The 144179-nt window shown below is 36.2% G+C and overlaps 2 protein-coding genes across 2 annotated transcripts; one reads left to right on the forward strand and one right to left on the reverse strand.

Annotated features, from left to right (window-relative positions):
* Positions 1–1496: 1496 nt before the first annotated feature.
* Positions 1497–65611, reverse strand: LOC145675845 (venom carboxylesterase-6-like). The gene is made up of 10 exons (XM_081746581.1): positions 65526–65611; positions 64111–64260; positions 52737–52890; positions 43441–43626; positions 41626–41816; positions 33454–33619; positions 18199–18383; positions 5735–5888; positions 4874–5006; positions 1497–1919 (listed from the first exon to the last, which is right to left on the reverse strand). The coding sequence occupies exons 1-10, from the start codon at positions 65577–65579 to the stop codon at positions 1763–1765; spliced, it is 1530 nt and encodes a 509-aa protein (XP_081602707.1). The 5' UTR covers positions 65580–65611; the 3' UTR covers positions 1497–1762.
* A 26650-nt stretch (positions 65612–92261) lies between these two features.
* LOC145675074 (esterase FE4-like) lies at positions 92262–129600 on the forward strand. The gene is made up of 7 exons (XM_081745443.1): positions 92262–92456; positions 96746–96899; positions 97307–97320; positions 101529–101655; positions 103926–104111; positions 108404–108594; positions 129397–129600. The coding sequence occupies exons 1-7, from the start codon at positions 92262–92264 to the stop codon at positions 129598–129600; spliced, it is 1071 nt and encodes a 356-aa protein (XP_081601569.1).
* The last annotated feature ends 14579 nt before the right edge of the window (positions 129601–144179 follow it).

A 144179-nucleotide genomic window follows, 5' to 3' on the forward strand; every position in this document is an offset into this window, starting at 1 on the left:
GCGGTAAATTGAGCTCTGACCTTGACCTTCACTGAACTCAAAATATAAAAAGAAGGGGTGGGAATGTTTTGCCTGTCGCTAAACAATATTGCCATCTTCACGTTATGCTAAAAATCAATTAAGTTAGATTATTGTTACAGGGAATGGAGTTTTTGTTCTCTCGATGACAGACAAAGTTCTAGGAGGCAATGATACCATTCGGGAGGCAAGCGTCAGGTTGTGAGCCAGAGTTTAGAAAATGTTTCAGAGGATTAGGTCAAATTTAGTACTAAATTTTGAGAAATATTCGGGCTCGAGCTAATTTTTTAAAAAAATTATCGGGCCGGGGTCGGGCCAAAAACTTTTAAATTTCTCGGGCCCGGGCCGAAAAATTCGGCCCGTGCAGGTCTCTACAGGACCTGCCAATAGGCACAATACTTAATACTAATAATAATGATAATTAACAAACTCAAAAGAGTATAGCTCAAAATAGGTTCCACATACCCAGAAGAACAAGACTAAAATATAATAACGTCATCTTCAACTCAATATTAGGTTAGTGTCTGGGCCCATCGTTTAGACAATAAAAAGGAACAAGAAATATTGATGCAGTGTAACGCACAATTTTGTTAAGACTCGCTGGCGTTATAGGACAATATCTACACCAGCACTCACCACTATAGTGGGTATTACTCCGGCTAGTATAAACATTAAAGGAAAAGCAGTTGAATACTGGATAAAGAAATACGAACAAATCCGAGCAACTGAAATAGCAGAATATCAAGTCGATAAAAACATTTTTAAGGAGTTTGCCATTAAAAATTGCAAGAACAATGGGAAACTGAAAAAAGAGGAAGAAGTAAGTATGAATGCACTCCTACATTACGAAAAATTAAAACTCAAATACAGTAGAGCGTCGATTATCCGAACGTCGGTCAACCGAACGACCGCTTAACCGAACTGTGTACTCGCTCGCACCTGTTACTCTCCCACCCTACCGTCCATCATCCCCCTCACTCCCAAACCAAGTTTCCCACAGTAGTCGCCGCACTGAGCCACCGCTGGCGGAACATTGCTTCTAATGGGGCCTTCATAAGGCGCTGCTGACCGGCCAAGCCACCAGTCGCTGTGTTTCAACAATCAGCACACTTCTTTTTATGAATAAATTTACTGTACAGTACTTCTTTTTGGCAAATAAACATGTACAGTTCGATTATCCGAACAAACCAGTTTTCCGAACACCCATGTCCCCCAATTACTTCGGATAATCGATGCTCTACTGTACTTTTAACCAAATTATGGACTCATACACTTTTTGTCAGAATATGGCTCACATAAAATAACTATACATAGGTTGGAACTTAGGACGACCGACTCAATGTTTCAAACCCATTAACTCTGTTAAACGTAGTATAATACTCTTGTTCAACATCGCTTAAAATATTTACCTTTCAAGGCTTCTGGGATTGTGTAGAAACCACGTAACACAATAATTAAATATTAAAATTTTATTCTCTATATTTATACAGTTCTATTTATAAATAGGGTGTTCGGAAAGTCTCTATACACCTGATTCGTGACATATTCATAGCCAGTTGAGTTTGGAAAGTCACAACAACCATTTCAAGGTCACTTGGCCGACTGGATTGCAAAAAGAAACTTCATGCAAGGCTCTAACAAAGATTTGTTGCAAATCTTCGAATGAAATGTTTCACTTTGTGGCTTTAAATATATCATGAATCAGGTGTATAGAGACTTTCCGAACACCCTGTACTACATATTCTTAATCATAGATGGGTAAAGTATTCCAAAATTCAGCATTGGCAATACTTGATTTAGATCTCTTCATGTAGATATTAAACGGAGATTCTATGAAGAGGTAGTCCAAATATTCACCAGGAGGCAGTGGTTTCCAGCTCACATTATCAGTGGAAGGAACTCTGAAAAGATATTATGGAAAGCTTTAGTTGAAGTCTACCACATTGACAAATGGGGCCTTGAAAGCACAAGGAAATCAAATCCAAATAACAAATTCTGAGAAAAAGACAAAGTTTACATAGTTAACGCTGTTCTTTTCTTTTTTTTTTTTTAAATCATTGTAAGACTTACAATATCTTAAGATCATTTTTTGAAGCTCTGAAAGGAGTATCATATAGAAATCTTAAAGATGAAATATGTCTAAAATGGCCAAAAAAGTAGACTTGATTTCTTTGTGTACTAAACGCGGTAAATATTTTCTGATATTATTTATAGACAGTATATAAATCTGTCTATACAAGAGTAAACCTACTAACTCATTCTTCAACAAATCTTCAAAACTAGAGAACAAGTTTACACTGTAGATAAGACAACGTTTTCCAAAATCTACTCTTCTTGGGATGAATAGGAGCTAATGCTTTAGTTCACTATTATGTTAAAAGTACATACTTGTTTTGTGCTACTGGACAAACACTAACTTTGCATATTGGAAATAAGAGAGCCCTTAGGATACCAATGTGCCATTGGTCAATATAATTTCAAGATATGAAATTACTATTTCAAACATTACGATTGTGATTATCTCAAATATGACTGGTAACAAAAATGAATTCAATTCTAAGGAAGAAGAAAATGGAAAGAATAAAAATTATAAAATAATTTAACCAATATTTTTGTTTTATACAATTGCATTCTCTTCTCCAATGTTACCACCCGAGTTTAGAAAACAAAATGAAATGAAATCTTTGAGTTTTACGTCCCATGGATGTGCCGGTTAGGCTAAAGGAGAAAGAGATGATGAGAAATGAATGAAATGGTGGAACGAAGAAAGTGGGAGGAAACAGGAGAACACCGAGGAAACCCATGAGCACGGTATTTGTCCACCACAAAGTCCACACGGCGCGAGCTGGGATCAAACCAGGGACCCCAAGCACCGCAGGTGAACGCTCTACCACTGAGCCACCGCCCTCCCCACGCGATTTTAGGCTCCCGGAGTAAGCATACGGGATCTTATGGTTTCACTGTTGTGCAAAACTTAAGAACGAAAGTAAATTTAGCATTGTATTATTCCCAAGTGCCAAAGATCGGTATAACTTGAAGCATATAGAAAATAGTGAAACAGTATGATGCAGGAAACAAGAAAAGCAAATATGGGACTTTTATAAGAAACGATAGCTTACACTGAAGTCACTGCAACTCAAGATGGCCCCCCTGACATTACAGGAGTGAAATGGTCCTTAAAATAATGAGTGATCAAAATGAACAGTGATGCATGATCTACAATTGCTCCCATGCTGTTCCTAAGGTTGATAAATAGTTCTTGTAATATGGAGTATCATTTCTTCATCAGCGCTATTGACAACTGTTGGATAGTCCTTGGTCATTTGAACGTACTGCAAGACCCCGCCCTTAGCATCCCACACGTGCTACCCTACGATGGGATTCAAGTCGAGGAAGAATTCCAACCAAATGACCCCATGCCGTAAACGTCGCCAACACCCAGTCACCCACTTGCCGGTAAATGTCGATCGTCGCTATAGCGACGCGTGCAAGGATTGCCACGAGTGTGCCACTGGCGGCAGGGTTTCGTTGAGTCGAAACAGATATCTAGAGTCGGGGTGTTGAAGTTACCACCGCGTAGCAGCGAGGACTTCATTTTGGTCCGCGCTTCTTCGATTCGTCGGGGAGAATCGCGAATGGATCAACACGAACTATTACCAGTCATGTGCATGCGGTTATTGTTATATATTATTTTTTCCCCTGACGAATTGTTCTTAAAGTGAGCTCCGGGAGGTCAAGATCTGAAGTGAAAAATCTTGAGATGAGTGCGTGTAATTGGTTGAATTTAGATGGCAAGTATCACCGATCATTAGAAACTGAGTATAGGAGAATTATGAAATAAAGTAAATAAGACGCACGTTATTTTGTCATAAAGTTACATGGCGAACGCATTTTATTTGTTCTCAACGGTTAAAGGAGCACTCTGATTGGCCAAATTAAAATGACCTCAACGATTTATCCTTCTACAAGCAAGGTGTCCTGTATCGCCTCCGTGGCGAAGTCAGTAAATCACATGCCTGTATCATAAGTTTGGTGGTTCGCGCCCACCCTGGTGTACTTTTTTTTGTAGGTTCTTTAGACTCTTCTCAATGTAAATATATCACGCATATATGCGATTTAACATATTTTAGGGGCGTAATTTTGAGGTTCATTGGCATTTCGTTGCATCTCTGCCGCTGGTGTAATAATTTTCAGAACGGAAGTGGGGCCAACGCGTACCGCCACTGCGAGATGTCGCGAGATACAGCATCGGGGGGGGGGGAGTGATATGCAAATCTTCCTGATGAAGTTTTGTGGCCCGATTTGCAGGATAGGGATCATGTTTTGCTCTTGCTTGACTTCAGGCCAGCAAACAAGAACGATGATCTTTAGAACTTGACAGTTCCTGACGGTGTTGAGTTCTATAAGAAGCTGATTCCTGTGTAAAGCGTTGTACATCTTGCTGAAGTATTCTTCATAATGGATCTTTCATTCATTATATTACGAAACTCACTAATACTTTGATCATTTAGATGGAGGAAAAAATGGGAGTAATTTTATTGATGGTGCATATGATGGTGTTCTGCAGATAGGCTACTTATACAACTGTAAGTGGCTTGACTATTTTTGGATTTTGTAAAACATAGAATTCATAATAATGACTGAATTTCTGAAGCGCTGGACACTGGATTTTTGCCCAGTTCATACACTGTTAGACACTACTAATAGACAACATATCCCTCTATTGCTCAATGAATTTCTGTCAACTAATTTTCTTATGTCATACATTGTCCGGTTGGAAATGACTGTTTTACATTAACCATTTAAAAAAAATTGATTTCTACTGAAGATTCTTTAATGTACTATCACACCTTACCCTGTCTTAGCAAAGTTGGTCCATATATCGAGGAGGAATTCCGACATTTGCTTCTCTGGTCCAGATTGATCTATATTTGGAACCCCATTCGACGTAGTAAATACGAAACGGAGATCGTCTCCATGACCCACTCCTGAACAAAATAGAAACAAAAGCATTTAATAATAGTATTGTCAGAAAAGTGATAACGGAGTGAACCAGAAAGAAGACTAGAGGAAATAGGAACATGATTGGAGTTAAAAGACTTGTTAAAGAAAGAGGGGAATATTGTGCAATCGGAACAAAGGGTGAGGATGTTGAATGGACGAGTGGCATAAGAAGTTGGAAGGAGAATTAGGTTGAGTTGATTTTGAGTTTAACGTCCCTTTCAGCAGCGAGGCTATATAAGACGAGGTCTACTGATTAACATGGAATCCGAACCACATGAGCTCCTGGCGGGAATCGAACCCGGGTCGAGGGGAAATTAGGATAAATGGATTGTTATTCTAAAAGAGTGGGTTGGTCCATCAAAAAGGAGAAGTAAGAATTTGAAGGAAAAGAGATACATGTTGAAATTTTGAAGCAAACCGTGAAGAATGGAAGGTAGTTTAATTGTAAATTATCATTAGGTTTTTCCAATAGTAAGTAACCAAGTTGTTATGAAACATTGTAAATCTTTTACAATCAATTTTAGTTTCAACAATATTCGAATATTCTTTTATTTGAACAACTGTTTGCTGTTGGAATATTTCTATTCATGTATTTACATTACCCTGTATTTAGCTCAATTTATTACAATAATGATAATTTGATAAATATCTTGTTCGAATATTTGATATTATGTGATTAAAAAAAAAAAAAAAAAAACATAAATTTTCTTACCAAAATTCTTCAGCGACTCCTTACTCACAGCTTCCATATAACTATGCTTTGCTTTGAAGTTGAACTGGTAGAAGAACACTTTAGCCCAACCTCTGGATGCATGCAGCTTAGCCGCTTCTTCACATGCAATTATATATTGTCTGTCCGATACACTCTGTACAATAAAATGATAAAATAATGTAAGATCAAAAACAACATAAATACAAAAAGAAATAATGGTTCATCAGGTGGTTCGGATTTCATATTAACTTGCAGTTCCACGTCTTCGTATAGCCTAGCTGATGAAAGGGATGCTAAACTCAAAATCAAATCAAAAGGGGCGCCGCGTAGCGTAGTCGCTATAGTACGGCCGCTGTATCTCTGGCTCTGACAGCTATGTGAAAAAGAAAGCGAGGGTTGATACTACGTTGACCCCCCCCCCCATAAGGCCCAATGAGTGACCGAGCTGTCACCGCGCTGGCATGGAAACCAGACGTTGTTGCCGCTCCGTATTCTTCCTTTTGTTTGTGCATAGTTCAGTGAAAAGTGCTTTGAGATCGTGTTTGGTTATTGCAACTTTTTTTTCTTGTCTTTGTGTGTGTATTTGGGTGTGCTGTTAAGAAGTGTTGTTATTATTTGGTGACAATGGCTAGTTCTTCAGAACCGAAGCCAAAGAAAATAGTGTATAAAGGACAAATTGGCAACATTGTTTTTCCACGTGCAGAACTGTCAGAGCCAGAGACGTAGCGGCCGTACTATAACGCTCTCGCCTTCGATGCGAGCGGTCCGGGGTTTGATTCCCGGTGGGGCACTAGGTCGAAAAATTGTAAATAACCTTTTCAGGCCAGCCATCCTGAATGAGGTTTCCTTGGGTTTTCCCTATTCACACCAGCCAAATGCCGGGGTGGTACCTAACTTATAGGTCCCAAGCCGCTTCCTTCCTCCCCTTTCCCCGGATAGTGTGCTCGCTGAGGGACTTCATCCCACATACGTGGCGGGGTAAATGGCAATAGATGCCGAAATCCCAGAAAACTAAAGTCCTAAATCAAATCAAATGAAAAATTAAATCCGTTGATGAAGCATTGAGACTTGCATTGTCATGTAACGAATTCCTCTGGCCGTCTGTGTGTAATCAATCAGGTACAAGTACCACACTGAACACATGAGTAAAATTATTTACTTTAATAGTAGTATAGAACTCTTATTTTCTACAGTAGAATAACTCCGTATATGGAGCTTAAATCTATTGTCTTTATTTGCCATAATACATTTTAATACATTTAATAAATTATTAATAAAAGTAGCATTCGATTTCTGTTTAATAATAATAAGCATAATCATAATAAATGATTAACAATATGCATTTATAATAATCGTCACAAATAATACACTTTAGTTGTCTCATTGAGTAATAAATAGTTCGCGCGAGTAGAAAAAGGTTGCGCAACTGCATTATTTAGAGCTATTACCAATATGTACGCTAAGGTTATTGAGCAAGAAGTAGACCACACATCCTTCTCGACATTTTCACAAGATGGTGGCATGTTCTCCACGATTTTTCTGTTTTTAATATCGTGCATTAATTGTACTCTCCTTTGCCTCTCCCTGTCTTTCCTGCCACCATACCCTACACGTCCCTTACGATATAGTTCCTTCTTAGCCAATGCTCTACCCAGTTTCTTTTACTCTTCTTAATAATATGTAAAATTGTTCATTTCTCCCTCACCATTTCTAATACTCTCTCATTTATTTTCCGTTCGACCCAGCTAACTTCCTCCATTCCTCTCCACACCCACATTTCATAAGGTTTCATATTCATATTCATATTCATATCGTCTTTATTGCAGAAACTTCAGAGGACATCTAAAGCATTACAATCGTCAGATCTTAAAGTTACAGATTAAAATGCATATACAATATTTACAAAAGGAAAAAATTGGATACATAATATTTACAAATATGGATACAGAAAAGAAAGAAAGAAAAAATATATAAAGATATAACTGTAATACATATCAATTGTAATTCCAATACAAAGAATAACGATCACAACACAATACAATAGATAACTACTCGTACTATACATGCCTATTTATTTCTCTCATAGTTCTTCAATTTTTCACTTTTATTGCTTTGTAATTTCGTAAAACTCTTCTATATCATATATTGGATTATCTAATAAGAGTGATTTGAGTTTACTTTTAAAAGTACCCACTTCGGTATCTCTCAGTGCTTTTGGGAGAGAGTTGAATAATTTTGCGGACGTGCCAATAAAACACTTTTGTGTTTTGGTATAATTGTAATACACTGCCATTATATTATCTTTGTATCTTGTGTTATATGAATGATACCTGGAATGTTCAGGGAAGTTATCTCTATTCTCTTTTACATACATTAAACATTGAAAAACAAAAATAGCAGGAAGAGTCATTATTTTGAGTAGCTTGAAACTAGGTTTGCAGTGACTACGAGAAGGAAGACTACATAACAATCTGACAGCTTTCTTTTGCAGCTTTAAAAGCTTATAAATGTTACTAGATCCACCCCAAAGAATAGTACCATATGATAGAAAGCTGTGGATTTGGGCAAAGTAAACAATTCTTAAGATTTTCAAACTAACGCAACTTCTTAATTTTCTCAACATGTATATACCCTTTGTTACACTAGCTGCCGTGATTTCAATGTGATTATACCAGTTTAATTTTGAATCAAGTTCAAATCCCAAAAATTTAACTGTAGAATATTTTTCTGTGTAATCTAGATTGTTATATGTAACATTAAGATCTTGTATTTTACTCAGGTTTAAACACAAAAGGTTTGCAGTACACCAATCCTCTACTACGGTTGTTATATTTTGGGTTAATTGTTCTCTTTCGATAATTGATTTAGAACTTACACAGACTCCAAAGTCATCAGCGAAAAGATAGCCTTTAGCGGGAATAGTAGCTACTTTGGGAAGGTCATTGATATAAATAAGGAATAAAATGGGACCCAGAACAGATCCCTGTGGTACCCCAGAACCCACTTGTAAGTATTTGGAGTTCGAATTATGGAATTCTACTTTTTGATATCTGTTTGATAAATATGATTTTATAAGGTTTAACGCATCATGTTGAAAACCGTAGTATTTTAATTTACTTAAAATAATCGTATGAGATACCGTGTCGAACGCTTTTGACAAGTCATAAAATCTAACTTTAGTAAAGTATTTACTTTCTAAACTGTCTAAAAGATCTTTAACTAAAGAAGTTGTTGCTTTAATTGTACCTAATCCTTCTCTATACCCAAATTGGGAGCTACTAAACAATGAATTACTCTCAAAATATTTAACTATTTGATCATTGAGTAATATTTCAACAAGCTTGGCTACTACAGGGATTATAGATATAGGTCTATAGTTGTCACATTCTGAATTATTGCCCTTTTTGTGTACTGGAATTACTTTAACATATTTTAACATATCAGGAAATATCGACTCTAATATGCAACTGTTGCCAATGTGTGTTAAAGGTTCAGCAATAAAATGTATGTCACTTTTAAGTATAATAGAATTAAGACCATATACATCACAGGTACTACTATTTTTCATCTTCAAAATTGCTTTTTCAACGTCCTTAATAGTTACTAATTTGAAGCTAAAAGTACAAGATGGTTGAGGAATAGAATTCAGATAATTATAAAAATTTCTACTAGGAGTTTTTGCCTTAATCTTCTTTACTATTTCATTTATTTTATTAATGAAAAAATCATTCAAATCTGTAGCAGTAATTGAAGTAGGTTCATTTTCATTTCTCCTAGTTAAATTGCATTCCCTTCTTACAATATTCCACATGGCCTTACTTTTGTTTCCAGCATTATTTATTAGTGAGTCATTATTTTTTATCCTGGTCTCTTTCAATAACTTCCTAAATTGCTTTTTATATTTTATATGAAGTTCTTTAAATGACTTATCACCAGTGCTTATGTAGAAATCATAATACGTGTTACATAGATCTTTAACTCGATCTAGTTCTATGCTTTTAACTTTGTTTGTTTTAGGCATCGTCGATTTGTCTTTTAATGGCTTTAAGGGAAATGCAGTCTCAGCTGGGTAAATCAATGAATTTAACAAAAACGTAATTTTAAAATCAATTGAAGGTTCTAAATACATATTGGTCCAATTAACGTTACTTAAAAGATGTCTGAAAGTAACTTTACTATCATCAGTGATGTTGCGTACCAGTTGCTTAGTGTGAACTTGAGGAATAGAACTAGATTTTTTGTACCTGTCATTTTTCATAACAATTAAATCTAAGCTACCTATTACTGGCCAATGGTCTGAAATCCAAGTTTTTATCACATAACAACCCATACTACTACTACTGTTAGTAACAATATTGTCTATGCAACTCCCTCCATTAGGTGGGTTAGGTCTAGTCACTTGTGTTGTTGATATGCTTAGGCCGAAAGAGGATATGACATTATTTAAGTCTTGGCACTCTATACTTTCTCTTTTTCTAAAATCAACGTTAAAATCAGCACACAAAAATATTCTACAATTGTATTTACAAACATATTCTAAGATGCAGCTTAACCTATCTAAAAATAAATCAAAATTCTTATTCTCTGTATTTGGTCTGTACAAGGAAATGATAATTACTTTTAAATTTACAAGGTATATAGCTGTTACTTCAAATTCCATCTCAACTGAAAATCCCGTAACACCATCTAATCGTTTATAATCTATACCATTTTTTACATAAATTAAACAGCCACCATGTTGTCGTGAGGGTCTACAGTAATAGTTTGCAATGTTGTAGCCGTTAAAATTGTGAAGTTTAATCTCGTCATAATCAAGCCAGTGTTCTACCATACATATCACATCTAAACTTATATCCAAATCTTGTATAAAACTGGCTGCTGAGTGAAATTTATTGGAAAGACCTTGTACATTCCAATGCAAGATGCTAAACTTATTATTAAGTTCTATTTCATGCTCATTTAATTTTTTCTTGTCAAGATCTAATTGTTTGAGGTTCTTACTCTTTGTCTTTACTGACCGATCAGAGTTAAAACAAGCTGAGCCTATTTGATCGGTCATACAAGTTAGTTTTTTTGTAAGTTTACTGAAGCTTGCTCATCTAAAGATTCTTTAGGCCAACCAATTGGAATAATGTTAGAAACAGTAGACATATTTGAAGTTATTGATTTGTTTACAATGTCAATGATCTTGTTAGTTACATACATTTTGCCTAATCTATTAAGATGGAGGCCATGTGAAGTATGATACCTTTTTCCTAATCTACTTATATCTACAAATGTAACATTATTGAAATATTTACAAAGTTTGCGCATTTCTTCATTCGTTTTCTGCACTTCCAAGTTAACATAAGACCAAGTGGTCAAATCATGTCGATGAGGAACAGACACAACAATAACATTTGAGCCTCGTAGCTCATTAAGTTTTCTCCGTAGTGCTGTCATTAGATCCCTCTGTTCATTTCTTCCAATGTCATTGGTACCAGCTATAAATACAGAGAAGTCATTCTTACCTGAGGGTAGCTTACAGTCTGTTGTTACATCTTGAAATTTGGCGGATGGTTTAATTACGCTTCGTACGGAGTAAACACTTTTCTCTTCGATATACTGTCGTAAATTTCTACCGTGACTATCACAGAACAAGTTAATCTGCGTTTTTTTCATTGATTTTATGTTCACTGTGTTACGAGTACACTTATTCGTTTCCTTGTTGTTTCTGGTATGTACAGAATTTGGGCTCTTTGAGTCTTGAATAGATGAGAACGTGTCTTCTTCAGTTAATACACTGAACCTATTACTAACACACACTGAATATAAATCACCTTCACTAGCGGTATACGTGGTCATTCTTTTGCCTTGCACTGCAGTTTTTACAGGTTCTGTTGGACATCTAGGGGTTGAACGAGATAATGAAAGTACTTGTTTGTCATTGTTTTTTGCACATTCTACTTTTTTCTGTCGTTTCACATTCACTTGGGGATGGAGATTTCCACATGTTTCCTGTTGTAAACGAGGAGGAACTTTATTATTTACAACTTCACTCCACAAAAGTTGATTCGGCCTTGCACTGCTAACATTTGAAGGTGGGCTTTCGTTAGACATTGACACATGAAAGTTTCGTATTTCTGTACTTAATATTTCAATTATTTTGCGTAGTGAGGCTATTTCTTCGTAAAGCTTAGACACTAGTTCAAGATTTACATCGGTACTTGGCACCATACTCCGATCTTCATTTGTTTGCTGTGTTTTGGATATGCAAAATGAGCATACCCAGTTTAGGACATTTTCACTTTTTAGAACGCCACTGCATTTTCCGAGATGAAACGCATTCTTGCATGTGCTACAGTAGATTTTATTTTTCATAACTCTGTTGCACTTATGACATTTAATGTGTTCTTCGAACATATTGTTAGTTACACTCGCAGTAGTTTCAACACTACCTGCCATTTTGAGCGATATGGCTTTCTTTCCTAGCAGAGCAAACCCGTAAGAAAATACTTAGATAGTCAGTATTCTAGCGAAAGATGAAAAACCTTTTAACACATACTTATCACTGTTCTTTTACGTAACTATAACACTACAATTTACAGGTTTTCGGATATATTAAACAAGTTAATTCAGTAATTATGCCGGAGCTTCTTCACATCACTACTGCAACGGCCGCCATCTTGTTTTCGACACGATATTCCACTTCTCGCCACGTATTCACCAACATTTCAGGTGTAACTGTCCCAATCGCCATTGTCAACCTGGGTGCACAACATCACACACAGTACCTTTAGGCGCTCCTAATTGTAGACTACATCTGGCCAATGACTTCTTCGGGCTCCTAACACAAGAAACATGGATCTGTTCAACAACATCTTCAGAAGTTCTCCGTCTACCTGGTTATTTTCCTTTTAAAATACTACCGGTTTCCTTGAAAGCCTTTAGCCAATGACGGATAGTTCTTGCTGTAGATGGTTCACCACTATGCTGACGTCTAAAATTACGTTGAACTGTTATAACTGACTCAGTTTTCAAAGTCAAATAACACACTGTGCTAGGGGTGTTCCAAGAACCGGTTAACCGGTTTCGGTTAGGTTTGTAGTCTAAACCGAATCAATCGGTTTGGACTTCAAACCGGTCCGGTTCGGTTCGGTACGGTTTGGGAACGGTTCGGTTCGGTTTGAGAAAGGTTGGGTTCGGTTCGGTTCGGTTTGGAAACGGTTCGGTTTGTAAAGCGTTCGGTTCGGTTTGTAGAATGGTTCGGTTCGGTTTAAGAACTGTTGGGCCCTTTTTGAGGACTGTTTTGTTCGGTTTCAGTTCAATATTTGAAATCGACAGAAATGCAGTTTGCATTATTAGCAACCGTCCACCCAGACATTATAATAAGAGTGAATGTTACGTTTTTCGGTATACTTTATTCAGATTAAAATTATTTCGATATTACTGAAACAATTTAGGGGTCGTACTTGTGTGGGTACTTTTACTGATGCTTTGGATTTTGGAATAAAATTCTTAATATCAGTTGGAAGACAACTTTACGGCATGGGCGGATTTAGGAGATACCGTGGTAGGGGTGACAGTTAATTGAAGGGTGAATGCTATTCCAGGAGAAGCTACGTTTAGAATGAAACATTAAATTCGTCTTGAAATGACTAGGGGGAGGGCATGATTTACACCTGTATGTGGAATATATCGTGGTATAATATTATCAGGTAACCAAAATATATATATATATATATATATATATATATATATATATATATATATATATATATATATATATATATATATATATATAGATAGATAGATAGATAGATAGATAGATAGATAGATATATGCTGTTTTTGAGAACAGATACTTTTGTCGCGTTAGTGTAGTCAAATTAATTCTGATGACGCTACACAGTATGGCGCTAAATTCGTTGTACAAAAACAGAGGGGTGATTCCTGAGAGAAAAAAAAATGTTCCAGTACACATAGGACGAAAAGCGTGTCGTTTACGTGTTATAGGCTGCCGAAAGCGTGGGAAAACAAACTTTAGAGTTAAATATTGCACAAACTATTGATTGTAGACGTGATGTGGCATGATATCGACAAAATATCTTAACCTGCTCTATCCAAATTTGCAGTTTTCAGATTTGTGCAATGGCGGCACAGGGAATTCCCTGATATTTTATGACGTAAATTGAGTGTACAACAACATGTAAAGGGCATTTCACTGCCTAGAAATAATACTATGTGGAAGGTCAGTACTCATACACCAAGATAAAAGATGGCGGATGAAGTAAAAGTTACTGTATGTGATTGCATACCTCCTCAAAAAGTACTAGTAAAGTCGTTGTACAAGAACTCACTGGAAACTTTACGTTTCTAGAATGTTAAAATACGTACGGCACAAGCCGATAAGTAACAGAAAATAAAGAAATTCCGATTGCTGATCTGCTCATATTAATGATATCGCAACGCTTTTGAGAACGCATCTACCTTTACAACTACAGTAATTGAACAAGAACTACAGACAAATAAAGAACGCATAATAATAATAATAATAATAATAATAATAATAATAATAATAATAATAATAAGATCTGTTTTAGCACATTCATTTCGATCAGTACATCACACAAATGCGACTACAGTACGTTTTTTCTCAATCAATGTTCTAAACTGACGGATGTGAAACAAAATATTCTTTCTATTCACGATATTTGTACGTACTGTAACATGGGCCGATATTTCTGGTTCAAAATCGTAAGAGACTGCATACAGAAGGTAGTTGTAGGGAGCAAGGTACAGAGGGGAGTCTTTGTTTACATGTCAGAACGGAAACTGCAAAAGGTGTCAAAGTTTCAACCCACCACTTTAATGCAAAGGTTACAGCGGCGTCGAAGGGAAAGACGCTGCGAACGCGTTGAAACACTCCTGCCGTTTCCTGAATGCTCCACGCTGCAGCAACAATCCGAGCAACCAAATCCTCTTCTGATTGCACAGGCGTCGCGCAGATTAGTTGTTTCATATGGCACCAGAAAAAGAAATCTAAGTGGTTAAGGTCGGATGAGCGAGGTGGCCAAGATACCGGTCCTTTTCTGCCGTCCATTTGTTCGGAAAGGATGCGTTGCGACAATTTCGCACCTCCATAGCAAATGTGCAGGAGCACCGTTGTGCATAAACCACATGTTTCGATGAACAGCCAGTGGCACAGTCTCTAGTAGTTCAGGCAGAATCTCTTTCAAAAATATCCAATACTCGCACCCGGTTAGGCATTGTGATAGTAGGTACAGTCTGATTAGAATTATCAACGATACATGCCCACACATTCACAGAACACCGTTCCTGATGGGCACGAGTTGACATCCCATATGGGTTTGCCTCAGACCACAAATGTTTAGTGTGAGTGTTCATCACTCCACCATGGGAAAACATAGCTTTATCTTTGAAGAGTATACGAGACATGAAGCGAGATATATTAGCATGGTTCGCGTAACCACTGGACAAACTCCCGCCTACGTGGATGGCGTGTAATGCATGCACCCTTTAGACATGGAAAGAGTACATCTGATTTTCGTGAAGCATGTTCCGAACCTGCCGATGATGGGTGTTAATTTCAGCAGCTACTACCCGTGTGCTGATGGACGGTTTTCTCTGATCTCAAGCAAGAATTTCCTCCTCAAAAGTCACAGTCCATACGGTTTTGTTTCGTCCAGCATTGGGCCTGTGTGCTTCCAGGAATCCTGTTTCTTGTAATCTTCGATCTACACCGGAAAACGTTGCGTGGTGTGGAATTCTAAGATTAGGAAACTGTTGTCTGTACACCCTTGTGCCACACGGCCATTACCGTCCGCTTTCCCTTATGCCAGATCAATGTCTGCCAATTTGAATTGAATTGAATTGAATTTCTCTTTATTTCAGCGGGCGAGCCGGAGGCTGCTCTGCCACCTAACTCTTGTCATCATTACAAAGAAAAGAAAGAAAAAAACAAAGACACAAATAAGATACAAGATACAAATAACAACATAACATGGTATATTCAATAATACTAAGGATAAACAAAACACTCAGTAAATGTAAATGTAAAAAATAAAAAAAACTAATACTCTTAGTCCAATTTCATACCAATTTCAGTCCAATTTCATACTGTAGTAAACCTTTCATGTGTGCAAATGCTTTGTCTCTGATCTCTAAATAATAATGTTTGGAGTGATGATTTAAATAAATTGTATGGTTTGTCAGTGATTGACTGTGGTAGGGAGTTCCAGATTCTTACTGCCGAAATTGAAAATGCCTTCTCTGTTATTTTTCAAGAATGCCGGGGCATATTCAGTTTATTACTTCCTCGGGTATTGTAACGGTGAATTTTTGATCTACATGTTAATTATGATGCAAGTAAGATGGTGTTTTATGTGAATTTATTTTGTATAGTAAACAACAGTATCGGAGATATCGTCTTCGGAACATGGCTAGGATATTGTTTTCATTAAGTATCGGCAGAATATGCTAAGACTTCCTGTAATTGAGAGAGAAGCTTAAAGAGTAATTCTGTATTTTCTAAATTGCCCTAGTATTTTGAGTGGAGAGAGAGCTACCATATATTGAATCGCAGTAGTCGAACAGAGGCAAAATGAGAGTGTTAACAAGATATAGTCTTGTTTCTTGCGACAAATAGCCTTTTAATTTTTAAATCTGTCGTAAGATGCGCTTAGCTTTAATACACTGTTCAAAAATGTGTTTACTCCAGCTAAGCCCTTGGTCTATTATTAAGCCTAGATCTTTTACAATTTCTCACGTGTGTACTCCTTTATTACCTCTGTAATCACACTTGTTGGCCGTATGGTGATGAAATAAAGAGAAATTAAAGTGGGAAATGGTAGATGTTTCCTCGCCATTGTGTTCACTGTCCAGAATCGAAGATAGCGAGATTGCAACTTAGTGCAACTCTTCTGTCAAGAGAATGATATTTATGTGTACGATTAGCAAACGTACAAAACCTACATCATGACGGAGAAGATACCACACCCAGAGCCGTAGCTACGGGGGGGAAGGGGGTGCTGGTAGCAAGAGGGCGCCGAACAAGCAATAAGAAAAAAGAAGTGTTGAAAATGAGTAAACGATGTGGTGCCCCGTAAAAGTATTGGCGCCCTATTAAATCAATATTGTTGTCGGTTTGCAAAGAAATAGATTTGTTAAAAATTTTCTTGCTCGCTACGCTCGCAATCCAAACATTTCAGTGAAACTCACTGCGACAAACTCAGAAAACACACACAGAAAGTAATTATATAATGATTTGTTAACGATGTGATATACAAGGTGCCGAGTATTGACTTACATTGTACGTAGGAGCGTTTTCAAAATCAGAAACGGTCAAAGTCTGAAATATGTGTTCGGCGTTTTGATGATGATGAGTCTGGTTAGTTAATCACGCTTTTCTTATAATATTAATTACGACGGTGAGAATGAAAGTATGAAAAATGAGAGAAATGAAGACACACATGCAAGCTGCTATTTGAGCAGGAATATTAAAAGTGAAGGTAAACAAGAAGAATAATAACATTTTCGAATTTGAAGCAGTTGTAGAATGGGGCATAACAGGTCAGAACTTAACCCAATGAATTTCATCTTTTTCAAAGACTGATCACTACCAGTGATTTTTTTTATTCCGTTGACATATGAAATGCTTCTAATTTGAAGGAATTTATTGGGATCATTTCTCCATCAAATACTTGTATTGCCAGGATTTTTTTTTGTGCATACGTGGTATCTAGTTGTGTGATATTTTTTTATCTATCTACATACATACAAAAGATATACAATGAGTACTTTCAGGCTCTTTGCTATTTTATTCTTTTATTATACACAAATCTGCTAACTGGTCGTATGTTACGAGTGAGTTAAAGATTAAATTCAGCTCCATGTGGACACAGCTGAATTTGCTTTAACGGAGTTCGCTTAAGTTTTGGTTAGCCAATAGTAAACGAAACCACGTTTCAAACCCTTTGGACAGTTTAGTTTGTCAAAGTTCTACGGACAGTTCTGAACGGTACGATTCGGTTCGGTTTGATTTCGGTTAACCGTTCCAAACCGGTTTAAGTGCCAAACCGAAACCGCGGTTTACGTTTTCAGGAACCGTCCACCCCTACACTGTGCTTTCTGTTGCGGAGTACACATTGTTGCTGAGTTGCTCTGCTCTGCACTGCACGCCTGCCTGGACTGAACTGAGGAAACAGAGGGGGAAAAAACAGCACTGGTGCTGTCTCAAGGTCAAGCAGACCTGCAAACTGCAGGGATACCAAACTTGGAGAGTTGATGAATCAAACACCACAAACTAGAATAGTGTACAGATTCTAGGACACCTTGTACAGATTCTAGGACACGTTAAAACTAGGGAGTTCTTTTTCAAACACACAGACTGTACATACAAAACTCAAGTCCGAGCTTGGTTATTGTTAGAAAAGTTTGTCTGAAAGAACATATACACAAATTTACCTTAATAAGTTCTGTTGTAGTCTTGTAGCTGATATGTTTGTTTCCCAAATAAAACTGTCGAATTTGCCTGGCAATATCAGGGAAAGTACTGCGAGGAGCAGTGTAATTGTATGAATACAAAAATGGTGCAATGTCCTCAAAATGTTTATCCAGATACTGCAAGCTTTCGGGTTCTGTTACAAAATCTGCAAACAACAAAATGTAGCATATTGTCACACGTTTCATTTGAGAAGAAAAATGTTTTTTCAGAAATCAAAAATATCATAAATGAAATTTTCTATCACAAACAAATACAGTATTATATTCCCATATTTAACATTTTCCCACCTTTTACACTTTTTTTAAACGTTCCTTCAGTTTTCCTCTATTTATAATATATTAAAAATTCGTTATTATGGTTATAAAATTCTAATTTCCTGCTATTTACACTACGTCACGTCGATGTCTAGCGTAAAATTAAATAGTATCATCAGTGGCGTATTTGGGGAGCTTCCGGGCTTAAGCCTCTCCCCGAAATCTTACTATAGTACAGTATATGAAATATCTTGCAGAATTTTCACATTTTCATGCAATCCCCCCCCCCCGAAACAAAATTGTAAATACGCCACTGAGTATCATAGAGATAAAGCCGATCATAACGAAATCAACGATGGCTACCTACTTGCCGCTTGGATCCAACAAATAATTTAGTTCCGATGAAGTGAGTAATTCCGAGTTCCAATATGTTTCTCCAATATGATTCTTCCTTCCAGCTAAACCAGTCAAATTATTTTTATCAACTGAGAAGTTATTGCTAAATTGGCTTTGGTCGGGAAGAGAAGGGGGACAGGACTTCATGATAGTTGTTCTGTCGTGTATTTAGATTTGTTATTTTAAGAAATTTAAAAATAAGAGAAACTAACTTAATGTACTGTATATTCAAGTCAAGGTCAAGCTTCATTTTAATACTTAAAAGGGACATCATCGCGAGGAATGGCTGCAGGGGCACACCCACGCGGAGGGTGTACCAAGTCCGGAACCACCCAAACTTCGTAACTTGACATACATTGGTACAGTCACGAACATTAATAAATGGAGGTTGGAGCCATAAGAAATAATGACTTCAGCCTCTATTTATTAATGTTCGTGACTGTACATTTTCTTAATGAAACTATGTTTGTTTAACAGAGAAATTTGACTTTACTCTTCATCTGTGCTATTATATTTCTTTACTGATAAAAACAATCCAGTTTTATTATTTTTCGTGAGAATATATGTGACAGTACTTAAAATTGATCTATTATTCTTTTCTGTTGTAGTATAACACCCATTCGACACTATATTTAAACACGGTGTACTGTATTCTTGGACTTCCTAAAACCTTGGACTCCTCCCAACGAAAAAATAATTCTGGGTACGCACCTGAATGGCTGGAAGTGGTAGAGCGTTCACCTCTGGTGCTTGGGGTCCCGGGTTCGATCCCAGCCCCCGTCAAGTGAACTTTGTGGTGGACAAATACCGTGTGCGTGGGTTTTCTCGGGGTTCTCTTACTTTCTTGATTCCACCGTTTCATTCATCACTCATCATCACCGTCTCCTTTAGCCTAACCGGCATAACCGTGGAACGTAAAACTCAAAGATTTCTGAATGGCTGGATATGATTCGCACAATTCCTTACATACTCAACTTTGTGACAGCATTACATTCCACAGATGCACCAAGAAAATAGCAAAAGTTCTTCAAATCTCATTTTAGTTTAATGGTATTTCTGACCAATAGTAGAAAGAGGTATTTATTTGTATGTGTGTGTATACGCTTTGAACCCAGTAAAAAAAAAAAAAAATGTGTTGTACGATCTAAGGCTAGTTTAACAACTGACAACTTGAAAGTATACCTTGTTATAATCCGCAATCGCAATTTAAAACTTCTTGTGACGGACTAACAAAACGTATTGAATTAATGTAACACATTTAGTAGCTCATTTATTTGCTCGAAAGTGATAAACTATTTGTTCTTGTGTGCATTGTGTACTGATAAAATGCTATAGGGGAGACCGGGTATGGTTGTAACACGTTTTGGTTGTAACAAAGCGAGTAGTTTCTACGCTAATCACTAGATGTGGTTCATGTTCCGGTCAAAACACAAGCCCTTCATGCACGTTCAGTCACTGTTTCTGTGTGAGGTAACGCATGTTCGTCTTGAAGTTATCGCGGTTTTGGTGTTTTTTGGGCACTTAAGTAAATTTTCTATATCCCTGAAAATATGTAATATTACAATATATGTGCGAAACATTTAGATAATTTGAGTAAAATATTAAAAAGGATACTAATGAGTATTTGTTTACGTACTGAAACCAAACACAGAATCAACACAATTTTGCAAGTACTTTGGCAAAGATGGCTACCGCAGTATGAGGTTGGTTGTAACAAAAAAAAATGGGTCTGGTTGTAACGCTGTTACAACCAGCCCCCACAGAGTAAAACAATGCATATGTAATTAAATTTGTATTATTTACTTGAAAATTGTTTACCTAAGTAGTGATTCTGTTACATGAACATTGTTTGCCCCCCCTCTCTCTCTCTTTCGTTCTTTGAAAAGTATTTCAATTCTCTTATAAAAGTTATGTAGGTACTTAACGACACACAACAGCCTAATGTTTGCTAGGTATCCGCTGCTATAAAGGATACTGGTTTTACCTTTCTATTGAAGCAGATGTAATTTTAATCTGTAATAGTGAAATATATGGTTCATCTTGTCATCTGATGAAGACAGTGATAACGCTATTTGCCTAGTTTGTTGTGAATTACTTTCCAAAAGTGCGCCAAGAGAAAAATGGATTCAATGTAATTTTTGTCATAGATGGGCTCATGTTGTCTGCACCACGGTGACGGTGTAAATACAAATGTCACAACTGTGATTGAAATGATTCAATGTAGGTATAAGCAAAAGTAGACTAGGTAACTGAAAGTGTAAATTTGAGTGTCGAAGTGCATAGGGTACTAGAGCAGATGTAGATGTCGAAATGTAGATGTGCCTAGGGTCTAGTACTATGTTTCATATTATGGTTATTATGACAAATGATCTGTTGACATTTTTAAGTTAAAAGAAATATGTCAAGGTTAGTTCTGGTTACATTTCTTTAGGTAAACCTGATATGTAAAAGACAAAGTAAACCTAAATATATCATACAATTCTGTTTATTCATCAAAGTATTAGCTATATTATTGTATGTATGTTGTAAACTGTAGACCTAGCTATCCATTTCCTGCTAAGATATATTTCCAATGTGAAGAGAGAGAGAGTTATATATATATATATATATATATATATATATATATATATATATATATATGTATGTATGTATATATACATGTAAAAAAGCACATACAGTTCTCTAACGTATTCTATGTCACTCTCTGAACCTGTAACAGAGGAACGTATTAAATATCGATCTTGTAATCTATTTTTGTGTTAATATTGTAATATATGTAATAGCAATGTATCCACTTACCAAAGATACAATGCGTTACAACGAACCCCAATCACTGTTACAACCAACCTCAACATCGGGGTTGGTTGTAACGTTTGGATAGGCTTTGTTTTTCCACGATATCTCAGCAAATACTTTACATTATCTGATATTTGCTAGGTATTTTGAGAGAAGGATGTCCAAACTTCCGATCACGTGCAAAAATTCATATTTTTCTTCAATTGGAGTCTAGTTATGGATAAAAATGTAAAAAGTGTTACAACCATACCCGGTCTCCCCTACAGCTTTGAATTGTTTTGTGTAGTAACGCTATAAATAATTTGTTTAGTAAATATACATGGAAATAATTTAATGTAACTTTGGCTAAAAAATATTCTATATTCTCTACTAATAACAGTCATGTTTATAAGTTACTTACATAATATTTACCGCTTTATTTCATTATGCGTGTGTCCTTCAGTGCCGTAACTTGCAGTGTCAGGGGGTATTTGTTCCCCATTTAACCTCTGTGCCGTTCGAGGGGCTCAAGATATAACTTTTTTTATTCCATTTAATATGATGCGAGGATGAGTGTATAGATGAAGCATGCAATAGTTCCACCATATACAGGGTGTCTCAAAAGTCCCTGACACGGTAACTCTGCTATTGTCAGAGTTACAACAAAATGTAAGAGAGGAAACCGTCTCCAAGTATGATGATTTCAATCTAAAGTGAAAGAATTTAGCTGTATATTCTGCCGTTTTAGCTGTATATTCTTTAAGCGCCAAATGTTAAATGAAACTGCAACGTTGCCATTTACCTGGCCCCACAACATAAGTGAATAAAGTTACTGTCTTTTACGCTAACGTGTCGATGGCCAACCCTCATTTCAAACAGTAATTTGAGGGGAAGTCGTTTACGCTCTTACATTTTGTTGTAACTATGATAACAGAGTTGCCCTATGTCAGAGTAACTACCCTATATATATATATATATATATATATATATATATATATATATATATATATATATATATATATATATATATAATCTTACATGAAAGAAAATTTGATCTGGGCCTATTTTAATGAAACATCTAATATTAAGGGCCCCAGAAGTAACATACATTTTTTTTTAAAGTGCTGCCGCTGCTTCATCGTTTGAACAAAGTAAATTACTCTAACGTGTAAGATAAAGCTTAAATGTAACCTGGGCTCAATTTCAGTAAAGCGCTAATTTTATCCCCTAGAACAAATAAAAGTGTTTATTGGCTCTAAAAATTTGCTACCTACCGTTTCCCTTGGGTGCTGGCTCACGAAGAACTCCCTAAGAAAACAGCTGATAACAATCCTGGTCCAGGCTCATACTCTGTTGGGCGCAGATTGATAATGTTGAAATGTGAACAGTGATTTGACATGAGCCACGTTGATGCTTTTGAGACTCAGGTTGTGTTATACTTACTTTTGCGTATGCACGCGCATACGTACACGTAACTGGCAAGCCGTCTGCTCGCAGGAATTCACACACACATGAATGAAGACGGTGATATTTACTTAGGTAAATTCCTATTTATTGAGTATAGATATATGTGGGTACGGAACAAAAATATATATATATATTAACAACACACAAAATTCTCACTTGGCAGAGCTAAATGCTCAAACAGAAGAAATTGCTCTACGGCAATCAAATGAGCAAAATGAAGAATAAACTTTTAACACTGCATGGTAAATGTAAATATGCACACACTCTATATGAACACTAGAAACATAGCCCTTGTTTGAATATCACTAGCACTATATATTCACTCTTCGTATTATGCTAAGATTTTCAGTATGTGATAATGACGAGGGAAAAAGGGGGAATACTGCTGATTGAGGTATCTTGATTCCTCCAGAACATTACATCTCCAGAAGGTATTTATTATCTTGCTTCATATCCTGTATATATTAATGTAGCACTAAAAAAAAAAAATTCTTCATACTATCCTTCTTTACGATGTCTTGCACTGCCTATTCCTCCAGCAAACTTTTCCACACTCTCGCTACAACGGATTCTCCTTGCTAACTTCTCGCTTCTGCTCGCACTTGGGAATAACCCGTTTCGATACTCAGGGTTGACAATGCACTATGTAAAATAATAAAGGGAATGTTAATGTTTGCCGCATTCATAGACATTGCCAATGTGTCGATTTATAATAAAGAATACTGGCAACATTTAATTTGATCCCGTGGGAAAGAAGCTTTGAAATAATAGTTGAAAAAGTGTAGCAGTCTTAACTAACAAATTCTTCCCATGGTTATAGATTTTTATGCACTGCTGTTATAGGTAAAATTGTTCAGTGGAAAGAAGCGAACAATGGTAACGGTGTGTATGAGTCATCCCACCTACGACTCCTGCAGGATAGGAACGCTTGTTCTCACGGTAGGAAGGATGACGTAATACGAAAGCATGAGAACACGATAAATACAATATCATTCACACATAATATCAACTTCCTATCCAAAAATATTCCCAATGTTAATAAATGTAATTAAGAAAAACGTATATGCAAAACAGTCATGGTGACGAAGACTATAAGTTGGAAACTATTTTACAGAAAGAAAAAAATAAGTTTGCTACGACGAAATACTCTGTTGAGACGATGAGCGTTGCACTGAAAAACAACAACTTCTTTGTTCTATCGTGAGAAGCGATAAGAACGACTGAAGAACACCTGCATACACAGAACGAGTTGAAATTCTCACCAAAAGAGAAATAGCTTTTAGTTGAGTAAAATAATAATTTCGTTGCATGAATAAAAGTTAAAAAGAAATACACTGGTCGTCCAAAAACATAGTTTTGTGGCCGGACAGACGGTCACAACTTGGCGATCCGCAAGGGAACAACACATTACGAGTTAGCGAAGTAATGCGTTGAGAATCCTGGGTAAACACACATGGCAAAACAAGTTTGGAGGTTGTGGCTTCTTTTCCAAAATACGGAGTTGGCAACACTGTTCTTGGTTCACTGGGTATGGAGGATTATGGGGGAAAACACTGGTAACACTATTTTTCGATAGACACTATTCGCAGTGAATAACGAAAATAATATTGATTTCTCGCTATGAATCACTAGGGCTATTTATTTCGTTTAGAACACTGTTGATCCAGATGCATGACTATCAGTTGATTCCAGATTCCATGAGATGTTCCTGAAAATTCCATATCCAGATGTCTTCTTTCTTCTGCGAGGAAAGTTCCAATCGGTGAAATCCAGTCTTCTTGACAATTGGGGTTATGGGGTGCGAAGACAATTATAGCACATAAGTGAAAACCTCTATTTTTTTTTCAACACTGAGAATATATTCTCGTTTTACTGTGAACATTTGCTTTAAAATATGCTTTGGTATATTCACTATTTGTTTGTGATGCGTATAACACTTTGGGCTAAACTGATTGCGTGAAAACGAACACGTGGTTTCACCTGTATATGTGAAAATGTTTATAGGGCTATATAGTTTCGTTTCTATTTATTTATTTTTATATATATATATTTGGTTCGTCAGTTTTTTTTCAAAAGTATTCATGCTTGAATAGTTAAAATATTTAAATAAAAATTGACAAGTATAGATAAAATGTAATAATAGAAAACGCTAAATATTTTCAAAATACTGGAATATATCGAGTGAATATGTTAACTTCAAAGAGAATAAAAAAATCGATTTATTAATCTGATTATGAATAATCGTAAAATATAGGTTAATTCACCTGTAAACGGATGTTAAATCTTAACAATCCTGAATGAAGGTTTAGACGAATAAACATTCGTGAGATAATTTTGTGTGAACTGTGATAACACAAAATCTTGCATACGAATAAACAAAAAATTTAAATTCCCAAAATATGGGTAAGACACACATATATACCTTCAACAAAGAAGAATTCTTTTGAAAAACATTTACGAGTTATTTCTTCATCCAAGTGTATCCAAAACACACTACGAGTTCGCATGCCAGTACGTATATATCTCGTTGAATCGTTTTAACTAATCTCATCCATTAACTGATGAAGATGCCAGGTTCCATCTAAACAGTTCGTTAGTCTTATTGAAGTAAATTAGTTAACCATTATCGAAAAATACATATAAAAGAATATTCATTAGTCTTTATGTGGTAGTGAGATGTTACACAAGACGTCGGTAGAACATAATCATGTTCAAAACAAAATATAAGAATGTAAAGGAATACTGATGTTGAGTACTTCCAAGGAAATTCTTGAAGTCCAGCCCCTAATGCTTATAACAGGATAATGAAATTTTGTTAACACAAAATCAACAATGCATGACAACAATATATAGGCATATTATAAATGCAATCATCTCTCATGATGCAAAATTCCATCGTAAACAAACGCCTAGCCTGGGCGTAATGGATGCTCATCGGCACTTCCATAATGTCCACAAAGTCTGCAATAGTATACTTCAACATGTTCATCAATGACACATGTATATTTATCGTAACATTCACATTCGCCATCTCGAATTGTGATTTAACTAACGTATGCCTAAAACAAAATCCTATTAGCAATTCATTGTATAGAAGTACAATAACAAGTAATTCCTTAGGATACCAAGATAAAGACACAAGATGTAAACATTCATTATCGATGAAAATAGGACGCTGTAAGTCGAAACATTGAAATAAGATAAAGACTTTAATAATATTTCTCGAATAAATTTTTTAACTTTTCAGCTGTAAATCCAAATAAATGGTTAACAACAAGAATATTAACGTGAATATTACTTCACCTAGCTAGATTTTAAATTTTGGCATCGACAAAATTAATGGAAACTAGTTGGCATGGTATGAGTAATTAGTTCTTCAAATTGTATGCGTTCTTGTTCCACTAAATAGACAAAAGTTACGATTACTGAAATGCAATAAAATAAATATTTGAAATGTATCATAATACATGCTAACATAGTCTTAAAATACATGAGACAAAATATCATACACGAATATTTCACAAAATCAAAATATCAGTTACACAGAAATACTTCAGATTCTTCGTGGAAATCTGTTGAAATATGAAAATAGCATCAATAAGTATGGTAAATTCACAAATATTGAAATATTCATTAAGCATAAAATACATTATAATAATAATACAATGAAACATCATTAAATTTTAATATTCAATATACACAGAAACATATGTCTAAAATACAGGATACGAATACACAGGTTACAACGAAATCTCAATGAGTGCATCAAGGAAGAAGAAAATTTAAAATAATTACCGAATGATGGGTTAATTACTGGGGTGTCCAAGTATTTCATGGTTCACCACGCCATGTCTACCTAGAATGTAGCTTGGAAAATAAATTTAATCATCCCTTATTAATGTACCCTAAAATTCCTTCCCGAAGAATCGGTCGTATCAAGATGCTAAAGAAGCAAAACGAAATGTTAATAAGAAACCCAAATAGATTGGTTAGATTCCAAAAGAAATGTTTAGTTACGGTGAATACCGCAACCGAAGGATACGACCGTACGTCTTGAATACATATCTTCTTGTGTTTTCTATGACAAGGAAAAAAACTACGTAAAATCTTAATGTAAAACATCTTAAGACTAAACAGTCTACATTGTTTGACATATCTCGATATAAAATATCAACGTACCATATTAGACACATTTGTACCATATTCCGCAAACACGCTTAATCATATTAAAAGTCAAAAACTTTAATAAAAGTCTGCTGAATCTGGCCTTTTTTTTTCAAAATAGGTCCCTTCTCAATAGAAGTCCTCCAGTCAAGTTCGGAACGTTCAGTTTGACAAATGAAGGTTGCCAGTAAGAAGTGTTGAAATAATATTTCAACAAAGGATCTCCTAAATATAAAGATAACAAACGGGTAGATGTTAAATTATTGGTATGAACTTGCTTTACTTGGGAATCATCTTTCGGATTACCATTCACACTTTCCTCTTCTGTTTCCTCATTGAGTTTAGATAAATGAAATTTCCCACTAGGAGTAAGCGAAGTAAGATTATTGGAAGTGTCAGGTGTTACTAAATTTAAATCTTGTAAAATGTGTTCTGGGAGTTGCCTTTGTGCCAAAGTTAACCAAATTTTTCGGGTTTCAGGCGTCGGATTCCAAAGTTTTGTCCTGTCCATGGAGTGCAAACCTATATATTCACCTGTCGTGGATCAATAAGTATTAATATAAAGTTTAAGAATCTACAAATACACTAAATTATACCTAAGTAACCTGAAAACGAAAATTGAACATTAAATCTAGTTTTCCTGAAAGTCAGAGTCTCGTTCGTTACGATGATTTAACCTTTTATAATCATGTTTGTTATTCCTATTCTGCTTATCATTATCACGAGCGTAAAATGGTTTATTACCTCTACCTTTCTTATTTCGGTTATCATTTCTTCGATCTTTGGAATTACCATTACGTGGTTGTGGTCGTTTATTGTAATTGTGGTGGTTACGATTCCGATTTTGCTCGTGGTTAGTGTTCTGATTACGAGAACATGGTCGTCGATCGTTGTTGTCACGATCATTTGCATGTCCCCTGTTCCAATTACCGTTTCTTTGAGCCTTGGTATTATTAACTTTCTGATTGTAATACCTATTCTGATTATTGTTACCATAACCGAAAGATCTCTGATAATTTTGAAAAGTTTGATTCTGTCTATTATTAGGATTGTTACCCTGCGTATGTTTTTCCTCTCTAGTTTGTTGGAAATACAATGTTTCTAATTTCTGAATGGACGCCAAAAATTCCCTAATATTAGTACAAGAATGTAAATAAAGTTCCGTACGAAATCTCTGAGGTAACATATGTATAATATCTGTTAATATCAAATTCTCGGGTAATTGCGGTGTCAATTCTCTAAGTTTATTAAACTGATCTAAAGCAAAAGCATGTACTGAATCATGAGTCTTAGGATTGAATCGAGTTGCTTTACAAGCTGACAGCCTGTGCTGTATCGTCGCGTCTCCAGCGAAAGATTCGACTAGCGCTTTTTTAACTTCTTCTAAAGTTTTAAATTCCTCATTACGTGTATAGTACCAGCTTAAGGCTACACCCTCCAATACATGAGGTATGGCTTGTACTAAGGCTTTTTCTGACAATTTTGCAACTTCCGCGGCTAATGCTAACTTGCGCAAATATGTATGTACTGACTCAGTAGCCGGATCACCTTTAAACTTAGGTAAATACGCAATAATTTTCGGTGTAAGATGGTCTTTTAATTTACTAGTTTCTACTTCCCTATGTCTAGTTTCACGATTATTACGTCTAAAATTTCTATTAGTAATGAGCTTAACATGAGTTTCGTCACTACTGCTAACTTCACTATGTTCAGTATAAGCTGAATCACTGTTAGGTTGGTATCCGGTTCTAACATGTATGTCACTATCGATAGTAGGTTCCGATTCCCGTGATTTGTTTTCGATTCTTTCTACTTTTTGGTATACTAACGCCAAATCATGCCTAATTTCTCCTATTTCACGATGTGCTGTTTTAATTTCAGCGTTGTTCTCGAAAGTCTGTTCATTTTTAACTTTAACGTGATAATCTAACTGTCTAATCTCTTGGTAACACATCTGAAGTGACCCTTCGTTCTTTCGAACCTGTTCTTTTAAATCTACGACTTCGTCGTGTATTTCGTCTAAGTGACTCTCAGTTTCTCTGTGCGCTACGAGACAACGTTCTTTATTAGCGTTACAAATGGTGTGATTAGCCTCTATCTGTCCTTGAGTCAATTCTAACCTTTCGGATATACCCCTTAAATGATTTGTGTTTTTGGTTACTTTCATTCCCATTGAATGTACGTCGCGGACTATAAGTTCTATGCTATCTCTGTTTTGCTGAATAGCTGTTGTATTATGTTCGATTCCCCTCTGAACTCTTTCAATATTTTGGTCTACTTTGTTCTCTAACGCTTGTATTCTATCAGCTATTTTCGTAGTTCCCTCATCGCATTTAGTTTCAACTCCTTCTATTTGTGTCTGTAATTTAGCAAGATTTTCTTCCTGACTATCTAACTTTTCTCTTATTTCTGCAAAGTTTTCCTTATTCTCATTCAGGGCCTGTTCATTTTTCTTAAAATGTTCTCTATTTTCGGCTTGTATTTGTTCAAGTATCTTAAGTATGTCAACCTGTTGGTGAGCCATAACGAAAATATAATTACTAATCGCAAATAATAAATGTAAATGAAATTCAAATAAAATACATACGCTACGGAACACAATATGAGTACGAAAATACTAAATTTTACTATTATTATTTGTATTGGGACAACCTGTAAAAAGAAAATATGATTAGTAAAATTTCCTGTTTCAATATTATTAATACTTATTCATATGTAACTACTGTCTCCATGCACAAATCACTGACGGTCTTGGCTCGTGTCGCTAGTTCGGGCGTCATTAAAATTGCTACCTACCGTTTCCCTTGGGTGCTGGCTCACGAAGAACTCCCTAAGAAAACAGCTGATAACAATCCTGGTCCAGGCTCATATTCTGTTGGGCGCAGATTAATAATGTTGAAATGTGAACAGTGATTTGACATGAGCCACGTTGATGCTTTTGAGACTCAGGTTGTGTTATACTTACTTTTGCGTATGCACACGCATACGTACACGTAACTGGCAAGCCGTCTGCTCGCAGGAATTCACACACACATGAATGAAGACGGTGATATTTACTTAGGTAAATTCCTATTTATTGAGTATAGATATATGTGGGTACGGAACAAAAATATATATATATATTAACAACACACAAAATTCTCACTTGGCAGAGCTAAATGCTCAAACAGAAGAAATTGCTCTACGGCAATCAAATGAGCAAAATGAAGAATAAACTTTTAACACTGCATGGTAAATGTAAATATGCACACACTCTATATGAACACTAGAAACATAGCCCTTGTTTGAATATCACTAGCACTATATATTCACTCTTCGTATTATGCTAAGATTTTCAGTATGTGATAATGACGAGGGAAAAAGGGGGAATACTGCTGATTGAGGTATCTTGATTCCTCCAGAACATTACATCTCCAGAAGGTATTTATTATCTTGCTTCATATCCTGTATATATTAATGTAGCACTAAAAAAAAAATTCTTCATACTATCCTTCTTTACGATGTCTTGCACTGCCTATTCCTCCAGCAAACTTTTCCACACTCTCGCTACAACGGATTCTCCTTGCTAACTTCTCGCTTCTGCTCGCACTTGGGAATAACCCGTTTCGATACTCAGGGTTGACAATGCACTATGTAAAATAATAAAGGGAATGTTAATGTTTGCCGCATTCATAGACATTGCCAATGTGTCGATTTATAATAAAGAATATTGGCAACATTTAATTTGATCCCGTGGGAAAGAAGCTTTGAAATAATAGTTGAAAAAGTGTAGCAGTCTTAACTAACAAATTCTTCCCATGGTTATAGATTTTTATGCACTGCTGTTATAGGTAAAATTGTTCAGTGGAAAGAAGCGAACAATGGTAACGGTGTGTATGAGTCATCCCACCTACGACTCCTGCAGGATAGGAACGCTTGTTCTCACGGTAGGAAGGATGACGTAATACGAAAGCATGAGAACACGATAAATACAATATCATTCACACACAATATCAACTTCGTATCCAAAAATATTCCCAATGTTAATAAATGTAATTAAGAAAAACGTATATGCAAAACAGTCATGGTGACGAAGACTATAAGTTGGAAACTATTTTACAGAAAGAAAAAAATAAGTTTGCTACGACGAAATACTCTGTTGAGACGATGAGCGTTGCATTGAAAAACAACAACTTCTTTGTTCTATCGTGAGAAGCGATAAGAACGACTGAAGAACACCTGCATACACAGAACGAGTTGAAATTCTCACCAAAAGAGAAATAGCTTTTAGTTGAGTAAAATAATAATTTCGTTGCATGAATAAAAGTTAAAAAGAAATACACTGGTCGTCCAAAAACATAGTTTTGTGGCCGGGCAGACGGTCACAAATTCTACGGACAAATTTGATATTTTTCTAGGGGGACCCAACTTTATGTTTTTCTAAAGGAGGAAAAACATTAATGCTTGTCCTCCTAGGAAAAGTTCCAAGTTACTGGTGTCATTGAATGGCTATCTTCATTAACCAGAGTTAGATTTTAGTGCATATTTTTGAAATTATAAGCGTCCATTTGTCCGTAGAATTTGTCCTACATTATTTTCCATGTTTTTACTGTCTGAACATCAAGTCTGTAGTGATTACAATGAGTAACACAATACAAACTACAGATTGGCGTACATTACGTGTAATTAATTGAAAGATCTTACTATCTCTTGAAAAAATCAGCCTAGGAGCTAGTGTACGTGCCTTTGGTCCATGAGGTCCTAAGTTCGACTCACAATCAGTAGGAGAGCACAGATCACACACCAGAGTTCAGATTCTATTTTAGGGAGGCCCGGGTTCGATTCCCGGCGGGAGCTCATGTGGTTCGGATTCCACGTTAATCAGTAGGCGCACGTCTCATATAGCCTCGCTGCTGAACGGGACGTTAAACTCAAAATTAACTCAACTCAGATTCCATTTTAAATTGTAAGTCTTCTTCTGAGAAACGAACGTGGAATGTGTATTAAAAATTAAAGAGTGACAACTATCTAATTATTATAAATAGGGTCAAATGGGGTAATTGTGAAACAAAAATCCATACTTTTGAGTGTACAGAAAAACCTGCTTGGGATAAAAACACGAAAAATACTATTATACAGAGTGTTTCAAAACAACACCGATGTTTGGGAGGTGATTCCCCACACCAAGATAAGACGAAAAGTATAGACCAACCTAGGTGCACAAATGTTTCCTTTCTGAGTTATAGGCTGCCGAAAACATGAAAATATGAACTTTAAAGGTCTATAACTCCAAAACTATGGGAACTACCGTAGTCAGATCAAGACTTCACTTTGGAACTAGTATGTACCCTATCCAAATGTCCATGTTTCAGAATCCTGCCGTATTTCCGTAACAATTTTTATAGATGTAGTTGGTGAGTACTTCAAATTATATGCTCGTAGTCGAACTCCCTCTATAAAAATTGTTGCGTGAGTACCTTAGGAGTCTGAAACATGGATTTTTGGATAGGGCGTATATTAGTTCCTAAATGAAGTCTTGACCCGACTACGGTAGGTTCCGCAATTTCGGAGCTATTTACCTTTAAAGTTCAGGTTTTTGGCAGCCTATAACTCCGAAAACAAGCATTTGTGCACCCAGATTGGTCTATACTTTTCGTCTTATCTTCGAGTCAGGAATCACCTCCCAAACGTTGTCCGTGTTGTTTTGAAAAACGCTGGATATTTCACCCTTGATCTCGAAATTTTTCAAGAAGGATCTGTACCGCTCTTTCATAGTTTTTTTTTTTTTTTTTTTTTTTTTTTCAGAACCATCAACAGAACAGACGTGCTATAGGATTACTGCAACTTTCACATCATTGGCAATAATCTGCCAGTTGCATTAAAGCACTGGCAACTTCATTAAACGACAACAGAAGATTAACATACGGTATATCTATTTTGTATTCGTTGTAATTAAATAGCTGCCACTATTAAACTTCTAACCTAGAATCAATACCTTCCATCAATTCTCACTGTTCACTTACACGTCATAAACTCGAATATTGAAGAAAGTATTTCGCTTTTACAGAAAAGCCAGAAAGATTTGGTATTTTTTTATTCTCAAACATTACTTGGATTATAGTGAAAGAAATGAAACATACAAAATGTTCTTATGTCTACGTATGTAGATCCAAAAAATACCTGCTGTTCGCCCAAGTCCTTCTGCTGTAACTGATCCAACAATCCAATTTACATTCAACATTTCTCCGTCTTTCAAAATTTTGTAAGGATGCTTTGCAAAAAATGGCTGCTTCCCTGCTAATTCCACTGTTGGAGCGAATACCACAAAAGGAATAATGCGCCATACCTAAAACAAAAGTTAATGTACTATTAATTGGTATGAATTAAAGAGCTGAAGAGGACAATCGTGAGGGTTCCGTTTGATCAGATAACCTGTTTGAACTATGTGAACGAACTAAAATGGTAAATAATAGAGATGCAAAAAAGCCGGCTTTTTTGAATCGATGGTTTTTTTCACATAAAAAGCCGGCTTTTTTGGGAAAAAAAACGAGAATTTTGGAAATTTTGGCTTTTTTCATTTTCATGATTTTTCTATCTAAATAGCTTTCTTATAGTATATTCTATACTTAGATAAGAATTCCATGACCTAAATGCCATATTTCGCTCTAAAATTCACCATCAAGATGGATGGAGCACATGTTCTACGAATTAAAGCTAACATGAAGAATGTAGTATTTGAGGGCAATTTTAGAGGCTATTTAACTTTATTTTAACTTTTGAGTTATCGATATTTTTTCTTCTCGATATCATTTCAGTTTGTCGTCTGTTTCATTTCTAAGAGCTTAGTACTCTAGCTTCTAACGCAGAAGTTAAACTTACGTTTTTCTACATATCCGTCAAAGCGTACGTTTTTCAATATATCCGTCTAACCGTACTTCCACATTTCTGTTATACTGTAGCTGTGCAACGATTTAGCAATAATTTTCCGGATACAACCTTGAATACTAATTTATACAAATAATCAGTAGCGGATTTAGAAACGTACTTTGGGACGGGTTTCTCTGATTGTTTCATTTTCTAAAATCTCCTAATTTTATTTGGGAGGAGCTTGAAGTTTATGAGTTCAGGCATAACTAATACTGTATTTCGTTTCGTTTATATATTTAGCGATAATCTTCCGGATACAACCTTGAAGATCATTTTATACTGAGAATCAGTGGCGGATTTAGAAAAGTATTTTGGGAGGGTTTTTTTCTTACTAATGTTTAGTTTTTCTAAACATTCGTAATTTTTATTTGACGGCAGCTTAAAGTTAATGAGTAAAGGCATAACTAATAGATATTTCGTTTGTTTTAGACATTCCGTAATTTTGGGGAACAGGCTTCAGTCCGAAAGACCGCCCCCCCTAACCCTCGCAAAACCGTCACTGCTGGTAATTAGTAATAATAACGATTTAAAAACAATAAGAAATGAAGTCAGCCAACTCACAGTACACACACTATTTCTACTTCATAGATGGAATGAAGAAAAGTTTTGTCAGAATGGTCGAATGCTGAGTTGAATTCCGGACTTGTCGATAGAAGCGCAAAAGCTCCAGTCAATCATGTTTGTTGTGCAGTTGTATTTATCTTAACTTAAATATATTCCGTAGTCCTTTTTTTGTGTGTGTTGGTGGGGTGGGGAGAGTTCCATAATGATATGAAGGGTGTGAGCCAAGAACATGGTAACTAACAAATTTTCAATTGCTGAGTTACGCAGCATCAGATAGGCAGCAACGCATACCGCTTCGTTTAATCCCTCATGTATAGACTTATGTGAAAAATCAGCTTTCCGACTTTCAAAATGGATTGTGCAGCAGAAAATTTCTAATTGCTTATAATAGTAAAATTATGGGTTACCATGTTCTTATCTCACACCCTTCATGTTCAATCCCTCTTGTTAAAAATACAGAAAGCTTGAGGACTGAATAAACCGTGATGGTGCTTATATAAAACTGTAGAATTTCAAGAATATACAAAACCAAAAGCTCTAGGTGTGCAGCCTTTAAGTGTATCATATAAATTTAAGTATTTTTCTTATGTTTTATTTTAATTTTATTTTGTTCCAAAAAGAGGGTATGGAATATTTTGAAGTAAAAATACTACATAGAATTTTGCTACTTATTTGAGTATTTTTTTAAAAGAAGTATTTACTTTTAGGGATGGCTGGTTTACACCAGCTGTTTTTCTTCTTTTTTAAAAAATAAACAACTGGTTTAAACCGAAAAAAAAAAATAAAAGGTACGAAAAATGCGAATCGTGTGAACTTCATGGTGACGTTTCCATATATCAAACCATCTGCATTAGTTTTATTTCCTTTTCACCTTTTAATCAAGGTGTCCCATGTTCAATTCTCGGTCGAAGCACAACCCTTCTTTCATGCGTAAACAAAGTAGCGGTTCGGATGTTACTTTAAGCGAAAGTCTTCTCCTTGATAACCTCGGTATTACGTAAGGATGTTAAGCCTGAACATACGAAACGAAACTAAATTGTATATTTCTGCATGCCTGAATGCCTGTTGTTTTATAAAGAAGCCAAGGTTGCTTAAATATACTGATATAAATTGACAAAATTTATCGATTGCCTACGTAGCTTCCAACATTAGCTTGGATTGTATTTTCAATGATATGTACGCACTAAATTTGTAATTTAATACCTCAGTTTTAGCGTACTGATTACGATACGTTGACCTTTAAATTTTACATGCAAAGCAATAACAGGATTTTTTCCGTTATTGTTTTACATTTAGAGTAATGACGGGATTTTCCCGATGGCTAGGACGGGAGTTTCTCAATTTAAGAAATTTACTGACCGGACTTCTTTAAGCTTATGTGACCTCTTCCAACATAACTCCGTTGTTGCATAATAACACCAAGGCGAAACAAGCTTATTTCTGTCAATATGTGATATAAATACATAAAGCAAAATATCTAAACCCAAAAAAACCTGGTTTAAACCAAAAAAGCCTAGTTTAAACTCCCCCCAAAAAACGGGTTTTTGGCATTTTCAAAAACAACCCTGGCTCTTGCCAACCCTGCTTACTTTTGTATGTAGGAGGTTAAAAAAAATCTTATTATATACATTGGTTAATCCTTTGGAATTCATAATGTAAATATGTTGAGAAGTAAAACTGTTTGAAATATCTTTTCGAAATTCATGGTTTATTTTCGAGGTTTTATATTATTATCGGCATCAACCACTAATTAAATGACTTTTTGTGTTGTAGAGAAGCGAAACAAAATCTGGTTTATCAATTTAAAGCAGAATTTTCAAAAAAGCCCAAAATTTCCCAAGCAAGAAAGCGAAGCAGAAAAAACCGAGTTTTTTTTTCAAAAAAGCCGGTTTTTTTCCGAGCCCTTGCATCTCTAGTAAATAATAGTAATAATAATAATAAAATAATAATAATAATAATAATAATAATAATAATAATAATAATAATAATAATAGTAATAGTTTGATGCTTTTGCATACGAAATATTTGTCATTTATGAAGTTGCTAGTGTGCAAATGCAAAAAGGTGAGAATATACAAGCATATTTTTATTAACAGAACAATTAACACATCTGTTCTTTCTTAACAATTACATTTAATAATAATAATAAGCGTGGTATAATATTTCGCCTACACCCGGAGATTTGTGTTTCTTTAATTCCTTTATAGCAATTTCTACTTCTGTTCGGCTAGGCTCTGAAATTCATGATTCTGCTGTGCATTTCGCTTTCCCCACGAATATTAGTTTTTGGCTGAGTGTTAAGCAAATTATCAAAAATATCTTTCCATCTATTCAAGATGTTATTGGTGTCAGTAAGAATTGTTCCGTTGTCTCTTTAATATATACGCGCGAGATTGATATCCTTTCTTAAATTCGTTGATGGCATTGAACATTAAGCTTTCCAAAAGTCGCGTTTCTCTCTTCTTAACATTTTGGAACTTCCCCCATCTGATGTCAAAGGAATTTAGTAAAGTTATATCGTTTGGATTTTCTAGCGAACACAGTTTCGTCTATTTTCCCTTCTCCGTTAGTTTGATGCATCGCTGATCTAACCATGATTTGTTCCTACGTATTTCCGCTTGCGTCAGTTTTTCTCTTACTGAAACTTTAATGCTATCCCTAATTTGAACCCAAGTATCCTCAACGTTAGTGCTCTTAAAATCTTCTAAAAACGGGAATCTATTACACTTCAATCTTGTATTCCCCTCTTGCCTGATTCTCCTCTAATTCCTTTAAACTAAACTTCTCCGTTTTCAGATGTTGAATATTCTCCTTATTCAACTATAATCTCTCTCTTTTATTATCGCTGCTACGAGATAGTGATCAGTGTCATAGTTGGGTCCTCTAAAGCAGCGAACATCAATTATGCTAAACTGTATTCTAAAACATGATCAATTTGATCGGTGTTCTTCCATCTGGCGAGGTCCATGTGTGTTTATGAATGTCGCGATATGGCAATTTTGTTCTCTTTATGATAAGGTTTTTGGATGGTCCAAAGTTCACGAAATTAAGACCGTTGTCATTACTTTCCTTATGCAGACTAGCTGTCCCTATAACCAGTTTAAAAATATCCTGTTGCCCTACCTTTGTATTGAAATCCTCTAATAGAATTTTCATATGGTATCGCGGGACTTGGTCGAATACCCGTGATGCTTCTTCTTAAAAAGTGTATTTTATACCGTCATCCTTATCTTCTGTCAGCGCATGTACATTTAAAACAATAATATCACACCACCGACCCTTAAAAGTAATAAAAGAAAGTCTATCAATAAATCCAAACCGCTTAATTGCTGATATTAAAATAATCGAAATTAAAATGCTATTTGTGTAGTCACATACAGAATAAAATTACAAAAGTTTACAATTATTACTGGAAATTATTGCTGTCACCCATTTCGAATACTTTCTAATGTATTGAAATTTCATTTCTTATCGATAGTATGAAATGTTACAAATAGTTGTACTGTAAATTTCCATAACTGATCTCCAAGTGAATCTGTATAGCAACCAAAGGTAGTTTTGACGAGTATAACAGAAAGTCCAAAATAGCCTTTTGGAGACGACTCTTATTTGTAAAAGAACACATAATGATCGCTTTTGGCTGTTGTGATGGTCTGTCCAAGCAGCATGATAAAAAAAAAAAAAATCAACGTAGCATAACAACAAAAGCTGCGTCTCTTATATGCAAAAAAAAAAAAAAAAAAAAAGCAAGGAAAAGCTTAGTGTGATGAGTGTACACGGGGGGCGCCGAAATCTCTAGCTACGGCTCTGACCACAAATCAAACACCACCTGTGGTCGGTTCTCGTGGCCGAGCATGCTAGCGTATGGGCTAGTAATAAACTTGGTTTGGCGTGGGTTCGAACCCAGGCCAAGTGTTTTTTTAAAATTAATAACATTTTCATCATTAAAATAAGAAAAATATAATACTCATTTGCTCTTGTGCGTAATATACAATACATAAAAAGTCATTTACTTACGTTACGAAACAAAAGCTGAGAGAGCGTCAGCGAGCGAAGGGGGTTAGAAGCCCGGTAGGGCTCGTTTTGTTCCGCCTTGACCCCCATAATAATACCACGTGACATCACGTCACACTCGGGTGATGCAACTTCGATATCAATTTACCCTCACTCGCTTCCTTGTGACCAACTTAAAACAGTTAGTTAGGGTAGCACGTGAAAAAAGTGCGTTCTGCATACTAATCGTGAAAGAAAATGAGGTAAATATTCATATTTTGTCTGTCACTCTTCCTGATATGAGTAAAAGGCCCTTTCTGTAGCCCTACATACAGTGATGCAAAAAATACTTAATAAGAGTGGATTTTTTTTTTTTTTTTTTTTTTATGTCCACTTCCCCATCTCTTCGAGACTGAAGTTTTCGTACTCTTCTCGTCGACGCCTAGATTTAAAGTAAATAAATAAAAGTATATTGCAAGGATCCCCACATCACAACAGACGCACATGTCAGCTCAACACGTGCTAATGATTATAAACAATCTAGCAGACAAGAAGCCAACACAAAGGACACCGAGGAACGCCGAAAGCAGACGGACCTCACGGAAGGACCCGAGGAGGACAAATAAAAGGAGGACCACCGAGGGACTCAGCATCAGTCGTCCAACTGATCAAATCACCTACGCCGCCCTGAGGTCGCACTGGACGAGGGGTACACCTATACTTCCCGAGGTCGCACTGGACTAGGGGTCCTTTCTACAACCAAGCCTTGCGAAGCTGCCTGGAGCTGAGGGGGCTATCCTTCAAGACTCACCGAACCGGCAGGTGCCTTAAGAGAAGGGGCACCGTGCAAAACACCTATTCTCCCCCACTTGGACATTAACGAGAAAACAGTATTGTACTCTTTGTAATCAAAGACGTTTTGTATTTATCAAATTTTAAAATTGTGCAAAATAAGACCTAAAGATTGTGCAAAATAAGAAAGCTTAGATGGTGTGAGAGTAACATTTGTTCACATTTTATAAGTGGTAACCCTTTAGGAAGTCTCATTAGTAAAAATTAAAATGTTAGCTCTTCAAACTAGGTAAAAGAAAACTTAACTAGTGTACTAATTCTTGTATTAAAAAAAAAATACATGGCACAAGTTTGTTTATCCCTTAGTTTGAAGCTATGTTTCTTTTTACTTATGTAACTTCCCTCATAAGCCACCACTGGTTTCGTTTTCTAATTCAATAATTTTAAATCTAATGGTAAATGAATCAATAAGCTTACTATTTTTTGTAAAGACTATTTTTTATTTATTTCATTCTCGTACCTTCTAAGAGCAGTGTAATGAAGTGTATTACAAGAACATAATGGGCCTCATGCAGAGTTGTTCTGACGAATGATTAGTACCATACTAAAGAGTTCCACTAACATATGTTTCCTACAGTAGTCAGGCCTTTAGTATGATGCTAATCATTCGTCAAAACGACTCTGCATAAGGCGGAATAGGTTTAAATTGCAAATACAGTTTTAACTTATAAAAACTGAACGTTGCTCTAATATTAAAGATCGTCCATTCGTTCCGATACTATTGAGCACTTAGCGTAACGATTTGCGTCAACACAACGCAAAATTTGTGATTTTGGCGTAGCACTTATTTTTGTTGCGTAGCAGTTGTTGAATTTTTGCGTTGCGTTGATTGATGTACAAAGAATTTTGCCAAGACTGGTAGGACTAGCTCAGGAGAGTAATGCTCCCGGAAGTAGGAACGGAAAACACACTTCTGATTGGTTGGCGTTATCTATGTCTTGCCACGTTGCATTCAAATAGCAGAATTCAGACAATTGTTGCTGTCGGTTCTCGTGGTCGAGTGGGGTAGCGCTATATGCTAGTAACGAAAACCTTTTTTGGCGTGAGTTCAACCCCGGCCCGAGGAAAGTTTTTTAAACATTTTTTCACATTTTTATAACACTTTTTAAATTAAAATAATACGAAAATAATACTCAAAAATGTGATTTACTTACTTTTGTTCAGATTAGTAGTAGTTGCCCCGCAGGGCTCGTTTTGTTGCCCTTGTACTCCATGATATAAGGCTCGTTTTGTTCCCATTATACTAAATGATATAGATTTTGTGACCACCTTAAAACAACTGACTAGGGTAGCGCGTAAAACAGCTGGCTAGAGTAGCGCGCGTAAAAACGTACTTCCGGGAGTATTACTCTCCCGAGCGGGTCGTAGACTGGTCGGATTGATCACTATTGGGACAAATATCAAAACTTACATTACGAAAGAAGGGAAAAATCTGTAAAAGACTGTAGGGTAAAGTACTGTAGTTTTAATGAAGCAAACTATCGAATCTGACAGTGTGAAATACCTGATACTGAAAATTTACATTATAACAGAGCAAACTCAACATTTTTAGGACTTCAAATTGGATGTTTCAGTTTTTGTCCTTTCTTTCCCTTAATAGAAGTACCGAACACCGAGAAATAAGTAGTGTATGTTGGTTTTTAGTGCTTTCCCTCTGTTTTCAATAATTCTTTTCGTCGTGTACCTAACCTGTCCCGTACAAAACAGAATACTATTTAGATGGAGTACTTCGTCTGTAATTTCTCTTATTTTTTAGAAACCTCTATAATCCACAGTATTCTTAGTATGGACGGGATGCTAATGTCATAAAAGATTTTTAGAACTTCATATTCAGACATGTTTTTATGTATGATTAGCGTTGTACTAAAACTTTGACTAAGGTGTGATGCTAACTTCTGTATTTAGAAACGTATTGGCTATGTTATCACAATTTGTTTCAATAATAACTTTTTCCAATAAGATAGAACCTTGTTATAATTACAATGCTATGAAATTATTTTTAGTGGCGGTACTTACGAAGAGATTTTCTAGTTCTTGCAAAATAAGTGTTCCAGGTCGCTCTACCAAACATTCGAGTAGTTCTAGTGAATTATCCGTGGGACATCTAAGATTAGCGGCAAGTTTGAGTGTTTTTTCTCTTCCAGCTTCCATAAATAATGAAGGGCAAAATGCTGTGCCACTGAGGGATATAGCTCGATGGAAAAGTCCTGTTTAAACAAGAATTTATATTAATATTAATACTGTAGTAATTTTAACTACTACCACTACAGTTTGTTTCATCCAACTCTTTAAAATGTATATTTTTCTTTACTCCCTATGTAACAGGAAAAATATTGCTGACTATTATAATAGATCTTAATTGAGACGCGACATCTGTCAAACTATTTTATTTAACTTTTCATTACCAAAAAATTCTGCGAGATGAGACCATTCGTTTTTAGATTTTTAAATGTCTAGCGGGCATATTTTAGGGGGAAAAAATCAGACAGAATTATCGACCATCATAGGTCTAACTGTGGACGTGTTGTAAACACATTGCACAAAACATGGGATTCACTGGTCATAATAGATTAAAACGAACTCTTCCCTAATATCCAAAATCATTAGCCCTTAACGTTAGAACAAGGCTTTCTATTCTGAGCACTATTTCTTCATTTCACCCACCCGCGTTTCTTTTAGTGTATTTTATTAAAGTATTATTTTAAAAGAAAATTACAAATTAATTAAAGAGTTATTCAAAAAGCGTGCCGGTTTTAGATCATTTGGCAATTTTTTGTTTCTCCGACATTGTTGCTTTATCTATAAACATTCCGATTGTCGCCTTATTAGTCTGAATTTCTCGCATTTCTTTTAGCCATGGAGCAGTTTACTATAGCGCAACGTGTGCTAATTGTAAAAACTTTTTTATCAGAACGGAGAAAGTTATGGGGCGTTTACACTTAGTCGATTTGCGTTCGATTCAGTTGAATTGACGTCACTTTCAACTTAATCGACCGTGTAAACGGGACTTCAACTTAATCGCTTGTTGATCGAAGGCGACTAATCGACTGGCAACTGAATTAAAAGACGTTCTATTTTCTGTGGTTGAAATAATTGAACACATCCACCAATCTGATTCGGCCTAGTTGTTTCGAATAAGTGGCAAATGCAGCGAGTCGATTTAGTCGTGCGACTAAATCGACTAAGTGTAAACGCCCCATTATGCAGCAACTGCCAGGCAACTTCGCGCGAAATAAGGCACCGAATGAATCAACAGTTCGCAGACTTATGAAAAAGTTCATTGAAACGGGTTCAACAGTGAACATTAAAAGTACTGGGCGTCGTCGTAGTGGTCGTTCTAAGGCAGTCATAGCGAATTTCACAAACAGAGTTATTGCATGGCAACGCAGTAGAGGTCATTTGCTCTACGTCATTTACCATACGGGAAATCTGAATATGTGATGAACACGCTTTTGAATTTTCTTAATGAGTTTTGATAAAAACAAAGTTCATAATTTGATGTAACAAAACCGCCGCGCTTTTTGAATAAACCTATATTATGCTCTTATCCAGGGGTAAAAGTGGATCTGGAAAGGTAGGTTGCGGATGACGTCATGTCGCCCCCCGTGCCTATCTTTGCCCATTGTCTTTTTTTTTTTAGGAAGCCGGGGGACGCCGGAGATATTTTTTGCAAGTGGGGTAACGCGTTCTCCCGCGTTTCCTCTCACTTTTACCCCTGCTCTTATCCAGAATTTTACTTCTTTTTTATTTTGTCAGAAGGTCCATTTATTCTGAAAATAAACACATTAAAATACATTGAATTTAATTGTAAACTCCAACTCCAATATATACCTCTTGACATTGGTGACAGTAAGTGGGAATGAACGCTTACTCCTCCGGCCGAATGTCCAGCAATTGTAATACTCTTTGGATTCCCTCCAAATAAAGCTATGTTCCCTTTGATCCACTTCAAGGCTGCCACTTGGTCTTTGAGACCATTGTTGCCAGGTATTACTTCATCCTCAGTACTTAAGAAACCTACAATATGAAATAAAATTATGTGACGCATCTGAATATAAATTCTAGGCAATTACATAATATAACATGTTAGGTAGGAGATGTAATCAAGAATGTAAGCAGGTGAAAAAAACTTATGTTTAGATAGCTAAAGTAAATGAATAAAATTAAAATTAGGTTTACTGATACCACGCATATGCAAGTGATATACAAAATAATGTAAACAATCATGAAAAATTGTCATTGAGTTCCCACCGTTATTGTAACATGTTTCGGACTGTTGTTGGCTTTTATGAACCTTCGTTAATCGTCATCTGATAAAAATTCTTCCTTGAGTGCCGTGGCATTATATGTGACATTACATTACAAATTTTCAAAGAAAGAATGTTGATACGTGTCTCACAGACAGTTCTTCGATAATAGTCAGGAGTATCCTGAGTGCACACGATATTTCTTTTTATTTTTAAAATTTTTGTACCTGAGTAGCAGCGGCACATGATATTGTTTGGAACCACCAAGGATGTTATAAAATAGAGGATCTGCCCATACAACAAAATCGTGAAGCCATACGTCACAGCTTCGCCACACCTACTCTACCCACTGCGCGGCACTAAGATCGCAATGTTTCGAGCCAACAATCATGGCGGAAGCGATAGTAGCCAATCAGACGTGCGGGTTTAGACGATGCTCATTTATTTTTTTGGCTTCATTGAGTTCATATGATGAAGATATGTATGGGCAGATCCTCTATTTTATAACATCCTTGGGAACCACAGTAGAAAGGCTTAGCAATGTGGTAAATCGTGTGTTTCTTATGCACATGCCCTCCCTCCCCCCCACCACACACATAGAACCGTTGACACAGTAAAGGAATTCGAGAAACTTTTAGCATCATCTTGTGAAAGAAGCAAGGAAACAGCAAATCTATCCAAATTGAATGGAATCGGAATGGAAGATAACTCCTAAAAATATGCGTGAAGCATATTTCAGACTGTTCGTTTCCAAACCGAAATGAGATAAATTTTTTACCCATCTCTAAGAGACTAGCTCAGGCACATACAGGACAAAACATCGCCGACTCTAAATCCAGAAAATTTTAGAAACAAATTGTAAAATGTCAAGAAACACGTATTTTGGAAAACAGACGCTCTATCACCATTAATGAGCGTACATGCAACAAAAACCACTTGACGAATCAGTGAGAAGAAAAATTCAGGAAAATTTGTAACGACAAACTTCAAGGCAGTCTGAAATTATCTATGGTGTATAACACAATTTTTCTATTTCAGTCATACACTTAATAGAACCCCACGTAGTATTTTACACACACATAAGTTAAAGTAACAATTATGCTGGAGAGATGGGATCTCATCTAAAGAAAGAGATGAGATAAGTAAACACATAGCCGCAGCGTCCAGACTTCACAACACTGACTGACTTAGCCACTCATCTCTCTCTTTAGCGAGCCAGAAACATAATAAAACCAAGTTATTTACATATTTTGTGTGTTACATATTGTGATTGGAGTTAAGAAAAACTAAACTCATTCGACTCTTTCTCATTACATCCTATTGAGACCTTGTGATTACAGTATTAAAACAGTAACGTAATCATGGCTCATGCACGTAACTTAGATTCATAGACAGTTTTGAGAAACATTTTCTGGAACACTCACAAATCCACGGTAATAACAAAATGGTGTTAGTGAAGTATGGTGGCCAGGAGTTCTCTAGTTTGCACAAGCATAGCGAGGAAAGAAAGTGCCAAGTGGATACACACAGTGATGAGATTCGTCGCCTCATGCAGATTGAAAGGAAGGCCCAGCAATTCTCCTTAGCGGAAATGTCGTCAGGGGGACGTGAACCCAGAAACCGCGAAGACCTTTGTATGTGGTGAGAACAGCGCCGACAACGAAAGGTAGGACCAACCTATTTTATTTTCTGATGTTGAAAGACAGATTTTTCACTCTTAAATAAAAATGCAAGACGTTGCTGCGTAAACACTAGTCAGAATAACCGATATTTTGAAAAACGTTAACTTTCCTTTCATCACTTCGAAATTAGTATTCTATTTCGGACATTGGTCATAAATAAGTAACATCGTCAGTTTTAAAATGACTTATTTTCTTTTTTTTTTTTAGCTCTAGAGAAACTATAATGATTCTGCATAATCTTAAAAATCTCTATGTTTTTATTCAAATAAACAAATCTTCTCGTAAATTTCTTCTGCAAGATGTAGCTTAAAAGTTGTTCATAGAGAGAAACTAATCCACATGTAATTGTTAAAAAGTCCAGACACTCTTTATAATCTTAATGATGTGATGTTAGTTAAGAAAGTAATGCCAGCATTCAAGCTATGATTTTACTTTTTTAATGTAGATATATTATAATGTCCAAAGCATATTATTGTCAAGCATTCCTTGTATGTATAATACCTAAAGCCATGCAGTGTATATTTTTGTTAGTATGAAATAATAATACTGTATGTATTAGTATTTTCAAGTAGGTATTTGTGAAACGGAAATTAACTCAATTAGTATTTTAATAAGAGTTGAAAGGATTTAACATTGAGAAACCAAATAGAAAAGAATTTGTTAGAAAAATGAAATATAAATCTTATAGGTAGTCATGTTAAAGATACGGTACCCATTGACTAGACATGGGATTCTAGCAAAATGAATAAATATTTACATATAATAACATTAGGCTAAGCAAAGCCGCAATCTACTGATTGCTCTGATCCTCCTAAGCAATAGGGAGATCAGGATCTATGCACAAAGGCAACGATCAACGACCAGGTCAGAAGAAAATGTTGCCACATAGTCAAACCACAGGAAACAACTAGATTTGCCCAAAGCCTTTTGAACAGGCGTCTTGGGGATCTTATTTTCCTAAAGCCCTGAAATACCGCGGGAAGATAGGGTTTTCATTACCATGGAATCGGCATTCATTTTTTTCTTAAGCATTTTTTTTTAAATTAAGAGGTTCGTGGCTTCGAAGCCCAAATAGGTCAGTTTTCCTTTCGAGATCTCATACTTCAATGTCAATCAAACCTTCTTTGTTTTGCACGTCATGTGATTTATTCAGGTTACGCTTTTGGATAATTAGTATAGAGGAATGTATCCTCATTTTCTGTTCTTCCATTTAATTTACCTACGTGACGTCGTACTCAGAACAAAAACAGCGGCGTATCGAGTCCCTAAAGCATGTTAGCTCCAGGAACGGAGACTTCAACGATAGTGATAATAAAGATAAATTTTGGTACCCGGAATTTGAACCCGAATGAACTCACATAGAAAATTTCTCTAGTTTCCTCCTCTATCAAAAACTAGCACCCGCATAATACATACCTTTTTACAAAAACTGGAACAGAGACCTCATTTAGATTTTTACACATCATGCAAGCATATGATGTGAGAGGGAAAAGCCTCTTCTTTAAAACATAATAGAGACGAAAACAGACACTCTCTGATACGGACAGATTGTAAGGAAGAGCACAATTTTACGACGAAAGTTACCTCAGAACTCAGTCGAGTGAAGAACCCTATTCCCACGAAAGAAGAGCAAGAAGAACTCTACAAAATGAATATTCATGGCAGAACTGTTGTCACAAAGCTTCCTGTGATATAAGCAGGTTACAATGGTCACACGAGCTGAACTCCTGAGAAATAAAAATATGTCAAGTGGCCACATAAGTTTTTCTTTACTGTACATTTCACTGAAGAATGAGTGTACATTTGACGAGCATCGTATTAAGACCACATCTAAGCTGTCTACTTCTGACTGTCAATATAGTGGTAGATTGGTGTAGGGGTTGGACTATCCTATCATGTCTTGGTATTCTGCAAGTTTTGTCCCTTTTAGGATTTCCACTTTTTGAGGTAAATTTTAGACTTTCAGCCAGCTACTGCTTCCTTACTATTTACCGCAGCATCATGGTTCATACCTCGTCTTATTCAAAATACAGCAACCTTTCCAACGGTACCAGAAACGAGAAAATAAAGGAAGTTTTTAGAATTTTCTTTTAATTTTTGCACCCCTCTGACCCAGGCCTGGGTTCACGTGGGAATCTGAAAATCACTTGAAAAATACATAGTTATGTACACAATGCGTGAGCAAAATTTAAATCTTATATGTTGAAAACAAAGGGCGGATTTTTTAAGAAAATGTGAAGGTGATTCATTTATATATATTCTAAAAATTTCCTACAACATTACTATTTATTGTAGGATAATGGTTCATACCTCATTCTATTCAAAATAAAGCAATCTTTCAAAGGAAACTACTATGCACCGGAAACGGAGAGTTAAGAAATATCCGGGAAAATTAAAAAAAAAACTTTTCGGAAAATTTGAGCCCCTCTGGCACGGGACAGGCTTGACGTAGACATCTCAACATCAGCTGAGAAATACTTAGAGGTATACGCAAACGTGTACAAAATTTCATTCTGATGTCTTTAAAAATAAGGTCTGGAGAATTTTTCAAAATTTGGCCGAAGGTAAAAAATATATAGATATATAGATTTATACACATAGTACATAATATAAAAGTTTCCTGCAACATTATTATTTGATCTAGGATCATAGTTCATACGTCATTTTCTTCAGTATAACGCACCCTTTTCAATGGTACCACTCACATGTCCGTATCATACACCTGAACCGAGAAATTAAGGCAAAACCGGATTTTTTCCCGAAAAAATCACCCCTCGGGCCCGGACTCGGGTTCATGTAGAGCTGTCAAAAAAACTGAAGAATACTCTAAGGTGCACACAATCCGTATGCAAAATAATACTTTGAAAACTAAGGACGTGAAAATTTTTTGAAATTCGCCTTAAGAAAAAAGACAATATCATGCCCCTCCGCCCCCACTTGGAGCCGTCAAGTTAATCGTCCGGTGTTCTTTGGTCCATGCTTAATTGACCAATAAAAAGAAACGGGTTCAATACGTGTTATATGAGTTTCATAAGGGTTTAATACAACACTACTTTATGGTAACGTCTGTTACCATAAATCCTAAAAGGGTTATTATTACCGTGAAGGAGTTGAACAATGCATTTGAGTCCATTTTGGGAGACCATGTTCATTCAGTAGTGCAGACATTGTGTTCTAAAGGTAATGAAATCTACAAGATGGCGTGCCAAAAGTAACATGTAAATGTGGTTCAATATGAACTATTATACCTCACTGGGTTACACAAACACCGGATTTAACCGTTTCGGAAAACAGTGAGGTCCTGTTTCTGTTCGGCATACAGGAACTTGAGGGAGATTCTAGTGCAGAGTAGTAGGCCTACAACCAGGGTTGTTTTGTTTGCAACAAAATGTTTATGATTAAAACTTGTTTTAAACAATTGATTTTGTTTGACAAATTTTGTATATTTTTAAAGACTTTTTTAAAACATGTTTATTTTGTAAAAAAAAAAAAAAAAAAAAAAAAAAATCTGCCAGAGAAAGAAAACTGTCAAAAGTGCTCCCCGTTCAGAAAACTATTTTCTTCCCATGTGAATGTTTCGATTTGTCGTGGCTCGAGCAGGTCAATATGGTGATCTACAATTTATTTTCTCTCTTTTTCCCCTCATTTTTAACGTATATTGTGTTGTTTAAATGCTTCTCAGTTAACTTGCGAGAAAGTGTCGTAGTCGAAGGTTGGACTACTTAACTGATATTTAAAAAAATAAATAAAGTAATTATAATAGAAACAAATTTTTGTTGTATTCAGAAAACAAACAAAAAAGGTTATTTGCTAAATTGCTGTTCTGCAATTAAAATATCGCAAGCATTCGTTGATACAGTACATGTTGGTTTTCAGTCTTCGTAGGACATCATTTGGAGCAAATTTATTAAAGTAACTCAAACTCCAACAAATAAGAAAACGACCATATGAGCTAGTTGCAAAATGTGTAAGAAAGAAATAGTTGGTTTAGTTCAAAGAATGAAGATTCATTATGAAAAATGCAATGCTTGAAAAACTGGAAACCCAAACAAATGGTAAGACTGTTGATCCGAAAATTGCTTCCGATGATTCTAACGTCAGTGATGTGGTTGAGATGCAACTGGAAACTTCAGTCAATGTTTTTTTTTTTTTTTTTTTTTTTTTTTTTTTTTTTAAATCAACAATATCTCTTTCATTATACTATGAAAATTGTATTTCGTCCCTCTTCCCCACCTCCGTTGTAAATTTTCTTAACAGCTTTACATCTTGCATAGCTTCTATGAAGGGACCAGGCAAGAAAGCGTAATATATGGCAGTCGTCCGCGTACAGGGGCGTAAATAATGACCCCACAGACCCCGTATTACGGGGAGGGCTCAGACCATCAGGAGGCTTCCAAATCGAGAAGTGGGACGTAGAGAAGAGGCCCCGCTCCACGCTGTCTGTGAAAGGGCCCCCAAGCCTTTAGTTACGCCACTGCCCGCGTAACTAACCATTAAAGCGTGATACTTATTGTAACATCAGTGCCGAACGTCAGTGTCTGGGACAATTTAATCTCAATTTGTTCGTCTATCTGTATGTTTGCACCACGCTACAGGGAGCAATTTTCGGTCTTTTAACTAAATTTTGAGGGTAGAGGCACGAGACGTTGGAATTTGCTATATAGATTTTGACTGCGATCGGACGTAAAATTTCAAATTAGTGGTTCGGATCACATTTTAAACAAAAATCCCTGTCTCCTATAGCCTTGCTATTGATATAAGACTGCAATCAACCAAGTTAAACAAACTAATTTTATGCGTCTCGAAAAAACTTGGGTTGCAGGATAAATTTGGCTTCAACTCAGTTTTTATAAAATATTTTTAGATATGGGGTGCTCAGAGCATGAGGGATCCAAGTTCATTTTCAGAAAAGTTCACTTTTGCTCAGCAAACGTAGTATCTTCGTAGTCAAGGGTACGAAATAAATTAAACAAAAACCACGTGAAATGGTGTGGACTAGAGTTACTACTAGACAAAGAGCGTTGACGGAATGGGGAGGAGAGCTAATTTCCCCCTCCTTGCTCATAAATTTAAGATATTAACATTATATTGTGTACGCTGCAGCGTGGGAATGATTAACTCAAGCTCCGAAAGCCATAGTCAATGATGCATAATTACGTTAAATAAATGCAGGATATGCCCAAAAGAACACACGGTGGGAAAGTGCCATATTTTCACAACCACGAATCCGAGATGAAAGAAAGAAAAACTACATGAGAAGATGCAATCTAGAATTTTATATTATTGCCGCTAGAGAAGGGCGTTCGCTTAGAGGTCATCCGTTTCTTACCCTGAATTCCAGATTTTGGGGACAGTAATGCAGATTCAGAAACCTTTTGCTGAGTAAAGTCCAACATAAAAAATTTGAATTCCTTACACCGAATAAATTCGGAGTTTGGCCAGTTATATAATCTATTTCCATAAATTCTGGAAATTAAGCCTAAGCAACTTTCCAGTTTAAATCATCTGTATGTTCTTCGTATTCATTCGGTGTAAGGACCTCAGAACAGGACGCTTGTTCTGTTGGACCCCAAAATATGAAATGCAGAGTGGGGATGGGGCGGTTGCTCTCCTGTCCCACTGACGCCCCTGTCTAGCGGCTGTCATATGAAACTATCCCACGCCCTTTCGCATGGTTTTAGTTACATTTGTTTTGGACTCTTGGCTGTGAAGATATTACGTTTTGAAGTAGAATTCATGTGCTGAGCAAAAGTAAACTTTATTGAAAGTGAATTTGGATCCATTGTGCTCTGAATGCCCCAAACATTACTTTTCTTCAATAAATTATTGACTTAAAAAAAACAATCAATTACATAGGCTTGCAGAAAATATTCTAAAGTTAGCATATCAAGTGTGCTTCAAACATTACTTTTCGAAAATTTATTATTTTAAAATAATTTTATTATCATCAGTGTTCTGAAATAGTAATCAAATTTTGCAACAAAAATCTCACTCGTCTCCACGAAACACGATCTTAGCCGCCAAACGGCATAACTAGAAAACTTTCAAAGCAGTTACTCCGAAATGACTTGTTTTAGGGCTAAAATAACCGCAAAAGCGTATTTCTGATAAAATTTATCCTTAAAACATGTAACATGACTCCCTTTGCATTTGAAATATCGAATACCAACCAAAGATGTCCACCATGATGCTTGATAGCACCATCTGATGTGTCAGACCCCTTTCAAGTTTCATCATACTCTCTCAACCCGTTCTCAATACACAAGGATGATGAGGACTTTTGTTTTGGCATGTATATTGATAGATTGTGTGAAATCTCCATAGTAAGTAGATTTTAAAATCTACCTAAAAAGTTTATTACAACAAGAAGGTACTTACGAGTCACTGGCAAGAGGGTGTAATAAAAGGGGGTCGTAATATGAAATAAGTTGAGAATTACTAATCTATACTGAAATATTCTGTACACGAAGAAAAGAAAGTATTTGACAGTTGACAAATTTTCTTTTGCCAATAGCTCAGGAACAAATTAATTAATTTGGATCTTTTTTTGTTGTTATCCTTAGAATAGTTATAATTTGATAACTTGCCAATATCGGTACTCTATTAGGTTAATTTATTGTTAAGTTTTTAGGAAAAGAAATTTTGTCAACTGAATTTTTTTTCTTTCGTGACTGTACCTGACACAGTGCAGTCTTAACGAGAATAAAATAAATGAAAAACTCAGTTGAAAGGGCAAAAAAGTCTTATAAATACGTTATTACACGATTTTGAAATATGTTTAAAATCATGTTTTAAACTGTTCAAAATGTTTAAAACATGTTTTTTTCGTCTGTGTTTTAAACCTTGTTTTAAACATTATGAACACCTTTTTCATGTTTTAAACACATGTTTTTTTTTAAACTATTTTTTCCAACCCTGCCTACATCAAACTTAAAACATTTGAGTTTCTGTATTTAGCATTCATCATCGACTTTATTCATCTACTTTCAACGAACGTAGTTTCTCTGTGCACATATTTTACTATTAGATCCAGGACATTTTTTTTACAGTGAATGACTAAATTAATAGCAGCGAATAGAACAAACATACACGACTTAAATAGCTCACCTTCATGCCTGATAAGTAAAACCATGCCTGTTGTATAAAAAAATGACTTAACCTTATCTAATGACGAATAAATAAATTGATTTAAGCTTACCTAATGGTCCCAATCGATAGTTGATAGTAACAAGCACAATATCTCGATCAATTATATAGTCTGGTCCGAAATCTTTGCCACTTCCGAAAGTGAAAGCTCCACCATGAATATACACAATTACATCAAGCTCTGGATGACAGCATAATTCTGGTAGCTATATTTGAAAAAAAGGAAGATAAAATATTAGGACTAATACTGAACGACGAACATAGTAAAACTAAGAGTATCATACACTCAACGGCCAAATCATTATGCCCATCACATACTTTTGCAACGAAGTCATTATGCTTCTCTAAAGTTTCTGTGCACAGCAGAGGCTCTGGTCAGACGGTAACAGATATCTCACTCGATCAGTCAGTGCGTAGTTTGTGCGTTGAATAGGGAAGAACGACTATATATATCAGAGTTTGATAGGGGCAGCATTGTGATGGCCAGACAGCTAGGAACGAATATCTCGAAAACAGCGCAATTTGTCGGGTGTTCGCGAGCTGATGTGGTTAGTGTTTTCCGAAGATGGGAGAAGCCAATTTAACAATATTTGGTGTCAGCTTCATTAGCCGTACTCTCAAGTCAACCCCTTTCACATATTTGCACTTTATTTCTCACTTTCGTGAGGATCTGTTGTACAGCGCTGAAACTCTTCTCCACTGAGTAGAAAGAAAAGCTTAAAGAATAAACTTGAGTTCTTGCCACAGGAGAGGATAGAATTTCTCCATTTTCACCCAAAAACACCCATAATCAACTGTTCGAAGAGTGATTTGGCTTCACAGTCGTGTTTCAAGTCGGTGAGCTGTTTCTGTATGCTTGGGTGAACTTCTGTGGTATCTACTGAAAAAGGAATGAACATACGCGTTCAATTTGGTACCTAAAGAGCACAAAGGTCTTGAAATCTAATTTCCATATCTTGCTTGAGCCCTTTGAGATGAAAGCAGAAAACATCTAAATCTCTCTCTCTCTTAAAATTTTCTTTCGTTTTCAAGTGCTTGAAGACTAGGAAATTGATAGAACTCCCGACACCTTATGGTACTTGTAAGAAGATCCAGTTTAACAATGAACGAAGAGATGACGAATCTTAGCTTTAACGAAATTCATCCTATCCCCTTGTAGCTTTGTGTTGACTTCACTGAGTATATCGAATACATCAGATAAATAGGCCACATCAAGACGTCGAAGTTTAAGAGCGTCACGTAGGCTTGGATCAATCGTCTGCAGAGACTCAACTACAGTGTCAAAAAAAAAGTTCATAAACACGCCACAAACACTGTCCTTTTGACAACCATCTCACTTCCGTGTGCAGAATAAGACGTTGAAATTCTTCGTCATTTTCTTTACAGAGATTACGAAAAAGGCAGTCGTTCAAAGAATGAAACTTGATTTTGTTAACAGAACTTATAATATAACTCAAAGACTCGTGCAAGCTCTCACTCATTTTTTTTAGCAACAAGATCCTATCGATGAATGACACAAGGGACAGTCATAGCACGAGGTATAGGTCTTTCTAAATGAGCTATAACCCTTACAGACCCAGAAAGAAAATACTTTACTGATTTTTATTTCAAGTACTTACTTTTGACAAATACCTCTTAAATTGATAATGATATGTTTCTTGACGTTTCCCGCAAAGTGGGGAGGGGAAAAACACAATGCTCACAATTGTGGTGGTTTGGACTTAACCCCTTCTAATTCTGATACAAAAGTGAGGGTTGTGATTTATAATGCTTTTTATTGTACTAAAGAGTGTACCTTTTTTGTTTTTTCATAACCAGATTAACAATTAGAATACAATAAGAATACAATGACAATGTTGGATGCTCACTTACTCGTTTGTGTGAAACTTAATGAAACAGTTTTCATCCTTATTAAAACACAAATACACATCACATTTTCATACAATTTGTTCGGGATCCTTACATGTAGCCCTGAAGTCTGTAGCATCTTGAGCTTTAATTTTATCGACTATAGACCAGTGATTACACCCGTCAAACCTCTTGTTTCGTGATGGCAGTGCTTTAGATATTCTATTCATGACTATTTTTGGTGGCTCTACGGAATTTTCTGGTCCACCAAGGTGATCAGGTGAGTGCTTTCGAGTTGGTCCATCGAGGAGATACTCTGAAGCAGAGAGACGAAATTCCAGGAGATCAAGCTGATTTTGTTTCTTGACATTTAGTAGCTCACTGTCTTGACGGTACTGGAACCATGAGTAAACTATTGTCAAGTCAAAAAAATTAAAAATCACTTTAAGAGTCCACTTTTCGGTTCTAATCCATGTCCGAAAATATGCCAGCATTTGATTGATCTAACAGCGGGACAAAGAACACTTAACATATTCCTTATTCTGATTGCTCCATCTTCGTACATCTCCAATGGGGTTGGACCCAGTACTAGCCGAAACAATCACAATGGATTTGCTGTCCTTCCACTAGAGCAGAGTTATTTTGTTATCGTCTCGTGTGAACTCTTCGAATTCTCCTCTCTTCGTGTCATGAAACAGGCCCGCAACTAGAGGGGGGCTAGGGGGCCTGGCCTCCCTAAACTTTTCGTGGCCCCTCCGGGCCTCAATGCAAAAAAAACACAATTTAGATCTTTTTAAGAGAATTTTATCCCCTCTAACATTTTAAGAAAATCTTTTCCCCTCTAACATATTCATAGCCCCCCAATTTGTGGCTGGTTTCTGGCCTGTTAAGAAGTTTTGTATTTCTACAATCTGAATTATTCTTAGGAATTCTTTTAAGTTGAAGTGTTCCAGTTCGATTTATCTGCTTGTAGCTTAAGCATTCTAGGAGAGAAATCGATGTAAAACATACCTCGAAATAGAGATTTTTTTTTTTTTTTTTTTTTTTTTACAGGCAACGTCTTGACCAGTTTTAAGAACACTGCTGGATCATGACCTAGACTGGTAACCAAGGAGTTCTGGACCCCTGATGGATTTCAAAGTCTAGTACTATTTGGGTATCGTTTAGTCTTAGCACTCACTTTTGTGCGGGTTACTAATAATTTACAAATAGAGCATTACATTTTTAAACAAAGTTCGTAACATTCACTGAATATTATCTTGCAACATTTAATGTAGCAACGCATAAAATGAGAACACGAAATAAAACGGCAATCTTAATGTTCACAGAAGTTTTCAAAATTACTTGCTGAATAGCATCTAGCTAGCAGCATCCTTCAACAAGAAGAATTCACTATAGCAAAAACATGTGAACAAATGAAATTGATGCGTACTAATTCTCGTTGTGTAAACCCTCATGATCGTTCGAGCTCTGATCGAAGTCTTTCTAAGGCGTAATGAAACTTCACAAAAGTGAGTGTCGAGCTCCTTCGTGGCTAAGCGGTTAGCGTACCCGCCTTTGGCGTGGGAGACCTAGGTTCGTGGGAAACCTAGGGAGTTCATGTGCTTCTGATTTCACGTTAATCAATAGGCCCCGTCTCATAGAGCCTCGCTGCTGAAAGAGACGTTAAACTCAAAATCGACTCAACAAAAGTGAGTGTCTGGTCTGAAAGGGATAAACCCGTGATATTGTCCAATCATGGATGCGGCGAAAGAGTTTTGTCGGCCTTGCCTGGGTGGATACTTAGCAGATGATCTTTTAGTCGCAAAGGTTTCATGACTTCATTTGAAAATATCTTTTCACAAAGAAGACAGACGGGAAGTTGTACGTTTGTGGGAGACGAGATGAATCCAAATTTCAAGTATTCAGTCAAATATTGACGGCGGTTTGGGTACAAAACCTCGCGGCCAGAACCTCGCCTCCCAAAACGGCGCGGCCCAAAATCTCGCCGGGCCGAAACCTCGCCTGGCCAAAACCCGCCGCCCAAAACCTCGCTGGACAAAATATCGCCTGGCCAAAACCTCGCCGCCCAAAACGTCGCGGAGCCAAAACCTCGTCTTCCAAAACTTCGCGCCCCAAAATATCGCCATACCCAAAATCTCGCCTGACCAAAACCTCGTTGTAATGATCTTGCGACACAGAATCTCGCCTGGTCTAAATTAAGCGAGACGTATGTCGCATGGGAAGAAATGTCAGGATAAAACCTCTTCATGACGATTTCTTAAATGTAGAATGTTCTCTATATTACTATATGTATATATTTAGTAATAACACATAATTACATTAAAATAATGACAAGAAAAATTCTAATGCATGCTTTGGAAATCTATATATATAAAAATTAAATGACTATGTTTGTTACATTATACCTCTTGAGCCATCCTACCGATCTCAATCAAATTTTCAACATAGATGAGGTTCGAGCCTAGGATGTCTTTTATAATTTCACTTTGTCGGCACAACAGAAGGGAGGGGGAGTGGTATATATATATATACAGAGCCGTAGCTAGAGATTTCGGCACCCCTACTCTCACCACACCAAGCTCTTCCTTCTTTTTTTCTTTTTACTTATAAGAAAAGCAGCAGATATTGTTATACTACACTGAATTTTTTTAAGCTGCAGGCGAGATTTTGGCCCACGAGGTTTTGGCCACGCGATGTTTTGGGTGGCGAGGTTTTGGCCCGCGAGGTTTTGGGCGGCTAGGTTTTGGCTACGCGAGAGTTTGGGCGGCGAGGTTTAGGCCACGCGAGATTTTGGGCGGCGATGTTTCGGCCGCGAGATTTTGTCCGTATCCCATTGACGGCACTTCTTTATTTCAGACAGTTGACGAGTGCTTTTCAAAATGTACAAACTCCACACAACACACTAAAACTAATCGATAGTGAATCCACTGTAAATTACTCACATTCTTAAATTAACCCGTAAGTACTACGCGGAGTCTGTCAGGTTCCGCTTTCCGCTATATCTTCCCGTTCTACCGCCTCTCCCGATTGTCGGTTCCTCTAATGTCTTGGTTATATTTAGTGTGGGTGCGAAAACATCGTGTTTTCTAATGTTCGGAGTCTGACAGACTCCGCGTAGTACTAATGGGGCAAAAAACATGCGTAGTACTTAAGTGTTAATAAAATTCCACGGGATACTATTCCTTTGTTCACTTTAAAACACTGCGCTCCACCACCACTTTCCTATTCTTTTCCTTCTTAATGTACAGAGTCTTCCAAAAGTCCTGCAGAAAAGTAAAAAGCTGTAACTTTGTAACCATTTATTGTATTTGTGCAGAACTTTTAGTGAATTTGTAAGAAAATCTGAAATTTTGTTTCCAAGCATTTTTTCAACACCAAACCTCCAGCTGAGCACCATTTACGTCCAAACATTGCTGAAGTCTTTTCGGAAATCCAAGAATGGCATTTCGACGTGCTTCATCCGTAATACCCCCAATCACATCACGTATTTTCTTCCGGAGATCCTGAACATCTTTCGGTTTTTGCTTGTAAACTTCTGTATCACTTTCTTACGATCGATATTGTGTAGCGTTGTCATTGGCACTCGCAGCTCCAAGGATCTGCGTTTCAACGATTTCTTTGGACTTCGCAACACGCTTTCCTGCACGGACTGAATCACATCAACACTGGTTGTTGGCCTTACGCTACGAGGCAAGTCCAAGACACTTCCGGTAGCTAGGAACTTATCGTACCATCTCTTGATACTTGAACCTGCAGGTAGCTGTTTCTGATATTTTTGTCGGAATTTTCTTCTCACCAAAACACTAGATTGTAACTCACAAAACCACGCCACACACTGCGCTTTCTCTTGAGTAGACGCCATCTTTGTCACGTGATTTGCTGTTATGACGTCAACATTTACATCCGCTCATTGTTGCCAACAAAAATTTTAACATTACAAAAAAAATACAAAATTGTAAATAGTACTTTCAAAGTTACAGCTTTTTATTTTTTTTGCAGGACTTTTGGAAGACTCTGTATTATTTCTTCGTGTGAGTAAAGAGGCGCACTGCAAAACCGAATCGATCCGAACAGAACAAAAATGAATACTGCTAATTGCTGACTGGAATGAGACTAAGAAACTGAGGAATTCAGAGTTAATGAGCAGGTGCACTACTCCCGTCAGCTTAGCCTAATGGTTGTGAAATGGGTCACTCGACGTTCTTGTGGAACCTCTCCAGTACATTGTCAAAAATTTGTAAAATGCATATGGATGGAGAATGTCTTTTGTTGAATAATACTAAGAAATATGTAACAGGTCATGAAATCTCAATACCTTCTAAATAGTCTTTCGTCCCCCGATCGCCCTTTTCTGTTCCAGCTCTCGCTATGAGAATGAGAACGCCCCACTGGGGGGGGAGAGGGCAATATCGCCCACCTTGAGAATCAATGATTTAACCTATTCTTCACTTTTCCTCAGTCCATTTTGTCTTTAAAGCATTTTGTTTCATTCTATGAAGCTACTAGTACTTCACTTCAAATACTTTAAAACACTATCCGCCTTATACAGAGTCGTTTTGACGTATGATTAGCGTCATACTAAAAGCCTGACTATTGAACTCTTTAGTATGGGACTAATCACGAGTCAGAATGACTCTGCATAAGGCCTAATATTTACTAGGATATTATCTTATTCCCTCTGATAATCAGGCCCGTATTTAGGTAAGTGCTATTCAGTGCTCGAGCACAGGGCTGCAGAATTTAAGGGGCGGCAAAATTTTGATTTTTTTTAAAGATTAACTCTAAAGTAATATTTAAAACTGGCAACCCGCAAGGTCCCGTGCAAGCGCGAGAAAATATGTGTTTAATTAGCTCTAATTACAGTAGTTCCAAATTAGCTAGTTTATCTGATTATTTCTAAATAGTCATCCTCTCCCAACCCCACTTCAAGGGGTGAGGATAAACTTGAACATCATGAAAACTGATACCGTTAAACTCAGAGACCTCGAAAACTATGAATTCCACACTAATATCTGTCGTTTCCGATTACTTTTAAAATCTCCCTTGTGAGCGGGAGGAAGGAAGATTGCATAATTTGAATAAAATTAACAAAATAATTAATCTGTTAGAATGGAAATGTGGGAGGAGACTTTATCTGTACTCTGAAACTTACTTTAAACTAATGCAACCTCCTGTCACAAAGTTAATTTACTAAATTAGTTCAGTCGGTAGAGTCTTAAGTTCAATTAAATGAAAATTTTGAAAAGTAAAACAAGATTATTTAGCATGAAACTCTAATTTTCAAGCACTCTGTGGTTTTAACACCCATCCTGCATGAGAAGGATACCCAAAATACGTACATCGCTTTCATGATTCATTCACAAACCCAGCTTCTGGCCTGAAAAAGAAACAAAAGAACAAAAACGGTAACACATACCTTCGGCCATACTGTAGACAGCAAAGAAATCCAATATTCCAGGGATAATTCTTTTTAATTGCACCGTTTCAATATATTAGATGCACATGAAATTGTGATATACAGTAGCACACGCACGCGCGCGGTCTCGCAATGAGACCTGAGAGAAAAAAAAATATTTTACTAAAGATATTTCTCTTTGAAATTTTATCACACTTTCTGAGCTCTCATGTTTTAATTGTTCGTGCACGTTTTAATTATTTATCCCGGTATCTTCTCACTTGTAGTGTCTCTGCACTTCACTACGGTAGACACCTCCTTGGAGTATTTCTTCCGTTTCCGGCGACCATTCTCCGTCTTCTCTTGTCGTGCTGCTAGCCTCTGCTACCAGACGTTCTCCCTTTAACTCTGGAGTTCTGCGGCATTAGTGGTGTTTCTGGGTGTAGACATCTGTATGGTGGGACTAGTGAATAGCTATATATATTTGCTAAAAGTTCACACTAGCGTTCCATTATCTGAAGCACTGGAGTTATAATGCACTCACCGCGCCTAATTGATACAAGCGTATAAGCTCAGTCACTTGTATTACACAGCATTTAAATACACTGCACTGTATCGTAGTATTGGTTATTGCCTAGAGATCAGGCATAGAGAGTTTGTCTTTTACCAATACTATGCCTAACTGCAAACAATATTGACTGGTGATACGGCGTGTGACGTTACACAGCAAAAGTTGAAACTTATGCGAAGCACTTCCCATGATATACGGGGAAGCATTGTCTCTTCACTTAGTAACACTTTGCAAATGTTTTAACTAATATAAAAATCACTTTGCAGACAGTTCTGCAAGCCGCACTTTAGTAAATGTTACTCTTTCCTCCTACGCTCTCATTCTATCAACAGAATATGAGTTCAGCGTTACGAAGATAAGCTACTGGTAAATTAGTGCTTAGTGCACATTTAATATCACACACGCCCTATGTAAATGTTTTGATACTAAATCACTGATATGTTAACCACATATCTGCACACAACGAATGTTGATTATCAACTTTCAAGTAACTGACGGTAAAAGCAATACTCCGAAATTCGTGTTCGATGTACACGATTCACGATCCAAGAAGCAACTGTCTTTCTGGTTGTCTCCCGTAACGTTATATTTACCTTCAGGTTCATTGTTCGCTCCAACTTTTGGGTTGGGCCAAACCATTTTAGCACGCTTCACCCAAAATAGGGGTGAGAGGTATGTCACTCACCTGTAGGCTTCTCATGACCTAAATATCTCAATACACAACACTTTTTCAAATTCTTTTGCATTTTGTACTTCACTTCAATGACATCGTTTACAGTCACTATGTGTGTTAGATAGCTTATTAAACAAGCTTTCAAATAGTATATGCCACTTACTAACACTGTGCTGAATATAGATTGAAAAATTAAAATAAACAACAAAATTATTCACACTTGATCACTTGCAGGTTTCCGTACACAACTTGACAAGTGGTCCCACCTAGTGGCGACCCCCGTAACTGCTTGTCCAAGTGACATTGAATACTGCAAATTTCTGAAACTGATGCATTGAAGGATTATGCTTATTGTTTGATAACTCGTATTAAAGACACAATTTAAATAATCACACCAGATGCTAACATATAAAATGAACCCTAAACAAGGTAGCCTGACACATTAAATAAGCATAATAAAAACCATTTGAGAATTCTCTTCTCTCTGCTAACAGTAATGACTTTTGTCAAGGTTTAAAAAAAAACTAAACTGAGGTGTGTGTTCGTCTTTTGGATGCCTTCCACAACCATCAGCTAGGTCTAGAACTGTTATTAGTACAAGCCATTTGTTGTAAAACAAATATATATCGCGCTAATATATATCTACAACTACGGGAACACCCAGAAAGTTTATTTACATAACATTACACATACTATTATAACGCATCATGTATCAGCGGAGCAGCAGAAACAATCTTTAAAACAGAGACATCTTGCGGCTGTCACCGTACTACGACAAACAGCGTTCTAAACGACTACCACTAATTCTCAAGTGGACTCTTCCACAATTTTGAATTTGTCAACTTCCCTTTCTCTGACGGTAGAACGTTGACCAAACGACGCATCTAGAGCCAAACTTGCTAAAAAGGGGTGTGTCTTAAAAACCTAGCACCTCTTTGTATTCTGGATTCTCTCATAGACACGCTAAAATTTTTTATGATTTTGAAAGCATTGTATTCGTGGTCTCTGTGTCGCTATCGTGGCAGTGTATGCTCCTGCCTACAACTATCCTATGAAGTGAGACTAGTTATCCATATATGTGAAAACTGGAGCTCATAGGAATTCTACCCATATAAAGATGGTTACCTTGATTCCTATATTCTCCACGACGTGGGTGACCAAGGCTCCGTTAGGAACACAAGCTTTCTTTAAAGTTTTTTTTTCTCTGTGAGGCTTCGCAGCTTCTCTGCCAGCAAAATAGCGTATCTAAACTATAGAGTTTTCTGTTTTCTTCGAAGTCAACATAAAATTATATTCAAATATCACTGCTCCAATCTAATGTTACATCCGTTTGTCACTCAATGTTCATATTACATAATTAAAATACACAATATAAATACATAAAAATACCAATAAAAGATACATGCTCCCGCTGATACGTATGCAAATTCTATTAACTTCATATGCAAATCACTAATTAAATGGCAAAAATATTCATACATTGACGAAAAATTTAAATATGTAAATTAAATTAAAACACAGTTCATGTGTCGTTTACACCCTCCCTCTCTGCGGAGAGGAGTATAACCTTTAAGTTGAGTTGGATTAAAACTGTCACTATTCATCTCAGCGACCTCCAAAACTATGAATTCAACTCTAATATTGGTCGTTTTCAATTATTTCTAAAATTTTCCCATGTTATTCTTATGGGGACTTTGCACCCCCATGTCTCACAGCTCAGGTGTGCCCTAGATACCTGAAACAGGCCATTTGGTTTATTTCTCTGAAAGTTTTAAAACATATTAAAATTTCATATTTCTATCTAATATGATTCTCGAGTTGCAAAGCGCTACAGACAGACAGCTTATTGTATTATTAGTATTATTATTATTAAGTATTGTGCATTTGGAAGGTTTTGGGACTAATTAGGGTATTTTTCTTTTCTTCTTCTTAATGTTCATTTTGGGCCTGGAAATATCTTTTTCCATGTTTCTCAATTTTCGGTTTCCTCTTTTAACTGTCAATATTTTCTTCTATTTTTTTAAATAATCGATCACTTGTGTTCTTCTTCTTCCTATTCCTCACTTTTCTTCCATCTTTCCTTCCATGGCGATATGAAGATTTTCTTCGCAAGATGTGTCCAATCCAATTGGCCTTTCTACGAAGGATGGTGGCTAGAAGCGTCCTCTTCTCTCCTATCCGTTTTTAAACATCTTCATTTGTTACTCTTTCTGTCCATTTTATATTCTCCATCTTCCTACAACACCACATTTCGAAGTTATCTAAATATTTCTTCTCTAACTTCCGTAATGTCTAACAAGTAAGTCTCCGAACCACAAAGTCCAATACTCCATATATAGCACTTGACCAACTTCTTTCGTAGTTCAATATTAAGGCTTCTTGTTAAGAATGACTTTTTCTTGATGAATGCTTCTTTGACTATGGCAATTTTTGGTCTGATCTCTTTGGTGCACTACGCATTTTAATATAGATGCTATTAAACCATTACTGACGGTGAATAATCTACAAATTATTTTTTTTATCACTTATCGCCACTAGTAATTGGTGTCTCATAGTGACGTTAATTGTCACCTACCTTCGGGCAGAACACCACATCATAATCATCATTGAGAGAATTAGGCCATTTAAAATTACGTTGTACCTTTCGTAACTTGTAATACCTGAATTACTACTCAACAAGAGCTGTTATATTTGCAAAATCACGGCTTGTTTCGTTGTTTGAAACATATATTTATGAGAGGGGGTAGGGGCGGCAAATTATTTACAGCACAGGGGCGCACAATACATAAATACGTGCCTGCTGATAACTAGTTAATTTGTTCTTGAGTTCGATTTCTCTCATGTATAATGCAAAGAGCCTTAAGTAGTTGATGATTTTTACTCATTCGGATGGAATTTAATTAAAAAATGAATTGGAGTTTGCAAAATTCACTTACCTTTGATGTGTAAATGTTAAGATGAAGGCAATCCTCCGATCCATGTATCCTTTTAGATTTATCTGCCTCGGTAAAATCATACTGCAGACACACTGTTCCATTATTGCATGCATTCCACACTCCAGTCCATCCTTCGGGAGGTTGAGGAGGCTAAATTTCAAAAAACAATATTACTTTAATCTCATCTTTTAAATGTAAATTATATTGCAACTCTTAAATATACTGAAGTTCATAAGTTTAAAATGTTTTTCAAGATCCACGAGAAACAGTCTGTCTACACGCTCGTTTACACGAATGCGGACATGTCCAGCTATATACATCAGTCAACGATGATACAACCCTGTTCCTGTAACTGATGACAACCAACCTAAATGGCTTGCACAAGAATGTGTTTGTTATAAACATTCTACAGGCTTCGAAGAGCGCCTTTGCGAGTCGGTGCAAATAAGCACACGATAACGATATAGCGAATGGTATTGCGAATAGCTTAACTGCAGATAGTTCAATAGTGAATATTAAATGCGAGCTGTCCTTGTTTGTGATAAAAGCACAGTTAACAGAATCATTATATTTGGAACGGTCTGTAGCATACAACACTTTTAAGTCCGGAGTACTACTCTAGTAATGCTCCGAACTTCTGTTTATTTGTGAGGAGTCTTGGCAGTGTCTGCAGTCTCTGTAGAACACAAACCTATACCAAAGAGATGGCCATGCAAATTCGTCCGCAATGAGACTCGCGTAGGCACTAGTGTACCATGAGCATGCAGATCGAGGATGTGCTGACACCGATCGTATATCTGGCCTCAAAGCAGAGTAAAACTGCAGATGTGGTCAGTAATACAATCAGTGTTTCCTCCAGACATTTTTCGGGGGTCACTGGCCCTTCGGAGCTCTGACAGTGCCTCCAGAGGAGACCAAAATAATACGTCCATAATATAATAATAAATTGAATAGTACCTGTGAAAACAGTATGTGCTCCTCCGAACACTAAATGTGACCTCCCCTGGAACATTTCTTCTGAAAGAAATACTGAATACAATGCACATTGGCTGGGTTATTTTGGAGATGTCCCTCATGATAAGTTAACGATGGTTCGTTTTCTTTAACATAAAAATTAACAACAAGATTGTTCTAGAAAGCGGCAGTAGTTGGTCGAATGCTCAGGTAACGAACTCTATGAACAGTTGCTTCAGGAAGGAAAAAGCAGACGAGTAAGTAATATAACCATAATCTTTTATCGTATTAGACTACGGTATGATTGCAACAGAACGACAAGATTAGCACCTCAGGTACTGTGGGAAAGTACACGAAGCAAATTTAGACAAGAATACATGATTTCATAAATTTGCAGTGACCAAGCACAGAAAGGTCAAACAGAAACTAAATCGTATCAACAAATGACATATGAAAGTTACCGAGATACAGGTCCGCATTAACAAGGTAAATTCGTAGGCGTTAAAAGTGTGCATTTTTTCATAAGAACTGTAAACCTGTCTTGTTTGAGCACCGAACAAGATTTAATATCAATACAATTATTATTGTTCATCTGTTTATAATCACCATTGTTACTAGGATATTACCATGGGCGATCGCAGAAAATTTTTCAGGGGTCAAAGGTTTGTGTCATGTTTTATGGTTATGCTTAGTAGATGCCTTGTATGGAACTAAACCCCAACCATTCGTATAATCTTCACTGCAAACATAGTATTAGTCTATGTAATATTAGTTCGAGCTCTGTTACTAAGGTATTGTTGTATGTTGTATGGAGGATCTCACAGGTGCATGGTCTCTAAAGAACAGTAAAGTCAGGAAATCAGGAAGAAAATATATTTTACATAATCAGATAAGAATGCAAACACATTCATTTGAGAATGGCTCCATCTTACAATATCTTTATATATATTCTTCCTATACCTTTAAAGCATAACTATACAAACTCTAAACATTTTATCTGTTTGTATAATGACAATCAATAAAACAAAGTTTAAAGAAAATAACCTTAGCTATTACCGGTTGACACATCCTGCGTGCAAGTTTATATACGGAAAGCAAACAAGTCAATTAAGAGTTTTGGACTTCCACATTCAATTAAAACTGCAGTCTTCGCGGAGCCTTGAAAGCAAATTTTGTTATAACCTCAATAAATTCACTTTTTCTCTGTGTTTACACGCTGTCCATGTCTAATAAAATTTTTCTCTCTTTTTACGAGGAGATCCGGGTTTGATTCCCGGCGAGAACTCATGAACAGTACAGGTAGTTCGGATTCCACGTTAAGCTGTGGGTCCACGTCTCATATAGCCTCGCTGCTGAATGCAACACTACACCCAAAATCAAATCAAATCTTCCTTTTTACGCAAAATAAAATTATGTACAACGCTCCCATTATCAAGCATTTGCAACCAACCGAACTCATCATCGTTGTAATTTTCATGCATAGCATACATCATCATTAGTAATGTAGCTTTCACCTAAAATGTGAGATGTCCAATTTTGGAGGCTTAGCGTAAGGTACGTCTTGGAAAGTAAAATTCTTTCCCTGAATACGACTTCTTTAAACGTCCCTGGGTAAAGGGCCTTGTACAGATAGACAATAGGAGACAATTTTGAAAAAGACGAACATAGATAACAGAATATAGTGAAAAAACTCGATTACACCTTCCCTTCACTTGTTGCCAGATTGTGCTGAGGATTGGCTGAAATAATTGTTCACCATATGTGCAATTTACTGTTGTCTACTGTTTTGTGCATGATTAAACAAAAGGTCTGAACCTAACATAATTGAATTTTTTAAAAAAATGTTTTGACCGAGTTTCTGGTTAATCAGCATGTGGTGAAAGACATGCTGAAAACTACCTAATAATTCAGTACCATACACGCTATCAATTGCTTACTTGATAGTACTCGAGGACAACCTGAAAATGTAAATATGTTTACGTTTCTGACGGCCTCTAAACAATTTCTATTGTTAGGTGAATCCTGTTTTAAATTGGTTAATTACTCAAAGAATGCAGTATATTCTTGGCTTGTTGATAAGTTCGACTTCTTTTACGTTTTGTCGATTAATGTCTCCATTTGCACTAAGTTCATTTTGTTCCATAGTAAATAAAATTCGTGGAGATTACAGAATACGTACAATTTACTTGTGGGATTTAAAGAACATTTATATTGATACCCATTGATACCAACGAAATGTAAATTAAATCTAATATATGACAAAAAAAATGATATTGTGCAGGATTGTATAATTGAAAAACGGCTAAACAAATTGAAATTAATTTTGGAACATAACTACACACAGAGCCCGAAACGACTCAAAACGACACAAAAAGTATGTCTTCAAATTTGGACATACTTTAATGTGTAGAAATGAATTGCCTTCTAATGGTGGACATTAGGAAATATATCGATTTTTTGACATTATGGATATGTCCGCCATGAACAGTAAACATGTGAGCAACTATAGTATGTCAAAATGATCTACTGCCTTGTTTTCATTAGTTTTGATGGATTAGTATGTTATGTTTTGATCATTGGGGCAATTATATCATTGTTTGAGATGATATAATTGTACATCAAAATTTTATACACATGCGCAGAAACGTGAGGCGGTTGTCGTCTGTCTCTTGTTATCAGTGTTACCAATGTAGCACTTTCTCGCTCGATCTAGAAATTTTTAAGGATATTTTTATGAAAAACAATTGATTCATTTGTCATTGTTAGAATAGAAATTTAGCGCCTTTTAAATGTTGTCTAATGACTAAACTAACATTATTTTCACTAAAATTAATATTTCTAGCGTCTTCTTGCAGTGTGTTTAGTGACAATATTATTCACATTGTTGGCAGTGTGTTTAGTATCATTACGACATGTGTGTGTGCCCTATTACGGACAGGGTTGACATATATTTTTATGCCATATCAATGTCTTCGGGGTCTGTGTGTAATACCTATCTCCAACATGTTTTTATCATATCCCTTTGATTCCATTAAAGCACGAATCCTGAATATGTTTGGGGATCAAAGTTGCCAACCGCAGAGAAAAAAATTATCGATTTTCGTCTTTAAAATTATCGCATACTACAAAAAATTAACGCATATTCGTTATGTACGTGATGATTCTAAGAACAAGTATAATCAGTGGCGTATTTACGATTTTGTTTCGGGAGGCTTTGCCAACTTTAGTCCTGGAAATGTGTAAATTCTGCCAAATATTTCATTTACTTTAATATAGTAAATAACATTTCGGGGGAACTTAAACCCGCAAGGCTCCTCCCCCTAAATACGCCACTGAGTATAATACTACTAATAATACCAATAATATATAATAAGCTTATGTAGTAAGCTTCAGTTTCTACATATTGTTCAGTTTCGAACTTCAAATCGACGTCACTCTTCACACCATTTCTTAAAATCCTCTGAATAATAACAATATTTCCACTCCCTCGTAAATGTAATTGAATTTTAAAAATGGTTGTTGAGTTACCATTTGCTAATTCTCAAATCGTTTTTGATTTATTTTAGACGGAATGCTTGTTAAAAAGCCTCAGTGTGTGTGCGTGTGTGTGTGTTTTATAATTATTTAATGCATATCTACAATTCATTTGCATATTCAAAAACCAGAAAAAAAATATGCCTCCTAAAATTATCATATACTCATTTACTATCGCAAGGGCATTATAATGCTCTAGCGTCAATTATGTACTTCGCTGAGTCAAAATAAGAAAAAATAGTAATATGTGCCATTACTCAATCATTTTCACTATTACTCAAGTGCTCTCTAATATCGGTCAATTTCGATCATTTTTATATCTCCCCTCCCCATCACCTTCCCAAGTTGCGGGGCTGAATTTGGATTTAAACAGCATCGGCAGTATCACTGTTCAACTCAGCGATCCCGAAAACTATGGATTCGGTAATAATATCGGTCATTTTCGATAATTTTTATCTATCTCCCCCTCCCCTAAGTTGTACCGTCAAAGTGAAATGATAGAAACCAACCCAGGCCGAAAACCTCATCTATGTTGAAAATTTGATCGAGATCGGTCGGGTGGTTCAAGAGTTATTAAATTACAAACATAGTACTTTTTTTATTTATATAGAAGATAGCAATAAGGCTTAAACTATAGTATATCAAGATAAATTATCGCATGGTTGGCGAGCCTGTTGCATGGTCGCACGCACGATATTTTCCAAGGGGGGCAACACACACACACACACACACACACACACACACACACAATTGCTAGAATGAAACCCAACAAAACAAAACTTCATTGCTATCAGCACCACGTCAGTAAAAGAAACAACAAAGAGCGAAATTATCTTTTCAAGTCAACCGACGGATTCCATCATTCAAAATACTTAGCAATGCATGCAGCATCAGGCTGAATATAATTATTACTGAAAAAATATGAAACATCACACGGTGGAGAGAAGTAAATTAAAATCTTGGGGATGAGTTTGACTAAAATTTTGTTACTCTAATTATTTAGTGAATGTTGATTTTAAAAGTATACTATTGTCACCAGAAGAGCCTATAAATGTTAACCTTTGTCCAAAATCCAGGGAGGAGCAATTACCCTCTCTTGCCCCCCTCTGAGGGGGCGCCCATGGCCTGTTGGGATTGATTTTTTTTAAATGCGAAAACTAGAGTATCTCACCGTCCGTGAAGTTAGGAATATGAAACTCAGTAGCAAACTCCTTATTACAAATTAGCGGACATTTGTATTTTTCCGAGCACTTTCCAAAATTCTCATTTTAAGGTAGGAGCGTCATTCCTACTTTTTTTCGGCACATTAACGTTTACGTTGTCTGTTGTTTGTGATTGCTTAATGGGGAAACGCCTGACCCGTTAGAAATGAAATGAAATGAAATCGTTGAGTTTTACGTCCCACGATTATGCCGATTACGCTAAAGAAGACGATGATTATGAGAAATGAATAACATGGTAGAATGAAGAAAGTGGGAGGAAACGGGAGAAACTCGAGAAAACCCACGAGCACGGCGTTTGTCCACCACAAAGCCCACACGGCGCGAGCTGGGATCGAACAAGGGACCCCAAGCACCGGAAGTGAACGCTCTACCACTGAGCCACCGCGCCCCCTCCCATTAGAAATGAATTTTGGAACATAATACCTACTTCGAGAGATTTCTTTTATCATGCTACTCTGATTATTCATTTATTTCATGAGAACAACACAACAGGCTTAATGCCCAATTATAGTGTCGTGTACATACTTATCAACAATATACTATTATACATATAATATGTTATTATACATACACAAATATACGCCGTTTAATTATGAAGAAGTTATTACCTGACAATAATTTGTTTTCGGACTTGTTTTCAGACATACTAAATACATCAATTACATGAAATGTAAATCATTTTGTTATGTGAAGCACACATTCTCCACAAGGAGTTAGTTCTAGGTTTTCTACAATAGAATGTCCCAGTGTTTGTTGTTCTAGTCTTACCTGTTGGGACACGTAATACCATTTCTGAAACTAATTCTGGACAGTCAATATTACCGTTTAATAATTTATGTACAAACAACAAATCAAAGACCCAAATCCTTTTTTCTAATGTTTGAAATCTAAAATTTTGTTACTAAGTCTTAATAGGGGACATACTTTGGGTAGAAACCGGTTTTCTTGTATGTAAGCATTCTTAAAAATTTAAGCTGTATATTTTGTATTGCATCAGAGTACTTAGTGACATTTGGTGCCCAAACAGTACAACAGTATTCGAATTTTGACCTTACATACAAGAAATATAACCTTATAAATGTTGATTCTTTGTAGAAATCCTGTCCTATCCTATAAGTTAAACGTAGGTTTCTATTTGTACTAATCGTTATTGCGTCAATATATTAGCCAAAAGTTAGTTTGCTATCAAATATAACTCCTAGATTTTTGATAGTATTTGGGGTAGACAAGCAAGTGTAATTTATTGTATAGGTAAAGTTAATTGGATTTTCTTTCCTCGTGAAAAATACAGACATGTCCAGTGAAGGAAAGGAGGATTCAACATTTATGTTTTAAAAAAGAATATCTCATGGGATTTATCACTTTCATTCAAATGCTTATCTTATTCTAAGGGAGAGGAGTTCATATATTCTCCATGACCCTATTTTCCCCGCGAGAAACGGGAATTTCAGCTAGTATGAAATAAATAAATATTTATTTCAGATTCAAAAAGAAATGTTTGATAAATTTTCTTTCAAAATGCAAAATTTGTTTCTCAAAACTGAAAAGAAAAGAGAAGAAATGAAGAATTACTTATCACAAACAAATCCAACTCAATTGCACTTGTTCTTCCCGTAACTAAAAATTTTCAATCAACTAAGGTTTTGATTAATTATACCTAACTACTGTCATCATGGCAAGTAGTTGATTTAATGACCTATACTCCAAAACACTTAACTCTAAAATGTGATGGAGTTAAAGTATTATTGCACAAGCTTTGTGTCAAAATTTAATATAACTTGGATAACACAAAGCCATTCTTTTGAACTTACACAGGCATTTTTTTACTGTGCATAATCCTATTTTTTCCGTGCGAAGAAATGTTGTTTCAGCCGGTTAATTATGTTTCTATCAAGTTATTAGTTAAATAACGCAATAAATTTCTTTAAAAATATAATAAAAAATAAATATTTGAGTTAAATAACACATGATTTTTTTAAAATACTAAAAATTAAACTTTTGAGTTAAATAACACACTGTTTTTTAACAAAATATTAAAAATTAAATGTTTGAGTTAAATAACACTGATTTAAAAAAATACTAAAAAATACATGTTTGAGTTAAATAACACTGATTTAAAAAAATACTAAAACTTTTTTTGTTAAGGAACACACTGATTTTTTAAAAAAATATACCAAAAATAAACGTTTTGAGTTAAATAACACACTGAATTTTAAAAAATACAAAAAAAAATTGAGTTAAATGACACACTGAATTTAAAAATACCAAAAAAAAATAATTTTTGAGTTAAATGACACACTGAATTTTTTAAAAAATAAAAATTAAATTTTTGAGTTAAATAACACACTGATTTTTTAAAAAAGAAAAGTACTAAAATTAAATTTTTCAGTTAAATAACACTGAATTTTAAAAAAATACTAAAATAAAAATTGTTGAGGTAAATAACACATTGATTTTTTTAAATAAGTACTAAAAATTAAATTTTTGAGTTAAATAACACATTGAATTTAAAAAGTAATACTAAAAAAGTTGTAATAAATAAAAATATTTTAAAAAATCAAGCGCACACAAACTTTTTCCTAGATATCCTTAATTTTCATCCACTTTAACAAGGACTTGATGAGTATCACACACAGTAACGGCGCTATAGGGGGCAAGATGGGCGCTACGTATGTTCCCCAGACATATTGTATTTCAATGAGGTCAAGTAATAAAAAAATAGTATCATTTTCGGTATAAGATGTATACAAAAAGAGCTGCCGCAAATTTCTCTTCTTGTCTACCCAAAATTTTTCTGCATTTCCGTTTGCTTCCCCCAAGAAATGAAATCTGTCGCCATCACTGATCACATATCATAACAGAATACACTAATAGTAATGTCTATGCTTAGTTTTTATACAAATATAAAGACTAGAAGCATTATGGGCCAACCAAGCTCATTATCATCGTTATTTTGATGGATAATATTAATCAATCATAACATAGACTTCACCTGGAATCTGAGATGTCCAATTGGAGGCTTAGCGTAAGGCACTCCTTGGAAAGAATAAAAATGTTTTCCCGAATACGACTTTCTTAAACATCCTTGGATAGGACCTTGCGGCAGATAGACAATAGAAGACAATTTCGCAAGGGATAAACACACATAAGAGAGTATATAAAGAGACAGCACTGTTACAATTTTCATTTCACTTTTTCTTATTGTTACGAGTGGGAAAGAAAGAAGTTGCAATATACACTAATCGCCAATGCTATTTACTGGCGTCCACTATCCTGTGTATGATAGAACAAAAGGCCGAAACCTAATATAAGTTACTCGTTTACCTTAATGACGAATTCCTGCTTAATCAGCGAAAGATTAAATATAACTTTAACAATAATATACTTTAACCTATAATAATTGTTTACTTTATATGCTACTAATTTATTTATTTATTTGTACTTGAAGAGAGCATGAAAATGCAGTTTTTAAAGCAGGTTCCATTTACAATGTTTTCATGACTCAAGGATACTAATAATTGCTTCACTGAAAATGCCTCCTTAAAGAATTTAGCATGTTTACTATATCTTACTAGCTTCACTTGTTTCTCGCTTATCGATTAAGATTTACAATTTCGTTAAGTTGTTTCATAGAAAATACGATTCCTCGTAATATATTGTAATATTACCTTGCTAAGGTAATAGGTAGGTCAATTTAGCACACGGGATTTTGGTTTTTCTCCCACAACTTTTTATTATAAAAGTCTTTTTATATAGAAATATAACACACAAAATCACTCTAAATGAGATCCCAATTCAAATACAATATTCTCTATTTTTCTTGGATAAAATAGGTGTCCTCAGACCAAAACATCCAAGTGAAGGATACCACAGAAATCAATGCAAGCTACTTAACTTGTTATGGTTAGGAATTGTCAGTTCTGCAGGCAAACAAAGAGAGGTTAAAGTCACGCAGAGCTTCAGGCAAGCTAAGTGGTTGTGGTTAGGATTTTCCAGTGCTCTAGGTAAGCAAGAAGATGGGATGAGTTCTCACAGAGCTCCAAGAAAGCTAAGAGGCTTTGGTTAGGTTAGATTTCTGAGAGCTACAGGCAAGCTAAGAGGCCAGGTTTAGGTTAGATCTCAGAGTTCCATGCAAGCTAAGAGGCCAGGTTTAGGTTAGATCTCTTAGAGCTGCTAGCAAGCTAAGAGAGGAATGAGCAGCCGAAACTGATGCCGATTAAGGTTTTCGTGTGTATTTTATACCTACTTCATAGGCAGTGATAGCGGTAGTGTTCCTGTTCTACCACGTGCTTAGGTGATGATAACGGTGCTTGTCGTCTGCTTGCTCGTAATAGTTGAAATAAGAAAACACATGGTTTTGATTAGAGATAACAAGAGCGTGGTCTTAATTATAAATATGGAGCACGTGTAGGATTTTAAGCCCTCTGGCGAGTTTAAATAAATTATCCAGAGGGTTATTTTTGTAGAATTGTAGTGGTAATGAGCAGTCAGTACTAGAGACCACTAACGATTCACTAAAAAATATTATTGCACTCCACCTTAAAACACTAGTATTGGTGAACCTAACATTGATATAATAAAGGGGTGGTTGTAAGGAAAAAGTGTTAAATTGTTAGTCCTTTACTCAAGACAGGATCTGTAACACACATTTAATTTCCCGAAAGGGAAGGATTGTTTGAGCTCTGGCGTATATAATTAATATAAATATACTAATTCCTTATGAAATCTATGGAATTTGTCAATCATGGCAGTTGGTTTTGTGCTTCCCGAAGTCTATAACGTGGACGCATAGCTCTGAAAAATATTGAGGAAATGAGTGTTATGCAATGATTAATTTCATTTTGTTCCAGTAATTGCAAGCAAATGTTTCAGGGGCGTCATCTAGGCAGAACAGAAGGTTGTAATACCCCCTTCCTTGAGTGTGATAAACATACATTGTTTGATCAAATGTATAGTAAAACACTGATATAAAAAAGTAAAACTCTTATGTCGACGGAGAATCCTTCCCCGAACAAAATCTAAAATGACGCTGCTATTACCAACAAACCTGCAGTGATGTAAATAACCACTCGCCCAGTCGCCCGGGAAGAGTGATTCATCCGTGCAGGCGAGCATTTAATATCACACTGAAGATAAGTAAATGATTTCTATTGTGGGATGTAGGCTAGTACCTTTTTTCTTGAGCTAGTAAACTTTTGTTGCTTATTTGCATCCCTGTTGTAGAGTTATGACATTGCTAGAACACTTACATATGGTTTCAAGAGTTCAAAGTTTGATCCCAAGCCATGTGCGTTCATAGTTTACGACAGTGAGAGATAGAGATTCAAATATTAACACAGAGAGGGAAGATTTACTTACACAAGTTTAGAATTCGAGAAAAATGATCGAACAGCATCCATATTATGACAAAATTTGTGATTTTTTGAAATAGAAGACGGGAAGTTTCTGAACTTCGAGGATCAGGCAGTTGTCCAATTAACGTGGAGAATGTTTTTTTACAACATCAGATTATTACGAAGGGGGAGAAAGATCCTAAGATCTGAGGAATTAAGATTTTTTTTTAAATCTTCTGATTCCGGGAGACAAGTGTCGACCCACGAACCTCTTAGCTATCGAACTATGATGTTATCCATTCAGCCACGGAAAACTCTGCACAGTCATTCATATACTTGTCCTTTAGCTACGTGGAGAAAGTAATGGAATGGAATATTCCAAAAGTTGACTCGGTGGAAGCAGTAAAAGTATGTTACTACTGTGTTAATTTAGTTATATTTGATAGAACCGTCTGATAAAATAGTGGCAAATACTCAGACATAAATAACCTTTTGCGAAGCTCTAGTAGAAAGTGAAACAAAGAGTCGTAAACATGTAAGATTTTTAAAAAGAATAAGTTAAAAAAGCAACGGAAATGCGCATAAGTGTCACTTCGATGCGAACATATAACTTGAAAAACAGTCTATTTACGTGATTATGTGTTTAATGAATGGTTAGTGTAAGGGACTCCCACGTGGATGGTCGTAGGTCGAATCCCGACCGTACTTATTATTTTTTTTTAGCTATGCTCATAGTGTAGACAATTTTGAATTAAATGTAGCCGAAGCTAGTTTAAGTCGAAATTATTTTCAAATATGCGATTTGTTATTACAGCTTTTCTTTAACTTGTGATGTTTCAACTTTGATATTAAATTTTAAAACCTTAATTTACCACATTTCCTTAAGTCATATCATGATACAGTTTTGCACAACGACGACAGTCGGGCGGTAATACAATATTCCATTCTTAATATAATATATTGATATATCTTTAAAAAATTATCACTCAGAAAAAAACGTAGAGTGGACCGTACGATGCAACATGGACTCCTGAAGGAATTTCAAACGAATTTAGTATACGTATAAATTACCATCTGAAAAATATAATAGTGTAGGGGAGTAAGACACTGAAACCATTCCTAGTAGGGGAAGGGACGACATGTAGCGATTTGGCCTGGAAGAAATTGACAGAAATGGTGTTACAAACTTGACAATTTTATCAGAAATCTTTGTTGATCGAAATTTATATCTGCATGAATTTCAATCCATTTTATTTAGTGTAGTTCACTTACAATAGAAAAAAGACTGTATTTCTTATTCAGTTTCAATTTAGATGATGTATTATATATTCGCAAATCCATAAAGCAAGCATTTACGATTATGTTAGAAATTATTTTTGAATTATAATTCTCTTAGAACAAAAAGTGTGTGTATTTCTTAACTTATTATCTGCGGATGCGCAAAGGGATCTTGTGGACGCAGGTACAGATATAAACGTGATATTATATATCTGCACAGACTTGTATCGATGATTACACCCTGTACGAAAGTTAGAAATGAATATACCGCGTTATTTGGAAGCAAAATAAACATTTTTGCATAAAATTAATATACAATGTTTGGAATATAATGGGCGAATGATGCGCAAGACATTTGGAGTGGTAATTCTAAGTACGAGTAAAGCTAAAAAGAAATTCGTCAGAAGAATTCAAGGAAGAAAGCATGGTACACTTTAAAGGTAAGCGAATGTACTTTTTAGACACAAGTAATTTTCGTGACTATAATTGAAAAGCACTGACCAAACATCATGCTGTATTTTAACTATCATTATTTCTTTCAAGGAAACAAACTTGAAATTCTTTACGCAATTTGGTCAAGGTTTTCAACATCAAATACGACTATTTTGTTTGTGTTAATCATATCCTTTCTTTCTTTTTGTTTGTTTTAACAAACAAATTTTACATTAAAGCAAGAAAATTTATGGAATACAGGCTGTCCCAAAGTCCTCTAATATAGGGTAACTCTGTTATTATCAGAGTTACAATAAAATGTAAAAGGGAAAACTGTCTCCAAATATGACGTTTTCAATCTAAAGTGAAGGAATTTCTCAAATCAGACAAGCCCTTTTGGCTATACACTCTTTGCGCGCCGAATGTTAAGTAAAAATGCAACGTTGCCATTTACCTGGACTCACAACATAAGTGAATGAAGTTACTCTCTTTTACGCTAACGTGTCGATGGCCAGTCGCAATTTCAAGCAAGCCCTCATTTACCATACTCTTACAAAATTTATTCACCTCCCGGTAAATGGCAACGTTGCATTTTCATTTAACATTGGATGTATAAAGAGTGTATAGCCCAAACAATTCATCCAATTTAAAAAAATCCTTCACTTTAGATTGAAAAAATCATATTTAAAAACTATTTTCTCTCTTATATTTTGTTGATAATAACAGAGTTACCCTATGCCAGGGGCGGGAGCTCATGTGGTTCGGATTCCACGTTAATCAGTAGGTCCCCGTCTCATATAGCCTCGATGCTGAAAAGGGACGTTAAACTCAAAATCAACTCAACTCAACCCTATGCCAGGGGATATTTTAGACACCCTGTATTTTGTCCATGGGTTTCCTCGGGGTTTCTCTGATTTTGTCCCACTCCCATATCCCACCACTTGCTTCATAATAATTCACTTTCATTCATTACTTTTCTCCCTTAGCCTAAATTTATCAGATTACCAGGTTTTTTACTGGGCACCACTGTTTTTTGTAGTCTTTTTTCTTCCTCCATTTAATAATAACCAAACCGCTAAAAAAAATAAAAAAAATAAATGAAATGTTTGAGTTTTACGTCCCACGTTTATGCCGGTTAGGCTAAAGGAGACGGTGATGATGAGAAATTAATGAAACGGTGGAATGAAGAAAGTGGGAGGAAACGGGAGAACCCTGAGAAAATCCACGAGCACGGTGTTTGTCCACCACAAAGGCCACAAGAAGAAAGAAAAATCGTTCGTTTTCCTAACAGCAGCAAAAAGTTTGTATTATTCAGCTTGTAGCGAAATTTACTGATTCCATTTAATAACAGTAAAATAAAAGATAAGGGTTTTTTCTCTAATATCCATCCGTTTACGTTACGCCTGATAGCTATGTGAAATCAGTTGATCCGAACCAGCTGTTTTAGGCCTACCGCTCATTGGCAACATTTTGTCGGACAACTATCTTGTTGCTCTGGCTAAATGCATTGAGTCTTATGGGAGTCCGCTCACTGAGGCGATGGCGACAGAAAAGTTGCCGAGGTGTCGCCAAGCAGGGCGACAGCAGGGCAACAGCTCGGCGACGGAACAGTTGCGCAACATCTAAAAATGCATTGAGTCTTATGGGAGTCCGCTCACTGAGGCGACGGCGACAGAAAAGTTGCCGAGGTACCGCCAAGTAGAAAGGTAAAAAATAAATGTTTTCTACAAATTTTTTCACGTAACAGTTCTTTCCGTGTGTAGCGCGTGAAAAGAAGTGTTCGCAAAGGAAACTAACACATTCTTTGATTAGTGATCAGCATGTCTTTAATTAGTGATAAAGACTATGAAAAATTAATTGAGGAAATAGAGAAACGCCCAGCGTTAAAGAAGAAATATACTGCATATAAAGAAGAAGTTGTGGAAGGAAGTGTGATTCGTTGTTATAAGAAACTAGAAGATTCTGAGATTTCCAGCCAAGAAGAAAACAACACAGGTAGGTACATTATTCGATAATGACACATCGCTGTCATATTACGCACTACTATTCTCTTTCCAGCCTTAGAAAAAAGTAGATGTAAACAAACCCACCTGACTACCAATGGGTCGATGAGTAGTGATTGGTTGTTGGTCTCACTGCACTAGTATCCTACCGCAATATAATCCCTACTAAAATATTAATTTTAATAAAAATGTCTGAATTTACCCTGCATTTTGTGATAAGAAACGCAGTAAATGTAATATTTAACAACAGATGTAGCTTTATTTCAACCTCACCCAACTTGGACATATAGTATTTACTGCGCATGCGTATGCGTTCGCGCGCCGACTCCGCTCATTTGAAATTGTAGAATACAGAGTTTCATGGCGACAATGAGTGACAGTAATCCATCTTCGTCTCATACTATAAAACACAAAAGAGGACAACAGGAACATAGGCAATCTCGTTTATATAACGATTTACGAAAATGCATATTTCCAACATAGCAGTAGTCAGTGCCAGTGCGTTTATTATTTAACAACCAACGAAACCTTACACTTAGGAAATTATGGGACGACATTAAGCTAGCAGACGATCTTGCTGTTCACGTCACTCACTGCCGAAGCACCTGTGAGCCGCGGAGTAATACATTTCGCTTTGTTTACGTCTACTTTGTTCTAAGGCTGGAAAGACTTTACTTTCATTAATTTCCCACAGCTAGAAAAGAATACAGATAAAATTATCATTCTCAATTTTCTTTCCATTTCAAATATAAAAAAGAAAAACTGTACAGTGTAAAAACGGTTTTGATACCTAAGTCGTATTGAGAGTAATCTGTGTGGATAAACAACAAAGCAAATATGGAGGTGTAACGTCATAATATTCGTGCGTTCCCCAAGTAACACGGAGTTATCCATGTTAATCGCGTCTGACGAGACTTGCTTTCTGAACTTCTGGGGTGTTTAAGCGTAATGGTGTTGCGGGCTCGTGAAAACAATGGTTTGGATGGTTTGCTAGTACGGATGTAGTCCAATTGTCGTGAGTTCAGTGTGATCACATGGGTTACGGACTAGCTGGTAGTATGGCTCCTGTATTTTAATTGGACTTTCACGTAGTAGCAGCAAAAAGGTAACGCTGATAAATTTTCTGCATGCTTAAATTTACCAATTAAGATGGATATTGGATACTGGATAAGTAAGTCAACGGAAAGGAAGAAGTTGGAAGGGATTCGCGCGAGAATATTAAGATGTTATACAGTCATTGGACAGTAACCTATCTAAATTTTAAACCTCAAAAATTAATTAAAGATATCATTCTATAGAATTCGTAGATTATCTGCCAATATATAATAATAATAATCATCATACAAATATTCAGAGTATTCCTAATTGTTTAAATGTTAACCTTAACTATGTTCAGTTTCAAGTTGTGTACGGCTTGTCTCAGAAAGTCTGAACAAGTCGTTTCCAATGGGAGGAAATCCCTCCGGGGCTGCCAGGCCCCGTAATCATCCCGATTAACGCTCTCATTCTTCACATCTCTCTCTCTTTCTCGTCACACGAAATATAGCTGGTTGTGGTAAATGATTAAATTATAGTATTTTAGTGTTTGATGCGTTTTGGTCGTAACGTTACAACTTTTCTCTTCTTATTTACAAATTTAATTATCACGCAAGAACAGTCATGTCCTAATGTTACTGTAGTTACTGCAATCACGTACTAGACGGGTAATATTCGCTTGGTGTTATAAATAAGGATGGTTTTTAGTGAATATGCAAATTATTTCAATTTTCTTCTGTTTGCCAAGTTGATGTTTGCAACGTTCCAAGCTGTTTTCCTAGTACGTTTTACTAAGGTCGAGATACTTCTGTCACCGTGGTTCTGTTGAATGCTACGTCGGCTGTCCATAGTTTTACTTCGAACGTCAGTACGATATTATTAGTATCGATTAATAAACAGGAGTTTTTGGTTGAATGGAAGTTGCAGTTTTAGTACTTTCAGATGGGTCTCCGATTTAATCCAAGTTCATTTAATGGTAAAGTGTATTTGTATTGCGTAGTCTTGAAACAGAGATGATATCCACTGTTTCCGTTTGCTCTTGTTTGGTGACGCCTGATGGGATATTCGCACTTCCGGGTCCCGACACGCGTTTGGCGGGACGTAATAAATAATCCTGTTCTATCTTTAATATGTACATGATGTGATAGGTAAAAGTACAAGGTTTCATGGAGATTAATTTGAATATGTAAACTTTTGGAAAGTAGATAGGCAGCCGGATGTAACTACGAATTCTAGAACAACGAAACTTTTAAGGAAGAAAACTACTTGTGGAAATTTTATAAAACATTGAACTAAAGTTAACCAAGCGAAACCTGTTCCAGTGTATGCTAACCTCAGTAATTGTAATTGTTTTTTTTTTCTTTCCTTTCATTTTGATATTTGTAACTGTATGTGAAACGTACTGTGATATCTAAACCTGTGACAAGTTCTTGCTGTGATAATGAATATTAAGTTGTTCGATAATAAATATATATCTTAAGAGATATTGATGAGATCATTTAAAGTTTGAACGATTGAGAGGAAGACAAGTAAAGCACATTGACTTGTATTGGTGATGTTCTGGTTTCGATTCCATATACTTAATGTATAGCATATTCCTTTATTATATATGTTACTATTATAAGAATATATGCCATTAAGAAAGGGTTCCACTACATAATTGAATTTAACACTTCTTCTTTAGAAGGCAACGGTATACTGTTATTTTCAAATAGGTCATACCTTGTCTCGCGTTGGAAATCATTGGATGGATTCTAAGTGGCATTATGTATGCTTTGAAGCTTTGGCCCGTACTGTTATATACTAACATTTTCCGTTTAAGAACGAGCGTTAATCCGCTGGGCTCGGCGTTATAAACATTGCCCTAAGTCGCCGTGTATTTCTTTCCTCCAAAACTATCAAATCAAGCAGCCACATAGCGTTAATTTGCAGTAAAAATGTTTTAACCACCTGTTTCATTTCCGACGGATTACGAGGAAACTTAATTTACCCAAGTATTACTCATAGTTCTCATTGAACAATATGTGAAAATTATACCACACATACAGTGATACAAGCTCTAATAAACAACCTATACTGCTCCAACTTCTGGCCCTTATATTTACGTTCATACTACGCACTGGTTTCTACCCCACTGAATGGAAAGTTACAAAATGTCTCATGTTTCCGAAACCTAATAAATCTCCCAGTTCCGTCTCATCTTACAGACCCATCCAGTTAACGTCCACACTCAGTAAAATCTTTGAAAGGATCATCGTCAAACGCTTACATCCATATTTAACCGATCGCCATCTCATCCCGACCCATCAAGCTGGTTTCCGCCCTGGTTACTCTATTAACGACCAGTTGCTTCGTCTCACGACATTAATCACAAACCATTATAACACGATTCAGCCATCTTGTCTTCTTCTATTAGATCTCGAAAAAGCATTTGAGAAGGTATGGCATTTAGCGCTCATTTACAAGCTTGTCAGACTCCGGCTTCCTATGACCTATATTCGGCTCATATATCACTTTCTTGTCTGCCGTCTTACTTACGTTGCAATAAATTCTGAGCTTTCATATCCCATTTTTCTGTTATCTGGCGTTCCACAGGGATCTGCTTTATCACCTCTTTTATATTTACTATTCGTTGCTGACTTTCCAGATCTACCAAGGAACGTCCATCTGTTCCAATATGCCGATGACACGGCATTTCTTGCCCTCTGTCGCACCGTTCCGCAAATCAATCTTGCACTCCAGGAAACTATAAATCGCTTTACACACTGGTACCGGAAATGGAATTTAACAATAAATGCCGGAAAGACACAAGCCATAGTTTTCATCCCACCTCGCAAACGCACAAAAGTCCATCGCAATTCATCTCTTCTTTCATTACAAGTCAATAACGTACCAATACATCCTTCTAAAACTGTCACTTATCTTGGCCTCATTTTCGACCGTCACCTCACTTGGACACCTCACCTCAACTCAGTTAAAACTAAGGCATATAATAGACTTAATTTACTCAAAAGACTAACCGGAACTACTTGGGGTCTCTCTTCCCAGCTTATCCTTAATACATATAAAGTCTTCCTTCGCCCAGTGCTTACCTATGGTTCTCCAGCCTGGATATCAGCATCACCATCCTACTATGCCAAGCTCGCAGTTTTAGAACGACACGCCTTTCGCATCGCTTATCGCATTTCATTACCCAGTCCCACCCGTGATCTTTACTCTCGTATTACATTTTTTGTTCTCAAATTTCACCTAGAAACGCTACGCCGTAAATTTCTCACCGATCGCTACTCTCGTCACCACAAACTACTTTTCGACACTATGCACTACCTTTCACTTCATCCATGCCGACCACGTTATTACTATACCCCTTTGCACCTCCTTTTCACACTCTATTGTTATACATTGCCCCCTAATCATCTCAACCTAGAACTTTTGGACGACTATCGTATTCATGCTCATCTCCCTCACGTATTTCCTTCATACACTGCACAGTGATTTTCCTTTGTTTACTAACAGGGCTCCCCCAGTCTTCATCAGCCTAGCGTCGCCCCTATGCAGAAGATAACAGCATTCGTTGATCTAACCTTTCCCTTGTGTTGTGGCGTGCTAGCACTTCATTTCATCCTTCACGTTCATAGCATATACTTATAATTACCATCCTCTATCGTCTGTGTAATGTTTATAGTTTCATAATTTATTTCCATTCTTCTGATTGCATTTTCTTTATGATTTCTCTTATATGTTTATATTATTACTTGTGCATCCACCTGTCAGTATGTTTATGATCGCAAAGATCATAATGTCCATCCATAATCATATATATATTTAGTGATGTAAATAAATGACGAAATAAAGCAAAATAAAGGTTGAAACTGTAACCATGCATCCCTTAGATCCTCTCCCAATATCCTAGTCCAACCATTTTCCTTTACATCCCATTCCTAAAAGAGGGCGTATCCCTCTAAGAGGTTGCTAGCTTACGAGCTAGCTTAAAAAAAATCTAATAAACAGACGAAAAGTAGGTTTTACCTATCTGAAGAGTTCGTGCGTTTGTTGTATGGCATAGCTGCTGTGTGTTTCACTTCACTTCACTTCTAGGGGAAAAGGGAACTTTCCCCGCCGTATGTTCCCAGCTACAAAGAGGACTAGCTCAGGAGAGTAATGCTCCCGGAAGTAGGAACGAAAAACACAGTTCTGATTGGTTGGCGTTATCTATGTCTTGCCACGTTGCATTCAAATAGCAGAATTCAGACGATTGGTGTTGTCGGTTCTCGTGGCCGAGTGGGCTAGCGCTATATGCTAGTAACGAAAATCTATTTTGGCGTGAGTTCAAACCCGGCCCGAGGAAAGTTTTTTAACATTTTTATAACACTTTTTAAATTAAAATAATACGAAAATAATACTCAAAAATGTGATTTACTTACTTTTGTGCAGATAAGTAGTAGTAGTAGTAGGAACGGGTTAGAAGCCCCGCGGGGCTCGTTTTGTTGCCCTTGTACTCCATGATATAAGGCTCGTTTTGTTGCCCTTGTACTCCATGATATAAGGTTCGTTTTGTTGCCCTTGTACTCCATGATATAAGGCTCGTTTTGTTCCCCTTGTACTCCATGATTTTGTGACCAACTTAAAACAACTGACTAGGATAGCGCGTAAAACAGCTGGCTAGAGTAGCGCGCGAAAAAACGTTCTTCCGGGAGTATTACTCTCCCGAGCGGGTTGTCTACAAAGCCTTCGAACAAGATTGGTACTAAGAAAAGGGATGTACAAGGGATGATTAACGGGTTAAGTTAGTTTAGATTAGGGAGCCATATGCTCAGGTGAAGATAGCGGAGACTGTTGTAGATAATTACAGATAAAGATTATTCAGTAGAAGCTGAAGTAGATGATAGATTACAGTGTTGTTTTTAATGGAGAGAATGGTGCACATTGGAATGGAACCATATCCAAGCAAGGAGTGCAAGAAAGTAAGAAATACAAATCAATAATACTATGTGTATGGACAGACATAGATTAGGTGATTCAAGGTACCAACATGCTGCTGACATTAGCACATGGGATTATCCCAAAGGCCCTGACGGGATATTTTTGTACGGGAAGTTGGATGGTGTTGAGTCGATTGTAGAAGACATGGTGAGCATGAGTCCAGATTGGACGATAAATCCAGGGACGTATAAATCCAGAAAGAGTTTATTCGCCGGTACTATTTACCTGGTTCACCTCTAGTCTGATGTTGATAATTTGGCCATTCATTCTGCTGTTGAGTTTCAAGAGATAGGTTGAATGTAATGGCCGGTAACGTTAATTGGATAAACGATAATAACGCTCCTTTTTGCACAACCGGTCATCCTCCTTTTTGCACAACCGGAATTTGTTCGTGTCCTAGGCAATATATAAAAGTGACCTGAACTCCTTTGCTTTGTATTTGAGCTACCTGTTGTTGGATATTGACGAGGATCCAGTTGAAATAAGCAGGTTGTGTGGTAGGAAGAAGACAACGTAGAACAGTATGACTTGGTTTTAAACGTAGAATACTTTGTAATGTAGATCTTATTGCCAAAGCCTCCTCCATAAATACTAAAGTGTAGACAGGCAATGCTTGAGTAAAGCGCAGATTGTAATGATGGATATAAACTCAAATGCCCACATGCGATCGTCCTGCCTTTACCTGTTTGCTGTGTGTTTATATGCTGTTGTTTCTTCAAAGAGTTGTCGGCAGGGGAGATATGAGTACTTTTCTGCATTGCTTTACAGGGTGGCCTGAACATACGAGTACTAAAGTCAATACGCACAGTCAGTGGCGTAGGGAAGGGGGGGCCCGGAGGGGCCGGCCCCCCCCAAAGAGGTCCGACAATGTACTTTGGTACTTTGATGTTTGTAATTTTTTATATATTTTTATGTTTATATATCTTTTTGTTTGTAATTTTTCTATATGTGCCTATAACAGCACTTGCCCCCCCCCCCCAAACACACATCCTGGCTACGCTACTGCGCACAGTAAATTTCTTGGTTTGCTGTGTGAAACGGATCTGATCCAATCAACAGAAAATAAGAGCGTTCATTTCTTCTCAATGAAATTTATAAATTGAAGTTACAATTTGTGTTCCTTGAATTTTCACTTCAGAGTTCTCATCCTGTCAGAAACTATTTGAGATAATTCTTCTCATAATTTCATAAACGAGTTCACAAATCATTATGAAAAAGCGCAATTAGAAATGTATCAAGCCTTAGAAACACTTTAGAATATATTAGAACGAGTTAAAGTTAGCAGAAGAGCTACATTAGATAAACTTTGAGCATCATAAGGTATCATGTATACATGAGCTTATGTACTGTTGTTACAATTGACATTTTGTAACTCTTTCTGTTCTTGCGACAGCACAACTTATTATCTGTGTATATTTCTGTGTTATATAAAACCCTATTTCTTAGACGCGTAGCTTAAAAGAAAAATATAACAGGAAATAATATTAAGAATTGCGTTAAAAGAGAAAACGCAATTGTGTCAATTTGTGAAGCTAACGTAAAATTAGCGATGTTTCGCGTTCGTTTGTTTGAAGCTTGATTTTTTTTAGCAGCGAGACTATGCGAGATATCTCTCGCCCCGAATACGAGAACACTTACCACTTATTCATAGGGAATAAAAAGCACAGGTGCCTGGCAACCTTTAGCTGTTACTAGAGGTATGAGTCTGTCAAATTCACAATAAAAATACCGTGGCAAAATACGCCAAACTCGAGTTGTGGCAAACAACACCGTAGCAAACTACATCTCCACTTTACAGGAAAGTAAGATTTCATTATCTAAAATCATATAAAATATATGAGGACTATAGAACTATATTGGCGCGAACACATTTAAGAACATAATAAGAATTCATGGATCTGGCTGGAAGTTGGGTAACAAGAAGGCGATGATAGATGGTACTACTCCCAACATGATACACCGCGAACATCTTGCAAAATGTACATTAGTTGTCTTAATAGAACGTAACTACCCCAAGCATCAAATACTTGTTTAAATGCGTAGCCTGTAAAATGTAGTACACTATGTCTGTCTGGGAGATAGTAGTTAGGGTGGCTTGGATCCAGAAACTTAGCAGGCTAGAGCAGAAGGCGTATCGAGAAGAACAAACTGGGGACGCACCGTCACCTTGCAGTATGGAGACGCGTGATATGCTTTTGATAGATGGGGGGCCCAGAAAAGTGTCCAGATAAAGTTGGACGACAGATATGGACGACAATGTACAACGAACATGATCTTCTGAATGAAAACCAGAGGTGAATGGGATATATAGTTTGTTTCCCCCCTCTCTTAGTTAAGTTGGGCCCTATATGGCGTGACAAATGAGAACACACTAGATTTTCCTGTTTACCAGCAAGTTTATATAGGCACATAGGCCTATCACTGTATCTAAGACAGAAATAATCTCTTGTTCTGATTCTCTGGCAGTTGTTACCCTGCCAATTAAGGAAGCCTGCAGGATCCTTCTTTTCAGGGAAACTTCAGTACATCGCGGAGACACTGAAGAGGGTACATCATGTATGGAAACCCTCTGCTCCCAATCGCGTGCATCACCGATGGACCACAGATAACGACACGACATGCGAGTCTCATTGAACAGAACGGCAATACGACCTCCTGCTGCCTCAGTGTATGACCACACTCAAAATCTATGTTGGCGTCATCTTGGAATTGCAGACACAGATTGCGATCCACACTTAACTACACTTGTCTTGCAGGCCGAAAACTTTCATTTTATTAACAGCAAGTACTCTACAGACACTGCAATCACCCTGACGTTCACAATAGCCGGTATACTGATACCATTGAACTAAGATTGTCATGGCATCTATTGATATAAACATATTTTCAACGAAGCGGTGCAACTACCACTTCTACTGTCACCGTTAATGGATTAGTGTATTTATATTAATTATATACGCCAAAGCTCGAACAGTCTTTCCCTTGAGGGAAAAGAAATGTGTCATAGACTGTCTTGAGCACAGGACTAACTATTTAACGATTTTTTCTCTTACAATCATCCCTTTATTAAAATACATTAGTGTTAGTGTTCACCACTGCTAATGTTTTAGTGTGTAGTGCAAATATTTTTAATGAATCTTTAATGCTTTCCAGGATTAATTGCTCATCACCAGTGCAATTCTACAAATAATAATAATAATAATAACCCTCTGGATTATTTTTAAAACTGCACTGGGGGTCCTATACTTGCACAATATTTGTAAAGAAGAGAACGTACTTCTTATTTGTAATGAAAACCACGTGTTCTCTATACGAGTAATCAGACGACTGGCATCGTCATCATCATCAGGACACGTGATAAAAGAGGAAAGCTTGTGCCGCCGCTGTCTATAAAGATGGTATAAAACGCCCTACAGGACCTTCATCGACACCAACTCCAGCTAGTCATTCTCTCTCTTAGCTTGCCTTGAGCTCTGTGGGAAGTCATCCCCTCTTTTTGCTTGCCTGGAGCACTGGAAATTAATAACAGCAACAGGCCCGTAGCCAGCCTCGAAATTTAGGGGGGGCTAAATGTAAATTAGGGTGGGCACACACACACACACACATATATATATATATATATATATATATATATATATATATATATATATATATATATATATATATATATATATATATATATATATATATATATATATAATGTCTGTCTCTGTGTGTGATGATGAATAATTTCTTATGCTCTTAAAACTAAAACTACAGCGTGAAAGAATTACTATTAAAATTTTCCCCTATAGCGTTAGTACAATTGTACCTGAAAGCTAGAATACTATGTTTCCTTTTTATTTATTTGTTATGGCAACAAAATATTTCTTCCGTTTTCTCATCTTCAAGGAAATAAAAAAAATTAAAAAAAATAGTTGGCCGAACGAACCAATCATTAAAATTTCGAAAGAATTAGTACAGGAAATAGGTTTTTAAATTTTTGATGGACTCAAAAAATATTTGTGAAACTCGAAAACATCTAGAGAGTAATGAGATTTAATACTATCTTCAAAGAGATTCTACAGAGAAGGGTCTCAAAATCTTAAATCAATATTTTGAAATACATGTGGCCTAAACAAATATAGCCTATGCATATTGGAAAAATGAAATTAACATTTTACCTGTATTATTATTTACATGTCCTTAGATACGAAACTTTATATTTCTTCAAATATTACGCGCTTTATTTTACACTTGTACTTCTAAACATTTTCTGACCAGTTTTTTATAGTGGTGTTCGAAAGAAATAATGATATGTTTATGGGTTTTTGCTATCTACAAATTTATAAATTTTATAAGATTAAGAAACACAAACACAACACGCATATATACACTCCTCATGTTGGCACAGTATAGTAGAAACAAGTTGAACATTTGAACAATCACTAACAACACAATCACAGTATAAGTCTCCTTGTTCTGGATGCTGCCAATCTTAGAACAATTGTGTCCAGATCGAGATTTCTGGTGATGTCATTGTTGTAACTCAACAAAACAAGATCGGCACGGTGCAGTTAATGTACAACTCCTTTTGAAAAAATGCCCTAACAAAGAAGGAATTCTTGTCACCTGAAGTAGTCCTATATAACGGTTGGCCGGCTTCAGGGCAGAAATTTAGTAAAGAAAATATTCAAATTTACAAACGTAGGTATAATTTCTAATGGCTTTCTTTTTAGTAACTGAAAAAAAAAATACATTTTGCATAACAGCTGTGAGTTCCATTTTATCACAACACATTTCAATTTTTAGACGTCGCGGACCCCGTAGCCAGGTCACGCGAACCCCCGGGGTCCGCGGACAACAGTTTAAAAACCACTGCTCTAGACTCTTTGGAACATACTATCAACAATCATTTAGGACGATTGCTGCTAAAGTCGTGTTTAAGTAAAAATAATCTGTTATGTTTTGGTACTCGAGCATTCAAATAAGAAATAACTCCAAAAAAGTTCCCTGTTCTAGCGCAGTTCCTTCTTTCTCGAAACGAAATTGATAAGAGAAGTAACAATTCATTAAATTTTCTTTGTATAGTACAATTCATATCAAAGTATACATGAAATTCTTCTTTACATTGTACAAATAAGAATTCGAGATCAGTTGCTTTCGTAGGTACTAAAAAAGTTTAAGTTAAGAACTAATGATTTAAACAGCTATTTACTTATTTCTATTGAAGATATCTCTTCTTCAAAATGAAACTACATTAACAAATTTTTACTTTTGTGGGTACTCGAGCACCATGGGTACAGCGCTCGCCTTCGGCGCGTATGGTTTCGGGTTCAAACCGTACTGGGAGTCCTCGGATTCAAACCATTAGTGGTTTGGATGTTACTTTAAGCTATAGATCCCGTGTCTATATAGCCTCCCTGCTGAAGAGGGACGCTAAACTCTCCAACGCACCCTGTTTTAAGTCAAAGGTCAAATTTCAAATTTATAAAGCAATGATTATACATATTATCATCCAATAAGGTCCAATTTTTAAGTGAAAATTATGTTTTTCCTATAGGCATTTAGTCCGCTGCATTTTTTGTTTACATACCAGAAGATTGCAAGGTATTCTTTTACAAAATAGTAATTTTGAATAATTAGGCTTACGTCTGATGATCTGCATGAACATTTGATTCTGGCACCAAAGATTGGCAACAATTATTAAATTATATTAATATAAGTATCTAATATTTCATCCCCGAGAAAGATTAAGTGAATCGAGCTTATTTTTAGTTTAAAGATATATTAAAAGTATTACTTATCTATTCCAAGTTATTTAACAAATAGTGAAGTTGCTGATACACTACAATTCTCATTCTTCAAGTCAACTTCGGTGCATCTTCATAAACCAGCATCGATCAACTTTCAGTTACAACCATGGTCAACTCATAACACAACAAGAATAAACACAATTCAGAAAGGGAAACTTTTCTTACTCCGTTATCACGTGACATAAAACGTAGTCAAAATCCCCCCTCTCTCTCCATGTCCAATATACACAAAACAAACCCATACACCTGTGTGATGATTAGAGCGAAGTAGTTGCGACCCTTGTTGAGGGATGCTGTCTTTTCAATCTCTCGCATATTGACCGAAAGCCAATGACTCACAGCAAAAGGATGTTTTCAGTTGCAAATTCCAAGAAGGACAGGAAGAAGTAAACTCTTCGTCCGCAGATTAAGGTAAAACTATGTTGTTTCTGAACACAAATGCATGTTTCCCGATAGAATAACCATAAATTATTTTTCTCCTGCGGCGATGGTCGCTTGCACATGAAGCATTAAAAAAAAAAAAAAAAGTATCACGCTCAAAGAAATATTAGCAATTCAAAGAAGCGTAGCGCATAAATAGGCCAATACTTTAAATGAGGATAATAAAAGTAAATTTTAATTTAGCACTCTAAAGTACATTTGGAAATACAATTTCTTCCAACATTTCAGTCAGTGTTCGAATTAAATTTTCGAACGAGAGGAGGATGCTTATGTATTTTTGCTGTAAATGTAGAAGGCGAAAGTTTATCCCAGAAATGGATGTTATGTTACTTCTGTGGTACGAGCCGGACATACATTTTTACCGAAGGGGAATTTCCCCGGCAACCCTCGTTAATTCGAACTATAACTTTAGTTAGGGGGCTGCAAAAAAATTTAGGGGGGCTGAGCCCGCCCTAGCCCCCCCTTGACTACGGGCCTGAACAGCAACCACTTAGCTTATCTTGACTATTTGCCCAGACAAAACAGAGAATATTGTATTGGTCTTCGGACCACATTTAGTGTGATTGTGTGTGTTATATTATCACAGCCTTTTATAATAAAAAGTTGTGGGAGAAAATCCAAAATCCCGTGTGCTAAATTGACCTATCTATTACCTTAGCAAGGTAATATTACAATATATTACGAGAAATCTTATTTTCTATGAAGCAACAACTTAATGAAATTGTAAATCTTAATCGATAAGCGAGAAACAAGTGAAGCTAGTAAGATATAGTGAAGAACATGCTAAATTCTTTAAGGAGGCATTTTCAGTGAAGCAATTATTAGAACCCTTCAGTCATGAAAACATAGTAAATGGAACTTGCTTTAAAAATTACATTTTCAAGTTATCTTCAAGTACAAACAGATAAGCACATTAGTAACATATAAAGTAAGCAATTATTATATGTTAAAGTATATTATTGTTACATGTTATATTTAGTCTTCCGCAGGAATTCGTTATTAAGTAAACGAGTAACTTATATTAGGTTTCGGCCTTCTGTTTTATCATATACAGGATAGTGGACGCCAGTAAATAGCATTGGTGATTAGTGTATATTGGAACTTCTCCCTTTCCCACTCTTAACAATAAGAAAAAGTGAAATGAAAGTTGTAACAGTGCTGTTTCTTTATATACTCTCTTATGTGTGTTTATCACGTGCGAAATTGTCTTCTATTGTCTATCTGCCGCAAGGTCCTATCCAAGGATGTTTAAAGAAGTCGTATTCGGGAAAACATTTTTACTCTTTCCAAGGAGTGCCCTACGCTAAGCCTCCAATTGGACATCTCAGATTCCAGGTGAAGTCAGATTAATGTTGATTAATGGTTGATTAATGGTTGATTAATGTTATCCTTCAAAATTACGATGGTGATGAGTTTGGTTGGCCCATAATGCTTGCAGTCTTTAATTTTTTTTTGTAAAAGCTAAGCTTAACCTTACTATTAGTGTACTGTGTTATAATATGTGATCAGTGTCGACACCAGCTTTCATTTCTTAGAGGGGGGAGCAAGTGGAGATGCTGAAAAATTACTTTTATATTACTTGAGCTGATTACAATACAATATATCTGGGAGGATAGATGTAGCGATCCTCTTGACACTCTCTAGCATCTCTACTGTATGTGATACGTATCTAGTGCTTGTTGGAGTGGATAAAAATTGTGGGCATCTAAGAAAGAGTTTGCCTGTGCTTGAGAGTTTTAAAAACGCTTTTATTTATTACAACTTTAATTTTTCGTACTTTTAAAAAAAAATTCAGTGTGTCATTTAACTCAAATATTTAATTTTTAGTATTATCAAAATTGGGCGAGTTATATTTAACTCAAAAATTTAATTTTCTGCAGTTTCAAAATGGGCTTGTTATTTAACTCAAAAATTTAATTTTTAGTATTTCTTCAAATCCAGTGTGTTATTTAATTCAAAAATTTAATTTTTGGTATTTTAAAAACATTACGTGTGTTACTTAACTCGAAAATATAATTTTTAGTCTTTTTTAAAACATTCAGTGTGTTATTTAACTCAAAAATTTAATTTTTAGTATTTTTAAAAGTTAGTGTTATTTAACTCAAAAATTTAATTTTTAGTATTTTTAAAATTTAATATTATTTAACTCGAAAATTGTTCCTATTATTAGTATTATTGCTATTATTGCCGTTATTAGTAGTATTATAGTTGTTCCTCCAATTATCACATGCATAAGGAATATACGATAATTTGTTGAAATACAGGGTCTTCCAAAACTCCTGCAAAAAAGTAAAAAGCTGTAACTTTGAAAGTACTACTTACAATTTTCTATTTTGTTTTTAATGTTTAGTGGAAATGTTAAAATTTTTGTTGGCAACAATGAGCAGATGTAAAAGTTGACATCATAACCGCAAATCACGTGACAGAGATGGCGTCTACTCAAGAGAAAGCGCAGTGTGTGGCGTGGTTTTGTGAGTTAAAATCTAGTGTTTTGGTGAGAAGAAAATTCCGACAAAATTATCAGAAATAACCACCTGCAGGTTCAAGTATCAAGAGATTTTACGATAAGTTCCTAGCTACCGGAAGTGCCTCGTAGTGGAAGGCCAACAACCAGTGTTAATGTGATTCAGTCCGTGCAGGAAAGCGTGTTGCGAAGTCCAAAGAAATTGTTGAAACGCAGATCCTTGGAGCCGCGAGTCCTAATGACAAGGCTACACAATATCGTTCGTAAGAAAATGATACAGAAGTTTACAAGCAAAAACCTAAAGATGTTCAGGAACTCCGGAAGAAGATACGTGATGTGGTTGGGAGTATTACGGATGAAGCACGTCGAAATGCCATTCTTGGATTCCCGAAAAGACTTCAGCAATGTTTGGACGTAAATGGTGCTCAGTTGGCGTTGAAAAAATGCTTGGAAACAAAATTTCAGACTTTCTTACAAGTCCACTAAAAGTTTTGTACAAATACAATAAATGGCTTTTTACTTTCTTGCAGGACTTTTGGAAGACTCTGTATACGATAATTTTAAAGACGAATATCGATAATTTTGTTCTCTGAAATCGGCAACTTCGACCTCCAAACACATTCAGAATTCGTCTTTTAATGTGACTTGAGAAAAATCTGCTCGAGATAGGTACTGACTATGTTTCAAAATTCATTTCAAACTCGTTGAATTACACAACCCTACACAATGCTTTTTGATCAAAAGATCCAATATATTTCAACAAAAAGTTTCTTGTAGGCATTATATTTGGAGAACTACGTATAGTATAGCTAAACCCAAACTATCACTTAACTGAGTATGATGTGCTTACTCCCTAGAAAATGCGAAAATTCGATTATAGGCCGTTCAAAAGTTTGCGACCTTGATCCAATTGGATCAAAGATCCAATATGTTTCAACGAAAAGTTTCTTGTAGGCCTTATACCTGGAGAGCTACATATTGTGTAGCTAAACCAAAATTATCAGTTAAGTCAGTATGATGTGTTTATTCTGTAGAAAATATAAAAACTCGATTTATGGGCCGTTCAAAAATTTTGTGAGCCCTGATCCAATTGGATGAAAAGATCCAAATATATCTCAACAAAAATTTTCTTGTACCCCTTATATCCGGAGAAATACATATAGTGTAGCCAAACCCAAACGATCAGTTAACTCAGTATGATGTCCTTATTTCGTAGAAAATTCGAAAACTCAATTTAGGGGCTGTTCAAAAATTTTGTAGCCCCTGATCCAAAAATTAAATTTTTCAAGATTGCAATCTTTTGATCCATTTTTGGTTTTCCTAAAATTCTTGTTATTCTCATATAGGCCTATTAGATTTAACCTTACTTCTCATTATCAAAATATGTTCTCTAAATCCTACAAACGAATTGTTCGTATTCTGTGAGCGCCAGGAATCTTAATTACTGTGGAACAAAACCAATTTTTTGTTAGTGCAAATGGAGATATTAATCGAGAAAGCGTAAAGGAAGTCGAACTTACGAACTATCAACTATAGCCAAGAATATAGTACGTCCTTTGAGTAGCCATGTTCTCATTAATTAGTAATTAACCAATCTGAAAGAGAAATCACCTAACAATAGAAATTGTTTAGAGGTCATCAGAGAAGTAAACATACAGTATTTACGTTTTCTGCTTGTCCTCGAGTACTATCAAATAAGCAATTGATAGCGTGTAAGGTACTTAATTATTAGATAGTTTCAATATGTCTTTCACATGTGCTGTTAACCAGAAACTCGTTGGAAAGGAAGTGAGTGAAAACATTAAAAAAAAAAAAAAAAAACTTCAATTCTTAGGTTCTGACCTTTTGTTTAATCATGCACAGGACAGTAAACGACAGTAACTTGCAGATATGGTGAACAATTATTTCAGCCAATCTCCAGCACAAAAACCATCAACAAATGAAGGGAAAGTGTAACAGTTTTTTTTTTTCCTCCATATTCTGTTATCTATGTTCGTCTTTTGCAAAATTGTCTTCTATTGTCTATCTGCACAAGGCCCTTTATCCAAGGATGTTTAAATAAATTATATTCAGGGAGAGAATTTTACTTTCCAAAACGTACCTTACGCTAAGAATCCAAAACTGGACATCTCACATTTCAGATGAAGTCTATGTTACGCATGATGATGTATGCGTAAATGGGAGCATTGTAATTTTTATTTTGCGTAAAAAGGAAGCTTCGATTTAATTTGAGTTTGGGTGTAGCGTCCCTTTCAGCAGCGAGACTATTTGAAACGTAGATCTTCAGTTTAACGTGAAACCCAAACCACATGAGCTCCCGCCAAGAATAGAACCTGCATCTTCCCATAAAAAGGAAGAAAAAATATTATATGTTATGATAGTCTAGATAATACTTATTAACAGGGGCGGATCCAGGACCGACTTCTAGGGGGGGCGGTGGGTTGTCATACTGCTACTTTTAAGGGCTCCAAACTTTGGGATGGGTTGTATTTATATATAAAATAAGAAAGCTTCCCCTTCTGGGGGGGGGCGATCGCCCCCCCTGGATCCGCCCCTGCTTATTAAATACTTGTTACATATAAGCCAATTACATCAACATACATTCTTAAATAAATACTTTCAATTTCTCACTCGTTATTTTTTTTCACATTTAGTATGTAATATATATATACAGGCGCGCATCTAATGGGGGTCATAGGGGCTATAGCCCCCCTTGATACTCAGGTATACACTGGATAAAATGGGCTTCAATCCTGTTTTACACTGGATAAAGTGGCAAACTATGGTTTAGCCCATCCCTTGATCATATCCTGGATCAGCCACTGTATATATATATTACACGACTCATGAAGACGTTCTTTGAAGCATGCAAACTGTTTTTAATGCACCCTTGTGCAAGCCATTTAGGTGGATTGTCAACAGCTACAGGAACAGGGCTGTAATATTGTTAGCTGCTAGATATACCTGTAGCCGGACAGGTCGGCAATCTGGAAAACGAGCATGCAGACAGACAGCGTTTGTAGTGGGTTTTGAAAATCTTTAAGTTATAAACTTCATTTATTTAAGAGTTACAATATACGGTAATTGACAAAAAAAAAAAAAAAAAAAAAAAAAAAAAAAAAAAAAAAGGATTATAGCAATATTGATTTTTGAAATTTAGCCTCCTCAACCTCCCGAAGGATGGACTGGAGTGTGGAATGCCTGCAATAACGGAACAGTGTGTCTGCAGTATGATTTTACAAAGGAAGATAAATCTAAAAGAATATATGGATCGGAGGATTGCCTTCATCTTAACATTTACACACCAAAGGTAAGTGAACACACCAAAGGTAAGTGACATTTCAAATGTAGTCTCAAATTTTGCGGTAACTATTCTAAAACATCTATGGGGTTTTCGATCTTCCGAAGTACAACTTCCTCTAGAGGGGGGCGAGTGCTTCACCTTGCCCCTCTGGTGGGCGCCCTTGATTACTACTAAATAAGTGTATGTACACTAAGCACTAAGCTCACTAAAGAAGTCAAGATCTACCAGGATCATAAGTTTGGTGAAAATTGAATGAGTTCTAGGTCATAGTAACTAGCGATTCCCCCCCCCCCCCCTATAAGTCAGAATTCCCACTTTGATATCCAATATCTTCAGAACCAAAAGTCTGTATAGTAAAATATTTTACGTGCACACTAAGCAAGTTCAACTTTGCCAGCATGAGACAATTGATTACAGTCTTGGGAAGTAACGTAACGGAAGTAACGCGATACTTGTAACATGTTACTTTTTAAGTAACGTTTCCTAGTAACGCTTTACATGTTTTCCAAAGTAACTGTAACGATAAGGCGTTACAAAATTTTAAGTAACATACCTAGTTTGTGTTACTTTTTTCGCGTTACATTTCGGATGAGTAACTATACAATATACGTATATTTTTTTCAGAAACAAATATTTCTTTCCTGTAAGGGAATTTCTCAGCATGGAACAATGGAGCATGAACAACTTATGTCAGTGATCGACAGTCACCGACATACAGAGAAACTGATAAGAACATAGTGCATCTTTCTGGTTTTGGAAGAAGTGGACAGCTCCAGGGAAATCAGGTGTACTGATTGCAAGCACCTGGAAGATTTTGTCATAGATTTTGACAGCTCCAAATCAATAGACCTACATTCAGTGAGTGAACTACGAGTGCAATGGTACCGATAGTCTATTTTACTTTGATTAGTGTTGTTCCTATACAGATAGAGAACGAAAATATTTTACCGTTCGAACATTTGAAAGAATACTTTTTCCTAAAAGCTGAGGATGATGGTGGACAGAATTTAATAGTAAAGTGTCTGAAGAGCCCCGGCAGGAAATATTTATCAACAGTTACGGTGCCATAATTAACGATGCACAGTAAGGGGTTAATATGAATAAACTGTTGAGTTGAGTTTAACGTCCCTTTCAGCAGCGAGGCTATATGAGACGAGATCTATTGATTAACGTGGAATACGTATCACATGAGCTCCCGCCGGGAATCGAACCCGGGACTTCCACGCCAAAGGCGCGTACGCTAACTATTTAGCCACGAACGAACTCATGAATAAACTTTTCTGATGAGCAAGTCTACTTCATTGTTGATGGTATGTAATATTGAAGTTCTTTCAGATCAGTTTGGATATCCTCGAGTCCTGTTGATTATAGAGTTTGAAATTAGCTTTAAAAAGCATGTATCGATTTTAGAGTTACTAGCAAGTTTTGATTCACTCCCAGTTCATGTATTCTCATTTTATTAGTTGTAGTGTAATGCTTCTCTATATGCTGTATTTTTAATTCTACGTAACAACATTGTTATTATAATATAATTAGTTTAGCAGAATAATAATCAGCAGTCATTTTTTCTAATGCATAGGGATGGGCACAAGTCGATCTAAAACTCGACTCAACTCGAATTCAAGCTGAGTCAAAGGTAATTTTCTCGAGTCGAGTTCCGAGCCGCTTCACTGTTTTTGACGTCTAGTTTCGAGTTGAGTCAAGTTTGATAAATGGCCCGCTCGTTCAGCTCGTTTTAACACGTTTTGAAATCATGGCCTGATTACATTGGAAAGCGAAAAGCATGAGAAATATAAGCAGTAATATGGAATACTTTTAGTGTTGCTAACGAGAGGGAACACTGCTCGTATCTCGTCTCGTCTCGTCGCGATAACGAAACCAGTAGAGGTTTTTATAACGAGCCTACATCTGCTCAACTGAACCGATGGCTCGAGTCAGTTTCCTTGGGGTGAACCATTGGCTCGAGCCAGCTTGATTTGGATGAGCCATCTGCTCGGTTCGGTTGTACTGAGCCGAGGGCTCTAGACACTTCGGTTGGGTGAGCTGTTGGTTCGGCTCACTTCTCGGTTCGGCTCGATAGTGAAAGAACTGTGAGCCGAGCTGCTCGAGTCATTGATAATTTTAAACCCGGGCCAAGCAGTTTTGAACATATTTGGCCAGCGCCCTATAACTATTAACAATGTTTGGCTCGAGCCTGAATACTCAACCTACACCGTTAACCCAAATTCAGAAGCTCGTGAACAATGTCCTTGACTCCTAGACTTCACAACTACCGAGGTTGGAAATCAACTTTTTTTTTTTTTTTTTTAGTATTCAGATACAAATCGCCTATTTTTCATGTTTATAAACAATGTTATTATAATTAATAATAATAATAATAATAATAATAAGTTGTAGTAGTAGTAGTAGTATCATTGATAATAATTATATTGTCTATTTAGGATACTTGAAGAAAGTACTTGAAACTACACACAGGATTTGGCTCGACTGAACTCGAAACTCGAGTCGAGTTGGAGGAAATTTTTCGAGCAGAGCTCAAATATGTTTGTTTCGAATACGGACGACTGAAGTAAAAAGAATTTTCCAGATATTCAAAATTTCGGACCTAAAAGTAACGCGTTAGTAACGCGTTACTTTCGAAGTAGGGTAACAGTTACTTTTTGGAGCCAAGTAGCGCGTTAGTAACGCGTTATATTTTAAGGGAAAGTAAAGTAACTTGTAACGCGTTACATTTTTACAAGTAACTTACCCAACACTGATTGATTAAGATCAGATTTGCTTTGTAGATCGCAGTAACTAGCGTTTTTTTTTTTTTTTTTTTTCGATAAGAACAAAGCCTCATTTTGATATTCCATAACTTGGAAACCAAAGGTCTACACAGCAAAATATTTCACGTACGAACTAAGCAAGTCAAATTCTACCACTTTGAGAAGTTTTGGTCAACAGGTCAAGATCGAATAACCTCTTAAGATCATAGTAATTCATGATTTTTAAGGAGGGGATAACCCATTATAACCCATTAACTCAGGAACGAAATCAATGCAAGGGTATATATATCGTTACAGTTACGGCAAAGAATCTTTGCCTACATCAGACACATTCAGATAGTGTGTCTGATAAAGGCAAAGATACTTTGTCGAAACTGTAACGATATTAGATATTATTTATTAAATAGTATACGCTTTGGTCAGAAATTGCCTTTATTTTATACAAGAAGTTCCGAAGCTAGTATGAGTCGTGATCAAAGCATAGTCATTGTAAGTTCCATTTGTAGCACATTTCTTTGGAAACCACTGGTAACAAATTATGCTGGTAGTACATCACGCTTGACCTATCACTTGTATACACTCACCAGCCAAAACATTACGACCATCCACCTAATATCTGAAATGGCTCTCAGAACAACAGTAATGCAGTTTGGCATGGGAGCAATGAGGCCTTGATAGGTGGCTGGAGGAATGGCGCACCACATTTTCACACACAAGTCACTTAATATCTGTAAATTTGGCGGAGAAGGACGATGCGCGTGGGGATGTACATTTAGTGACATCCCAAAGGTGTTCAATTATGTTAAGTTTAGAGGCCATTGCAGCAACTAAAATTCACAAATGTGTTCCTCGAATCATTGTAACATGACTCTGGCTTTGTGAGAAGGACCATTGTTCTTCTGAAAATGTTCATTACTAGTTTTAAAAATGGCCGATATAAATGAGTGTTACATGATCAGCAATCACCTGTCAATAGAGGGGCCTTCGTGGTGCCCTTCACACGCAATACTAGAAACATGAATGACCATGTGAAGTTCCCCAAATCATAATGGAGCCACCATTGCCCTGTCGTCATCCTGTGTCTGTGTACGACTAGAGCATCTGTTCCCGTGGAAAATGACGGATTCCGGCCCGGCTATCAATGTAATGAAGGCAACATCTTGATTCGTAGTCACTGCAACGTTGTACCATTGTTCGGCTGTCCAATGACGGTTGAAACGTGCCCATTTAAGTTATAATCAACGATACCGTGCGGTTAACGTTGGTACACGTGTAGGACGTCGGCTGGGGAGGATCATGTTTAACAATGTACAGTGAACTGTGTGCTCAGACACACTCATACGATGTTCACTGTTAAAGTCTGCCGTTAATTGTACCACAGTTTCCATCTTATTTTGTTTTACCATCCTCGACAGTTTACGACGTCTAACATTTTTAATAACATGTGGCTGCCTCACTCCTTCTTATTTAGTGCTTGTTTCACGGTCCTTTTTCCACCTTTGCAAAACACTAACCACATCAGCTCGCGAACATCCGACAAGTCGCACTGTTTTCGAAATATTCGTTCCCAGCTGTCTTGTCATCACAACCTGGCCTCTATGTAATGTATTCATCTTCCCCATTCTTTCCCATTCAATGCACCAGCACCACACTGACTGATCAAATAACATCCGTGTCACCGTCTGGCCAGCGCCGTGACTATTACGTACGTCAACCCAATGACTTCGTTCAAAAAGTAAGTGGTGGGCATAATTATTAGGCTACTGAAGGTACAATACTCTTAATTTTACTTTGTTCGGCATTCAATATTATTCCTAATATATTTATCTTTTTTTTAAATATAGCTACCAGAATTATGTTGTCATCCAAAGCTTGATGTAATTGTGTTTATCCATGGTGGATCTTTTACTTATGGAAGTGGCAAAGCGTTCGGGCCAGACTATTTAATTGATCGAGATGTGATTCTTGTTACTATCAACTATCGATTGGGACCATTAGGTAAGCTTAAATCGATCTTTTTATTCGTCATTAGATAAGGTAGCAGTCAATTATTAATACAGCATTAGGTAAAGTCAAATTAATGTATTCGTTCGGCATTAGGTAAGGTCAAATTAGTTTATTCATTTGACATTAGATAAGGTGAAATCAACTTTTTTATTCGTCATTAGGTGAGGTTAAATAAATTTATTTATTAGGCGTGGACACAAACGTGAGTTATTTAAGTCGTGTATGTTTCTGCTATATGCCACTATTGATTTAGTCATCCATTGTAAAAATGTCATGGATTGAATAGTAAATTATGTGCACAGAAAAACTATATTCGTTGAAAGTAGATGAATGAAGTCATTTTTCTTAAAGATAAAGGTACCTTTACGTAAATGAAAGAGAAACAGTTTTGGATCTTGTGTTTATGATTTATGATAGCAGTCAAGTAACAACTTTGCTTTTCTGTAATGAATTCTAAAATCAAGAAACTGCTTTTAGAACATACAGTAGACAGGCAGGTTCAGTGGCGTGATCCTATAATTATATCTCTTTTAGGTCATATGGTGTGGTGGGGAGCGATCCAAGCTGTGAGGATTGATATTCGATTATGGTCTGTGCAACCAACAACTGGATCAGATTTAAGTCCCTGCTGTGGTTCGTAGCCTACATTAACAGGAGATCCCGTCTTTCATAACTTCTCTGTGTTGCATACAGGAGCGTCATTTCAGACTTCGCTTGGGGGGGGGGCAAGACCATTACTGACATAAGACTTTCATGTTTTGTAGTAGTATATTAGTAGACAATCGACTAAATTATATGTATTCCTCAAACTCTTGGGGGAGGGGCAATCGCCCCCCCCAAATGACGCCTCTAGTTGCATAAAGATGTAAAATACAAAAACTCAAATGTTTCTAGTTTGATATTCTAGGCCTACTACTCTGCACTAGAATCCTCCTCTAGTTGCTTGAGAGATATGGCGAACGAAACGGTCAAATCCGGTGTATTGTGTACCCCAGTCAGGTATACTAATTTATGTTGGACCACATTTATACGTTCCTTTAGCCACATCATCTTCAAGATTCCTTTTCCTGTAGCACACAATGTCTGCACTATTGAGTGAACATGGTTTCCGAAATGGACTCAGAGGCATTGTTCCATACACACATGGTAAGACATAATAGGACCTGCAGAATATCAAGATATGATAGGATAGTCCAATTTCCCCCATTCTATGTTAACAGTCAAAAATAGATGGCTTGGAGTGCAGTCTTCATATGATCTTCACCAAATGCATACTCATTCTTCACTGAGATGTAGCCTACAATAAAGAATTTATCTGGCCACTTCACATGTTTCAATTGTTCAGTAGCCCAGTTCCCGTGAGCATTGTACAGTCCGCAGCAAAAAACCCTGCAACATGAGCATGTAAGTTTATTGTGAAACTACACCTAACAGCGCAGGGAATCAACGTAACATGTAAGTGGCACGAATCACGCCAGGTGAAACCTCGGCGTCCTACCCTGTACACTTATTTTGGAGCAAAAGACTTCGTCGTCGTGCTTAAACTTACATGCTCATGTTGCAGGTTTTTTGCTGCAGACTGTACCATTGTAGCCTCATTGTCATAAGAAGCTTTGCGACAACAGCTCTGCAATGAAAATTCATTTTGTAGAGTTCTTCTTGCTCTATTTTCGTGGAAATAGGGTTTTTGAGGCGGCAATTGAGTTCTGACGCCAGTTACATCGTACCGGTAATTGTGCTTGTCCTTTTAGTGACAATACGCTTAAACGATATCCTGTTTGTATCGGAGAGTTTTTGTTTTCGTGTCTATTATGTTTTAAACAAGAGGTTTTCTCCTTTCACATTGTATGCTTGCATAATGTTTGATACGGTAACTCGTGTATACTAAGGACACATGCGTCTGTTAGGTTGATATCAACATTCTCGTTCTTTGAAAATCTGTAGTGTAATATCATATATAATGCCACGGCATTCAAGGAAGAATACAATAACGTTGGTAACTTAGTGATGATTTTTCATGACTGTTTATATTATTTTGTACATCACCTGTATATTCATAGTATCCGTAATTCTAATTTTACTTCTTCATTCACTTTAGCTATCTACGGTAGTTGTTTTTTTTCTCACATATTTCAAACAACAACAAGAGAAACTTGTCATCCTACATCTGCTTACGTTCGTGATTGTCTCTACTGCCTATGTTAGGTAATTGCCTAGAATTTATATTCAGATGCGTTACATAATTGTATTTCACTTTGTAGGTTTCTTAAGTACTGAGGATGAAGTAATACCTGGCAACAATGGTCTCAAAGACCAAGTGGCAGCCTTGATGTGGATCAAAGAGAACATAGCTTTATTTGGAGGGAATCCAAAGAGTATTACAATTGCTGGACATTCGGCCGGAGGAGTAAGTGTTCATTACCACTTACTGTCACCAATGTCAAGAGGTATATATTAGAGTTGGAGTATGCATTTAATTCAATGTATTTTAATGTGTTTATTTTCAGAATAAATGGATCTTTTGACAAAATGATAAGAAGTAAAAGTATAGATAAGAGCATAATAAATAATCTGTAAACATATTTTAAAACAATACTTTAATAAAATGCACTAGAAGTTTTTCTTTTGGTGGGTTAAATGAAGAAATAAAGCTCAGAATAAAAACCATTGTCCTAAGGTTAATAAGGGCTAACGATTTGATTATTAGAGAAGAGTTCGCTTTAATCTATTATAATCAGAGAGTTCCATGCTTTATGCAATGTGCTTACCACATATCCACAATTAGAGACCTATGATGGTCGATACATGGATATTAAATCGCACCTATTGCCCATTTCACAATGTTAACCCACCTAAAATTATATTCTTTTTTTAGTGCATTTCTCAAAGTAATTGTTTTTCATTATTTTTGACGATTATTATTTACTTTTAAGTCTTTATTCAATATTTATTTATTTATCGTCACAACATGCATTACTACCCAATTACAGTGTCTACATATAATACATAATTTTAAAATTGATAGGGTCTACAATTAAAATCGATTAATACATAATTACATAATTTAATACAAAATCTTGAATTAAAGTAATACAATTTACTTGATTATTATTATTATTATTATTATTATTATTATTATTATTATTATTATTATTATTATTATTATTTTGTTATTATTATTATTATTATTATTATTATTATTATTATTATTATTATTATTATTATTATTATTATTATTACAAAATACGCAGTATTACTCTTTTAAACAACTTTTCAGAACTATTAAACATATCTACATCTTTATAACCCTTACTGATCATGTGGTATGTAGCCAAATTCTCCATGTAGGTGACATATGCAGTGCATTTGTACGTCCTTTCCTGCAGTAGAACAAGTCACTATTTCCCTTGCGTGTTTTGAGGTTTGAAACCTGTATCATTATCTTTATAATTATGTCTGTACAGTCTATTTTGTTGTGCAAAAGTCTGAGCAAGGAAATAAGGTCGTTCAACGTCCGTCTTTGTTCAAGTGTCTGAAGTGTAAAGTTTCCAACTAAATTACCATATGATTCATATTTTGGATAAAATCCTGTCCTTTTGTATGTGAGAAAACGTATGAATTTGCTTTGTATCTGCTCAATTTTTGACTACGTGTTTTCACGGAAGTGTTCCAAATAAGTGAGACATATTCAAGTTTGGATCTTACGTGAGAAGAATAAAGCGTTTTCAGAGTTAACATTCGTAAATTCTTTGGTTGTTCTGATAAGAATCCCAAGATTTATATATGCATCCTTAGTAATATTTGCCACATGATGAGAAAAGGTTAATTTTTTTTGTCAAATATCACACCTAAATCTTTAATTGTATCTAATTTTTCTAAACTTATTCCAGTGATCGTGTAAGTAAAGTCATAAGTTTTCTCACGTCTACTGTATGTCATGGTTTTATACTTATTAATATTTACTGTAAGTCTATTGCTAGTACACCATTTTAGTGTGTTAGTCAGATCTTGTTACGAGAGTAGACAGTCATCTATGCATTTCACATCAACGAATATTTTGAAATCATCTGCAAAAAGTATTTTATGAGATTTTCTAATATAACGTTGCAGATCATTAATAAATAGTAAAAACAAAAGAGGTCCAAGATTAGACCCCTGAGGGAGTTCAGAATTTACGCGAAAGCTTTTGGTTTTATATTATTTATACAAAACCGATTGCCTACGTTCATGTAAGTAAGATTTAAAAAAATATATCATTTGAGGACTAAAATTGAACGTGGCAAGTTTTTGAATTAATATATCATGATCTACAATATCAAATGCTTTTTTAAAATCCGTATATATAACGTCTACTTGTCCATTATTATCCAAGGAAGAAGTTATGAAATCTGAAATTATGGTTAAGTTAGTCACCGTGGATCTTTTCTGTAGGAAGCCATCTTGATACATTAAAATTGCAGGTTTAACATGATGCATCACCTGATCATAAATGACACTTTCAAATACTTTTGCAATTGTTGGTAATATAGCTACTGGACGATAGTTTTCTATACTATTTTTATTGCCGGGTTTCGGGACTGGACATATTATTGATTCTTTCCATATATCTGGAGAAACATTTGTCCTTATTGAGAGGTTAAATAAGGTATATAGCGGATGTTTCAAAATATTACTACAACCCTTCACAATATAAGGTAATACATTATTAGGCCCAGTTGCTTATTCGGTTTCAGTTTCTTTATTGCATTTCTAATGTCCTTTATACTAATCTCCGTGATATGTGATAAGTTATGGATTCCTCATGTAAATATTTTTTGTTATATGAGTTAATACAATTTTTAGTCAAGGAGGAGGATTGATTGTAAATGGACTGGAAGTGCTGAGCAAAAGCTTTCGCAATTTCATCATTCTTAGTCAGGTTCTGTCCGTCATAGGTCATGTACTCAGTAGAAAGATGTCGGGATTTATTTTTAATGTAGGTCCAGAAATGTTGTGGGGGTTATATTATTTTCAACATTGAAGATAAAGTCATTATGTGCTATAGCTATTTCACGTCTTACTTCCCTACGTAGCCTGCAGTACTCGTTATAAAGATATTGGTAATTAGTTGTTCCCCTCCCCTTAAGCCATTTTATGCTATGTTGCCATTTAAGTTTTATCTTTTGTATTATACTATACTTTTAGTAAACCAGCAAATATCCCGCATAACGTGCAGAGCTGCATTAACTCTCACATCCTCGGTCGGATTCCTATTTCAAAACCGGTTATTACCACCGGCCAATGGTAGCGCGAAAATATAGTTTCGAGAGCATAAAACATAGGGCATCGATGACCGGAAGACTAATATGGTCCATTGAGTCGTTTATCTCCTTTGTTTTTAACAACTGATTGATTTATATGTGATTGATTTGGTTTTAGTTTAGCGTTCTTCTCACCAACGAGGCTATATGAGACGTGGACCTACAGCTTAACGTGAGTATGAACTTCCGCCACGCTGGGAATCAAACCCGGGTCCGCCATGCCAAAGGTGCATACGCTAACCGCTTACTCACGAGTGAGCTCTGGTTTATATGTGGCAAACGTCCAGAAAGGCGTATTCTCTGAAGTGCCTATTTCCCTAGCGTTATACATGACAATGATTCTGTGCTTTGGGTCATAATTTCGTGGTATTTCGTTGGTCCTATTTTTACCATCAAGTAAACAATTTACTGCCAGCGATTATGTGGATATTTTATGTGCCCAGGTTCATCCTATAATTCAGATCTTGTACTCTAGCAAGGCCACAGTTTTTCAAGATGAAAATACGCCAATAAATGAGGTGGTCTCTCGAACAACGTGACAAACGCTAACTTGAAAACAAAACTGAGGATTTCAATGAAACGTCAAGATTTAGGCTTTCTCTATCAAGTCTTTGTGTCAGTTTCATCGTTAAGCCGTTAGTATTAGCCCTTGAGGCTTGATTTTACGTCACGACCACACAAAGTTTATATTTTCACTAGAGAGAGAGAGGCAAAGCATGGAAAGTAAGAAAATATGAAAATAAAGTCCAAAATATGAAATTTTAATTATACGCTATTTAAAATCTGTATTACATATGTATATATACTTACATTTATGTCACTATTTATTAACCTTTTGGAAACACATTAAATGTAAGTTCACACCATTATTTCAAAAAACAAACCTTGCGATTAACAGTAGGCCTAGGTGTACTATACCTTAAAAAAGTGATTGCTAATTAATAATGCATTGCGGGCCAGGACAAATTAAGAACTATTGGTGGGTCATTTCCCTTATTCTCCCTGAGCCGACGGCTCGCTGAATGTACTGCACGTAAGTCATACATTTTCTGAATCTTTGTTCTGCTTCTTTGTTTCATGTGTCTAGGGCAATCAGGACCTGAACTAGAAACATTGGAAAATAATTCTACCACATTTTTCTAAAACTCTAGTTGGTAAGCATTTAAAAATCTGAAAACGAACAGTCTTCTCTTGCAGAATGTGCTCGGTAATGAAGAGGTTTAAGAAAATATTTGGACGTCTCGATTCACGTCTTAAGGTCTATTATGATAGTCAGCTACATTTTCTTGTTATGGATGGAGTAAAAAAATCATACATTTTAAAAGAGTTAAATGAAACATTTGCAGTGGTAGTAGTTGGAGCTACTACAGTACTAATATTAATGTAAATCTATGTATTAATATTAACATATGCAATAATATACATTCTTGTTTAAGCAGGACTTTTTCATCGAGCCATATCCCTCAGTGGCACTGCATTTTGTCCTTCAAATTTTATGGAAGCTGGAAGAGAAAAAACACTCAAACTTGCTTCTAATCTTCGATGTCCCACGGATAATTCACTAGAACTACTCGAATGTTTGGTAGAGCGTCCTGGAACACTTATTTTGCAAGAACTAGAAAATTTCTACGTAAGTACCTCCACTAAAAATAATTCCATAATATTGTAACTGAAACAAGGTTATATCTTTTTGGAAAAGTGATTATTAAAACAATACACATTTATTTCTGTTACTACAAGTAGAGGTAAGTTGTACTTGAAACGAAACTGTTTTACACCAAACTTTGAAAGTAATTTGTATTTGAAAGAAAAGTCAAGTTGTAGGGAAAATATAACATCTAAAACGATATTGTTACTGTATTTAAAAGAAGCGCTTCTATTCTTTTTGTTTGTACTCCCTGTTCAAACACTGAAACCACATTAATTATCGGATCTGCAGGTTAACGTGAAATCCAAACTGTAAGGACGCGGAATTAGCTCTAAACCTCACAAACACTAAACTGTATTGGACTTCTCATGCACTGGTTCAAAAGTGCAGAAATCTTTAAAAATCAACTAGGTTCACAGATCCTAAATTGCACAAGTCCAAAGTTGCGAAGTCCTAAAAATAATTTAGGTGCACTAATCCTAAATGCACAAGTCCATAATTCCATGTGCCCTTTGCAACGATATGTTTGTGTATATCCAGCTTTAGGGAAAAAAGTGCTTCTAAAAGTGACACTAACTAGAAGAAAATGAGCTTTAGGGCAAAAAGTGCATATAAAAGTGGCACTAACTAGAGGAAAAGGAGTTTTAGGGCAAAAAGTGCTTTTAAAAGTGGTACCAACTAGAAGAAACGGGAAAGAAAAAGAAAATTAGTTTAAAATATGCTAATTAATATCGATTTGTTTGTTGATTATTCCAAGTTTGTATGTTGACTTCTGTATTTTAGAGCTCCTTCGTGTCTAAGCGGTTAGCGTACGCGCCTTTGGCTTGGGAGACTCGGGTTCGATTCCCGGCGGGAGCTCATGTGGTTCGGATTCCATGTTAATCAGTAGATCCACGTCTCATATAGCCTCACTGCTGAACGGGACGTTAAACTCAAAATCAATTCAACTTCTGTATTTTACTCGTTTTTATGACAACAATTAGAGGTTGTTTTGGGTTACTAAGAAGTATAACGGTATCTAGGTATAACCTGACCAGTGAACGAGTGCGGGCGGCCGATTTTGGAACTAAAATACGAACAACAGTGTTTCTAACCGGATTACTTGTAATTAATCTATCACAGTTGTTTTTGCCCTGTTCATAATAAACCACTTCACGCACATGTTCAAGTTAAGACAAACACAATTTCAAAAGTTATGTAAGTTATTTTCAGAACATTTTAAGGGGCTGCAAAAGAAAAAAAGTACATACACCCTCCATATTAACTTGGCAATATCTTGCGAATAAACTAACCTCAGTGTTGTACAAAGGAACACTGAGAACTTCGTAGCATTATAGTGTAAGGATTACCTATTTCATCTGTTAACAAAACCTCGAAGTTCACCTTTGTGAATCAAAGTTATACTTTGGCAACTGCGCTTTCCTTGTTTAAAGCAAGTTTTATTGTGTAGTTTTGAGATAAGGCGTCTTCGAAATTGCTACCAATTTGGACCATGTGATCGATCGATTGACAGTACCTTCAGTAACAAATTTGCATTGAGATCATTTTCGGATGTGCTGCAAAAGACTGGTGACAGAGAAACTGATAATCTAACCGCCTCTGAAGGAGATTTGGATCCGCCCCTAATTAAGATGGTAGATAAAGATAACTTTCTTTGATATCTAACCTGTCATTATTTAGCATGGTTTGGTAATTTAAAAATCCAGTATTTCTACCATATTTTGAAAAATTTATTTAAAAGAAATAAACCCAATGTTACATTGGGGGTGGTAGGGGAGCGATTAAAATTTAAAGTGGGGAGCCTGACAATTGATTTCTTATAGCTCCAGTGAAATTCAGAAAAAAATGAATTTCATATTAAAAAAGAAATACAAAATACATTTTCATGGTAACTCTTACATTCATTACGTTATTATAAAGTTAATGGTACTTTTGAAATTGATTAGAGTGAATATATATGTATTTAAGTAACAAAACCACATGCGTAAGTTTTTCAAAATATCAAGTTAGAAGAACGAAGTTTGCCTTCCATTGCCATCTCATTGCCCAAAGATACCGGCGATGAAACAATTGGCAGGAAATCATGCGGCCGCTTCTTACATCAAATCATACAGAAGAAGATGAGTGCCAATGTTAGGTACGTAAGTTCAGTTCTTTTTTTTTTTTAAGGATCCCATCTTGGAACTATACGTAGCACATTTTAGAACTTACACTTGAAATAAAAAATACAACTGTTTAAAGACGATTGATTGCCTTTGTCTTTGAATTTCATATGTGCACACAGGATTTGTTAAACAAGACCGTACATTCGACAAATGATTATGTATTACAGACACAAAGACAACACTAGGCTCCCAAGTTTCAAAATTATATTGTGTATGAAAACAGATAGTAGAATTAATTCTTTGTCACAAGAGACCTAGGGTCTGAAAGAAATTCAGAGGGAGTTCAAAGGGAATTTCTATACTCATAAATAAAAGTTGTGCATTTATTGTGTATTGAACCAATGATATTTATGCTTACATTACCCATACGCTGATGTTTTATCGATACTTTTATTTCACATTTACCAAAAGACTAGATTACGATAATAATCCTAAAAGAAAGATGCATTGTAATCAGGTTTTACAAGGCAATCTCGAAAGACAAGCTATCCAATCCCGTAGCCCTTTAAAAAATTAAGGAAAATTTCTTCTTCACTTCCTTTTCCCCCAAAGGGTTCACATTCATCGAAAAAATGAAATGAAATTTCTTTAGTTTAACGTCCCATGATTATGCTCTTTATGCTAGAGGAGACAGATGATTAATGAAAGTGAAAGATTGTAAAATTAATTGTCGGGCTCTCACAGAACCACGTACAACAAAGACACATGCGCTAGCCAATAGACCAACGAAGAGAACTTCCACAGTTCTCGAGTGGAAACGTATCGGAATTCTTTCCTGGCTACAACCCAAGAAAATAATTTAGTTGTCAATCGATAGACCTACATTAAAATAAATACAAGCATCGCGAGCCTTAACTTGATTTAAACTTAAAGTTACAAGATATTGAGCAAGTATCTAAGCTACCAACCCATAATTAATCTTTTAGTCATTAACATCTTATTACTGAGTTTTACAGGTTTCTACTGTTTTATAATGAAATCAAATAAACCGTAATCAATTTTTTTTTTTATATAATCTGCTTAATACACGGTAGAAATTCACTTGTGTACTATCTTGTTCTTAAATTGTTAATTTCCATGCATATGCCATTATCCACAATACATCTGCATTATTGCAGGAATAACCATTACTGCATTCAATAACAACTATATAATTTATGGAGCTCTTTATTAAGCGAAACAGATTAGGCTACTTATAACATGTAAACTGCAACTTTTGAAAATCGTTGGATACACTGCAGAGTGACGCTCTCCGTTCCCCTGTCCCACCGCGTTTAGCTAGAAACTGGTGTAAACACAGCACTAGCGCCCTCCACGAAAAACCGCACTAATATCCTGGTCAGGTTATACTTGTTTATTTATTATAATGAAGATATATAACGAATCAGAACACCGAAATACATGGACGCATGCAAGTTTGCTACTATACCCATCATATGTTGCATACTAAAACTACTCTAAATAATGTGTAATTATTTATGTAGTGAATAGCATGTAATAGTGTGAACATTAATCAAAATGTGACAATATGACGTGATACCTTTCAGAGTTGTTCTTAGCGGTGTATTACGAGCTTGACTAATGCGTGATTATAATTTTCGTATTAAGAAATACCTTAGCGATATAATCCATGACTTATCAACCACAATTCTTCTGCAGGGTTGTCCAAACACATTAGAAACAATAAGGTGAGAGGAAATTTTAAACAAATTCAAGGTTAGAAATTAATAGAAAAGGTCTTATGCAGATTCTAACGCGTGATTAGTTCCATATTAAGAGTTCGACTAACATATGTTTCCTGCAGTAGTCAGGCCTTTAGTATGACACTTATCATACGTCAAAACGACTCTATATAAGGCCCAAAGTATTTAAGCGGAAACCAGGCAAAGCACTTGTCTGTAATCATAAAATACAAGTACGTGTATAATATACGTAGTAAGAACATGCTATTTAATATTGAAGATTTGACCTGAACTGCAATCTAAACTACATTCGAAATGAAGAAAGTTTGCCCGCATGTTATTTAATATCCCATTAGCAAAACGTCGGCGGAACTCAAACGACGAAATGGCGGACCGATGACGGCTACCGCTGGCGGAGCGTCAACGAGTTCATACTTATACCGCCAGCGATTCGATGGCGATTGTAGGATTGACCTCGTCATAGTTCCGCTTTGAGTTCGCACTTATCCCGCCAATACTCTCTCTCCGTATACCTATATACCTCATGTGCAAGACGTACTCGGACCGACTGCGAACCGCGGCGGCCTGCCGTCGATAATTTGGTGAGCCGATGGGCCTTAACGCCAACAACATATTGCATTGGTATTTATGCTCTGAAAGTTCTATATCAATAAAGGGTTAAATCCAAACTAACTACCGCTTTAGCGTACTTGTATGTTAATTTAACATGAAAGTTTTTAAAGGGTTAAGCCGGTCAAAGGGTTACTCCCTTTCTTCGGAATGAGAGATATAGGGATGGGGAGATTTCTTTCTTTCTTTCTTTTTTTTTTTTTTTTTTTTTTTGTAGGTGGCATGGGGGGTTTGGAGCATTATTTTATTATATTTCATTTTATTTTATTTCATTCTTAGTTGTGGGCATCATTTATTTTTTTTTTAATATCTTTGGAGACATCAATTTGCAGTAGATATGTGGCATTATTGTTCACTATTGCTGTTACTGGAGACCGGGCTATTGGTATGTTATGAGAGATGAGATGAAGTGCAGGTGGGCGTCACAAACACAAGGGTAATGTTAGTATGGACGAGTGAATGGTTATCTTCTGCCCTGGGGCGTCACAGGGCTGATGAAGACAGATGAATCCCGCTGCTAGCAACATTGATGGAACACTAGTGCAGAGATGGATAAATGCATGGACTAACAAGTAGATGAAGTGGACGGTAAATTGCAAAGTCGGCCTTTTGAGGGTCATTGTCGTCTAAAGTGTTATGGTGTAGAGTGAGAAGATGTTGAAGAGGAGTGGCTTGATGACGTGAGCGCGTATCATGTATTATGTCCTGTTGAAAGGTGTCTAGGAATATCGGATTTCCTTCTGCAATGACTTTTGTAATATATTTAGTGCGAAGTGTTTCTAAGTGCGCTAATATTGATGGAAAGTTGATTCGGTGATAGAGGTCGACAGTCAATGGTGGTAGTTTGATACAATAAGCAAGTCGGAGAGCATGTCTTTCGGAGATGGCGAGTCTATGATATAGTTCATCAGGGGCAGAGATCCAGCAGATATGGCCATGTGTGAGAGCAGGTTGGAGGAATACTTTATAGGTCGTAATGACAATGTCGGTATGTAAACCCCAGGTTGTGCCCACTAGCCGTCGGAGGAGGTTTAAGCGGTTCGTTGCCTGTGATCGAATCTTCTGTAGGTGGGGTTTCTAACTGAGTTTAGAATCAAAGATGATCCCAAGGTAGGTAACTTGTAATGATCGGCGGATGAAAGTACCATTTATATGAATGTGAAGAAGTGAGGGATTGCGATGATTCGTGAGCGGCTACGAGGGAGAAGAAGTATAAAAGCTTGTGTTTTGAGAGAATTGGTGAGGCGCCACTTTGAACACCAGGAGGTAAAGGCGTATATTGCTTACTGGAGTGTTCTATTTATGTTTTGAACAGTATTAGATGTGGTAAGAAAAGCGGTATCATCTGCATATAAATATACTGAGACATTTGGTGGGAGAGGAGGCATGTCGGTGACAAATAAAACATATAGGAGAGGTGAAAGGACAGATCCCTGAGGGACGCCACAGTGAAGAAAGATCGGATAGGAAAGAGATTGGTTAATATTAATGTAAGCCATACGATTAGAAAGGAATGAATGTATACATCGGATGTATGAGATAGGAATATGAAAGGAGTAAAGTTTTGCAATGAGACCGGCATGGAAAACTTTGTCAAAAGCCTTCTCCAGATCGAACAGTAACAGACAAGATGGGTTTGATGTATTATAATGATTTGTTATCGCGGTGGTGAGGCGTAGAAGCTGGTCGGAAATACTAATATGTGGCGAAAGCCAGCTTGATGTAGAGGGATGAGATTATGGTCAGAAAGAGGGGTATGTAGACGGCTGACTAGAATGCGTTTAAAAATTTTGGTAAGTACTCAGGTTAGTTGGATAGGACGATATGATGAGAGTGTTGTAGGAGGTTTGTTTGGTTTCATGAAAAGGAGAGGTTTTTTTTTTTTTTTTTTTTTGAGATTTTCTATTGGGAAGGGTAAAAACCGGTGCGGAGAATGAAGTTGTATATGTTTGTGAGGAGCGAAAAGAGGATAGGAAGAGATGATATGATGAGTTTATAAGTAATGTGATCAAAGCCGGGGGCCGTGTTTCATTTTGATCGGATGGTGGAAGAGATATCTTCAGGAATTATGAGATCGTTAAGACGGAAAGCAGTAAGTTGGTGGCGAAGATTGGGTTGGAGTTGGGGGGCATGCGGATTTGCAAGATGTTCAACACGACGGGTGAGAGTTCGATGAAGTGGTTGTACGGTTGGGGTAAATATTGCTTGTAAGAAAGAGGCAAAAGCATTTGTTTTGTGAGTATCGGTTTGAAGAGGGTTGTTATGAGAGATGATAGGGTATGGCGTATGACGGTTTTTACCAGTTAACTGATGGAATTTTTGCCAGAACTTTGTAGGATGCGAGGTAGTGGATAAGGTGTTGCATGCTGAGATCCAACATTTTCACTTATATGCGTCTAAGTAATTGTGGAGGATGTGATTCCAGCGACGACGTTATTTTAATGATATAGGATTGCGTGTACGTTGGAAATCTCGGAAAGAGCGCCTAGAAGCAGCAATGATAAACTGATATTACGGAGGTATTGGGGGTTTATGCGGATGACGTGCACGAAGAGGGATGTTGTTTTGGGTGGCTGTGTCGAGGGATGCTGTGATTTGGTCCACAAGGTTATAGAGTTCTTGTTCAGTAGTGAGCTCCTGTAGATTTTGTAATGAAGTGGTGAGGTCGGTTTGAAAATTAGCCCAGTTTGCATGAGTGTAATCAAAGAAGTGAATTAGCAGGGGTTGTGTTTGAGGGGATATGATAATAATAAGGATCAAGGAGTATCGGAGCATGATCGCTACCGAAAGGTGGGAGAACTCTGAGATTGTGAATAGTCAGACAAGGAATACTGATAACTATGTCGGGTGAAGTATTGCTTATTGGGCGTGATGGCGATGGTAGATGATGGTAATCGAAGGCTAAAATATTAGAAATATAGTTTTGAAAGTGTTGTTTCTCTGCCTGTGAGCGACTATGAATATTTATGTCTGCCATGATGATATAATGTCTGAACTTATTGTCGATGTATTGAAAAAAATCGTAGGGAATAGGGTGGCCTGGTCTGGCATATATGGTACAGAGAGTAACGATTTTTGGGCGAAGATACAGTGTGACTATGGAATATTCTGGTAGATCATGTGGCTTTGGAAAATTATGAGGGTGAATAGGAATAGTGTGATATTTTCCAATTGCTGTGCCACCATTTGCTAGTTGATAAGGTCTAGGACAGCCATGACGTTGGAATTGAAACTGAGGAAGGCAGATATGATTGGTAGGTGTGAGGTAAGTTTCATTTAGGGCAAATGTCTGTACTTTTTCCTCTCGGAGAAGTTATTCAAAATCTGATTTGTCAGTAACAAGAGATTGAATGTTAAGGAAGAGGAAGGTGAGTGCCATGGTGCTTGAGATCATGAAAAAAGTTGTTTGGATAGGTTGTGTATTTACAGAAATTGTCATTCCGGATCTGTTTTAGTAGATGTTATGGAAAAGTGAACACGTGGACCTGTGTAAGTGGCAGAAAGTTGTAGGCCAAATAATTGTTGAGCGATTTGATCGACCTGCATAAGAACGTGTGGGCGTAAGAAGGGGTGGATATTTTGTAGAATGAGCGTCGTGAATCGAAGCAAGTCTTCTACTGTTACGGTTAAGGAGTTTGCAGGAGTTGTAGCGGAATCGGTAGCGCGGATTGAAACTGATAGTACAGGTTTGTCAGTTAGTGGAGCAGGTTTGTAGTGGCATTTGTAGCTGTAGGTTGGATGTTGTTAACAGGTATTGCATAGGGGTGTTTTTTTTTTTTTTTAAGGTTGGGGCAGTTGTTGGTTGCGTGGTCTTCATTGCAATGTCCACAGCGGGGTGAGTTAGGACAGTTTTTTGTTAAGTGTGAGGCATGTTTGACAGCGTTCGCAGCGTATAGGAAGTGGGGGCGATGTGCGGGATGGTTCTACCCTGTGGTGTCTGTGATAAATATAGGCACCATTTTGAAGCAGATTGTCTACTGTTTCCTTAGATGCTATAAGAACTCGTACAATATAGATAGGGCCTGATTGACACTTGATGTGAATGCATTTATGTACTTCATAACATTCGAGTCGTAATTCGTCAAGGATTTCTTCGTCTGAATAGGCTGGTGGAACGCCTTTTATCACTACTGAAAACATGGGCTGACGTATAAGTGGTGGCGGTGGTTGCTTTTTTCTAGTTTGTGAGAGAGCTTGAATGTTGGCTTTGTCGCTAAAAATGTGAAAGCCTGCTTTGTTCCGGATTGTTGTAGCGAGGTTTTGGTCGAGATTTGATTATGATTCCGTTTCTAGTGAAGACTATTTCTGATACATTGGCTCTTGGATAGTATTTCATAAGTTGGATTAGGATATGTTTAGGATTAGAGTATTTGGTGTCAGCATTGATGAGAAGAGAACTGAAGATTGGTGGAGATTGGTTTGAAGCAATGTCCATAGTTTGATAATCTATTGTGATATGATTTTGGATTATTAGATGTGTATAAAAAAAGAAACAATTTAGTTTACTATTGTAAAAATAGGTTTAAGTAATACTTCCTGAAAAATAGGAAATTTTCACTTTTCAGGAAACAGACTTGTAAGATAATTGTAAGTCAAAAACAAAAACAAATGCAGGTATTAATACAACAGGTGAAAGTCCAAACAATATACAGGGTGCGGCACGTAAAACCGGCCCGTAAAGTGAACACATAAAATGAAATGTAATGTATTGAATATGATTAACTACAACACATAAATGAAATACAATGTATTGAATATGACTACTCACCTTCACAGCAGCCTTCACAGCAGGTGCTGAAAGTGTCCTCCGCCCACTTCAACACACATGTGAGCACGATTGAGGAGATTCATATATATCCTTGTCAGTTCTTGTGTTGTAATGCTATTGGTGACATCCTGGATCCTGGTCTTGAGTTCTTCAATTGTGTGTGGATTTGTTTCGTATACTCTTCCCTTTAACAGTCTTCATAAGTAAAAGTCACACGTGGACAAGTCTGGTGACCGAGGAGGCCACAAGCCTTTGCTGGTTGTCCTCTCTAGTGTAAACATCTCATGCACAAGGGACAATGATGCAGCTGATGTGTGGCATGTTGCACCTTCCTGCTGAAAGTAACATAACTGACGCTCCTCTTCGGTCAAGTGTGTATAAAACTCCTCCAGGATTCCCATATACACGTCACTGTTCACTGTCGTCTCAAAGAATATGGGCCCAATAACGCGTGTGGCGGAAATGGCACACCAAACACCAATCTTCTCATCATGCAAGGGTACCTGGTGGATTGCGTGTGGATTTTCTGTCGACCAATACCGGTTGTTTTGGGAATTTACGTACCCAGACAGGTGGAACCACGCCTCGTCACTCATGATGAGCATTAGTGGATCCAAGAAACCACTGGCAACATTGCTCAACAGCCATGAACAGAAATGCACCCTCTTCTACAGGTAAGGCTCCTTCAGTTCTTGCACAACACTTATCCGGTACGGTTTTAACTTCAGTCTCCTTAAAACACGTCTGCAACTTCTCTCACTCGCATGAACCTGTTGACTCAATCTCCTGGTTGACTTTCGAGGACTTCTTGTCATTATCTCCTCCACCTGCATCTTTAATTCAGGTGTGCAGACAGATGGTCGTCTGTTCCTGAGAGCATTTTGAACCGATCCTGTACGCCGCCATTTTTCAATCAATTCCTGAATGGTGCTTTTTGCTGGCACAGAACGTCCTGGAAATTTCTCCCGAAACAAATTCTTTGTTTTCACAAAAGATCCAGTGAGAATGAACCCTTCAACAATGGCAACACGCTCGGGTATCGAATACGGCATTATCACACACTGACACTCACCCGGCTTAACACAACGAGGCCTTTTTCTCAACTGGTTTCGAAAAGTTTCACTGGCTGCGGCTGCACGTGACTGCTGCAGGTCACGTAAGTCGACCCGACCTCGACACGCCATCTCTTGGTAGGAAGGTAGATTATTTAAGTGTTGCCAAAAACACAATATACCAGAATATTACGACGGGCCGGTTTTACGTGCCGCACCCTGTATAAATGGGGAGAAAGACAAACAAGAAAAATAATAACTGATAGAGGCTTGTTCAAATTGGATTGTTGCTCAGTACTAATATCACTATTCAAGAACAATGATGGATAAGGCTGTGTTACCTCTAAACTCATACCGTAAGTTAAATATCTAAATTTTGTTATAGAAAAGAAAACAATTAAACAAAAAGTCTTATGCCAAGAGGTCTCCCTCCGTGCAGGATAATTATTTATAAATAATATCTAAATACAGTATATACTAAAAATTCTTGCATGTTTGTTTTAAGAAAATAGAAAAGATGCATCTCACTTTTTTCCTTTATTACTACCGATAGATATAATATATTTCAGTTATTGGTAGTTATCCATTTCGCTACTTTAATTACCTTGGTATTAATTTATGTCTCAGAAATTAATTAATTTTCATAAAACATAACACTACTGGCGCAAATCCCAGGGGGGACTAGGGGGACATGTCCCCCCAATCTTGGACCTGAGGGGGACTGTCCCCTCCAATAATCTGACTTAAAAAGTGCTCTTTGGGATAAGTGTGATGATTTGTGTCCAACCGCCACAAAGGAATGTGAGATGAAATTGATTTCTCTTGGCTTGTCCATTTTTAAAAAAGAATCGTATTCTGTAGTATTTCAAACTGAACTTCGTGCTGTAGTGCGTTTAGTACTCTCATCAATATGTATTACTTTCACTTCCGCTACTTGGGCACAAACTGCAATAAATGCCAGAGGAGGATATGCCCCACTCCTCATGCTGGAAAGTTGTCCCAGATGTAGGTACGGGCACAAATTCCGGGAGAAATAGGGAGACATGTCCCCTTCTACATTGGAACTGGAAGCTCTCTCAATAGTCCGATTTGAAAAGTGCTTTTTGCAGATAAGTGTGATGATTTGTGTTCGAATGCCACAAAAGGAAAGTGAGATGAAATTTGTTTCTCTTGGCTTTTCCATTTTTAATGAAAATGAAGGCGTGCGACTGTGCGTGACGTAACCTGATATCAAATCTTATCTCTTCCTCCCTATAGGCCCTAACACACGAAGAGTATATAGATTACCCAATGTCAGTAGAACCCGTCTTTTCAGTAAATGCGCATTTAATCTATTTGTAGTATCAGCCTAGACATCTACTCATGCTTCGTAAGCTAACTATCTCTCTAGCCTATGGAACCCGGAGGTTCAATGCCGCGTTCACAAAAGCTCTCCACTGACTTCTATCCTTAGCCAACTGGATCCAGTTTCTACTTTGTATTCCTATTTTTACGAGATCCATCTTAATATTGTCTTCCCAACTGCGCCTAGGTCTTCCTAATGGTCGTTTACCGATTGGTCTTACCGCTAACATTTTGAAAGCGTTCCTACTTTCTTCCATCCTGGCTATATGTCCTGCTCACCTAAGCCTCCTAGACTTGATGAACATAACAATGTTTGGGAAGCCGTATAATTTATGTAGTTCCTCGTTATGAAGTTTCCGCCATTCCCCATTCCCGTTCCTCTTGGGTCCGAATATTCGTCTGAGCATCATGTTCTGAAATACTTTCAGTCTATGTTCTTCCCTCAGAGTAAGCGACCATGTTTCAAAACCTTATAGAACAATAGGTATGATTATGGTTTTATATATTTTAAGCTTCAAGTTCCTCGACAGAATTCGCGACGCCAAGAGATTTTGAACTGTTTAGCAAAAGTATTATTTAATATTTTAACGCATTCATAATTTGCCGTATTACCTTCCCGGCGCACTTCCTTGTATTAAGTTTTCTCTGCATTTATTTCTAAACCCTTGCCCCTGCAAGCGTTTAATAAGATCTCTGCATTTCTTTCTATTGTTCTCCTGTCATCACCTATTAAATTTGCATCATCAGCATATGCCATAACCTGGTGGATAGCGTTCAACTGTAGGCCCTGGTTGCTCTCTTTGATTTTCCTTATAGCGTATTCCAGGACAAAGTTGAAAAATAATGGCGACAACGTATCTCCTTGTTTCAGGCCATTCTCGACGTGAAAGCTCATGGCCAAAAATTTTCCTACCCGGACTTTACTTTGGGATTCATTTAAACATTCCTTAATTAATCTAATTAGCTTTTTCGGTATTCCAAATTCTGTAAGAACGTTGTACAATGTTTCTCTCCTAACCGAGTCGTACATGAATAAATAGTTGATTTATGGGGCTACTGTATTCCCACTTCTTTTCGAGTATTTGGCGGATGCTAAATATTTGGTCAATTGTTGATGGATTTTGTCTACATTCACACTGATAATGTCCAATAATTTCATCTGGGGTCAATGTTGCTAATAGAATGTTTGAAAAAATTTATACGACGTTGACAGAAGAGAGATGCCTCGGTAATTATTACAATCAGTTGTGTCACCTTTCTTGTGGATTGGAACAATGATTCTTTCCAGTCTTGTGGCAATTCTTCCTTATTCCAGATAAGGAGAATGAGTTTGTGTATCTTGTTCCACAATTTTTCGCCTCCAGCTAAAATTAACTCAGCCGGAATGTCGTTTACACCCGGATATTTGTGTTTCTTTAATTTCTTTATAGCGATTTCTACTTCTATTCGATTGGGTTCTGGAATATACAGTTCTGCGATGTGTATCTCCCTTTCTCCACACACATTAGTTTTTGGCTGCGTGTTAAGCAAATCGTCAAAGAAATCTTTCCTTCTATTTAAAATGCTATCTGTATCAGTGAGAACTGTTCCATCAGCTTTCTTTAATATAAGCACGTAGTTGATAGCCTTTCTTAAATTCGTTGATTTTTTTATACATGTCCCGAATGTTTTTATTTTTACTATTATCTTCAAGTTCCTAAATTTTAGCTTTCAAAAAATCGCGTCTCCTTGTTCTAAAAGTTTTGAAAGTTTCCCGCCTCATGTCTAGGAAATTTTCTGTAGTTATTTCATTCGGATTTTGTAGCCAACGTAATTTCGCCTGTTTTCTCTTCTCTGCTAGTTCGAACCATGGTTTGTTCCTACGTATTTCCGCGTGTCCCAATTTTTCTTTTGAGAGAGGATACTTCGTAAGCAAAGAAAAGAATTCAATTGTTGGACTATTTTTCTCCATAATCTTAAGGTTACATCTGTTAACTAAAGAGTAATTATATGTTATGCGTCAGATTTCTGTAAGGATTTCTGTAATGTTATTGAGATTATCATCAGTTTGCTCAAAGAGCATTGTTACGTCATACATAATTGATATTCTTTCTTCATAGTTTTGGGGAAGTCATTATTTAAATTATTATAAAACAATTTTAACGTGGATCTTTGTGGATGCCTAATTAGAAACATACCAATTATAAATATGCACGTATTCAGATTTCAGAATGTGTTCATGGCAGTGATTTGTAATACTGATATATACTACTACTTCATCTACTAATATATAATAAACATCGCCTAATATATAACATACTCTTCAGTTGATCAGATTCATCTACCGTCATATGAGTTTCTTCTCCCTTCTGTAGAATGAACCTCAAATCTGCCCCCTCCCAATGTTGAAGACAACCAATGGCGTATTTACAATTTTGTTTCGAGGGGCTATGCCCAACACAAGGAAGGAAGTGGGCAATTGCCCACCTGAGCTTGAGAATTAAATATATATTTTTTATGCATAAATTGAAGTTATAATGGCAAGAATTGCAGACCTATAAATCCTATATATGATACAAAAATTTAGGGGTGAATCTAACCCTTTATTCTATTCATACAAGAAAAAGGAAGCATCCTCTTGGCCTTCCTAATTTCCCGGGCTAATTATTCCCCCTTTTTGATTTTCTTTAATTCGAACATTTCCTTCTTTTAAAAATAACTAAATGATATATTTTTTCCTTTGTTATAATAACTAAAGTCCTGTCATGTTGATATCCGCGCAAGTTGGTGTGGAACACCAGTTTCGCTTATCAACTCCTCTTAGTTTTGGTGTTACTGATGACGGCCGACTTGAATCGCATCTGGCAACGGCCGATAAAGTATGATAGGCGAAATGAAAGAAAGTAACGTCAAGAAAAAGAAACAGAAAAGTAGAAAGGGCGGAAGAAAAAACAAAAGGATGTAGTTCTTACATGGAATGAAATTTTACAAATACAGTATATTTTCTGAACAAAAAGCATAAGAAAATGGAAAGTCAATGACATTCTTAGAAATGGTAAGAAGGATTATTGTTGTACGTGGAATGCGAAAAACTAACAAATTTATTTCGGGGGGAGCTTGAGCCCGATAGCCTCCTAAATACGCCAGTGAAGACAATTCTGCTCTCCTGATCCTTCACAGCATTGTTTTCAAACTTTATATACATATATAAGCAATGTTCAATATATATATATATATATATATATATATATATATATATATATATATATATATATATATATATATATATATATATATATATATATATATAATATGGGAACGGGCTTACCCGTCCCCCCCAATGTTCAAGACAGATTTGCGCCTATGCATAACACAACTATAAATTTTAAAAAGTTACGAAACACTATGTCACTTTCGGATGCTTGACTGAAAGGAGATCGTGATCGAGTTTCTTTCTTCTTACTTTGCGATTGTAGTACATGACCTGATCGTTTATGAACATTGGGACCCGTTTTGGTTTTGATCTCCTTGGACTCCATCGAGTTCATAGGGGACACACTCACGGATCTTGAAGACTGCAATATGGCCGAAGCCAGTAGAATATGTTAGGTGTAAGCAGGATGAGAAGAGAATAAGAACGATCAAACTGACAGATGTCCAAATGAGGTGAGATGATCAGACCGGGTGCAATGATGATGATAGGTTTCACCAGTGGCGGCTAATGTTAGTGTTGCAGCGTTGCGCAACGACCAAAGTATTTCAAGAAAAAAAAAATATTAGCAATAGTAGTAAGAACAGAAAAAATACTTTCTAATACTCCCATATACACTTTAAATAACATATTTTTTACTTCTGTAACTGTCCGTTTCGTTAATCCGTTTTAAAAAGCGAAAAATAATCCGTCACAGAGTCTCTAATTTATATTGTGTTGCAGCGAGCATGCAACGACCAGATTCCTTCAGCGCGGGAATTGGAGCAAATGTTAAGTCTCCTTTCCCCTATCTTAGAAGTTAAAGGGACTGGTCGTTGCAGTGCTTCTGCAACACAACACGGTTTCCAGTGAATGAGAAGGTTCTTCGCGCTAAATAAGCTTTCTGAATTTTATTTCACTAGCAATTAACAAATGGAATTTGTTTTTATGCATTCATATTTTTATATTACGGTACTTATACTGAAGCAAATCAATATAATGACAATAAAAGTGATAGCAGAATTACAAAATAAAAAAAGAAAATATATAGTAGAGCAGAAATCAAATGAAAGTAGATCCGCATTTACAAGTTAATTCGTAGCTTATATAGATAATGAAAATTTCTTCTACAGTAATATGTGAACCAAATATTAATAAGTCAATATGCAGAATCCCCCCCCCCTCTGTGGATAGTATCTTAGTATATACATATTTCTTTAATAAAATAAATATATTTTATACTCTTGATAGAACTGTATAGTGGGGAACGCCACATTGAATTTGGGACTAGTTAGCAATGCTCAAAGGCGTAGCCACGAGGGGGGTCCACCGGGTCCGGACCTCCCCAAAATTTCGAAACTCGACTAGCATTTGTAGACTTTCTTAACGAACCATACTTGTTTAACAGAGAAATGATTGATGTAAGCTAAGTATTTTATTTTACGCCTCATCATGTACTCTTTCTTTTCTTATAGAAATAATCGTTTTATCATTTTTTCTAAAAATATAGGTGACAGTAATTAAGAATTACTTATCTTTTCGGGTACAGTAAAAGACAGGTTCGTTATTAAGCAGACGTATTGGACCTTCCTCAAATACTTTGGACCCCTCCCAGCTAACATGTTCCTATATCTGGCGGGTTTCAAGGTTGCTTTCCAGAACGTTGATAAACATTGTTTTGCCTCATGTGGAAGTATATTGTGTTCATCGTGCATTGCGTAACAACCAAGACGCATGATTTGGAATGTAGTTCTTTTTTCTTTCACGCACAAGTGTGTGTGTGTGTGTTGATATATGAATAGGGTTGCCAACTCTGTAAAATAAAAAAAACGACATTTCCTCAAAATTCTCTGTGATATAGGTCTCAGCGTGAAGTATCTCTGTTTGGACCTATCCATGGAAAGGAAATGTACTATCGTGAACGAAAGTGCATTAACACATATATTCTGTATGTCCTTAGAACATTCACTAATAAGCTTAATAGATACATTGTGCTATAAATGAGAAACTGAAATTGATCAATCGGCATTGATCAATTTATTGTATTTACCAGTAACTACCATTCCTTTAAAATTATCGAAACAGATGAACAAAATTATAATAATCTTTACGTGACAATTTTGAATTTGGAAAATGAAATTCACTCTTTAAACATATAGTCTCTACTTCAACTATAGGAAATTGCTTTAAGAAGTCCTTTTCCACTCTTAATAAATGTATAAAATTCCTTGAAAGTAAATTTCAAATTTTCCCTGATACAGTCCCTGTCATATCTCTAAAATTTTCTAAACAGGTGAAAAAAAATATATTAATCGTTGATAGATGGTGAAAGGTAACAGTTTTGAGTTTACAGAATGACAGTTAACTTTCCAATATCTGTACTTCGAACTAGATACAAATTTGAAAAAAAAAAAAACTGTTATAAAGGGGCTGGTGAGAAGTTTGTACCCGTCACCGGCTTTAATCAAAATAACAGCAATTTATCCGGCCAGACCAATGAAAAGCCGGCCAGTTTACAGCCCTATGTATGAATATGTGGCATTCGCAATTCATATACTAGTATCTCTTTTGTATCAGCTGTTTTGGTTATTAGTTATTAATTTTATTGTGTGTGCTTTAATTCTGTACATAACCTACAAATTCTGAATGAATTGCATATCATGACTTCTGTAAATAACTTACAAAAAAAATTGCCCAGCTTTCAACTGAGAAAAAACTTACAATTAAGGCTTAGACAAAACAAGCAAAGTGCAATTCAGGAGAGTGTTCGAAAAAAAAACGGTTTAAGTTTACAGGACACCTTATGGCAGTAATGTTGTATGCACTAGGTACATTTCCACAATTTATTTGAAATTTTCCTAGATAAATTGTGAATAAAGCGTGTTCAATGTACATTTTTTTTATAACATTAATCTTTGCTACGAACTCTCTTCAGTCTACACTGAAGAGGAATTCGGATCACTGTCAGGGACTGAGTTTGCTAGAATGAATTGTTCACAAAAATCTAGAAAAAAATATTTAGTGAATCTACAAAGTTCCTGCAATTAATATTAACTATACCTATGGCGTCAGTAAAAGAAGAAAAGTTCTTTTTCACATCAAAAAGAATTGACACTTTCAAGAAATTGAATGTCAAAAGAAAGGTTATCACCATTGGTTATGCTTTCCATCAAAAAAGACGTGACAATAAGAATACTAGAGTTCAACCAGCATGTATTAGGCAGATTTGTTCCAATCAAAGAGAGAAGAATGAACTTACTAATTAAATAAGGTGATTAATCGGATTAAATGTTCTGCATTATTTATTTTTTAAAAACAGATTTTTATTTAATTTAACATGTCACATAGCATTTACATATAAAGTTATGCCGATTAGTCAATGAGTCCACTTTATATCTTCTGTCTCCGATCGTTTGTACTGCAACACCCGAAACCACAAACCACCGGCCGCCACTGGGTTTCACCCTCCAGCACTGAAAAGTACTGTCAATCCCAGTGAGAGCGTATCCTACACAATGTCCTCGAAGGCACGTTAACACTTCCCAGCTAGGCTAGGCTTAGTCAGAACAGCTTGTGACGTATGGTACATCAAGCAGATGAGAGAGTATGAACATGAAAGACATGGTCTTCCGAACATATCGGAAGTAACTGGTAATTGTCAGTGAGAATTTTTAATTTTCTTTTCTTGCTTGCAGCGAGCAAAGCTTTCCGAAGTATATTTGACATTTCTGCCAACTAACGAATAACATAACATGTTCTGCAGTGTGCGAATTAGATAATCTATATTGGGGGGGATAAAATCAGGCCAAAGGACATAGTCTGGAGGTTCAAATTTCAAAATGAGCTAATAAATGCCTTACTCCCCATATATATATATATATATATATATATATATATATATATATATATATATATATATATATATATATATATATGTGTGTGTGTGTGTGTGTGTGTGTGTGTGTGTGTGTGTGGGTGTGACATCTGTAATAAATAAGAGATTTATTAATTTAATAAATCTACCGACAATAACTATGCACATATATATTGTCTGACATACACACACCCCACTAAACCTTTCTGAATGTGTTTTAATGTTGTACTCACTCTTGTCCCCGTAGCTCTCTAAGGTTTATTTAGTTAATAATTCGGCTTGAGCGATAGCCATGATCACAAGCATATGTTAATTTTTCCACTCATATTGAAAGCTTCCACTTTTCATTAATACATACAGGTTGTGAAAAGAAACCTACTTCAGTCTTGTGAAAACCACTAAAATTATCAGTTAAACTGGACTTTTTTTTTTAAAGAAAATCTATATATTAGCCTATCAAATAAGAAATGGATTGTTGCTGGTCCCGATTTCTCACATCAAGGTCAAATCGAAGGCCAAATATTTAAAATATCTCAATTCAAATTTCGAGCTTGTGCTTCTACTTCCCGCTAAAGCTCTGCTCATCACGACTTTTTTTCTCCAAATATCGATTCCGTGATGGGCACGGAAAGTCAACACTTAAAAATTACTTTACTCTTAGGTTGAAGATGAGTTGATTCACTATGGGCTACGTTATTCAAATAAAGTAAAACATTACACTGAAGTTTTTCAGACAACATTAATTGCGTGGACAGCAAACTGTACAGCGAAAAGATGGAAAAATGAAGAGTTAACTTTTTTAAAAAAAAAAACCGCTCCAGTTGAAATGCTTATACAGACACGGACAATGACACGGAGAACCAGTCGTATTAACAAATGCTGAAACAAATCTTGAATTATTCGCTTATGCGCCTAAAAATCGCTCAACTTCATTAAACTTACTTTTCCAACTTCATTAAAATGTCTGCTCACTAGGAGCGTATCCCCCAGCGTGTACGTTAACATATACTTACGAGAGAATACCTATATCTCAGATTTTGAGTACAGTTTCAAAAGTTCATTTCCGTAAACTGTAAAAGCAGTGATTACTGTGCTAATTATCACAAATTAAATGCAACTTTTGAGTTGCATACACACAACCTACTAGGGAATGAAGACCATGTGCTAACAAAGAGTACACTGAAAAATGAAATAACATGTTGTAACAAAAATTAAAATAAGATGATAATCGATACAAATATAGAGGATGAATATGACATATCCGAACTTCGCCAAGTATGGTAAAAGAAGCTATTTGTTTACTTCTTCTTGGCGAACCGCTAAGAACATTTATAAATCCATATGTGGCTTTGTTATACGCAATTAGTACATTCAAATTCACAAACGATGACGAACTGAAGGGTACGAAGGTACAGTTGCAAGTAACAACCGTAGTCATAATAATATAGTTCTACTAAACAACGTTGAAAATAGTGGGTAATTAGGTGGTAAGTAGAAATGACCAAAACTGAACAGTTTACATCGATCATTTCGAAATACAGCTAGAAGATTAAATTTACAAGAAATAACAAAAATCAGTGAAATTTGGAGTTATACTAAGCATAGTTTGAGGGGGAAAGCGAGCATCCCCGGTGGGGATACTTCAGCTGACTTCTTTGGGGGGGAACAAAATGTGATTGAGGGGGAAAATCCCCCTCATCCCCCCCGGTAATTCGCACCCTGATGTTCTGCTATAATCGGTCGCGAAAATAGTTCTGTAAGCTTATGAACCATCTGACAACAGTACAGTGCTGCCACCTATTGTTCTTTGTCGTCCAGTGGAAACCTTTTAAATTTGCACACTGGCACCTTCATGTTTCATACCTAGATCTCAAAAATTTCTTATGCAAATATCATCGAACCATTATTATTATTATTATTATTATTATTATTATTATTATTATTATTATTATTATTATTATTATTATTATTATTTGCAATCTCTAATGACTGTCTACAATTTTAGATCGTTCACACAGTTAAAACAGGTATCTCAGTTTCGATCAAAACGAGACATTCACGAATGTTCTCTTCAGGTGTTTAGTTCATACCCTCTAATAGTACTATCTTTTGTTTTATGTATGGCGCATTATTCCTTTTGTGATATTCGCTCCAACAGTGGAATTAGCAGGGAAGCAGCCATTTATTTCCAAGCACCCTTACGAAATGTTGAAAGACGGAGAAATGTTGAATGTAAATTGGATTGTTGGATCAGTTACAGCAGAAGGACTTTGGCCAACAGCAGGTTCTTTTGGATTTAGATAGGTAAACAATAATAGTAAAAAAATGTTGCATGCTTCATTTGTTTCACAATAATTCCTCAATCAATGTTTGAGAATGCAAAACACCAAGAGCCTTATGCAGCGTCGTTCTGACTCGTGATTAGTGCCATAGTAGAGATTTCGACTAACATACATATGTTTCCTGCAGTAGTTAGGCCTTTAGTATGGCGGTAATCATATGTCAAAACGACTCTGCATGAAGCGGCAAATGTTTTTGACTTCCTGTAATAATGAAGCAGTTCCTTTAATGTTTTGAGTTCATGGAGTGTAAGTGAACAATGAGAATTGACGTAAGGTATTGTCCACGAGAAGCTAGCATAACCTGGGGTAGAAGCCCGGTTTATGAACTCTAACTGAGAACTTTCGATATTTTTGAAGATTTGATTCTTTTGTACTTGAGTTAAAAATTTAATAGTGGCAGTTATTTAATTATTTAATATATGAAGACGAAGAGGTTAGCTGAAGACCCTGGAGCATGGAAACTTCTCAGTTGCAGCAAGTGACCTGCCAATAATGGCAGAATACCTATGATGATGGTATATACGAGGGTCATTGCAAAAGTCATGCCAACTATTTTTTTTCTCGAAAATGGTAACTAATAAAAAAATTCTGAAATACAAATTGAAGGTTAGTTCATAGGTAAACATTACATGTAGGGAGATGGATGAACACACACACCACCATAAAGATAAAGCACAAGAAAAAATAGGGAAAATTTTTTGTCGTTTCAGGCGTGTTTTACTGGTAATTGCAACAGTACACAATAGTACAGAACAGGAATACGTACCTGTGACATCCTAGAGAATCCACCATATATGCCAGACTTATCACCTTGCGATTATGACCTCATACACCGCCCGCTGAACGGGAGGTTCGCTCGTTCCTGTCATTCACTGCCTGCTCAAAGACCCTTCTTCCTATTGTTTTCTTCGAAATTTGACGCTAGGGCGCAGCACAAGCATACCCTACCTCAAACTTCACAGCAAATATCACTATACAGAGTGAGGTATATTTCTGTCGTGGTTTTACGATGTGTTGTTACCTGCTCGATATATTTTGAAAAATGGTATATTGCTGTGTTCCTTTTTGTAAACCAAAACAAGGAAAACCAGAGTTTCGTGGTGTATCTTTCCATGAAATACCTTCAGAAACTGAACTAAGGCAGAAGTGGTTGGAAGCAATATCAAGAGAGGGAACATCCAAAGGAAGCGCGTGGGTTCCTCCTGATCGTGCAGTAGTTTGTAGTTTACATTTTCAAACTAACGATTACAAGGAAGATTGTAAAGTGAGAAAATTAAAACAGAATGCTGTTCCAAACATTTTCCCAAATTATCCAGCTTACAAGCAACCTCCCAGGAAAAGAAGCAGAAAGGAAAGAGATTCTTTGTCAGTTGAGGATGTATGCCAATCAAGACCTGTCAGGGTGGAAGAAGGTAAGTTCGTATTTTTTATTTAACGATTACATTTCGAATATATAGGATTGTTTCAGGCCTGTATCCACGAAGGGGGATGGGAGGGCCGGACCCCCTTAAATTTTCAGTGATCTCCTAAAAGTTTCACGGTAGGCTTGCAAATGAACTATAATATGGTTGGATCGGGCCTCCTAACTTCTACCGCTCACCCCCCCCCCCAAATTTTTGGGTTGGCTATAAGTCTAGATTGTTTAGTGATGAATAATTGTGAAAGTAAATACTACTACTACTACTACCACTAAATAATAATAATAATAGTGGTGGGCGAGTGATTATGCTCGTTGTTTCGTAAGCAAGGGGTTCGTTTCGAGTCATTTTAAATGGATGCTTTAAAAATATGTTTGATTTCTTAAAGAACGCAGGAAAGTAGACCTTAAAGCCCATATAAAATATGATCATAAACAATTTTAGACATTTAATCAAATGCATTATTTATATTATTTATTTTTATTTATTTAGTTGTTATAATTATTATTTTGCGAATCTTTCTAATTCCATTCGTAACAGTCTTACTACATATATTTTTTTCTGTATTTTGTTTTTCAGGTGTAGCAGCCATTCAGGAAGGTTTTCCAACGGACAATGATTGTAATGATAAAAGATCTTGTGATGCTGGTATTCAAGTGAAGATAGTGAGTGAAGCAGAACTACAGAGACTAAAGCGAAGATATAATAAACTTAGATGTAAAATCTTCAGGTTGGAAAATAAAGTGCGGGAACTACAAGAGACGTTAGTGCATATGAAAACAAAGCAAAACACGGACCCAGAATTAAAATATCTGAAAGCTCTCAACACTGCGAAAGAAGAAGGCAATCCAACGGCCATCTATATTTTAGACCAAATTTATAATTTCGGGAAACAACGTCCACAGTGGTCAGAAACAACAATTCGTAATTGCATTGTTTGGCGTACAGTTTCCCCAAAAGGTTACGAACACGGAAGAGAGTCTAAATTAATTCTAGCCCCTTCGCGTTGCACTCTCGATAGATATTTAGGAAATGCCAAATGTAAGGTTGGTGTCTCATCTCTCATAAAAGAAAGACAACGCAGAAGCGTCAACTTTAAATTCGACGGACAAAGTGGTTTCTCTAATTTGCGATGAAATGGGAATCAAAGAAAGACTATTATATAACAAAGAAGAGGACAAGTTTTTTATCTTAGTTGAGGCAGAAGATATTTACGATAATGATATCGGTGTAGCGCCAGTTCTAGCCAACAAACTATTGTGCTTTGTAATCCATGGTTTATCTATAAAGTATACGGTACCAGCTGCTTACTTTCTGGTTAAAGGTTTGCAGGGGACAGAACTTTTTTGTCTAGTTCAGAAAGTAGAAATTGAGGAGGAGTCTAGTTCAAAGAAATTTAGGACTGTGGGTTTCATATATTACGGCTTGTGACAAACAATCACAGGACAAATGTTTCTATGTTTAAGAAATTTGGGGAAGGAAGTTTGCGAACATGGGTCGTACATCCTTGTGATCCAGATCGAAAACTGTACCTGAATTTTGATTATTGTCACCTCATAAAAAAAATTTGAGATCACAGTTTTTGGAGCATGATATGGCAGATAAAGGAGGGGTTATTAGCTCAAAATATGTAAAGGAGATCTATCGGCTACAGAAGGATCTGGCTATCAAACCGGTTCGTCATTTGCGCAAAAAACACCTTGATCCAAATTCCTTCGAGAAAATGAATGTACTGCATGCCGTACAACTTTTTTCTTCTTCTGTCACTTCCACAATAGAATACATCATGGACAATAACCTGCTCTTCAACACACAAATCAACTTTTCCGAAGCAGCTTCCACAGTCAAATTCATGAAGAACGTATGCATGTTTTCACCGTGCATGATGTCAGTGACACAACGAAACATGTAAGACACAACCATGAAAACGCTATGGAGTTTTATTCAGTTGCCAATCACCGCCTCAAATGGCTAAATGAAGAATTTTGTGCGTATTTAAAAGAAATTCAAGACGAATCTAAGAGAAACAATCTCAGGGGACTAACAAAAGAAAGCTTTGAAGCTTTAATCTTCACTGCGCAATCCATTGTGTCATGCATCGCTCATCTCTTAGACAACGGCTTTTACTACGTGTTGACGAGAAGGTTTTCTAGTGATTCCATAGAAGCGTTGTTTAGTGCTGTAAGAATGGGGGGTGGAAGCAATGACATGACTGATACCAGAACAGCCCAAAATGTCATAAAAAGAATTGTAAGATCTGGACTTATTCTGGCATCAAAAGATGCAAATATTGCTTGCCAAAAAGACTGTGATTCTACCTCAGAATCCATCAATCTGAATTCGAATAATATAATGTCAACAATACCTGAACTACCATGTTCGGTTCTGGTAATATTATAAGAAATTCAGAAGCGAAGAACGCCTCTTTATGTAAATCTGGAAACTGCACCGCAGGCGTCCGAGAAAGTGACACGAATTCGTTTCAGATCAAGGCCTCTTTCACGGAAAATATTAAAATTGTAATTTGTGAACTTCAGAATGAATTGATCCCCCCTTCCAAAAAAAAAAAAAAGAAATGGAAACAACAGAATATCAAGTGTTCAGTGTTGTTCTTCATAATGAAACTCATGTGAATTTTTGTGAATTTTATGGGAACTTTTGTGTAGATATTGTTTTACATTTGGTGTGTGAGAAGTGGATGAACGGCGAGCCTTATTACCGGTCTGGAACAGTATCGCAAGAAGGTAAGTAATTAAGTGCTTCTTTGCTTAGATTTTATTAAAGAAAATAGAAACAGGCACACAAAATGATAAATACTTCGTGAGATATGGCCTAACAATTTCACAGACATTTCTTTGAAGTGTACCTTTGAACAAACATTCAAGAAATAACTATACTCTAACATTTACAAGTCAGAGTTCTGGGGTGGTATAGTAGTGACGCCAAGCGGCGAAATCTGGCGCTACTCGTGTACGTGAAAACTCATGGAAAGATCAGGCAGTAACGAGCGACTGTCCAGCGGGCAGTGCCTCATACCAAAGCTGAACGAGCCATTGCGTGGAACACGCTTTCGAACACGTGAAGACTGTCACAGCAGTCACGCGTGAGATCCAAAGATTCACTCAAGATCAGACCATGGGTAGGACTATTTGGCGTCTTCCACAGCATTTACAGTGTGTGGTGGATTCTTTGCGAGACTACTTCGAGGGACTCTAAGATGTTACATGCACGTGTTTCTGCCCTGTACTATTGTGTACTGTTGCAATTGACAATAAAACTCGTTTGAAACTACAAAATTTTGTTCGTCTTTTTTCTCGTCCTATATCTTTATGGTGGTGTGTGTTCACCCATCTTCCTGCATGTAATGTTTACATATAAAGTAACCTTTCATTTGCATATTTCAGAATTGTTTTTATTCATTACCATTTTCGAGAAAAAATAGTTGCCATGACTTTTGCAATGACCCATATATATATATATATATATATATATATATATATATATATATATATATACAATTCCATAAATATTATATATTTTCAGCGGTTTGAGACGTTGTTAGCAACATGTAGTATTCAAAACGAAACATTAAAAGTGAACATTTCTAAATCAAATCTGTACGACTAAACCAGTGAAGTTTAATTCAACTTTGAAAAAAGAAAAAACAATCTTTTGCTTAAAATAAGGTGAACGTTTCTTAGCAATCCGTTCTCTGATCAGAAGCAATTCATCAGGTGAGGTTTCGTCGTATTGTTTCATATGAATGATGATGCCTTCAAACAGTCTAATGCTTCTGTATGTGATTTTAAAAATCGTGCATGAGTAAAGGCTTATTATCGCGGTTCGCTTAAACGAGACTTTAATGTAATATGTTAGGTTTTATGCGGACAACGAAGCTCAAACTTGCAAAAGTCAGTATTCTGTGTTTTAAAAAAAATAAGGGAAGAGAAAATGAAAACTTCATCAAAACAAAAATCTGAAATTAAACTTAGACCAAAGAAATGTGGATAAAATAACGGTACCGTTATTGATTAACTGCAGTGGACTCAAAAATAGATACAGATATCAGAAACACTTAATATCGAATCTCCCGTTTTATGAAACAGCGCTCGTCTGAGTTAAACAATGTTTACAATACAGCTCTAAAAACTCCGAGTATTTCTTTTCCCAGAACCTTCAAAACAGCCTCATCCTATGTTCGTGGCCAATATTGACTATTTTCAGCTAAAATGTTGAAGCAACTACAGTTCCTTAATACAGAGAATAAAACGAACTAATAATGTATTATTAAATATTCAGATTTGTATATACTTTTTGATAATAGTCGTTCCTCCAAGCCGTCAGTTCGCTGTATACTATAGGTTAAAATTAAAATTGTCTTAACTAAAAGTTCTAAATGTTAACTAGGACACGAAGAAATTAGCATTACGCACAATCAAACAATAAAATAAGGATGCAAATATGCATGATAAATTGAAGAAATAAAAGAAAAAACATATAGACAAAAGTCAAATGTTTAATTAAATCTTACCGTATTCGAGGATGTTACCAGTATATAAGGAACGTCATCCTGAGATTTTGTCGTGTCAAGCTTTTGCATCTGTCACTGAAAAGTGATTTTTAAAGTGAAAATGTTCTTTCCATGTCATAGGGATATGTAAAAGCCAACACAGTTCTTCGATGAATTCCCTTTTAGTATCTTTCTCCATTGGAAAGCTTTCTAAAAATTTTATATACTGCTTTTTAACGAGGATTTTTAATAATACCTGACTAAACCTGTCGAATGCAATTTAGCAACACCATGGATCTCTGAAGATAATGTATTGAAATGTCTTCTGTGAGAGAAAGTGAATGTTGCAAGGAATTATTTCAAATTTACAACCATTTTATAAGGTCGGGTAGTTTGGAGATGTGGTTATGGATGCTGCTGCCTAAAAGATGGAATCAGTGATAACGAAAATGATATTTTTGAATGGAATATGCAATTTTATAACACATTGAAAAAGTGAATGACTGGGCCGTGATTCGAACCTGGAATCTTCAGCATACCGTGCGGATGCATTACCCACTATGCTACTTAGACCGCTTCCTAGAACAGCCACACTCTCACTCATCCCTGAAATTGGTGCTCTGTACTCAGACCACGTGGCTTGTATCACAGCGTAGCTGCTGTGCTAGGACCATCCATTGTCTATATATTGAGAACATGGTTTGACAATTGTGACGTATATTAAGATATCTTCAAATAGATAAAAGATAATTGAAATATGGAACAAGAACGCCCTAGACAATATTATTTTGCGTGAGGTACCGTTATCACAAGTCACCTAGTGGCTTCCCATTCTCAGCTGTGTAGAAACGCGAAAATAAATGCCGATTTTCAAAATGGCTTGAAATCGAAAGCAGATAAGTGAATCGTGATAACGGTTTCTCATGTAAAATAATGTTGTCTAGGGCGCTCTTGTTCCATATTTCGATTATCTTTTATCTATTTGAAGATATCACATAATTACTGTAAAATTAGCGGTATTTTAATTTCGCTGGGATAAAGACTCTTAATGAAAGAAGGAAACATCCGAATTTTTTACACACCAGATTCTCTGCAGGTGCGAATTTAATAACACACAAAGAGTGAGAGAGTGAATGATGACCGGGACAGGAACCCCCCCAGGATCTTTAGCATACTGTACCGATGCGTTAACCACTACGTTACGGTATGCCGAAAGATCCCGGTCCAGTCATTCACTTTCTCACTTTTTGTGTATTATTTAATTTGCATCTACAGAGGATCTGGCGTGTAAAAAAAAATCATTTATTTCTTTCTTTCGTTAATATATGCAATCTCAATTGTAAATCGTAAAATAAGTAAGCAAAGTAATTTTTTACCTGAAGAAGCATTTTAAGCACTATAAAGCATGGTTAAAATTGCTTGTCAGGTTGTGCACTACGAAATACATTTCTGTATACCTTTTGAAGTGTGGAAAGCAATAAGCATTTTAATTAGAAATCTGAGTCCTGCTTAGAAGATTTTAAGTTTGCCCTCCAACTAACTAGCGGCTATACAAAAATTAATCCTTACTGTCCATATCCTATTTAGAAATAAGTGAAACATTGCAGGCAGGTTGTGATACATATTAGTGCGACTGTTAACTACTGGGAAGTAATTACCGTACGTACAGACTGAGACATTACCCTTTTATAATAAGAATTGAACAATTAATTAGTATACAATCTGGTGCATTTTGGGCACATTGACTGACACTCAACTTTTATGTGGCCTGGGAATCCTAACTGGATTATTATATTCGTGGTATAATTTCGGCAGAAAATAAAGTTGGCTTCAACAACCAAACTTAAAAGTTTAAAAGCTTCATAATATATATATATATATATATATATATATATATATATATATATATATATATATATATATATATATATATATATATATATATATATATATTTAGAGAGAGAGAGAGAGAGAGAGAGAGAGAAAATATTAAAATCAGCGATATATTATAATAGTAGTCGTCACTACACTGGTCGTGGGGTACCAATATAAAATTATCTAAGACGATAGTATTTACATATTCTATCTCTATTATACAATATTTACACACATACACGCTGTTCTGCTCACCCGTCCGTACGTTCAAAGGCTTAGAACCATCATTCAAGCTACCGATACGAAATATTAAAGCTTTAGTTTCTGTGGGATTACTCAAACGGAGGGGTCAAATTTTTCCTCACACCTGAAGAGAAGGATAGTTTACCGAAGGACTGAAGGGTAAATATTAAAAATGGCCATTTCCTTGGAAATAACTCTAACGATTCTCTATATTTCATAAATAAATACGTTATTAATAATCCTATAATATAGAAAAACACAGTTTTTCGGAATTTTTTGTCAAACAGTTTGCTCGATTTTGTTCATATAAATCATCGTTTCTTCAATACCATCTGTGTCAGTACTCTTCGGAAAATCCAGAAAGGACAGTTTTTTGGTTGGGGTAAGTTTTGTGTAGATAAGTGCTCCCGAATAAGTACTAACAATTTGGTTTGTATGTCATTAGCAATTCTATAACATGGAGTAATTACTTCTTCTCACAGAATTCCAGAAAAGGTAGTTAAATGTGAAATGGGTTCTGTTCTGACGAATTTCCTAAATCCTGTAATAAGGGTAGTCATATTTCTCAAATAAATATATCATTAATAGTCCTACAATTCAATATTCATTTCTCTAGAAAAGTTCTGGGAAAGTAGTTAGCATACTTCATTGTCTCTAAAATCAGCGGGATAAGTTCCGTTCGTCGATAATCTTTTCCGATTTTGTTTTTAGTCCTTCACTATGTTATCTGTTTCTTTCAAAGAAACCAAGAGAGGATGGTTCGGTGGTCGGTGGTCGGTGTTTTCTTCACACGAAGTTTTCGAAAATGTCTATGCATCATAAACATGGCATGATCATAACTCAGTTTTAAAAATGTGAGACAAACAGTTTTGTGCGGTGTTCTGTACTTTTTATAAATCTAGTAAAAGGGTTTTCTGTCAGTTTGCACACATACCTATTTAGACTCACTTTTATTTGGAAATATTCAGTTCTGAACCTCAGCGATGTTTGGAAAGACTTCACCTTCAAAGCCACATCAGCACACTTTTTTCTTTCTTTTTTTTTTTTCATGATCTAAGATGTCCTTGAATTTTTAGCACTGATTAATTTATTACAATGTACTGTATGATCTGTCAGGAAAGTAAATGTACACCTATTTTTCGAGTCTGGCATTCCTGCGCTCCATCCGTGGAGAGTATGAGAATTAAATTAATCAAATATTTACTGAGGGGCAAAAAGAAAAGTTTTATCTGAATAAGACATTGCAGAGGAGCACAAGCTGTGAATACGAATAGTGCATAGTGTAAATAAAGGACGACACCGAAAGAGAAAGCGAGATACAACTGTTAAACTTAGAAAAAAGACTAAAAATTGTCGAAGTGGGAACAAAAAAACACAAATACAAAAATACGACGACAACTAAACGTTCACCATGCCATGAGCTTGGTGCAGTTGTCAAGGTGCTGGCTTACAAATGCAAAGGGCGCAAGTTCGAATCCTCGGCAAGGACATTTTTAAAAATTTTTGTTAATAATACATACAACTCATGAGAGATAGTAAAAGAGTTCGTATTTAGTTTTTCGTAGCAATTATTATTGGTAATGTTTAGTACTGATAATACTTTTTGTCTTTGCGTATTGCTTTTGTTCTTGTCTTCATTTCGAAAGAGAAGAATATCCGAACAAATGCCACCAAAATTCCTCATATTTTGAATGTAAACGCCATTTGCAATTAGTGAAGAATAAAAATTGAATGTTCCGATGTAGCTGCAAAAAGTAAAAAGAAAAAGATGGAAGTCGACCATACTCATGGTTACTAAAAATACAATTTCTACATGCCTTACACCTCCCGACCACGTTTCTACGTTAGCAAGTAAGAGGCTTGTGTTTAGGTTAGGCTGGTCAATACGTTTTGCAAAGGGGCCCAGTTTAGCTCTGACGCACCACAGGTACGAGAAGGGAGAAAAACACTTTTTCTCTCTCCCTCTGTGTGTCTATTTATCTATCTGTATATATATATATATATAACGCTATTTGTGAATGCCATAACCACCCTAATTTTCAGCGGATTGAGACGAAACTTGGCACAAACATTAATTGTTGAAATATCTTGATGAGTTCGTTAACCAGAATAATCAGATAAAAATGTTCAAAATGGTGGCCCTTCAAACTCTTAAAAAGTTCCAAGGGAACCAAATTTCGCCCATAAATAAGTATTCAAAAAGTTTGAATAAATTTTCCTCTTTTACTGAAATATTTGTGTGCAAGGACTTATTGAAATATTGGACCCGATTAATCGCCTAAAGAAGGTTCACGCCCTTTCGCTACGGTCAGGCATTTTTTTTTTTTTTTGCAGGAGGGGGTTATTTTCCTATCGGAACAAGATGATTGTTAGTGATGATATGAAATTACACATTGAAAGTGAAGTAACTTGTGTAACGTGTTATTTGAAAGAATAATATAATAAATGTGCTTTCCTCTAACACAGAGAACTGTAAATCATGTATTTTGAGTTCGGGAGCCTGAATGGCGAGGAGTGTTATTTGATTTGCTTTTTAGTAACACATTGCATTGCAAATAAAGGTAGGCAACATTAGTGGTAAGTAAAACAACAATATTATTATTATTATTATTAATAATAATAATAATAATAATAATAATAATAATAATAATAATAATAATAATAATAATAATAATAATAATAATAATAATAATAATAATAATAGGTGTTGTTTGTGGCAAGGTAATATCTTAATCAATTCTTCTTCAAACGTAATGATTGTAACGCCATATCTCCCTTACAAACAAAATATTAGCAATTTATATCGAGAGAACGAGAAACTGTAGAGCGATGGGAGCAACGTTGGACAGTATGCACTCATAGTATTCAGAAAAGTAAGCGATTTCAATGCAAAAGGAACGAAGAGTCATTGTCATGGGTAGTCATGGAGCCACGGCAGAGCCCTCTTTAGACAAAATGTCGATAGCTTATATCGAGAAAACAGGAGGTGATAGTGGGATGGGACCAACGTTGGACACCGTGGACCCATAAGGCGCATCGAAAAAATTAGGGAGGTGGGCGCCAGCCAGCCTTACTTATTTCCACATAATAATATAAAATTATATTGTCGAAATACACACACGAGTTAGCTACTAATATTTCATATAATTATTATTATTATTATTATTATTATTATTATTATTATTATTATGTTGTTGTTGTTGTTGTTGTTGTTATTATTATTATTATTATTATTATTATTATTATCTACAGCGTCTTTTCATTACGTGAGCATGTTTGACATGAAACCAAAGAGAAAATCCATCCTGTAGCCAAAAGAAACAATACTTTCTCTCAAATGGATAAAAAATCAAGCCGAGATTGATTCGAACTCGCATGGACGGCGCGAAAAGCCAGTACTTTATCCACTATTTTTATAACTGACTCACCGAACGCGTTTCAGTAACTTACTTATTGCTAATTTTACTTGCTTCACTCGTTTAACTTGCTTTTTCTAATAACTTATAACGACAGGGACACGAACACAGAAACATCGAGAACAGTTAAAAATAATAGATGCTCTCCCGCCGAGAATCGAACCCGGGACTCCATACACCAAAGGCTCACGTGCTAGCCTCTAGACCAGCAGGGATAGTAACGCTCACTCCCTGTGTCGTTAGGGATTACGACCACTGTATTGCCAGCTATCACTTCTGTGGGTTGTATACTATGATCACATGTTTCTTCTTTGCTGGAAGAACCTACATTATATGTAATACATGAGGTATTTAGACCTACATGCTCTTCATATAATGTAATAAAAGGGTCATGCTGTCGGATTTTAATACGGAAACTGCTGTCGGATTTTAATACATGACGTATTGCAGGATACAACATGCTTTGCATTATTTGTTTGTTTGTAGATAGCTACTAGCTTAGTGTTCTGAAAGGTTGTGTATAAACTAGGGATAGCCCGTTCCGGAATTATTATTTTTCGGACTCCTGAAAGTAAAGCCGGACAAATTCCGGAATTCGGAAAATTCCAATTTTGTAATAATTTGGGATTTCGGAAAAATCCGGAATTAGAAATTTCTGATTTCGTTAACATTCCGGAATTCGGAAAATCCGGATTTTTTCGAAAGTCGGAGTTTTTCTCAATTCCGGAAATTTCTAAATTCCGGATTCTTTCCGAGTTCCGAAATTCTGAATTCCGGAATTTAACTGAATTCCATAATTTTGCGAAATCCGGAAAGTGAAAGTTCCGTTTCCGAAAAATGAATTTATTTTGGTTAATATGAATCATGGAGGAAATAAGTCTTTGACCAGGTAATGGCGACTGCTTTGAAAGAAATGGGGAGTATGAGAATTCAATCTGTCATATTTGTAGTTTCGTGTGGAGAAAGAACGAACTTGTGAACCAGTGGTTTAAGAAAAACTCAAGTTATTAATGTAATCTTTGCCGACTTCATAAAAGAAATACGAAAGACATTTTGAATCGAAAAATATAACATACAAGTTTGCAAGCGGAGACAAAGAAACCTAACGTAACCAGACTAATGACGAATCGTTTACCGCGTAGCGATCGCGGTTCAGTGGTCAAGGTGCTTCTGCGAATGCACGTTGCAATTTTTTTTTTTTTTTTTTTTTTTACTTTAGAATTTTTGATGGCGATTGATCAGCGATAACATGCGTTTTATTATATTCAGATATTTTAATACTCGGATGTTTCAATACTTAAACTATCAAAGCTTCAGGAATAATAATAATAATTATTATTATTATCTCGTAGAAGATTAAAAGCTAGAAGCTAAATTATCGATCAGGTCATACCATTACAAGCAGAAACGTGACATTTGGAAAGAATATTTCGGTTTGGTTTAATGTTGCTCACGAGAAGAGGAGTTTCTCATCTCGTTTCTAAAGTGAACTTTGTGGTGAACAAACACCGTGTGCGTGGGTTTTCTCGGGGTTCTCCCGTTTCCTCCCACTTTCTTCATTCCACCGTTTCATTCATTACTCATCATCACCGTCTCCTTTAGCCTAACCGGCATAACCGTGGGACGTAAAACTTAAAGATTTCATTTCATTTTTTCATCTCGTTTCTAAAACAAATAAAATAACATGAGAATTAACATTTTGCATTCGAGACGGGTCAGGGCTAAATCAAAATTTTCGTCTCTCTTTGGAGATGAGAATCGAGACGAGACGAAAAGTATCGTAAACATTTCCCGTCTTGTCTCGATTCTCGAAATAGTGTATGTCCATTCTTTAAGTAACAATTGCTCTGTAGACTGAATCTCATAGGCTATTTCGTTACATTGTATTTCAGAGCTCATTGAATTATGCTCTGTGTAGGTATTTTTGTAGCAAAGCTTTTATATTTACCTCTGCATATTCTAAAAATTAGTTTATTATATGCCTTACTGTCGCGTGATATTCAGTTATATTTATTACAGTTATTTTCCTCAAAACATACAGTAGAATACTTTCTACATGAAACTTCAATGAAAGGTTCTAGTTTAAAATGTTGGTAGTTTCAGAGGTGTGTCTTGAAGGTACGGAACCCTTTCCCCGAAATCTCTACTTTTAAGTAAGTTTTGCCAAATTTCAGGGCTAGTTTAAAACTTTTATTATTATTATTATTATTATTATTATTACTATTATTATTATTATTATTATTATTATTATTATAAATATTATTATTATTATTATTATTATTATTATTATTATTATTATTATTATTATTATTATTATTATTATTATTATTATTATTATTATTATTATTATTATATCAACACCATGTATAATCTTTGAAAGATATACGGTTTGTATCTGAATAGTAAAAGCTAATTGACTGTCGATCTCGGTCGTCTGGAATTCTTCAGGAGGCAAGGACATCGGTCACGTTCTGGATTTGAGTTCCGAAGGGGCAAGTATTCGGGTTCGAGCAAAAAATTGTTAAAAGTTATAGGCTTCAGCCAAACATATTCAAAACAGCTGGGACCGGGTTTGGGCTTCTCAACGGCTCGAGCGGCTCGGCTTACAGCTCATTCAATATCGAACCGAATCGAGAAGTGAGCCGAGCTAACAGCTCGCCCAACCGAGCCGATTTGAGCCATCGGCTTAGTTGAGCTGAGTCGAAACGTGCTGATGAACTAGTTTCAACTTAGCTGGCTCGAACCGGTTCACATGAGCCGAGTAGGTGACCCATCCCAACCGAGAAAGCTCGAGCCATCGGCTCAATTGAGCTGAGTCGATGGCTTGTTCCAACTAAGCCGGCTCGGGTCATCGGCTCATCCCAACCGAGCCGACTCGAGCTGTTCGCTCAGTTGATACGAGCCGAGCCGGTTGATATTACTACCCGAGTTGGTATTCTGCTTGGGCTCAAGAATTCGACCGTGCAGATCTCAGCCTTGATTTTAAGAACTACAGTATATACTTATATCGGTGATTACGACATTTGAGGCTGTCTCGTAATAATAATAAAGAAACTCTTGTCTTCTCGTTGTCTAGACG

Source organism: Thermobia domestica, chromosome 18 (genome assembly GCF_964235325.1).
Source record: "Thermobia domestica chromosome 18, izTheDome1.hap1.1, whole genome shotgun sequence".
Taxonomy (NCBI): domain Eukaryota; kingdom Metazoa; phylum Arthropoda; class Insecta; order Zygentoma; family Lepismatidae; genus Thermobia; species Thermobia domestica.

What these genes read in the sequence shown, in the direction of transcription:
- LOC145675074 (XM_081745443.1), top strand. Translation starts at nt 92,262, where the DNA reads ATGAAAGTTGTAACAGTGCTGTTTCTTTATATACTCTCTTATGTGTGT. An exon ending in ACTGTCACCAATGTCAAGAG is followed by an intron (nt 104,112 to 108,403) that starts GTATATATTAGA and finishes TTGTTTAAGCAG; the next exon opens with GACTTTTTCATCGAGCCATA. An exon ending in AAGAACTAGAAAATTTCTAC is followed by an intron (nt 108,595 to 129,396) that starts GTAAGTACCTCC and finishes ACCCTCTAATAG; the next exon opens with TACTATCTTTTGTTTTATGT.
- LOC145675845 (XM_081746581.1), bottom strand. Translation starts at nt 65,579, where the DNA reads ATGCACACTTTTAACGCCTACGAATTTACCTTGTTAATGCGGACCTGT. An exon ending in CTATCGATTGGGACCATTAG is followed by an intron (nt 43,627 to 52,736) that starts GTAAGCTTAAAT and finishes TTCATATTGTAG; the next exon opens with GTTTCTTAAGTACTGAGGAT. An exon ending in GGAGTCGCTGAAGAATTTTG is followed by an intron (nt 5,007 to 5,734) that starts GTAAGAAAATTT and finishes TATTTTGTTCAG; the next exon opens with GAGTGGGTCATGGAGACGAT.